At 34.7% G+C, this 102,493-nt stretch overlaps 4 protein-coding genes, 4 non-coding genes and 5 pseudogenes across 8 annotated transcripts; 2 read left to right on the plus strand and 11 right to left on the minus strand.

Moving 5' to 3' along the window:
- Positions 1-7,071: 7,071 nt before the first annotated feature.
- On the minus strand, positions 7,072-10,982 carry LOC132171150 (Protein kinase superfamily protein). Its single transcript, XM_059582391.2, has 4 exons — positions 10,854-10,982; positions 9,415-10,579; positions 8,739-9,194; positions 7,072-7,615 (listed from the first exon to the last, which is right to left on the minus strand). The coding sequence occupies exons 2-4, from the start codon at positions 10,141-10,143 to the stop codon at positions 7,343-7,345; spliced, it is 1,458 nt and encodes a 485-aa protein (XP_059438374.1). The 5' UTR covers positions 10,144-10,579; positions 10,854-10,982; the 3' UTR covers positions 7,072-7,342.
- Positions 10,983-14,526: 3,544 nt separating this feature from the next.
- On the plus strand, positions 14,527-32,576 carry LOC132172783 (Cyclin/Brf1-like TBP-binding protein). The gene is made up of 20 exons (XM_059584352.2): positions 14,527-14,610; positions 16,122-16,185; positions 16,332-16,413; positions 18,363-18,438; positions 21,270-21,355; positions 21,438-21,514; positions 22,911-22,973; positions 23,068-23,180; positions 24,021-24,100; positions 24,178-24,264; positions 25,646-25,726; positions 27,624-27,758; positions 27,867-28,016; positions 28,319-28,403; positions 28,491-28,609; positions 30,624-30,704; positions 30,823-30,951; positions 31,617-31,697; positions 31,991-32,044; positions 32,211-32,576. Exons 2-20 carry the CDS (start codon positions 16,127-16,129, stop codon positions 32,466-32,468), a joined length of 1,896 nt encoding a protein of 631 aa, XP_059440335.2. The 5' UTR covers positions 14,527-14,610; positions 16,122-16,126; the 3' UTR covers positions 32,469-32,576.
- Positions 32,577-34,973: 2,397 nt separating this feature from the next.
- On the minus strand, positions 34,974-36,856 carry LOC132172250 (uncharacterized). Its single transcript, XM_059583720.2, has 3 exons — positions 36,489-36,856; positions 36,177-36,402; positions 34,974-35,962 (listed from the first exon to the last, which is right to left on the minus strand). Exons 1-3 carry the CDS (start codon positions 36,792-36,794, stop codon positions 35,538-35,540), a joined length of 957 nt encoding a protein of 318 aa, XP_059439703.2. The 5' UTR covers positions 36,795-36,856; the 3' UTR covers positions 34,974-35,537.
- Positions 36,857-44,976: 8,120 nt separating this feature from the next.
- Positions 44,977-51,726, minus strand: LOC148589858 (cysteine-rich receptor-like protein kinase 10; annotated as a pseudogene).
- Positions 51,727-60,488: 8,762 nt separating this feature from the next.
- LOC132169829 (cysteine-rich receptor-like protein kinase 10) lies at positions 60,489-63,513 on the minus strand (annotated as a pseudogene).
- A 14,570-nt stretch (positions 63,514-78,083) lies between these two features.
- Positions 78,084-83,564, plus strand: LOC132169833 (L-type lectin-domain containing receptor kinase VII.1-like; annotated as a pseudogene).
- Positions 83,565-83,932: 368 nt separating this feature from the next.
- LOC148589859 (cysteine-rich receptor-like protein kinase 10) lies at positions 83,933-86,985 on the minus strand. The gene is made up of 7 exons (XM_088515453.1): positions 86,196-86,985; positions 85,665-85,787; positions 85,402-85,522; positions 85,038-85,249; positions 84,686-84,923; positions 84,357-84,507; positions 83,933-84,247 (listed from the first exon to the last, which is right to left on the minus strand). The coding sequence occupies exons 1-7, from the start codon at positions 86,983-86,985 to the stop codon at positions 83,933-83,935; spliced, it is 1,950 nt and encodes a 649-aa protein (XP_088371579.1).
- A 561-nt stretch (positions 86,986-87,546) lies between these two features.
- TRNAF-GAA (transfer RNA phenylalanine (anticodon GAA)) lies at positions 87,547-87,619 on the minus strand. The gene has a single exon. It is a non-coding gene; the product is annotated as a tRNA-Phe (tRNA).
- An 11-nt stretch (positions 87,620-87,630) lies between these two features.
- Positions 87,631-87,701, minus strand: TRNAG-GCC (transfer RNA glycine (anticodon GCC)). Its single transcript has one exon. It is a non-coding gene; the product is annotated as a tRNA-Gly (tRNA).
- A 1,703-nt stretch (positions 87,702-89,404) lies between these two features.
- TRNAF-GAA (transfer RNA phenylalanine (anticodon GAA)) lies at positions 89,405-89,477 on the minus strand. Its single transcript has one exon. It is a non-coding gene; the product is annotated as a tRNA-Phe (tRNA).
- A 12-nt stretch (positions 89,478-89,489) lies between these two features.
- Positions 89,490-89,560, minus strand: TRNAG-GCC (transfer RNA glycine (anticodon GCC)). The gene has a single exon. It is a non-coding gene; the product is annotated as a tRNA-Gly (tRNA).
- An 823-nt stretch (positions 89,561-90,383) lies between these two features.
- Positions 90,384-92,780, minus strand: LOC132173084 (L-type lectin-domain containing receptor kinase VII.1 pseudogene; annotated as a pseudogene).
- Positions 92,781-98,018: 5,238 nt separating this feature from the next.
- Positions 98,019-100,180, minus strand: LOC132172551 (L-type lectin-domain containing receptor kinase VII.1 pseudogene; annotated as a pseudogene).
- Positions 100,181-102,493: the final 2,313 nt, after the last annotated feature.

The raw sequence follows: 102,493 nt of genomic DNA on the forward strand, positions 1-102,493 counted from the left end.
TTTTGAAAATTGTTTGAGTTTCAGAGCCTTGAAGAATATTTAAGAAAATATATTCCAACATACTGTTGAAGGTTGTTCTTTATTTAAAAACAGAATCATGCATCATCGTATTTGCAGTCAGGATTGAAATTTTCTCGAAACTGGTTTGGAGAAAATATTCTTCAACCCACATAAAATGGTGCCAAATGTCTAAGCATTTAATATACACATTAAATATTAAAGGTTATTAATAGCAGTTTACTAACTAAGGTTAACCCTTTTTTTTTCTTTCTTTCTTTTGGTTAAACATAAGACTAATGTTTTGTTTTTTCACCAAAGTTAGAATTAACGTTAAAAACGAAAGACCTAACGTTAGATTAGATAAAAAAACAAAAAATAAAATAAAATAAAGAGCTAGCGTTGGCTTAGAAGAAGAAGAAGAAGAAAAATCACATCTAAACAAGGTTAGAAAATTTTAGTTAACTTAAACAAGGTAAAGTTGATGAGTCATATCAGAAGCATACATTTTTTCTCCATTCTCTGTTTCTCAAGTTCTCTGCATATGTGGCTGAAAGACTGTTGCTTTAGGAGAAGAAGATATTTTTTGGCTTATACGTAAAAACTACTATCATATTAAGGTACTCTTCTTGATATTTTAATAATTGAATCTTCATGTTTTGGATAATATTTTGATTAATTTTAATCTCTATTCAATTATCCCATTAACATAGAGTTATCTAACATTTTGAATTTTTTATTTTTTTCCCTTCGTTTTTTCTTATCTTTTAATCTAACGTTGTTGTATTCTTTTTTTACACTTTGATTTTTTATTTATTTTTTTTTCCATCACTTTTATTTTTAATGGATTTTGACTTCCTACAGCCCACTCAAATTATTCCACTTAGTCCTTTCAATGTGTCACGTGTTACCGTGTAGGTCCTTAGAATGCAACTTATATATATATATATATATATATATATATATATATATATACAACGTTAGGTCTTCAACTTTTAACGTTAATTCTAACCTTGGTGGAAAAACAAAATGTTAGTCTCACGTTTAACCAAAAAAAAAAAAAAAAAAAAAAGGTTAACCTTAGTTAGTAAACTGCTATTAATGACCTTTAATATTTAATGTGCATATTAAATGCTTAGGCACTTAGCACCATTTTATAAGAATAGGATCCTCTCCAGTTCATTTTGGATTAGAGAATATCCAGTTTATGATTAGGATTTTTTCTTTGTAATCTTCTTAGAGCCACAAATAAGATACATGTTCATTAACAAATAATAATAATAAAATATTATTTTATCTTAAAAACAAATATAAAATAAAATAATAAAATAATAAGGGGTGGTAATTGGCACCCCAGTTGGGGGCTGGGGTGGCTTCGGCCACTCCATGGCCCTTGGGGGTGGTCTGGCCATGACTACCCTAAAGGGTCAAATCTAAAAAAAAAAAAAAAAAAAAAATTTGTTTGGCCCTTGGGAGGCCAAACTATTTTTTTTTTTTTTTATTTGGCCCGTTGGGGTGGCCGGACTATCCCAATTGGGGGCTGGGGTGGCTTCGGCTACTCCAGACCAGCCGTCTGGGGTGGTTGAAGCCACCCCCATGCCCTTGGGGGTGGTCCGGCCACCACCCCAAGGGCCAAGTGAATTTTTTTTTTTTTTCTTTTAGATTTGGCCTTGGGGGTTGTCTGGGTGGCTTTGGCCACCCCAGCCCCCAACTGGGGTGGTCCGGCCACCCCAAATGGGCTGGCCAACCACCCCTTATTTTATATTTTATATTTTTTTTAATATGAAAATAATATTTTATTAGTATTTTTTGTTAGTGAGCATGTGTTTCATTTGTGGCTCTAGGATTTCTAAGAATAAATTATAACCATGAACTGAATATTTTTCAATTTAAAATGGACTGGAGAGGATCATGTTTTCATTTTATGTGGGTTAAAGGATATTTTTGGAGGAAATTTGTGTCATAACATGTTGGGGAACTTTTTTCATTATTACTGGTCCAAACCCTTGGGTTGTGGATGTGAACTTTATCCTGGCCTTCGGGTTGAGGAGGATGAGTATCGGCTTGGGGTTTTGCTCTCAAGGCCGAGGAATAAGTATCGGCTTGGGGGTTTTGCTCTCAAGGCCGAGGAATAAGCGCTACCTATGCATTAGATGGTGTCTGTTTGATGCAGATCTGATTTTTAAACCTGATGATTAGTCATAGGTTAGTGGATGCTGTGTTATGGTTGATTTGGTCTGTTATTGATGACTGTATCTTTAGCTTCAGCTATGATTTACTTCAAAGCTTTTTGTTCTATTTGTAAGAGCTTTAGGCTTACGATTTTTATCAATGAATGAGTATAGTACGTTTCAAAAAAACTTTTTTCCATTATTCTATCCTTATTTAGTTTTTTGTTTTTGTTTTTAGCTATCCTAATTTAGCTTGGTTAGCAACATGCACGATCGTGGGACCCTGATCTTTCCGAGTAAAGTTGATTCGATGGTCTCAAGTCCATAACAAATTAAGGGCCACGAATGATACACGAAGTCCTGCAACAAAGTAATATAATTAATTAAGAAATTAATCATTCTTTTTTTCTCTTCTCCACATTCGGTGAGGCTTCTGGCAATTCAATGTCTCATATAAAGTAAAAATATTTGTAGGCATATGGATATGGGGTTTCTAGCTCCACAACTTTTGGGGCAACCCTTCCTTCCAAAGTTCTGTACTTCATTGGATGAGGATTTCCTTTTTCAACTTTACCCAACACCTTCCCCACATCCTATTCTTTTCTCCTAAACCAAAAAAAAAACACAACCGAGAATGGTCAGAAGAAATAGGTCGTCCAACGAATCTAATAATACAAAATTAACGGGTTATGATTTGGTTGAAAGAACTCAACATGAACAAAAGTTTCATAGAAATTGAGTTGGAAGATTTTTTTTTTTTCAATCTAATCTATTAAATTGACATATGTCATTAAGCATGCGATTATCATATGTATTTTTTTCATAATATTAATAGAGTTTATGATTCTTACATGCATTTTAAAATATGTATTTGAGAATTACGTGTTTTAAAGACATATGTCAATTTAATAGAATGAGTTAAAAGAATGAAAAATTCCTCCGATTTGTCTACTTAAAATTACATCCATATGGAAAACCCAGAAACAAAGAATGGCACATTTTCTAAGCATTCGGATAAGGACGAAACTCCCTATAACGGATCTTGATTTACTGTTATTTTTTGTATAAAGAAGAAGGGCCAGGAATATTAATAACAAAAAGATTGTGAGAGGAACTTCCTTGCTCGGGTAAACGGGCGGGTGAACTTCCTGTTCCGACGAAGCTCCCTACTCAGACAAAAAAGCCCCTCAGCCCCTTCACATACCCCTACTCAAAGAAGGGGAAGCAAAAATAAGAAAAAGGGCTAGAGATAAGAAAAGAGATCTCCAAGTGTAGAAAAATCCTAATATGCATTTTCAACGACCGCACAAACCCAACATTCAAAGCAAGCCCATCCTAGTCCAAATTTGTGGGCTTCCTCCTTAAAATTGTCAAAGTTGAGTTTTGCAACCCCTTCACGTGGCATGCAATGCAGCTATCGAAACAGAGTAATTTTAGAAGTTTCGGGTTCCTTTAAGAATGATATGGCTATTAAAATTATCATTTGATCAAAATTTAATAATGATCAATCACAAGCTCAATAGTAATTTTAATAGCCACATCATTTTTGTGTAAGAATTTTATATATAATTAAATGCTAATTGACAATAAAATTAGCAGCAGAATAATTAATTATATAAATACTTCCAGCCATTATTTGCTCAAGCGAAGTGAAGAAGACTGCTCAGCAACAGATAATCCAGAAAACTAAAAAAACAAAATTTAGAGAAAGGTTATTATGACCTATGCTTACCAGTATAATATCGTGTAAAATGATAGAATACACATAGCCTTTTATAGGTAGGTCAGAGACCTTTGTTTTTAATTGTTATTGATTTTGTTCCTCCCATCAATGAGCAAAATCACTCAATGAAATAAATTTCATAACATCTTTTTGAATTCCATAACATCTTTTGCTAGAATAATTCATTGATATTGTAACTGAAACAATTATAATAAATATAATTGTAACCGAAATTATATTAAATGTAATCATAAATAAATGTGGCATAAATACCATATCTAATAGGATTTTCTTACATCTTAGAACGACTCAAGATGGACACAAAAGAGACTTGTAACATTACTCGACAAAACAAATCAACGTTTTGACCATAAACTACCAATCAAATTTTTTTTTTAAAAAAAACTTCAACTAAACATTTACCATAATTTCTCACGGTTGGTTCAAAATTTGACCACATTATATATTGACCATAAACTAACAATCAAATTGTAAATGTTCCACTAAAAATTTTCCATGAATGTTCACGGTTGGTGTGGGTGGCAGCTTCATTGTATCTGCACAAGTTCTGCACTTTACGTGGCATGCGGTTAACAATAATAATAATCATCATAATAAAAAGTCAAATTTGACAAATCAAATTACAACACTTGCAATGATTTTACCGTGATTTTCTGGTTGGGGCTTGAAGTTACATTGTATCTGTACAATTTATTTATTTATTTTTTAAATAATAATAATAATAATAAAAGAAAGAAAACCGTGAACTTGGATGGCGATGAGAAGAGAATTTGAAAACAAAAATATCAGAAACGGGAATATCTTGAACAAATTAATCTTCGTGCATGATAGGTGAGTGCCATAAATCCCATCGATAAATGCATTCTCATTTCTCACCCAACTCAAAGTTATAATTAATGTTTCCATGTCTACCTTTTGGGGACCAGAATCAACTGGAGAGGAACGTTACTTAAAAATAAATGATTGGTGTGAATAATTTATCTTTTTTTTAAAAAAAAAATATTTTTTTACAAATTTAATAGATCAACTATTAGATTTGTGTGATTTACTATTGACTTATGTGTGGTTCACATAAATCTACAAATTTAATGGTTGATTTGTAAAATGATATGAAAAAAATGAAAAACGCTAGGTGTTCTTCTAGTGTTCTCCTGGTGTTTTCCTAACTGTGATGTAGCTTTTAAAATTACCAATTGATTAAAAGTCAGTAATAATAATTTCAAATTCAACAATAATTTTAAAAGTCACATCATAGTTGGAAGAACATCAGGAGAACACATAGTATTTCCCGAAAAAAATATAGGTAAAATATTAACACCAATCATTTTCTTTAGTTATGATAAAATGATAATTTCACTTTTTATTTGGACCATTTTACCCTCATGTTATAACTAACAGGTTCCTTTTTTCTTTTTTCTTTTTTTCAACCGGAGAGGATTCTAGTTTCCTTTCGGGATAAGGACCATATTTCACAATCAAATTTTTATTTGGACCATTTTGAGATAATTCATCATAATTCTCTTGCAATTAGTGATAGAGTTAAAAAGTTGTAGAAAAAAAAAAATAATAATAAAAAATTGAAGGCTAGTAACAGAAGATTTTCATTATTGTCAAAACCATCCATTCGATATGTCCATGCAATAAGAGTTCGTTTGACATTGCGTCGAAAAATAAAACTTTTCTTTATTATTATTATTTTTAAAAAGTCTAAAAAAGTTATTTATTTATTTTTTTTAAAAAAAAGCCGTCATTTTTAAGCTTCTACCAAATTGCAGATTTTGGATTTTTTAGAGCAAAAAGGTCGCACAAGTGCTTTCGAAAGTTTTTTATTAAATAAACTAATTTTTGTTTGGTACAACTTTTCATGTACTAAAAGCATTTTTTAACATCCTTAACGCAATTACAAACAAGCTCTAAACTTTTTAAAACAAAGTTTTCTCCAAACTGAAATTTGAAAAAAAAATCATCCCTTTCATTGCTTTCAATATATTAAATTGACCTATAGCAATTGATTTTCGTGTATTTTAAAGAATAATGCTGCATGTCACACTCATGTCTTTCTCGTGTCTCCCAAAAAATAACATGACATTGAAAATTATTATGAGATTTATGATAAATCACTATAATATTTTAGTTAAATAATAATTTTAAAAGAATATACAAAGCGTAAAGACAGATGTATAGGAAAATTTTCATCACCCCTGTTTACAAGAAAACTTTGTGCAACTATTTGAGGGAAGACTTGTGTCACATCTCGTTTCCTTTTTCCTATTCAGAATGAAGCGACACGGGATCTCAATAATGAAAGATCATGGAAGAGACATGGAGAGAACGTGAGACTGTCAGTCTTGTCCTCACTCCTGCTCCTCTCCTTTTCCTTTTTCTCATCTTAGAGATACTTGTACCCATAATTCCATACCACCCAACATCCAAGAAAAAAAGACATGAAAACATGCACGTCCATGACCATATCTGTTTGTCTATGCATCTAAACATTACAGGTATTTTACTCTAATCTCACGTGTCTCTGCATATATGGCAAGGCAGAAGGACATTGGGGCTATGGAGCAAATACAAACAAATACACAAAAAAATAAGTTGAAATGAAATCTAAGTGTGCTTTAAGAACAAATACTAGTTTAATAGATTGCGTTGAAAAAATTTCTTGGAATTCTCGATTCTTATATCTCTACTTTTTCTTTATTGGTATTTTTCTGTTTTGTATTGGTATATATTTAGGGCACAAATGGTTCTGTTGGGTGTTTTACTTTGTTCCTCTTTTCTAGTAGTTGCTACATTTTTATTTATTTGTAGTGATAGTTGTCTTATCTAGTTTTCTTTGGGTATAAAACTTAAATGCACTATGTATATTTAACATATATTATTGATAGTTGTTCTTTGGATTTAAAAGGTCTTGGTATGTTTAAATTGACCCTCCATACCACTGCTAACTCAGATAACTATTTCTGAAAGTGTACAGGCAATTCTGCATCTTTTCATTTTATTTATTTATTTTTTGTAAGTAGTTATTCTTCTCATAATTGATAAGAACATCAACACTAGTTCTAAAACAAAGTGGTATGAAAGCAAAATTGTAAGATGAGCAGTCATGAACTCTCAAGTGTGGGGAGAGGGGGAAGAGGGGCACACACACAACTATTGAGCATACAGCCAGGTGAACCTGGGATTCTATAGCCTTCCAAAACATACATACTCTTTTCAGCCAATATAGAGAAGGCCAGGTACACTAATTGTCATCTGTTTGTATTTATAATGGATAAAAGAGATTTTCACCTCAATGCATGCCTACCAATCTATTCATTCACTCTCACATGAATGTAGAATAATACAATAAACGAGGCTCAGAAAACAAACCTTTTTTAATTACAATGGACCTGGTGAGCTACAAAAGCCAGGTCATATGAAAGATTCATGTGAATTTAGGTTTAGGCGTTGATGAACTGGTAGGATGCAAGGGACCAAGCTTTTGGATCCAATGAAGAAGCCCTTTCTTATGATCTAGGAAAGTAGGATTTTGTACCAGATTCAGGGTTCCATCACGGGCAAGTGAAGATTCGAATTGCTCTAATACCTTCACAACTTGCCAAAACTCGGGCCTTTTGTCGGGATGCAAGGACCAGCAGTGCTCAATCAAAGCTCGCATGGCAGGCGGACAGTCCCCTGGGATAGCAGGTCTCAAATTCTGAAATGGGAAAGTTGGTGTTAGAATTCATCCATAAAAACAAGTCTAATTGTGTTTGACAAGAGAGAGAGACAACATGGGAAGAAAGCTAAAGTACCCAAAGGAACACAAATATGTAAGGCCTTGTTTGGTAAACAACAACGGCTTTACAATGCAGTTCATGATTTGGTGAGGACAAAAATGAGTGTAATAATTAATATAGAAAAGTGAGAAAATTTTGTTTTGTAGTGATTTTTTTATTTAAATAGTAGTAAAAAGTGAATTATGTGATATAAAAGATAAATGATGTGATATAAAAAGTGAGAATGTTTTAATGTTGATTTTTTTGAAAAATGAGATGAATAATGTGGGGGAATGTGATGTTGTTTAACAAACAACACCTAAGACTACAAAATGTTCTTGTAAATTATGTAAGCAGTGATTTCAAAAAATCCGGAGGTTAAGCGTACTCCAACAACTTTACGTAAGGCAGAGTTTTCAATTTCAATTCTCATTTTAAGTTCACATTAAAAGTTAACTGTCATGTCTCTATGTCACAATCATCCACTACTTTACAAACCAGATAAATTTTCACCGCATTCTCACTGATGATGAGACGGGCATCTCCACTTTAAATATAAATCAACTCATATCATATTTAAAATGAGAAAAGCATGGCTTTTAAAGAGTACAAGACCATGAGGTTACACAACATTATTCTAAGGAGTATGCTTGAGGATTGTCTGGCTGCAGCATGAATGAAACAGTGATTGGACATGGTTTGTGGTTTGTTTTAGTAAAATAACTTCCAACTACTGAAGACTGAAATCTAATAGGAAGGCAGAAAAATGGAAGGAAGAAGAAGAAGAAAAAAAAAATGAAACAAAAGAGAAAGCAGGACAAGTCCTTTTACAACAATTTGAAAGGAATTCTCTTACATAAAGAACATCTAGCACAGCTAAAAAATTCAGAAAACCAAGAGAATGCCAGCATAAATAAGAAAACAATAATGGAGTAATAGACATAATAATAGAAGTACAAATAATAACAACAACAACAATAGAGGAGATGAAGAATGAAGCCATGAAGATGAATTAAGCTTCATATGTGCTATCAAGAAAAAACGTGAAATTCGGGGACAAACCTTATTCACTACTGCAAAAGCAGCCTGTATGGGATTCATATCCTCATATGGGATTGTTCCAGCCACCATTTCCCATAAGATGAGTCCAAAACTGTACACATCAACTCTTCGCCCATAAGATTTATGTTTGATCATCTCAGGTGCCATCCATCGATAAGTCCCGGGGTCGTCAGCTAAAGAATCACAGTATGCCTCCTCACAAGCTATACCAAAATCAGCAATCTTCATGTGGAAGTCCTGGTCGATAAGGACATTTTCGGGTTTAAGATCTCGATGAATCACACCTTGAGAATGAATGTATTCCATCCCACGAGCAATATCGAGTGCAATTGCAATTAGTTTCTCTAAAGGAAGTGATTTACGCTCGAGCTTATGCAAATACGCCCTCAATGAACCCTCTGACAGATACTCTGTGATGACACAATAAACTGGTGGCTTTCTGCATGCTGCTACGAACTGTGTAAAAAGATCAAAATAATATCAGCAGGAAGATTCGAGAATCAATTGTATTTCTCCAACTGTGTTAACGGATTACAAATAATGACAATATTAGCCAAGATTCGAGAATCAATCCCAATGAAATAAAAACTTAAAGCTATATGAATAGGTGAACAACATATTACAAAAATAAATAAGTCAATGAACAATTTCGATCATAAAGGAAAAGTTTGATCACCTTTATGACATTTTGATAGTGGAGACGAGATAGAAGGGTGACTTCTCTAACGAATTGTTTCTCTAGACGAGCAGCCAACGTTCCAAATTCGTCATCATCAGGCACCCGAATAATCTTGACAGCAACAGGTTCATCGTTGTATATACCATGGTAAAGCCGACTATGCGCCCCGTGGGCAAATCTCAGCCCAAGAAACAGCTTAGACAGATCAACACACCATTCATCAACTGTCTCCACAGCATTAACCCTTCCTCCACCATGATCAAAATACTTGGCCCATGATAACTCCTTTCGGGTCTTCGATTTTTCATTGACTTTCAGCGAAGCCAAGTGCATCAGCGGGCTAGAATTCGACGGAAACCTCGAATTGGATGCTGCATGGGAATCCTTGTTCACGAACTTTCCCCTGATTCCCTTTTCCGGTTCCCTTCTCCGGGGAAGGGGAGTCATGGATCTCTTCCGCTCTGACCTTGCTTCCTTAAACGCGTCAGAGAGCGAAGTTTCAGGTAAAGGGGACAAAGATCTCTGCTTGTTTATAATAGGATTCCGCTGAATCTTCGAATTATTTGGAACCGATTTCACAGTAGCTGCTGGCCTTGATTTCAAACCCGAATTTCGTTCAGGCTCAAATGTAAATTGAATAGGGACCAGTATTGAAGAGTCCAACCGATGACAAACTGTATGAGAAAACTTTGTTCTCCTAATCCAAGAATTAGCATCTTCTGCCATTTTTTTTTTTCTGTCACAGTAATTCCTAGAAATCCTAAAAGACGTTAGACCCACAAGCCTCCTTTAGTCTTCTTCTTCTCCTCTAGCTGAAAAGAAGGGTTAGAATCAAGAGGGAGTACCTCAAACAATCGTATATGAATTTCAAAGCTCCAGAAACCAAATTTCCTAAAACCCATCAACTACCATTGACAAGTTGACTACCAAAAATCAAATTTTTCCCTCATGAAAATCAAAGAACCATTGAAATCCTTGAAGTCCGATCATGAATGAGATCGCTCCATACCCCAAATTCACATCCATCAGAACGAAAATCCGTCGAAGCCCATCATATCCCATCCACAAACAGGCCTCCCAGACATCAAAATTTACTGATCACAACCAAACGCAACAAACCGTTCTTTTGGCTTCAAAGTCAAATACCACCTTCCGTGAAAGCCTGGAAAATCCCACACAGATACTCAATAAACAAATCAATAAAAAACTCTAGAAACAAACATAATAAAAGCCCACAAGCCACAAAAGTAAACTCATTTATATTGAAAACAAAGAAACACCCATGATTGTAAACCCCACTAGTTACAGAAGAAACCCAATAATTGCGTCAAAACAATCATAAACCCATTAAATTATTCACAAAATACGGAAGACCCAGATGCATAAACAACCCATTATACTCAACAAGAAGGTCTGAGAAAAAAAAACAGGCTCACCTCAAAATCATCATGACTTTGAAGAGGCGTATTTGGACCATTTTCTCATCACCCCATAGAAAACGTGTAGGAAGAAGAAATAGATAGAAAGGTAGGTAGATTACGCTCTCTCTTTCTCAGCTGTTATACACGTATAGTATACGAATGTAAACGGGGGCCGTAGATTCCATGGACCCGATATTTATGTTGAGGTCTACGAAGGTGAGGTGGGGTCCAGTGATGGGGACCGCAAAGAAAAAGTCAGAAAAAACGGAGACAGAGAATTGTTTGATTAAATTAATAACGTCTGAGAGAATCCAAGTGTCGCTATCGGAGAGAATGAGGTACGGAGGGAGTTTCGCAAAAGACCCAGCCAATCTACGGTTTCCGCAAAGATACGGTGTGTTATACTACTCCTCTCTTTCACTTCTGTGTTTGTCTATAATTTATACGATCGATAAAACACCAAAGTCACCGCCTTTGTTAGTTTTGAAAACTTTGTTAGTGAGTGTTTGAACGTGGTTAAAGAGTTCGGTGGTGGGCGATGAGCGGAAGTGTCGAGCTAGAACGAATAGAAAAGTTTATGAGATTAATTTGAATTAAAAATGTAATATTTTCATCTTCATTATATTCTTGTATTTTCATCTTTCATTGTAAGATTTTTTTATTTTTTATTTTAATTGGAAGTGGAGTAATTGGCACCACGTGAAGTTTGGTTCTGGCGAAAAGAATTTGAAGTAATTTGTGGTGGGTGTTTACCAATCTGGGACCATTGGGAGTGCGGGTCTCATCCTTACGTCCTAAGGCTTTGTTTGGTAAACTCTTTATCCTTTTATATACCGTAGCTGAGTGGATTGATATAGAAAAAAAATAAGAATGTTTTGTATAAAAAAAATATAAAAAAATATAAAAAGTTAAAAAAAATTTTATTTTATAGTAATTTTTTTATTTAAATAGTAAATGATGTGATATATAAAATATATAATGTAATATAAAAAATAAAAATAAAATATTTTGACATTGATTTAAAAAAAAAAAAAGAAATAAATAGTATTGAAGGGAGAGAAAGAAATTTACCAAACGGAGTGAGTATTAATAAATAAAAGCCAGTGAAAGGATCTCCACGTTTGCCAAAGATAAGCATAAACAGATTTTTTTATTTTTTATTATATTTTATAATTTCAAATGGCTCACAATATTCTTAAACCCAACCCATTCCCCCACTTTTGCTAAAGAGTGACTGATTGAAGCAGACAATTTTATTTCTAATTGGATTGGGAGACTTCTTTTTATTTAAAAAACATATTTTTTTACATGTTTAAGGGTTTATAAGCTAAATTAGGGGACATTTTTTCAACTCAGTTTAAAGAAAAACTATATCCATTTGAAGCGGTCTAATAATATTTTCAGAAAATATATATATATTTTTTGGCATTTAGCTTGTATAGAAAATGAGCATGGCCGTGCGACTTTCAGCAACTCTAGACAAAAGTGATGCAGATATAATTTAGAACGGCTTATCTTATTTTATCCTATTTTACATTTCAGTCTTTTGTTTAAACTAGGTTTATTTGTTAGTTTGTTATTCTATCTTATCTTTCAATCTTTTATTTTGAATAAAGTTCTCTGTTAGTCTTCTATTTGGTTTAGTCTTCTTTCATAGACTTCTAAACCAACTTTATTTCATTGTTATTTTAGAGCTAGAGTCTTGGGCTATAAATATATTCCAAGACTATTTTTTCCTTAAACTATAGATAGAATCTATAGTTTTTAAGAAGGTTTCTTAGATTTTTGTGATAGTCTCACAATCTTGGAAATATTTATCCCTTCTACTTGCTCATTTTCTTGTTCGCTACAATCCTATGTTGCATCAAAAATCCTACGTTGCATCAAAAAGTCTGGCAGTGGTCCAACAAACTCTAGTAATTTGAGAAAGAAAAACTCAAACTTAAAAATAGTTTACATTTTTTTTAAAAGAAAAATCATCATACAGAAATTAAATAAAGTTTCCTTACCCATCCAAAATATTTTAAATTTGACCGCTTATATCAAACACCCAAAAAAAAAAAAAAAAAAAACATTTACATTAAAACAAACAGAGCCCTAGATCCTTCTCAATTTCAACCCCTTAATAAGTTAAAGGTCCGTTTGAAAGTGCGGTTTCAATAAGTGCGATTTTAAAATTGTTGTTTTTTAAAATTGAAAAGACATTTGGTAAACACATGTCAAAAATTACTTTTTTATTAAATATTTGTTATACGAATTCATGATTTTGGTTTAAATTGAAATCACAGATTTTTTTCCTATTTTAAATTAATTGTTTTTTAAATCACAATGCCAAACGCCTTACTTTTGCGATATCTTTTAAAAACATAAATTATTCTTACGAAATCGCAATCCCAAACACATGTTAAAAGGGAAGAACAAATCGTCGTTCTCAAACACGAAAAGCGCCTACCGACCTACTCCACGATTTGTATGATTTATCTAATTTGAACCGTTACTTCTTGCTTTGTTGGTGGGTTATGTTGTTTTTCTTTTTTCTTGTCTGTTGAAATCGGAAGCTGCATGTGTTGTGCAACAGAGAAAAACAAAGGCTAGCTTAGTCTCTTATGTTCATGTGATCTCTTTCACTGTCTTTTTTTTTCTTTCTTTTTTTGACATTTAAAAGTGGAAGAGAAACAGTCGACAAGGAAAATCCCAAACAACTTTGATTTGACCTTTTCCACAAAATACCCAATGGAGTAATATGGGTGCATTAGATGCGATGGACTTGAAGGTTTGAAGCAGCAGCAACAAAATTTGTGTGAACTTTTGTTTGTATGTGTCAAAATTATCCGCTTTGTGACTTTGTCCATGTTACTGTCATCTACATAATGCCAAAACGGGTTTAGATGATTCGAGACATTAACTAAATTGGTCAGATGGGTCGTGCCCAATTATTTAGTATACTAAATTGACGTGTTGTGTTTGAAATATTTATTTTACTCGTTTAATTAAATAGATTATATTTGAGTTAACCTTATCCTATTGCGAGTCAAGCTAATATTCAATAAATTATCTATTTTACCCTCTATTATTTTTTTTAAATATTATTTTTAATTCCATAATTTTGTTCGCCTCTCTCTCTCTCTCGTCTCTTCCTCCATACCAGCGCAGCGAAGAAACTAACCCAAAATTCTCACAAACAAAAGCCAGAGGAAACAAATCAAAGTTATTTAAAACATCTTCACCCTTGTCTACAATGTCAAACCTCTGAGAAACGAAACAACCTCAGCAAAAAAACCAAGAAAGCCCCAAAGAATAGCAACTACCATCGATTAGACCAACAACATTCCTGCAAAATTTCACACCAAGAATTCCACTCTCGTCTCAAAGCCCCAGTTTTCGTCTGTGTGGAAGAAGAGATCGACAGAGCCGGAGGAGTGGGAGAGAGAAACAAATAATACAAAATGATTTCTAGGATTGGAAGGAAAATCTAGAGTTTGACCATTCTGTTTGAAAATTGACGTTCTCCCATGTCCCATCCCATCTCATGAAACGGCGTTAGATCACGGCGAGAAAAACGACAACGTTTGGTTACTAAAACTTTTGGTTAAATCGTGACCCTCGATTTTTTTTCTTCTCATCTAGACCCTTGATTGTTATCTCTCAAAAACCTTTCACGTGGGAATAAACCCATCGATAAACTTCCCGCAAAAGCCCCCACCCAACCGTCGACGCTGAACGGAACGGCTGAGAAAAACCACTACTGAGAAAGTCTCTGTCGTCAACCCAGGTATCTCTCTCTCTCCATCGTCTTTTTCTATTGAAAAACACACGACACCACTGATCCTCTTTCACTGTCTCCCCCTCAATTTTTCATAATTTGTTCCAAAGTTTCTGATAATTTTTCTGCCCATTGTAATCGTGACTCTCTCCGTGAAGCTTTATTGGTATTTTTGAAGAGGCTGATTCATGTATCATGACATGCATACATTTGGATGAACATTTTGAGGACATGAAAAAAATGTCTGCATTTCTTTTGTAAATTGAATTTCAATTTTGTTTGGAGTTATTCACAATAGAAAGTCCTCTTCTTATTTGGTCTGTGTCGTGTATGGATTTCAGACGGACAGAGTTCCCCAAATCAATTTATATCTGCGAACTCTTCAATCTAATAGCTCTCTTCTCATACGGATTTATGTTTATAAGCAGACTCAAACCTTTTAATGGAAATCAATTAATTTTTTTTTGATAAGTAATGATGATATAAAAGAGCGCAAAGGGGCGCAACCCATATACACGGGAAGTATAAACAGAGAGCGCCTTGGAGGGAGAGAAATGAAAAAGAAAATCAGAGAAACTAATCACTAAAGGAGCTAGCCAATCGGCCGTCCAAGAGTAAAGAGTACAAAAGAAGAAATGAGTCAATTCCTTTATGGTCCTAGTGGAATTTTCAAAACATCTAGCATTTCTTTCATTCCAAATACACCACATAAGACACAGAGGGATCATCTAATGGCACATCAATTTAATGTATCAATTAAGTGGACTTATTCAAAGTTAGATAGTAAGATCAATTTTTTTTTTTTGGTATAACTTCATAAGTTGTTTGATGAACTTAAATTCTTGTACAAGTAATCCAAATTTCATGGTCTGCTAAGAGTAGTTACTTCTAATTGTAATGCTTGGAATGCGTCATATTTGTTTTGCAAAGGTTGATAATGATTCTGTTGCTCTGTTTTTCATGCACTTTTCAATCAGCATGTTTGTTGTCTTGTTTAACTGGTCATAATTTCAACAATAGCTACGGAGAGTATCTTTCTTCATTTAGTTTCTTTACATCGTTACATATGCTGATTGATTGCTATAAATCATTTAGAAGTAGAAAGTTTGCTAAAGTCCTATTGGATGCTCGTACTAGGCTTAGCAGGGTATGGGCGATAGATGAAGTATGTTCTCTCAGCTTCTCAAGCTACTTCTGAAAGAGAGATAGTTGCATTAATAGACAGCCGCCCTACAACACCCATGACACCTTCTATACTAAATAATATTTGGAGTTGTGAAAAAGTCCTGACCAAGTTAAATAAACATCTATACGACCTATTTGGAGTTGTAAAAAATTCCTGATCACGTTAAACCACATATAATTGAAGATGCTGCTCTCGCTTTGTCCCTCTTCAAGCTGTAGGCTGTGACGGAGAAAATCAATGCCCTAATTTTGAAATTCTAATATGTAAATTGAGTTTGAGTTTTTGCTGTTTAGCATTCTGATTTCAATCAGATTGGCTGCACTTGGTATTGCAGGAACTATGGCTCTTCCGATTTGTGCTAGGTGTAAGCCTACAGTAGTTTACGATGATGGCAGTCGGTAAGTAATGTTGCACTATTCTCCTTATTCTAATTCCTTTTTTGATGTTCTTTTCAAAGATGTACAAAATCATAAAGTATTAGCTGACATTGAGGTCAAATTCAATGTGATTGCTTTTTCTGTTTATTTATTTATTTTTTCCACAGATGTTGTGAGGTATGTGGAAAAGTTGTTTATCAAGATTTGTACACTGAAGAACCTACATTTGTTAAGGGCGCCGGAGGAGAGGTACGGCACTGTTTCTTTGTTAGTGTCGTGATGCAAATTTGATTAGTCAATGAGACAGACTTTTTCGTTGATTGTGCGACCAGATATTTGAAGATGATTGATTCCCAAAGCTCATTTTGGGAATTATTGATGCTTTTAATATGAAACTGATGCTGGTAGAGGGCAAGACATGTCGAAGTAGCAAATAAAAGAGGACCCAATAACATTTGGAAACATCACTTTGCATATTTTGGACCAACTAATAGAGTTGCTTGTGCTTTAACAAACACGAGCCATATATGGAATTGTTTTAAGATTTGGTAATGATGTGGAGGATGGTTATGGGATATAATAGGAGAGTTCTTTCTTCTTAGATGCATGATAGGAGTTTCCTTGCCAACATGTATTCAGATTTCTTAATGTTATTTAGGTTTTAATTTTGGACCAACATAAAAAAATGGATCTGTGTGTTTGCCTTCCTTCTGCAAGGCAGCCCCTGAATATGGCTCTTCTGTACCAGATTCGCTAATGTAGTGTTTTTTCTTTTAAATGTTTGAAATGCTTGTAATTTTTCCTGGTTGGTTATGCATGTTTTGTTGCATTGAGCCCTTCATAAATCATAATCAACATGAATATGTGGTAAATTCCTGTACCACCTCATTGGAGCATAAATTGGGGAAATTTGGACTGGGTTTGTTAAAAAACAGTTGAATGTTCTCTTCAATGCTACATGGATTTGCATTTAACTTTTTTTTTTTTTGATAAATAAGTGATTCATTGAAAAGCCCAGAGGGCGCAACCCTAGTACACAGGAAGTATACAAAGAAAGGCCCCACTAATGGCAAAAAGAGGAACATAAAGATAAAAATTGAGTCATGGTGGAAATCTTGGGCACATTACAAGCATTGGTCCAATGGAACAATGTTTGAATAAGCAACTTTTTGAGATCTTCCATTGACCTCTCTTGGTCTTCAAAACATCTCGCATTCCTCTCTCGCCAAATAATCCACATAAGATATAATGGTGCTATTCGCCACACCTCCTTAGTTGGAATATTACCACGCCGACCACGCCAACACATTAACAAATCTGCCACCCCTCCAGACATAACCCATGTGACATCAAAAAGAGTAAGTACTACACACCATAACGCTCGTGCCACTTCACAATGAAGGAGAAGATGGTTGATAGACTCACCACTTCGCTTACACATGCAACACCATCCCACCACAATGATACCTCTTTTACGCAAGTTGTCAATATATCTTTTTAGTTTCGATTGTTATATCTAACCCACCTTTGGATGATCTATACATTTCTTATGTTGGTAGAGTACTGTGAAAATGTGTGTAAATTATAATACCATAAAAATATAAAGCAATTCCTTTCAAAATAAAAGGCTATTATGTCAATTGTATTATCTTCTCCATTTAATATATCATTTTAAATATTAGACATGATTAGACCAATGTGTGTTTTGGATTTTAATAGTGCTGCATTGTTTTCCCAATGCTTATGCTGGATTGAAATGGACATTGTGCCTAGACTTTGCTTCTTCTTCTTTTTTTTTTTTTTTTGCTTTATTTATTTCTAGTAGTTTTATAAATTGTACTACTATTAAAAGACAACAATTGCTGTCAAAGTAAAGGGTTTTTGCTTCAATGTTGATATCTTTTCCTTTTAATACAATTCCTGTGTACATGGGTTGCGACCCTTGCGCTTTTTAATACATTGACATTACTTATCAAAAAAAAAAAAATCTTTTCCTTTTAATACAATTATGTAAATATTTTAACATGAGTAAGCTATATTTTGTAATGAAATTTAGATAAATGCATGTAAGAGTGTATCACTCTGATATTGAGACATTATTTTTCAAATGCTTATGATGAATTGAAATGTATGCTGTGCTTTGATTTTGCTTCATACTATATATGTTGAAATTTTAAGTGGAGGTCTTTAATCTGCAGAGTCAGGTGGCTGGTACCCTTGTAAAATCCATCCTAAGTTGCTACCCAGAATCATTTAGAAGGACTCTAGATAAAGGTTTGTGATTGTGCTCTGTAAATATTTGCTTTTAGATGTCATTTTATGAGTTTAAAATTTCAATAAGAATGTCCACATTGTTGCTAAATAAACTTGCCAGGTATGTAAACTTCTAGAGGAATTTGTACACTTTTATAGGTACAACTCGAAGTTTGGGGCAACTGAACTTAGTCCACTAAGCCATGTGTGACCCTAGCACAAATATACTTTCTGAAAAGAAATGCCGTTTGTTGATTGCCTTTGAACTTCTGGTTTTAAAATATTGTTTAGTACAACAATTACAATTTTCAGTGTCCAACTTTCAAAAATGCCACTTGAACTTTGAACTTGAGCAATTTTAAGTTTGTATTTTGCTTAAAGTTGCAATCAAGGCCTACCCTGAGATTACATTGGCACAAATTGATGAAAGTTCCATGCAGGAGACTCCTAATACTATTTAAGTGGCCACCTATGAGTATTTCTAGCCTTACAGAGAGAGAGTCCTTGAGCCTTTGGAAAATGTACTACCACCACCACTACCATCACTAAAAATGCAAACCTAAATGGCTAAATCTGGAACTGAAATATTGAGAAAAAAGGAAAAATTCTGGGCGCAAAATTGAAGATTTTTAGTTGAAATTGTTCAGAAGATTCATTGAGAAAATGTGCCCAACATTGGAGTTTTCTGAGGCTGAATTTGTAAAACAGAAAAAAAAAAAAAAGAAAAAAGAAAAAAAAAGAGCTCCTGTGAAAGTGTGAGAAATTGGGTTATGTGCTTAAATGGTTCCTCTTGCTCTCTCTTTCTCTCATACTAGCCCTTAAATCCTTGAAATTCTTTCTGTGAATAGGGTTCAAGCTTTCCATGAAATTACTAGCATACAGCCCTATGAGAGCCAAACTCTTCTGAAGGAAATGGCCCTTAATCAGAGCCAAACTAATTAACCTGCAAGCCAACTCCTTAATTTGTAGAGTTCTCAAACTCTTTACCTCTACTCAATTTCTGAGACCGATCACGCATCCTGGCCAGTTAAATGGTCTTAGGTGGCTTGCAAGGGAAAGCTTCATGTAAGGTATTCTAATTGAATCAAACAGAGGTTAGATAGCTGCTTAACATTGCTCAATTTAAAGTTTAGGGACCAAATAGGGATTACCACCATAGTTGGAAGGTGAAGAAAATGCAGTTTGCCTTATTGTTTATATTGTGCAAAAACAATTTAGATGACTGTTTTTTTCTTTAAATAATTTTCTCGATCTTGCAACTTTCAAAGTTAATGTGATCACAATAAAATGAATGAGAAAAAAGAACGACAAGTAAATTCTACATTGTTTTTCACAAAATCATTGTTCTTTAAAAATAAAAGGAGTTGGTGGAAAAAGGAAAGTAGTTCAAGTTTGGGTCAATTAAGAACAATGAAACACAAAGTGTAATCTGAAGTTATTCTCAGTAATGGTGGAAATCACTAGTTCAATTTATAAATCTTAAAAGTTTTCAAAGTTAAATGAAGTACAAGCATATTAAAATATTTATTCTATTTAGAAAATTTGAAATATAAGTAAACATTGTTTTATTTGTTCAGAGCAGTTGCATTGTTGCATTTTTATGATGTATCATTAATTTTTAATATTTCAATTTCCGTTAGTGGTTTAATTAGTGAATTTAGATATTGTATAGATAAGCGAAAACTGTTATTCCTACTTACAGAAAAAACTGTTATTCCTCAATTGTTCGAGAGCTGTTAAACTTGTTTGAAGACATGTTTTTTTTCTTTTTTTTGATAAGTTATAAACTATATTATTAAAAAGTGTAAAGGCGCCCCGAAGTACACTGGGAGTATACAACAGGATCACCTAACTAGAAGGGGAAAAGGGAGCAAGAAAAGCTTTGTTTTACTTTGATACATTTTTATGATGTATCTCTTATCAAAAACAAAAACATTGACTTATTAAAACATATTTATGGTGTATCATTAATTCATGATATTTCAATCATTAATGGTTTAGTTAATGTATTTAGATATTGTATATCTGAGGTAAAACTGTTACTCCTCAATTTTTGGAGAGAGATTAAACTTGTTTGGAGACGAGTGTTTAAGAAATAGGACTTATTGTTCCAATGAAGATATGATGACCTTATTTGTCTTTTTAGGAAAAGCAGGAATTCCCTGTACATTTCCGAACAAATGAATGCATTTTAATCTGTAAGGAATAACTAATCAAAAATCTATAAGGAATATAAAAGTGAAAGTTAGAGTGTGTGGTCCATAAATAGCATGTATAAAATGTTGTGTCAATTTAAAAAGCGGGTGACTGTTTTGCACATTGGTTGTTACGGCTTGCTATAAATCTGTGGGTACTAGTTTTGATAGTTTATTTAATTGAGTTGCTTAGACGATTCTTAAATTTAAAGTCCCCAAGCTTATCTTAGAATGTTTATTAAAACCATTAGGGGATATGACTAGGCGTCCTCCTTTTTTCAACATGTGGTGATCTCTCTTCATTTCTCCAGAAGAGATCTGCAACCATCCAAGAGCACAGGAACTCCTAATGCCTACACATTTTGTCTCTTGCTTTGTGTCTCGTGCCCTCCTTTAATGAATTTAGTAGTCATAAAAGTTATGTGGATATGATAATGGAGTTTCATCCTACATGGAGTTGGGTGGTGGAAAACGGTTGGTCTGAGTCTCAAGCAATTCAATGGTGCTTTGCAGAAGTTTGTGTAATCTGATGAGGCATGTGTTATGCACACATAGAGAGTTTTGATAGTTTATTTAGTGTACATAGCCTATAGTTTATGGCTTAAGAGAGTTCTGGTAATGTCATTTATAATCAGAAATTGTTATTTTCTGTCGCAGGGAGAGATGAAATAGAACGTATGGTTACAGCTTTTAATATAAGTGGTGGTGACTCCATAATTAATCCAGCCTGTGCATTTTATCGGGTATGTATTTTGTCAGTTGCTATAGTGTCCTCACTAGTTGAATATTATTTTTCAAACATATGATTTGGGTATAATTTTTCAGATTGCACTTGAACGGAGCTTTACTAGGGGGCGTAGAACAGAGCAAGTTGCAGCTGCATGCCTTTATATTGCATGTCGGTAAGCAAATTTTTGCAGGATTCCTTAAATTGTGAATTTACAGTCATAGTAGAGAGACAAATTGATTTTGTTATTGATTTTTATTTTTTATTTATTTTTTATTTTTATTATTATTATTTTTTTTCAGTTAGCTTGAAACATTTAATTGATGTCTAAGAAATTGAAATGGAAAGAATGAATTGCTGAGTGTAGGTTAATACTTATCTGTTCAATGGTAAGTATTTTTTTTTTTCTCGGATGAGTGGCCCTAAGGGCAGGGGAAGGGAGGGCGAGGGGCCTCTGTTTCATGAGCAGTGGTCCCAGGTTGAGTGTGCTACCTGGTATCTGGCCAATGGTAAGGTTGATCCTCTGTGGTATGCCTTTTATAATCTGACTCATCTGGCCAAAATAACTGTTGTTACTGCTAGATTTAGTGACAAAAGTGGTTGAAATATTTGCACCCTTTCTTCTTGAATTAGTTGAGCTTTTGTCAGAAAACATTGAGGTAAACATAAATGCAGCAAGTTTCATTCTCTAGTTGTATGAAGTCAGGTAGCATTATCGTCATGTAGTGGGTGTGCATGTATGGATGCTTGCATGTGCGTCTTTCTTATAATTTATTGGGATTTTGTTTGAGTGGATATATGGGAAATTATTTGGGCCAGTAATCTTTAACTTTGCTGGCCAGTAATCTTTAACTTTGCTGGCCAGTATAGCAGGAACCAAGTCAGAGAGTGTTCACAATGTGTACTGAAGATATTTTTGTAGCTTTTTGCTCACTGTTTTTCTTCTTCTCCAAGTGTAATTAAGTAATGCCATGCTGAGTGTATTTGCAGATGAAATGAATTTGTGGCTTCTCAAACATGCTCTTGCGTATTTATTCTTTAGATAAGTTATAAATATATTAAAAAAACAGAAAAGGTTCACTGGGGGTGTACATCATGGCCAAGTCAGACTTGGTTCCTGTGGGAAATATGGATAATGCGGATGAGCTGGCTGGCATCCTAGGCTGTGGGACTTCCTCTTTGTCCTTGAAGTATTTTGGTCTTCCTTTGGGGGCTTGCTTCAAGGCCAAGTCTATTTGGGAATACTTTTTTTTTTTTTTAATAAGTAATGTTGTATATATATAAAAAAATCGCAATGCGCCTCTAAGTACACAGAAAGTATACGAAGGTAAAACCCATGAACCCACAAAAATCCTATCTATAGACCCTAGAACCAAAAGGGAGTTTGGGGAAACTATTTGGGAATACTAATAAATCATATGGTTGCTTTTAACTTCACCTGCCAATTATTTTATGCTTCAATTTCTTTTATTTTTGTCTGGCCTCTGTTGGCATGTTAATAATTTTGTATCATGTGTTAGTTGTTTGGCATTTCATTAAAGCAACTAAAGCGAAGTTGTTATGCTTTGCAGTGTAGCTAAGGACCCAAAGCCATTTCTCCTTATTGACTTTTCAGAGCTTTTGGGGATAAATGTGTAAGAGAGAACCTATTTCAATATCAAATTTTGACTTTTTATGCGCATTGTGTATTAATATACTAGTTTCATCAACTCTTTTAAAATTCTGCAGTTATGTGCTAGGCGCTGTGTTTTTGCAGCTTTGTCAACTTCTAAGCCTTGGACAACATCCTACTATTGTAAAGCCTGTTGATCCTTCCCTTTATATACCTCGATTTGCAGAAAGTAAGAACCTACTATAACTTGCTTGTCATCACATTCCAAGAAATTCGTATTGCTGGCTTTTTTTTGGGACCGTCTTCTCTGAGTTAGGATTTTGCTAGTGTTTATTGCCTTGATCAATTTTAAGTTTTCAAATTTTTTTTTTCTTTTTTCTTTCTTCTAAAAAAAAAAAAAAAAAACTAAGCATGATTATAGAGAACTATGTTTGGTGAAATGGGAACTATAGGTTTTCTGTCCAGTAAAAACTGGTATATATAATATAATTGGTAGGTACTATCCTGCATTTCATTATTTTATGCTTGACAATCTCCTTCCTGAAGGAAGCCTCTTTCACCTTTTGGGTTGATCCAATTTTTTGTTTTTATCGTAGTACAGACTCAAGTCTTAAATTTTACAATTCTGTAAATTAAAATGTACTGAGTAATGTAGAAGCAGTGAAAGACTATACGACCCCATATTAGTATAAGATGTCTACTCTGAACTTGAAAGCAAAGAAAAAATAAAATGTTCTTACACCGATACATCCGAACATTTTGGAAGTTGGTAGAAGACATTACTTTTGTTTACAAGGGAGATAGACATGATAAGACTTGAACAAATGTTGGAAAATGTTAAAAAAAAGGACATTGAGTTAGAGGAGTAATGAAAAATGGTATTGCACACTAACTTTTTCAAGAATGGTGTTAAGTTCTATAATAAAATAAATTCTAGTTCGTTAGGGATTTATTAGGGATCAGAATTAGCAGATTCGTTGAAAACGGCATGACCATGATGTTTGTTTCAAATATATACAAAATGCATTGGGCAACTATTTTGAACAAGCAATTCTTATTCTCCTTGTAGAATTATTGAAGGAAAGAAACATGAGGGTCTGCGAAACTGCGTTACGTATTATAGCCAGCATGAAAAGAGACTGGATTCAGGTACCCTATACATGAAGCTGAATTTCTTTTCCATATTTAATCTCTACGAAAATTAATGTATCCTATATTACACACAGACGGGTAGAAAACCTAGTGGGTTGTGTGGTGCAGCATTATATATCTCTGCCCTTTCACATGGGTACAGATTTTCGAAGTCTGACATTGTAAGTCCAGCTTACCTCCTAGAATATTTGCATTTTGCTTCTGTATATTATGGGTAAAATTTCCTTCAATAATTTTCTAGTTTTGCCTACATAAAAAGCTCATTAATGTTGAAAATCATTTAATTTTAATTTACTCATTAATTCATATTTTGTTATTCGAGTTTTATTCTTATTTTTTCAACCAAAGCATTGTTGAGTAGAAAAAATGAAGTTCCAATTTAGACCATAAATTCATATTCTACAATTCTTTTTTTATTGATAATTAATCGAAATTCATTAAAATCCAAAGGGTGCACCAAAGTACACATGAAGAATACAAGAGAAACACCTAACCATAAAAAGAAAAAAGTTAAAAAAAGTCATGAGAACCAGAAATATGAAAACAATTATAGGAAGCCATCCAATGGAAAAGGGAATTGAAGAAGGCTTTTAACTCTGCAACGATCCTCTCACTATCTTCAATGCTTCGGTCATTTATTTCTTTCCAAATACACCACACTGTGTAGAGTGGAATTATCTTCCAAATTGCTTCACTTTGAGGACTACTAACTGCCCTCTGCATTTTTCAAATTCAAGCTTCTGGATTTCTATATTGAGCATCTTGTTCATTATGCCTACTCCCATTTGATTTGCTCGACACTTGTCCTAATAAGAAACTGCATGCCATATGCCCAAGGATGTGCACCATTGTCCACACTGTTGTCCAAACTTCTTTTAGACACTTGTAAAAATAATTTACTCTCATTTACCTTATAGGTGTGAATACTAAGGGAAGCACTATACATTCTTGTCTACAAAGTTACACATGGTTGTTATTTTCATGACTACCATCTGTAAGTCTTCTGCATGCAAAGATATACAAATTGCTGAAAAAACTTGTCATGTATGTCATTCTACCCTCATTTAAGATACAAGCGCTTAACCGTCCTTGCGTCTAGAATTTGGGAATAGCCATGCCCAACCCCAACTTTTGTCTTGCTACATGTAACTTGTGTCTTTGTCAAAGAATCATTGCTGAATCCTACCACTATTGTTGTACTGCAAATTTGTTATTGAGGCACATTACCTTACCATTTATTGTTCAATGTCTTACATGTACTTTGTATCTTTATAGAAGCATTATGTTTACCAAATTTTATTGATTATTGTGTAATTTTTAGCATAACTCTTTTTCTCATCTTGCTTGTCTGGAAATTATATGCAATGTATTATTTGTTATCATCGAATAAAAGTTGATTTTGATGAATTACTTCATTACTCCAGTCTTTTCCACCTTTCTTTACTAGATATGGCCTTGCTTATCACTTTTAATCTGTCTCAAAATTTGCCTGATGCATTAAACACTTCTCATAATACATCTGACACATGCTGTTTTTACTAGGTAAAAATTGTACATATTTGTGAAGTAACGCTATCGAAACGATTGATTGAATTTGAGAATACTGACTCAGCGAGCTTAACGGTGAGTTTCACTTCTATTAGGACTTGTGCATGCACACTTCATTAATCTCATTATAAAAATGTGATCTGTTACTTTGTGCAGTTGTCACTTTTGAAACATGCTATAATATATCATGACACGCAAGGTCCAATGAAAATTTAATCAGTTGGACCCTCAAGTTAGTGTGTATTAGGCTGGGAAGTGTAGTTTTCAGCATGTCTTACAATTGGGTGCAACGTAATTGCGAGTTGCATTGTTGCCTTGCCCAAGCCTTATAAATGTTGCTGTTAATGCTGTGTTTGTCTAATGTGTTGAGCTTGTGATTGTTGTAGATGTCCAAAGTGGATGTCTAACAAAACTCTTTAACACGTTACATATATGGATGTTAGCACATCATAGGTTGAATGTTTCTACTCTTGCATATTTTTTGGATTTATGTTCTTCTTCTTCCTATTATTTGGGTTCCCTTGCATACTTCCTGTGTACTAAGGTTTCACTCCTCTGCACTTTATTCATGATATGAAATTATTTATAAAAAAAAATTGCTTCCACCACATATTTTGGAATATCAATAAAATCCCCATTAGTTATTTTAAGTCGATCTTAAGATTGCTGTTTTGTCACTTTAGGCTGTCTTTCGCACACAAGACTATTATTAAAGTATTTTTGTTATGTTTTTCCAGCATCAACTTGGCATCACTTTAGCTGAAAACACCTCATAAGAGAATTTTTACAATTCCTCTTTGATAAGTGAATATGGGAGAACTCTCTTTAAACACGCACACACCATCTCTCAAATCTATTCGGTGGGTCATGAAGGGTTCTTCTTTTATTTTAATTGTGCGAGACCCTAGATTGTGTAGGATGGGAACACTTTTTTATATTTCTTCACGTCTTTTCTTTAAAAAAAAAAAAAGGTGGGGTCTTCGTTCCAAGTAGTTAAGTTCCACATTTAGTGAGTAGAAAAAATAAAGTTTCACATTGAGTGAGTGGATTATGAAGGTATTCATGTGCCAAGTCACACATAGGCTATGTACTTGGTGAGATTGGAGTATATGAATCACTTTAGAAGTTTCAATTGTAATTATGATTGGTCCTTTGTGGTTATAGCCAAATATAGCTAGTGATTTCTCTAGAACTAGGTTAATAATGACATATGTCACGGAACGCTATAGTAAGAGGTGGATTATAAGGGCGTGCATGTGCGAAGACCTACATTGGTTGTGAGATTTGGGTATATAAAGTTAACTAAGGAGTTTTAATTGTAATTTTGGTTGGTTGTGTACTTTGTGAGATTTGGGTATATAAAGTTAACTACGGAGTTTTAATTGTAATTTTGGTTAGTCCTTTTGGGATATAACGTAGATGTGACTAGCGCTTTTCTCACTCTTTTTGATTGTGGAGGTGTAGATATAACTAAAGTCTTTCTTCTTCAATTTTCTTTACCACTAGATAGTTGCTTTAGACTATTCAAATTTGCTTAGTTTTCATGATTTTTTTTTCTCTTTCTAGCTTGGTGTATCTCTTGTTTACTTTTTCTGTACTTGGGTTGCGCCTTTTGCGTTTAACTTTAATTTGATTACTCAATAAAAAAGAAAGTTAATTTCAATGTACTCAACTGCTAATAATTTTTTTCTACAAGTTGCTAAGGTGTACACAACATGCACTTCCTTATCATGGCTGGTACAAAGTAAATACATTTCCCTCAAATATTTGACTGGTGTGTCTTGTTAGCTGCATTGAATTAATTAACGCATTTGTAATTCTTTGTGAGGATTAATGAATTGATTAAGATGTTATAAAACAACAATTTTGGTTTAACTAACGAATCATTTGAAAAAGATGTCATGCAAGCAAGAACTCTATTCTGCTATGATACGAGTTTGACAGTTTGTTTTTTATATTTTCTCTTAAATAGATCGAGGAGTTAAATAAGAATGCTAAGGCATGCGGAGTACGAGTTGATCGGTCCCAAACGTCTGGGGAAGTGCTTTGTGAACATAAAAGTAAACCTCATTTTGCCCATGGACTTTGCAAAGATTGTTATGAAGATGTAACTCCTCTCTCTCTCTCTTTTTTTTTTTTTTTTTTTCATTTGTCCATTCTCTTCATTATGCTTTGCTTCTTCATTTTTTCCCATGCTTGTCTTTGGTGGCTGTAGTTTATTGAACTTTCTGGGGGACTACATGGTGGGTCAGAACCTCCTGCCTTCCAGCGTGCTGAAAGGGAGAGAATGGCCATGGCGTCTGCTAATAAGGGGGATGAATCAAGTCCCTTCATGCCTCAGCAAGAGACGGAAAAAATTGAACAGGTAACTGAAATGGTTAGTCCTATTTTGGCATTGTTAACTTCCTCATTGGTTGTATTTGCGTTTTATTTTTATGTTGACAAGTTCTGAGTTAAGGAGGCAATTGTGTATCAAAAAGAAGCAAGCATGAGGACTTTTATTTATATATTTCTTACCTAGACTCAAAATAAACAATTTGCAGTATTGGTGTATTTTTATCCCATGTTCTTTCTTATAATTTATTACTGGTTCTCATAATTTTTCAACTTTTATGCCTAAAATTTTCATGCATGATTAATTGTTGTTACTTTTTTTCTTCTTTTTAGTTTGAGAAAGCTAAGTCATTTGCTGAAAGTAGCCAAAAGGCAACCGAGAATGAACGATTGGACCAAAGGGAGGATGACTGTACTTGTAAGTGTGTTAACAAGAAAGGTCTTAGTCCTGTATTTTTATAAAATACATCAACGAGAAATTCTATTGAATGGCGTTTGATTGCAGCAGCTGGCACGGATCAAATCGAAAGAGATGATGTTTCTGATGCATGTCAGAAATCCAAGAACACAAGTTCCTTCACTGATGATGAGTCAGATGGCCTTTCTGATATTGATGATGTTGAGGTATGGAGCTTATTGCATTAGCTATATGTATTTGTAAAACATTGTTGATTATGTTGGTCTCTTGGGTGGTGCACCTACCACATAAAAGGTTATCAAAGGGGAGCTGGTTTGGAATCAATATTTACCTTTTATGTGCTATCAGTTATTTCCATGTATCATTATGAGGAAGCTTTGAGTTGACATTTGGCTTGTGTAAAATTTTGACAGTTGAGAACCATATGATGAGAACAATTTTTTTTTGTAGATTGGTATTGCATGTGTGCAAATGATTGTGGATTGTAGATAAGCTTATTTTGCATTGATACGGTGAGAGAGTTGTTTTCATTGCTCTTATCATTGTTTGGGGTGCATTTGTAACAACTCAGAAAAAAACGCTAACCACATCTACCTACTATAACGCTAAAAGGACCTAGTCAATTTGGAACTTCTCTAGAATCACTTATAAAGCCCAGTTTCACGTAGTAAGTAAGCAATGTGGGACTTAATGCCCATGATTATCTTTCTATAAATCACCCACTCTCTATGTGCACTCTTCTTCTTAATATGAGATTAGGGTATTACAAACTCCCTCCCTTTATACGTTAGGACTACGTCATGCGGTGCTAACAGTGTCACATGGCATTATTAGGTGGCTCTGACAACATTTATAACGATCCAGGAAAAAATGCTAGCCATATATGTGCTATCACTCCAAAATGATTAGTCAATTTGGAGCTTCTATAGAATCACTTATAAAGCTTAGTTTCATCTAGTAAGTAAGCAATTTGGGACTTAGCACCCATGAGTATCTTTTTATAAACCACCCACTCTATGTGGACATTCCTCTTCCCAATATAGGACAAGAGTATTACAACATTGGGTGATCCCTAGAATAGTGATAGAGGTTCTAAAGTTCGTAAGGGAGATTTGAGCTTAATGGAAGTTATCAGGTTTTGAATACCATACCACTTTGTCATATGTGGGTGCTCTTAGAGAGACAAACATACTTTTATAGCGTTAAGCTAGACTTGAATTTGATTGGGTTCTATGTTCCTTAAGCACTAAATGATTAGATTAAAGCTGTAGGGAGTTTCCATGGTCTTTTAGCTTTGGATATTATAGTCCTTTTCAACTTTTGATTGTAAATTTTAGAGGTTACTATTCCATTGTTCCTTCCATGAATTCTTGAATACTTATAAGGAGAAAGAAAAAGGTCTTCAATTACTATCTTTTATGGGATTTTGAGTTTGTCTAATAGGAATGGACTTGACAATTATCTAGTAATGATGTGTTTGTTATGTAAGAATTAGAGGGGGATTGTCAATTCTTAGGAATTTGTGGAATTTGCTTGTTCATGGGGTAAAATTCTGGAGAATTACAATATCCGTGAGCATCTCAGTTCTTATGAAATATAAAAATTCTATCTCCTATCACTTAGATAGGAATGTCTATTCGCACACTTCTTATCTTTGTAAAATTATTAAGGTTACACTTACTTTTTAATGAAAAAGTAACTATTAGAAGTGCTAAAAATAGGTTTATCAATGTTCAAGGATATTCTTATCATTTTAAAATATCCATAAACTCAAACTATTAATTCTGTAACTGTAAATTGAGTATGTATAAAGATTTAAATTATCGAAGTTTATATTTTTAACTATAAGGTTGCCTTTGTATAAGATTTAACAATAAGATTTAGATTATCAAATATTTTTTGAATCTTTGTTCTTCTTGTTTGTCTGATTAAGGATTCTTTTTGTATACTCTTGTATATTAGGGTTGTGTCTCTTTGTACTTAATTAATGATAATGAAATTACTTATCAAAAAACACTATCAATAATTTGTAACTCTTAAGATTAGGAAATTCTTAGAAAAACAAATTCATTGGATGAGTTAGATGTGACATTGTTATAAAACTCTGTTAAGTTTTTCATTACTTATCAAAAAAAATTCTGTATGATTATGCATAATAATATTTCACTTTCTTTTATCTTTAACTTATGGTAGGGAGTTTGTTAATGTGTACCTTGCTAGGTGAGTGGCTACCTCAACAATGAGGAGGAGATGCGTTACAAGAAGATTATATGGGAGGAAATGAACAAAGAGTATCTTCAGGTTAAAGATTCTTTGCAAATTTGAGCAGATCTTTTGGTGAATGCAAAACATTACGTAATCTGACAATGTATTTAACCTTAGTTGATTAAATGGCTTACAGTAATCTGTATGTTTCCAGGAACAAGCAGCAGCAGCTGCTGCTAAGATGGAAGCCAGTCAGGCCCTCTATGAGAATTGTTCTGATGAATTGCGAGCTGCACATGAACTAGCTGCAGCAGCTGCGGCTGCTGTCGCGAAGTCAAGAAAGGTATTACTCATACCAGTGAACACTTAGGGATTTTTATTAAGGAGGGTCACAACCTTATTTTTGAGCAAATATGGCTGAAGATTGCTGATTAAATTAGTTTTTAAATCGTAGAGGGAGGCAAGTAAAAACATGTCTAAAATTGGTTGATTTCGTTTGTTTTTTACATATGAATTGCATGCTTTATGTGACTGAAGTTGTGGTAATGGTTTCATCTCCTTTAAGACAATAGTTTGGGTCAAATCATAATTGTGATATGTTTTGGCTTTTGATTGGACTTTCTTCTTGTATGTGCTCCCTTTGTCAAGTTTAGATAAGCCACTTCCTAGTGTTGATCTTGTAAGTGGGGGTCCTGGCAAGGCTGGCACAGTCCTAAACTCTTTTTTAATTTTTAATTTTTTTTTATTTTGTCCAACCCAAAAATATATGGGAAAGGACTCATGTATAACATTGCACGTGATTTTGTTCCAATATTTCTTGTCAGTTAAAATAGAAAATAAATGTGTTTGTCCATTTACTCTATTGATTGCTTGCAGTTCATACATATTCTTCATCGAAGTTAAGATTGTGTTGATTTATCATTTTGCTTGCCTTTTAATCCACTCTACAAATTTTTTTTTTTTCTCTCTTAAGAGTACTATTTTATCTTCATTTTTATTTTAAATTAGGAGCGGAAACGGAAACAAGATGTGAATACCAATCCGGCTCAAACAGCTGCAGAAGCAGCTCATCAAATGCTAATCAAGAAGGTAAGTCATGGAAAGATCAGTGCTTGAAGCAAATGAGTGTTGACTAATTATGGTAAAAATAGCAATGGGCCCTGTTGTATTTTTATCACATGGTAGTCAACTGAACTGAACTAACCTGATTTTTATATTTTCTGGTTCATCTATGTCATTTGCGTCTTCCTATTATCTCCACTGAGGGCCATATCATCTGTTTGAATTTTATGCTTTTAATTTCATTGGCTTTTGTTTATTTCTCAAGTTTGCATTGTATATTAGATATTTCCTCTGTGCGGCTCACGTTTTTATGTTTTCAGAGACTCAGTTCGAAAATCAACTATGATGTATTGGAGACCCTCTTTGCCGACAAGGTATGTTTATTTTCTCTTATTTCATACTAAAAGCTCATTGAGATAATGCCATTTTGAAATCTGAGCAGGGATCATACAAGATTTGGATTCCATTAATTTTTCTATTTCATTGATAAATTTCTCACAATATTTCAACTTAATTGTGTTGCTTACTTATTTATTGCAGCCACCATCCGATATGGATAAAAAAGTCAGTACATCAAATGGCGATGGCAATGGCAATGGCAATGCCAAAGGGCAAAGCGATGGCGAGAAAGAGCACGACGGGGACGGCGCAGACAATTATGATGAACTGGAACAAGGGTATGAAGAAGACATGGAGCAGGAAGATGGCATGGGAACATATAGCAATGTATTGAACTTCGAAAATGAAGAGGATGGTTATGGTTATGATGACTATGATAATGGTGACGATGAATATTGATATGAGAGGTAATTGTATTCATAGATGTAGATTATGAATTATGATTGGCTCATTTGATTTCATTGAAATCCATACCTAGGAAATCATAAAATCAGTAGTTTCATGATATTTCGAAGAGAATTACCATAAACTTTTTTTTAAAAAAAAATTTAAAAAATTTAAGTTGATAAAAATGATAAATTTATTTATTTAATTAATATTTCAGTGTTTTTTTTTTTTTTAAAAAAATAGTTCTCGGTAATTATTGGGCCACTTATAAGCTCGGCCCTGTAGAAATAAATCTCCAGGTGAACCGCGCTTAGAAGAAAAGAATTCTGAGTGCACAAATAGGGCCTATTACCAAATTCCAGCAAGTCCAGTGGTTGTTAGTGCGTGTTTGGATGGGGGCATTTTAAGAGAGACGAAATGAACATAAATAATGGAAGTCAACCGTTCCATTATTTGGGAATTATTTTCAAAAAAAAAAAAAAAAAGGAAAAAGTACATATACAACTTTCGAACTATCACCTATTGTCCATGTCTCATCTCAACTACTAATTGTGTTAATGTCTCCTTTAAACTATCAAACAAATTGTTAATGTTTAATAGATGGGCTAAGTTTACGTTCCTCTTATTACCCAGAACGGAGCGTGATAGTACTAGTAAAAGTGGTACGTTTTTTTCTTGCTTTACACACCAAAGATGTGATCTGAAACTTTTACAATTAATACTGCATGCCTAGTTAATCAAGAGACGAAAAACAAGTTGGTAAAACTAGTGGATTTGGATCTCCTACAATTTCATGTCTAAAGAAGAAGGGACAGGAGAAATTAGGGGTGTCAACCCGGTCCAGTTTCTTAGTTTTTGGTCAAAACCGGGGTACCCGGTTCTTGGTTTTGAGAAACCGGTTTTTACCCATCCGGTAACCGGTATATATATTAAAAAAATATTATTATATATATATGCACCCAGTTCCGGTAACCCGGCAAAAACTGGGTACCCAGTTTTTGGTTTTTCCAAACCGGAACCGGAACCGGGTCCCTGGTTTCCCGGTCTCGATTCCAGTTCTAATTCCCCGGTAATTTTTGACACCCTTAGGAAAAACTATAGGAAGCTGTGGGAACAGGTTTGAGTGGGCTTTCACTCTCTCTTCATAAATAATACCTAAAAGCATATGTCAGTTTTTGGCACAAAATATTCCCCATCTCAAAGGATCCCATTCCCTCAAAAATTAGGTCCTCTGTTTCTATGCAAAATTAGGTCCAAATCAAGGCCCAAAATTGATTACTAGAAGACACAGTTTCTAGTCAACGATTTTGGTAAGTCTTTCTCAACGATTAATCCTTCACATTATTGTGAATACATTTTGTTGTAATAAATCTGATGAGATGCATTACCCTTATGTTTTTCTTGATTTATATGTTTTAAATCTTACAAAAATAGAACAAGAAATTCATTCTTCCACTAAGAACTCTTGCTGCCCCCAAGAAGAACAGATTCTATCACCTGGATTTTTCCTAAGTCCATAGCAAGATTTTACTTAGGTTGCTAATTAAGTGGGTTGTGTTGAAATTCTTGATCGTACCTTTACTTTCTTCAAAATGTTAATCCAATGTTTTCTTAAAATTATCTTCAAGGTATGCAATATAATATTATTAGCTTAAAAAAAAAAAAATTTAAGCCCCTTTTATATATGCTTCCAATACTATATGTTTAATAAAGCGTCTAAATGTAAATGATTTTATATGCATGCTTCTACTTGTACTACAAAAAAACTATCAATTTATGACGTGGCTACAGTAAACGAATTTGTGCTACGTCACTAATTATTGACGTGGCATAAAATGTCACGTCAATAAATATTTTTCTGACGTGGCAAAGTTGGCAGGACAGTAATTAGTGAGCTGGCAATATCCACACGTCAATAAATTCTGACCTGTTAGACATTGCCACGTTAATAAATTTTTTAGGACGTGGTAAAGAATGCCATGTCAATAAATTTATTGACATGTCACTGTTTGGCACATCAATAAATTTTACTGACGTGGCAAATAGTAGCACGTCAGTAAATTTTGATGTCCTAAATAGTGACACGTCAGTAAAAAAAATTTACTGACCCCTACGTTTCTAACCTTCAACACACATCATAAAAGTTTTTTGACGTGTCAGACATCATGACACGTCAGAAAGCGCTAGTCAAGAAAAATTAGTTATTTTGTAGTGTTGCTTTGTTATGATATTTGATGAAATGTAAATGAAAATAAAGAAAGCAAAGAAAAATAAAAAAAACAATTGTGGGAGTGCATGAAATGTTTTAAAATGTTAAACGTACGTACACCATGGCATAATTGTGTTATGGCCGGAGTAAAGATTCTTATGATATGTATGCATGAAAGTTTTACTTTTATACCTTAATGATTTTTTAAGAATGAAAATTGTCTCAAATGTCATTTACCATATGATGTATATATTTATTACATGAGTAATAGACTCACTTTTTATTATTATTATTTTTTTTAACGGGAATCTTTGCAATTTTATTGATAATAAGATTCAGAGCATAACACTCTGAAAAATCATATTCCAAAGCTACGAGGCTACAACGTCATAAATACAATATAGATCTTACAATTAAGTATTATCTATGACGACCTCAACTTCTCACTAACCCATGTACAAGTGCGGTTAAAGCACCTCTTAGGCAGACTAGATTTAAGACATATATAGCTATATTTTTCAACTTTATTTTTTGGCTGTGAGAGAAAATCTCTCACACCAATCTAATCCTCCTCCACCCAACCGTCAAGAGACTTGATGTTGTTGATAAAATGATGGACCGCATAGAGAGATCTTTTGCATGCAAGTTTTGATCTCGGGGGAGCGCTTCAAGAGGACTTTCTTGGATCGTTTCCTTGCCCATTTTCCTCGCAGATCTTATTAATGAGTTATTTCTTCCTACATAAAAAAATAAAATCCCTTTAATTGTCTATATATATATATATATATACAAATATAGGCAACTTTCAAGTTGTTGATCGATCAAATCATCACTTGACGATATTAAGAACCAAATCTATATGTTTCACAATATCACACAACTTCGACTGCTGTACAATGCCCATTAGGCAGCTTCTCTAGCAAATCCACCGTCAGCATGGAAGCCTTGGGCTTTGGCAACCGGCCGGAAAAACCCATCGGCAAGAGTGACGTGGACGTCGTCCTCTCACATGCACCAAGCCATTTTGCTTGCATGTACCTCTGCTTCCTCCATGGCCCCATGTGCATTTTCTTCTCCTTCATGCACTTCTTGGCCGCCGAGCAAAGAATCTTGATCAGGCTACTCAATCTTTCTACTTTTCCGACGAACACCTCGGGAAGTCGCCCGACTAGCTGGTTGTAGTCTTCGCTTGCTCTTGCCATCTCAAACTCTGCCCGGAAGTTCAACTCAACCATTATCCTCACCTCTCCTTTCTTTGAGCTACATTTTTCTATTACGTCCAAAAAGCTGTGCTCCCCTGCACCATATACGTACAAACAAAAGCCCTCACATGTCATGCACATATTATTAAAATAATAATAATAATAATTGATCTGATTTTAAAAAATTAAATTTACTTTTTCTTATCGATTTAAATTTTTAATATATTAATTAAATATTAGAAAAGAAAGTTGGTAAGAAAATGATGGGATCAAGTAATCGATCGATGTCGACACTATTTTTCTATTTACCAGATGGAATATTTGGGGAGCTTCTCCACTTTGACTTGCAAATGGCACTATTGTAACCAGCATTTCGGAGGCGGCTGGAAACTTCTCCCATGAGGCATTTCCGGCAACCGGTTGCCAAGGGTTTGCCACAAGCACAGGCTGTATTTGCAGATCGTATTTCCTTTAGTGCTTCTTTTATGGCACTCCTAATCCTTGTTTCCAGAGAGTTACTCCTGCATAAGCTAGCCTGTAACCAATTCCAATAGACTTAGATCTGTGAGTTTTAATCAAATTCCTTTGATATATATGGTAAATTGAATAATTAATAATTACCTGCAAAAGTTGGTGCTGGTTTTCCCAAAAACTCTTATCCTCCTCCACATTTCCATTATCATCTTTTCCTTTCTGATCTTCATCTTCATCTAGGTCCTCAATTTCCCTACACCCTTCTTCCTCACTGCTGACGCTTTCCGGTAGCCCTTCACCCTCTTCCAAGAACCCGAAAACCATATCGGACAAACTCGCTGCCACCTGCATAGGATTAGGAACTGTACATTCATGAGCATCATCACACGATCGCCATTCCCGGTGGTGGCGGCTACCCGTCGGAGTACTTCTTGCGGTGGACAGACCAACCATGGTGGGTGGTGGTTCACAATTATAGATGGTCACGTAAACTAGAAAGTAATGCACAAAATGTGAGTTGGTGGTGGCATGGGCCATGTGACGCCTAATGTTTCTTTTATATAACAAAGTTTGGATTAAGGTGGGGCCTACGTGGGCCCGTGGGAGACCAATGGGCCACCAACGCACGTGGGTCGGACAGACAGCCAGGATCCACGTCAGTCAGCTTCAATAATTTGGAAGCACCGATCTATCCGGATAAAACTCATTTGGAGGGTTTCTAATAAAACATAAATAATTGGGTAAAGACTTTTTAACCGTCTTAAACTACCACCACAATGATAATTTATCCTTTAAACAATTACGACAATTTATTCTCCAAACTACCAAAATAATGACAATATACCCATAATTTTTTAAAAATGACAAAATTATCCTTACTAAAATAAAAATAAAATACTAAATTTTAATTTTTTTTCAAAATTTTAAAGGTATTTTTGTTTTGTTGAAAATTTTATAAGGATAATTTCGTCATTTTATTAGCATTGAGGGTACATTGTTATTGTTTTGGTAATTTGAGAGATAAATTGTCATTGGAGTGATAATAGAAGAAGTTAAGTTAAATTTACCTTAAATAATTTATTTATTTATTTTATTAACTTTTATTTAATAATAAAATAATGGGAAAAAGCGATTTGCCCTATCCTGATATGATTAAAGGGTGGGGACCACCATCACTGTTGATGGGTGTACTGTGGGGGGGGGGGGGTGATGTGATTGAGGGTTCCACAACAGTCGGACGTGGCTCAATCTGGATCGTTCGTGGCTCAAGGGTTATCCGAATTGAGCGGGTCCTACATGTCCCTCACCTAACGCCAATGATATAATTGTAGCTCATGCTAAATGTGAGATTGGGAGAATGTCGTACAATACGCGGCGTGAAGGCAATGGTTTTCGTTTCTTTTTCACAACAGCAGATTCCTTCGAGGCCTGGAGATTTGTAGCCAAACTTGAGGGTAATTTGGTCATTTCGTATGCTACAATTATTTGGTATAAGCCAATTTCGACACTGTTCGAGTGAGGAATGTGACTTGTCCCTGTAACCTAACAATATATTATATATATATATATATAGGAAAGAGATTTATAAATCAATCTATCATCATTGGTGTAATTTATTAGCTAATTGCTGATCTGAATTTATTTTGATATTATAATGAGCTAATTGTAAATTAGGTAAACCATAAAGATTAATTTTGTATTTTTTCTTTATTTTTTTAAAAAATATTCAATTACTTTTATCTCACTTCTATTATATTGGGTTCAGAGCTACTTTAATGACCGACAAATATTGTCACGTCAAGTCAATAAAATAAGGATTAATTGATATTGTATTACATCAATATGGTATTGCTCTTTTTTTGTTTTTGTTTTTTTTTTTTTTTTTGGGTGTTGTGGTGGGGATTATTTTTGGATAAAAAGGGTTTTATTAGGATAAAGAATCCAGCACAGTAGCTGGTCACCCTTAAGTTCAAGCATATCCAATCTTTATCCCTTTTGTTTTTTTTTTTGATCTATTTGAAAATAATACTTGTACGCATTTGTATCCAAAAGTGTATTATTTGGAGTAATACTATTCAACCATTGGACAAGAATCCAGATGGCCCTCCAGAAATAGACAAGATCAGATATTGTTGACTTGTTTTAGATTTATCATTTATGTTGTGAAAGATGTGAGAGGCAATTAATTACTATTAACTAGAAAATTGGTAATTAAAAGTAGGGTTTTGTATGGTATTGGCTTTAAAAAGTGTTTTCTTTCTTTATAAAATTAAAAATAAAATTATTTAACAAGCAATTCACTTTTTTTTTAAAAAAAAACACTTTTTATACAAACAAGTGTTTACTTTTTATGGTGCAGAAATTAGAACATAGAATTATTATTTATAAAAAGATTTAGAGAGGGGTAGTCGCACGGTCACCTCTAAAAAGACGTGACCTTTTTAAAGTTTGATTTTAATTTTTTGTAAGTAAAAAGCCAATTCTACACATTTGCGTTTTCTCAAAATATGCATGTTTAGTTTTTGTTTCTTTGAAAATACAAAACACTTTTCAAAAAGTTTACTAAATAAGTCTACTAAGTGAAACGCACTAAAAACATTTTTCTCAAATGTGAACCCCACTGAACTCATGCATCTTGAGCTTTTATATACCATATTTTTATCTCATTCCCACAATGCCGACTTTGCATTCTTAATCCACCATTAGATTTTTTTATTTTAAACAATGATTAATTCAAAAATTGATTGGGATTGTCATGTCAGGATTATTTGTTCTAACCCAATGCACACCACCCACTTCTGAACCCTCAACACCAGAGTTTCCAAAATCAACCAAGACGGTAGTTCTGGTGATTTTATTAATGGGTATTTAGTCAAAAAAAAAAAAAAATTATTTAGTATAAATGATTATATTATTTTTTTGTGTTTTAAGTTCAGGTATTTGTTTCCTATTGGAAGGTGCAAAACAATTCATGTTAAGCTTGTTGCTCCTCGTCGTTGTTTGAAGATCATGCACAGAACAAAATTGAGGTTTATTAAATTTTGCTTTGTCAGCAGGTTTATTATTATTATATATTCAATTTAACATGCATTTTACCTTTTCTTACTAATTAATTGGACCATGCATGTGCCTATTAAACCTTTTTTTTTTTTTTTTTTTTTTTTTTTTTTTTTTTTTTTTAAGTAACACCATCAACTCAAACCAATGGCTATTTAAAGCCATCCATGTTAGACTAATTAATTTTCAGGACCATATTTCCAAAGTTTGCTACTTGTCGTTGACAAACACTAAAAACAGACAAAATTAAATCAAGAAGTCCCAACTTAGAAGGAATCAAGGTATTATTAACATATTGCTTAGCATGATCCACATTTTCGATAAAGACTTGTTATATATTGCTTTGATATGCATGGGCAACATGTTCATAATTCAATGAATGAGATCGACATGTCTAGCTTCTAGCTTGTTTGTGATTGTGATAAGGAGCTAAAAATATATTTATAGTATATATAAAAAAGTTCTGCCAAACAAAAAGATGGTTAATTTGTTAAAAAACTTTAAAAGTACTTTTAACTTTTTGTATCGATCATCACAAGTTTAATTAATCACAGGCTGAGTAATTTTTTAACTAAAATAAAGAGTAAATTTACCGACCGAATATAATTAAATGCTCTAAGAACGGGGGATATGGATTTAAGACTTGTGGTTGGTACAAACATGTTAATTATTATTATTTTTGGAACAAATTTCTTCTTCATTGATATAAAACAATCAAACTGGGGCAGATTGCTCCCTCAGTAAAATGTCAAAGATACAATTTGAAATTTCTTCAACCCAAACACGAATTTAAGAAACAAAATAGTCTTTCAGACTATTACATGAGCGTGTTTGCATCCCAAATTGATATGAAGCTCATTTATTAATACTCATATATATCATTTTTCTTGATTAATTGTTTTGATCATTTCTAATGAATGAGCTCCACATTTTTCTTGATGTACATTAGTTTCATAATCATCTATTGATAAAAGATTTGGTATTCATAGCATTTTCTTAATTAAATATAGATTTGACAATATTGGCCCATGGAAGGTTTTACCTACCCTAAAAGATCAGATAAGAAGCAAAATTTTTTTTACAAAAAAAAGAAAAAAAGAAAAAAAGAAGAAGAAGATAACATGATGAAAATGATGATGTTTAGGTGATTAATATTCCTGCACTCGATCTGGAAGTTCTATCTTAATGATTTGATTAGACATATGTTCATTATGCTTTTGTAAATGAATGTGTTCTATCTCTATCTCTGTATTGAATACTGAAATATATATACATGATTATCTTTGTTCTATATTCTAATGATTGTGCCTTCAAATATATATTATTATTATTTTCTAATTTTCAAATATATATTAAATTCAGCATTATTATGTCCTACTGGTTTTGTTATAAAACGGTGGTAGTACCATATGAAACGACCCAGAAGGTCATGGCTGTTTATGGACTAGAAGTCAATCATTAAGTGCTAACATTTGATGATTGAACATTGAAATCATTTATTTTCAAAACTAAAGTTGGTATATATATATATATATATATATATATATATATATATAATGATGAATTAAATTATTTAGTTAATATTTTAAAATCTTCATCACACGTGAATTGAATATTTTAATTGAAAAATGGAAAATAAACCGTAAAGAGACAAGATTATCTAAAACTATCACTTATTTTTAAAACTCAAGTTAATAAAAAAATAATGAATTTAATTATATTTTATTTTATCAACCATGCATGTGTCACACGAAGCAACAAAGTGCTTCCAATTAATTTAGCATGGGAAATGTGGTAATCAAGGGATTAAAAATGCCACCTGGTATCGGAAGAGGGGATCTTAATTGGTGGAATCATCAATATCACCATCATTGCTTCATTGGCTTAATTTGTCATGATAAGGTTTGTGTGGCGTATGAAAACCTATTAATTTAGAAAAAAAAAGAAGAAAAAAGTATGGACCAAAATAAAGAGAATATTCAGTTAATTATATTTGATAATGTGAAGCATAATATTAGCATTTTTAGAGTAAAGTCTACATACATCTCAAACTACAACTCAATTGATAATATCTCTCTCAAACTTTCAATTGTGACAATGTCCTATTTCAAACTACTAAAAGTTGTCCATGTTTCCCTCAATGACAAAATTACCCTTAGTAAAATAAAAATTTTCTTTAATTTTTTTTTAAAAATTATTATTTTTAAATTAATTTTTTTCCTTTTTTTTTTTTTTTTATAAATATTTTTTAATTTATAAAGAGTACTTTTGTCTTATTGAGAAATCTATAGGGACATTTTTTTTCTTATTGCTAGTCATGTGAGAGACATTGACAATGTTTTGGCAATTTGGAAAAGATGTTGTCACAATTGAAAGTTTGAGGAACATTGTTTATTGAGTGGTAGTTTGATGAGGGTATGCACGTAAACACATTTTTATTATGGGGAGTGCTAGAGAGCCAAACAAATAAACCCACAAAATTTTTAAAACTGATGTGGCAGACTGTGAGTGGGAAACAAGGGAGAGAGAATTGCATTTTTTTTTTTTTTTAATTGAAAAACCCTTGCCACATCAATTTGAATTTTTTTTTAGGTTTATTTGTTTGACTCCCTAACACTTCTCTTTTATTATTGAGAATTGTGATAGAATATTCTAAGGCATATTACGAGAATTTCCTTTTAGAATTGTAATTAATGAATATTCTCATAATATACTCATGCATATTATGAGAATAATTTTTTTCTTCGAGAATTTTAAAAGAATATTCACTTTTTAAAATACCAAAAAAAAAAAAAAAATCAAGAGAAATGATACTTTGCATTATGGCATCAATCTCGTGTATATCTTTGTTAAGTTGACATATTTCATCCACCCTTAATTGAGAAAAAAAAAAAAAAAAAAAATCAATGGTGGATGTATAGATCATGCCAACCAAGCTGTGATATACACAAAATGAATGCCAAAATGTAAAGAAGCAAATTTTTTTTTTCTTTCTTTTTGTTTTCAATCGCGATTCAGCTATAAATAGTCCAAGTTATTATAAAGTTTCACATATAAAAAAACACAAGCTTCTTTTAACAAATCTCTTAACCCGTTTTTCTTTTTCTTTTTTCTTTTTTTTTTTCTACACTTTTTTTTGGATCTTATTTTTGAACTTTTTGACTTTTCATCTTCCTCCGATGGCCAAATTGAATATAATTCTAGCTTCTGTAAACCAAAAGTAATGCTAGAAGGATTAGAGTTTTCTTTGTGTCCTCTAAAATGTAACTTGACTTTTTAAAATTACTATTGAATTTGAAATGATCATTATTAGATTTTGATCGATCTATTGGTGATTTTAAAAGCCATGTCACAATTAAGAGGACACTAAGAGAACTTGAGAAATGATTGATGTCAATAATTTGTCTATATTTTTTTTCATATTCTCTTACAAATTCAAGATACCAACCATTAGATTTGTGAGGTCCACCATTGACTTATGTGGGGTCTACATAAGTCCACAAATCTAATGGTAGATGATATAAAATATATATATATATATATATATATATGTGCAAAATATTGATCCCAATAATTTCTCAAGAGAACTTTAATCCTCCCTCTATCATTACTTGTAAGCCAAAAGTAGGTGTGTTGGAAGGAGAGAAATGGATATATATTGTAATGAGATAAAATCTGCCACTTGTAGTACTATATTATTAGATTTGGATTGTAATAGCATTTCATCTGAATTTACATCTCTTAAGCACCTAGCGACAACTCCCATTATGTTGAAAGTTCTAGGCAACGTTAATGGATTGTTATCAATTATCAATATTGCTATTTCCGTTTTTGGGTTGGATAGCAACCATTGATTAGAAATGAGATTTTTTGTTTTTTGTTTTTGTTTTTGTTTTTTTTTTTATGTTTTTATTCAAATGAGAAAGAGAATTACGAGGGAGGGCATTTTCCATTCTTGATCCGAATGAAAAGAAAGGAGAATTGAAAACGTAAATGGTGTTGGTAAGAATGCATAAAGGAGTAAAAAGCCAAATCCGAACATCAAAGGATGCTGAGTGATTGCCATTTATGCTTTATCATTAAAAGGCTCGTCAATCTCTCAATTATGTTCTGGTTTGATCGAATGGTGCTGGTCGTGATGGACTCACATGTGAGAAAGATTGTTGAGCAAGTCACAGTCGATCTGCATGATTTCATCTGAACTAATCAGATTATCTCTAAAGCACCCAGAAGAGACAACTCCCACTGATATTACGCAACGTTAATGGATTGTTATATTCTCGGACAGAATTTTCAGAAATTTCTACAACCTAAATTATAAAGCACAGAGTGTTTTTCCAAAGCAGGAAATTCCTTCAGATGTATGTTGACTGGTCATATCTCTGACTTCTAATTACGTAGGCTGCTCTAATATGTAATGAAAACAATTTGGTCATATCTCTGCTTTGGGCGTGGAACAAAAACAATGTACAGAATACAAGTGATTTATGAGCTACAACATCTAAGGAATAGCTTGACAGAAAGCAATCAATTTGTTATATGGAAGTAATCAATCTGTTGTGGGAAGGTATGTGTAATGAAAGCAATCAATCATCAACTGTTATGGAAGGTTTTCTGCAGAGAAGAAATCAATCTACAATGGAAAGTTTACAGCCGAGAAAGGAAACCAGCTAGATAGGGTGAATCATACAGGGAAAAAAATTCCCAAGAACGAGGATCAAGCGAGCCCAAAAACAATCTTTCAGTTTGTTTAAAATTCTTGCTGCATTCAATCTTTTGCTGTAATTGAAAAACATATGCTTCTTGCGGATCAACATATATCAAATAAGTATTTGCTCATTATTTGAGCTCATTGGAGAATGTAGCAATCTTAGGAAAGTCATCCTTACATACACAAAGAGGAGACGGGACAATATCATTACCAACATTATCAAACTATAAAGCAGACATGAGGGGTGGGATGCCAAAGTCCTTCATAGGGACATTAAGGCCAGCAATGTGTTACTTGGCAAGGATATGAATGGAAGGTTAGGGGATTTTGGATTAGCCCGAATGCACGACCATAGACAAGTTCTTAACACGGCTAGGGTGGTTGGTACCGTCAGATATTTGGCACCAAAAGTGATTAATTAGGAGCGGGCGGCCATCGGCTCAAACGGATGTGTTCGGATTTGGAGTAATGATTTTAGAAGTCATGTGTGGGAGGAGGCCTATAAAGGAAGGGAAGCTACCTTTGGTAGATCGGGCATGGCAATTGATGCTACAAGGGCAATTATTGAATGCTCTTGATGAGAGATTGAAGGCTTGAGGTGAGTTGGTGAGGAAGAAGTGGGCAGGGTTCTTCACTTGGGCATGTTGTATTGTAGAGAAGACATTTCGTTCTTAGGTATTCATGTACACAATGTTCTAGTTCAGTTAAATTTCAATATATATATATAAAACACCCACATCCAAACCCTTGAACAAACCATAACCACCTACAAATATTTTCAAATCGTATATTTGGCTGGATTTATATTTACGGTCCCGGGACATTAGATGAATTGTAGCTGAGATTGAATCAAGACATGGAAAGGTACTACCTAGGAGATAACTCTTCAGTAATTGAAGCCACATAATTAGTTCCCCCACAATTGTTGTCCAGTTGCAGTGATTTGCTTGACCCAACATTGCTCTGCATAAAGCTTGCAGGTTGTGTAGGTAGAGGGAGCGCGACAGAATTGCTATTAAGCATGAGAAGAACTGACGTCATGTTTGGTCTGTCGGCTACATTTTGTTGAACACATAGCAGACCTATGTGAATACATCTCATCATTTCGATTTTTGGACCGCCCTTCATTAACGTGGGATCTATGAGATTCGAAGCTGTCCCATCCCTCCAATTTTTCCATGCTTGCAAAATTATATCAATGAGCCATATAAATGTTAAACACAGGGCTGTATAACTAGTTTTCAACTTCCTTTTTAATAAATGTTAGGAATGTATCAATTGATATACATACATAGCTGAGAAGGTATTCCGCATTCTGTGTCTTGAAAATTAGCAATTTTCTAACGGCTTACAATCTCCAGAATTAGGACAACAAAACTGAAGACATATGATTTTGTTGAGAATTGTCCAAACATTACATATTCCGGAGCCATATATCCATTGCATATCAATATCAATAAACTTTGCTTTAGTTTGAATGGTAACAGAGTCGCTAATGACTATGAAATTTCAATCTTTTCTACTGCTATCCTGGCATGTTAATCTGATGTAATTTACCAATTACACAAGCATGGCATAGATGTAGTCATTATCAATAACTTGTTTTGATACGTACTAGGTCCCCACAATTCTATTTGTACTGCCTTCAGTTTGATCCAATGCAAATAATCTTGCCATGCCAAAATCTGAAATTTTAGCATTCATTTTTGCATCTAATAGAATGTTGCCAGTTTTGAGGTCACGATGAATAATCCTAAGCCGGGAGTCCTCGTGAAGGTACAAAAGCCATCGAGCAATGCCACCTATAATTTTATACCGTCTTCCCCAATCTAAGTTTGCACGCTTCATGGGATCTGCATATTCATGAAATCATATTTTTCAAACAAATATTTCAAAATTGGTTGTTTTATGGTGCCCAAATGAAAGTTCTTTGATGATAATGTAGGAGTAGAAATTGAGAGATACCAAATATATAGTGATCAAGGCTTGTGTTAGGCACGAACTCATAGAGAAGAAGTTTTTCATTTCCTTCCAAGCAAAATCCAAGGAGCTTAACCAAATTCCGGTGTTGGAGCTTAGCTACCAGTAGGACCTCATTCTTAAATTCCACATCTCCCTGTCCATAATTTGTTGATAGTCTTTTCACAGCTATTTCTTGTCCGTTTGAAAGCCTACCCTGTTTATATGAAAATAAGCAATAAATAAAACAATTCAAGCCAACTTCAAAGAATGAAATATATTGGTTTGGTTTGATACATTTTGACAAGTAACTAACGATCCTTTTTTATTTTTTAGCATGACGTTTTCTTACCCTGTAAACTATCCCAAATCCACCTTTTTCTAAGATTATTCGTGTTAGAAAAGTTGTTAGTGGCGGCTCTAATCTGAAATTGAATTGCAAAGATTCAACACTTATTATTTCATCCACAGCAGCTGCAGAGAAGATCGATATACAAGTTAATACGTATTGAAATGGTTAAATATAATTAGTTGGCTTAATTGTTTCCCCTGGCCTTAATTAATCGACCTTCTTGTCTTTTCCTCCTGCCAAAGGATATATAATACCAGAAACGCAAGAGGGCCGCAACTACTGCAACTGATGATAGGGTAATGATTACGATATTTCTTGTTTTATTTCCTCCCTTTCCTCCTGTTTCATCATACAAGACAACTCATGTAAGTTTGCTTATCATATATCATATATATATATATATAAAAGCCGAGTTTTGATGTAGGGAATGCTTAGAATTGCGACACGTGTCCTCCTAACTCTATTTCCCACGTCTCTCTCTCTCTCTCTCCCTCTATCTCAACTTAAATGTCTTAAACTTTTTTGAGAAAAATGTCTTCAACTAATTCAATGGTTTAAGACATTTAATTAATTGTGCTAACTCTCACTCTTCCATAATTTGTGTTTCAACAGTTTTTGTCTCTCTCTCTCTCTCTCTCTCTCTCTCTCTCTCTCTCCCTCTATCTCCTCTTAAATGTCTTAAACTAATTCTATGGTTTAAGATAATTAATTGTGCTAACTCTCACTCTCCCATAATTTGTGTTTCAATCGTTTTTTATTTTTATTTTTAAATTAATTGTGTTAACTCTCTCCCATAATTTGTGTTTTAACCGTTTTTTCTCTCTCTCTCTCTCTCTCCCTCTCCCTCTATCTCCATTTAATTGTCTTAAATCTTTTTCCCATAATTTGTGTTTCAATCGTTTTTTTTTTTTAAAATTAATCCTGCTAACTCTCTCCCATAATTTGTATTTCAACCGTTTTTTGTCTCTCTCTCTCTCTTTCTCTCTCTCTCTCTCTCTCTCTCTCTCCCTCTATCTCTACTTAATTGTCTTAAATCTCTCTCTTTCTCCCTCTATCTCAATTTAAATGTCTTAAACTAATTCTATGGTTTAAGACAATTAATTGTGCTAACTTTCACTCTCCCATAATTTGTGTTTCAATCGTTTTTTTTTTTTTAAAAAAAAATTAATTGTGCTAACTCTCTCCCATAATTTGTGTTTCAACCGTTTTTTGTCTCTCTCTCTCTCTCTCCCTTTATCTCCACTTAATTGTCTTAAATCTCTCTCCCATAATTTGTGTTTCAATAGTTTTTTTTTTTTTTAATTAATTGTGCTAACTCTCTCCCATAATTTGTGTTTCAATCGTTTTTTTGTCTCTCTCTCTCTCTCTCTCTCTCTCTCTCTCTATCCCCACTTAATTGTCTTAAATCTCTCTCCCATAATTTTATATCTGAATTCCTTTTTTTTTTTAATTAATTGTGATAATTCTCACTCTCCCATAATCTCTCTCTCTCTCTCATAATTTATGTTTCAACCATTTTTTTTAATATAATTTTATATTTGAACCTTTTCTTCTCTCTCTAAACTAATTATATGGTTTAAGTGTCTTAACTATTTCTCTCTCCCATAATTTTGTCTCTCTCTCTCTCTCTCCCATAATTTTCTCCACTTAAATGTCTTAAATCTCTTTCTCTCTCTCTCTCTCCCATAATTTATGTTTGAACCAATTTTTTGATTTTTTATTTATAATGCATTGAGTTGTCTTAATAAAGAATACAAAAGGTTTTCAAATTCTCTATTTCTCTCTCTTTATTTAATTTTCTTTTTATCTTCTCTTGCTTTATGTTTATATCTTAATGTGAGATATATTATTATATATATATATATATATATATATATATATATATATATATATATTCATCATCATCATAATGCATTGAATTGTCTTAATGAAGAAAACAAAAAGTTTTCAAATTCTCTATTTCTCTCTCTTTATTTAATTTTCTTTTTATCTTCTCTTCCTTTATGTTTATATCTCAATATGAGACAATTAAAATATATGAGTTTTATTTTTAATATATTTAATTGTCTTAATGAAGAAAACAAAAGGTTCCCAAATTCTTTCTTTCTCTATCTGTTTATTTTTCTTTTTCTCTTCTCTTGCTTTCTATTTATATCTCAATGTTCCTCTGTCAATTTCACACTCAAATCAGGAAAAATACAAGACTACAAGAGAGAGGTAAAGAGAGTTTCTAATCGTTGTTTCTCAATGATTTCTTTTCTTTATTTTATTTTTCTACAAGAATAGTTCTTTTAAATTTTCCAATCGTTGTTTCTCAATGAAAAATTATACTATTCTCAATGAAGAGTAGAATAGTTATTTTCAATTATATTAGTATTTTCATTTTATTCGTTTTTTTTTTTATCTTTATTTTCGGTGCTTATGTTCTTCCATTTTTGTTTTTGTCCCTTATATTTTTTTCTAATTTTTTTTTCTTCTCTTACTTTCTATTTATATCTCAATGTTCCTTTGTGAATTTTACAATCAATTTAGAAAAAGACAAGAGAGAGAGAGAGAGAGAGAGAGAAAGAGATTTGCATTGCTGCTTCTCAATGAAAAATTATACTATAGTTATTTTTTTTTATATATATTTTTTTTCTAGAACAGTTCTTTTCAATTTTTCAATCGTTGTTTCTGAATGAAAAATTATACTACAGTTTTTTTTAATCTAGAATAGTTATTTTCAATTAGTATTTTTTTTTTCCTTTTTTTTTTTTATCTTTATTTCCGGTGCTTATGTTCTTCCCTTTTTTTTTTGTCCCTTATTTTTTTCTTCTAATTTATATATTATTTTTGATTCAAATGATTACTTTTCTTTGGTAAATTTTACATTGAACTCAAGAAATAATAATGAGAGAGAGTTTCTTATCGTTATTTTTTGTTGATAATTTTTTAGTTTGTACATGTTGTTGTTCATTGAGTGATTTAATTTTTTTTATCTGTTTACATGCTTAATTAATGGATGACATTGGTTTTTAAGGTTTCATTGGAATCGAGAAACGTATACAGTAGAAAAAGACAATTCTTTCAATTATATTAAAATTTTATTTTTAGTTTTTTATTTTATCTTTATTTAATGTATTTATGTTCTTCCATTGTTATCCCTTAAATTTTCTACTAATTTATATATTATTTATTCAAATTGAATATTTTTCTTTTGTAAATTTCACATTGAATTAGGAAATGATAGTGAAAGAGTTTCCTATCATTATTTTTGGTACGGTGTAGGATGCTTTTTTAGATTATGTCAATGTTCATTGTGTAGATTTTTTCGTCTTTGTTTTCCTATATGTCTTAAAATTAGTTTCATTTACTTTATATATGTGAAGGATGGCTGTTAAAAAAAAAAAAAATTGGTTATGTTCTTCCATTTTTTTCCCTTAAATTTTATACTAATTTATATATTATTTTTTCAAATTGATTAGTTTTCTTTTGTAAATTTCACGTTGAATTAAGGGAAATGATAGTGAAAAAATTTCCTATCATTATTTTTGGTACGATGTATAATTAGATTATGTCAATATTCATGCCAATGTTTTTTATCTCTTTCCTTTTTAAAAAGAAAAATTAAACTACCAACATTTTTTTATTTACAAAATTAGTAAATATAACTGTAATCAAATATCAATATGCTCATATATTTTAGAACACTTCTTTTTTTTTGTTAGTGTAATAGAAAAATTTCTCAAAAAAATTGTTTATGAGGAGAAAGTTCAACTCCTGAAAGACAAAAGTTTACCATAATGGATTGTGTAGTGGAGGAGAAGTGGTGTCATTGTTGGAATATAATGATTAATCAATCATTTTGTATAATTGATTAATCTATGTTTTTATTTTGAATTTTTTTTCCTGTATATTTCATTTTAAACTACATATATGGGAACAAATATTTAATATGTTTCAGTTTATAAGAACTAAAATTTATGAATTTTTAAATTTATTAGATATGTATTGAGTAAAACTATGGTTTAAAAGGATCTTATGAACATTTGTCATTTTTAGTAGCTAATTAGTTAATTAAGATAAGAAAATAAAAATTGTTGTTGATAATCTTTTAAAGAATTTTTGAGTAAATTACAAAATAAAAAAAAAACCCGGCGCATAGCACGGGCTCTAAGCTAGTATTTTCTTAAAACAAAGACACACCAATAAATATAGGAATATATATAGCCTGCACAACCTGTGACAATCAAGACAAATCCAAAAGCACTTCTTTTGATGATGGATTCATCAGTATTTCATGAAGGTTCCAATACCACTAAATTTTCCAGATAAATGCAAGTTCTAAATCAAACAGAAGGGAGAACTTCTACTACATTCAAGTTTGCCATTATCCTTGGTTGTCTCTATTGTGAGTGTGTTTGTGAGTGTTGTGTCTCACATTGAGAAAATATAAAAGAAAAGAGTGCTTAATATACCTAAGTAGACCTTATCCCATTAGCTTAAACTTTTGGATTAGAGTTGTGTTCAACTATGCATATTAATGTATTCTTAGCAAAAACTCCATAACCATCTCTAAATCCTCTATTTATTTTTTCAATCAGCCCCTATCAACTGATTTTCTTAGATCTACAACGTTTTTCATCAAAAAATTTGATTGTCTAATACCAATACTTCATGATCAAAAGGTATTAAGATAATTGTTTCTTCTATAAACTCAAAGACTGGTCATCTACAAATTGGCCTGCCTACTTCCACATTTTTATAGGTCCAAATTATGCAGAGGCAGGAAAAGTTGATCTAGTCTTACCATTGTCGGGCAGTGGCTGTGGCTGAGGCAGCAGTAGCGGTGGCGGTGGCGGAGATGGTAACTGAAAGAATGGGTAGTTCTCATACCTTATAATACAACTTGGGGCAATAACACGCCACCCTGTCTTCGCTTCGCAACACATATTGGCTCTAGTCATCGACCGTTCCAAACAATTACTGCAGGAAGTAGCATTGATATCTCTAGTGCACTGTACCAAACCATATCTAACCTCAGACCCATTGTCCCCATAACGGGTACCTGCCTTGTACAACATATCTGTTCCGACAGCATCTTCTACTAGCCCGTTCAAAAGAGCTCGTGCTCCAAAATTAGGTCCCTCACTTGAAATTCTATTCTGGGAATTCCGCACAACCACCCATGGCGATGTCTCCAACACTCCAAAGAAATTGGTATTGGAGTACCTTAACGTGCATTCTTCGAACCAGATGATGGCAGTTCTGTTTGATGGACACCGAGTTGTGATATTTTGACCCGTAGAGCTGACACAGCTCCGGCAGGTAGTCAAATGTCACCGTGGAAAGCTCAAAACTACTCCGGTAGCGAATTGCCTTGATGTTTCCTGTTTGTCGAAGTCGTCCACTCACGTCTGGATCATCCGAATATTATATTTCCAAGATTTCTCTGGATCCTCTCATTATCACACGTTTCTCAAGTCGAGTAGTCTATAAAAATAGCATAATTTTTGGTCCAAATAATCATTGCTAAACTGATCGCAAATTATCGATTAACAGAGGAACTGACCTAGAAGGTTCGGAGCATCAACATGAAGGAACCTAGAATTTAAGAATAGACAAGGTTTTGTTAGTGGGTTTAAGTTAGGCAGGAATTTAGTTAAGCTTTTAGGTATCTACTTGGAAAGTGATGAGAGGCTTCTCATCTATGACCTTCATAGTTACTGTTCTGCTTAATTAAATGTTGGACTGTAAATATAATATTTCGTTCTAGGCTGCATATCTAGTCGAACGGAACATGATTTTCGACATCAATCATTTTGTTTGGATTAAATTTTACAATATTTAACGTGTAAATGCAATCATTCTTATCCGGTCATTTAATTTAATGTGCATTGTTTGAAGGCTTCTTTGTAGTATTGATCATAATGCCAAAAATTAATTAATAACATTTTATTAGAATTCGGCATGGTGATATTGTTTTCACACCAATTCAATCTCAGACAAATACCAATAAAATTGTTTGGACTAATTAGAAATATCCCAAGAGGTTATAGCTAGCTAATAAGATTGCATGCTTAATTTGTATTATCAATTATTTCACGTGATGCTTTTTATTGTAGACTAAGTTGAAAGAAATTAATTGGATTAAAAGACCCGCTGGAAAGTAAATAGTCCAAATTATTATAAAGTTTCACACATAAAAAACACAACCTTCTTTTCAAAATTCTCTTAATCTTTTATTTTTTCTACACTTTTTTTTGGATCTTATTTTTGAACTTTTTGACTCTTCATCTTCCTTCGACGACCAAATTGAATATAATTCTAGCTTCCATAAACCAAAAGTAATGTTAGGAGGATTAGAGTTTTCTTTGTATCCTCTCAAATGTAACTTGGTTTTTTTAAAATCACCATTGAATTTAAAATGATTATTATTAGTTTTTGATCTATTGGTGATTTTAAAAGCTATGTCACAATTAAGAGGACACTAAGAGAACTCGAGAAATGATTGATGTTAATAATTTGTCCATATTTTTCCTCATATTCTCTTACAAATTCAAGATATCAACCACTAGATTTGTAGGGTCCACATAAGTCCACAAATCTAATGCTTGATGATATAAATATATATATATATATATATGTGCAAAATATTGATCCCAATAATTTCTCAAGAGAACTCTAATCCTCCTTCTAGCATTACTAGTAAACCAAAAGTTGTAAACCAATGGTGGGTGTGTTGGAAGGAGAGAAATGGATATATATTGTAATGAGATAAAATCTGCCACTAGTAGTACTATATTATTAGATTTGGATTGTGATAGCATTTCATCTGAATTTATATCTCTTAAGCACCTAGTGTTAGGGGTAAATACCAATTTCAGATGCTCAGCGGAATTAATCTACCATTCTTTGTGCAAATTAAATAGTAACGCAATAGCAAAATAATAATCAAGCAAACCCACAAGCAAGGCACCAAGATTTTTACGTGGAAAACCCTCCAATGCGAAGGTAAAAACCACGGGACTTAGTCCAGTTAAATCTTTCACTATCAACAATAATGAGTTTACAATTTGTCTTCCCTAGAGAAATATCTAGAGGTTATCACCACATCAAGAATACATTCATTCTTGAATTAAACATAAATTCATCACCCTAAAGTGGATTCCAACAAGAATAAAGAAAGATCTCACCAAGTAGGTATTAGCAATCAAGCGATTGGAGAGGAATTCCAATGATCGACCCCAGTCAATACGTAACACTCGTCGTCAGGAGCAACACTCTAAAATTGCATCAAGATCGGACCACAAATGAACCTCCAATCTCTGACGGATGTAAATAAGCAAAACCCTTTTTCTTCTATTTCTTTTTCTTCTCTGCACCGCCACACTCTTTCTTTTTCTTTATATTTTTCTTTTTCTCACTTTTGTCTCTTATAAACCCACGCACCATGTGTTAGAGTTCTACTACAAACAAAACTCCTTGTTTTGTTGTAGCCCATGTGGTCCCCACATAAGAGGAACCACCCAACAAATCTTCCCCTCTCGGCTATGTGGGGGGCTCCACCAAGCCCGCCGAGCTTCTGCAAATTTCAAGCTTTTGCATAGGCAACGATTTAGTCATCATATCTGACCCATTATCATAAGTATGGATTTTCTCAATCTGTAACAGCTTATCCTCCAGTGCATCACAAATCCAATGACACTTAACATCGATATGTTTCGATCTTGAATGGAAAGTTGAATTCTTACTGAGATAGATGGCACTCTGACTGTCACAGTAAAGCACATACCTCTCTTGCTGTAGACCCAGTTCTTGTAAGAACTTTTTCATCCATAACAATTCTTTGACCGCTTCAGTGATAGCAATGTACTCTGCCTTTGTGGTAGACAAAGCAACACACTTCTGCAATCTGGACTGCCATGACACTGCTCCCCCTGAATAAGTAATCAGGTACCCTGAAGTAGATTTTCTAGAATCAATATCTCCAGCCATATCTGCGTCTGTAAACCCATCAAGCACCTGTTGACCACTGCCGAAGCACAAACATACTTTCGAATTATCTCTGAGATACCTGAGAATCCATTTCACAGCTGCCCAATGTTCTTTGCCAGGATTAGAAAGGAACTGACTAACAACTCCAACTGTATGAGCGATATTAGGCCTCGTACACACCATGGCGTACATCAAGCTACCCACGGCTGATGCGTAAGGTACTTTCTTCATTTCATCTTTTTCTTTCTCACATGTAGGACTTTGCTTTGAACTCAACTTTAAATGACCTGCAAGTGTAGAGCTCACCGGTTTTGCCTTGCTCATGTTGAATCTGTCCAATACCTTCTCGATATAACTCTCTTGTGATAGCCACAATTTTTCTTTCTTCCTATCACGAGAGATTTTCATACCAAGGATATGCTTTGCAGGTCCCAAGTCCTTCATAGCAAAGGACTTACTCAATTCTTTCTTCAGTCTGTCAATTTTACTAGTGTCATGACAAACAATCAGCATATCGTCCACATGTAGCAAGAGAATAATAAATTCTCCATCAGAGAATTTCTTCACAAACACACAATGATCTGCTGTAGTTCTCTCATACCCATGATCAACCATAAAATAATCAAACTTCTTATACCACTGTCTCGGTGCCTGCTTGAGTCCGTACAAGCTCTTTTTCAATCGACACACTAGGTGTTCTTTGCCTTTAGCTGTGAACCCCTCTGGTTGCTCCATATAAATTTCCTCCTCCAAGTCACCATGAAGGAAAGCAGTCTTCACATCAAGCTGCTCGATCTCCAAATTCATTTTGGCAGCCAAACTCAAAACAACTCTGATAGAAGACATCTTTACCACGGGTGAGAAAATTTCATCAAAATCAATGCCCTTCTTTTGACCGAACCCCTTTACAACTAGTCGCGCCTTGTACCTTGGCTGTGATCTGTTTGGTTCAATCTTGCATCTGAACACCCATTTATTCTTAAGTGCTCTCTTGCCCTTAGGCAGTTTCACCAAATCATATGTGTGATTCTCATGCAAGGATTTCATCTCATCTTGCATGGCTTCTAACCATTGATTTTTCTGGTTATGTAGCATAACCTCTTGATAACTTTCTGGCTCTCCCCCATCAGAAAGTAACACATACTCATTGATTGAATACGTTCTGGATGGCTGTCGGTTTCTAGTAGATCTCCTCAACTGAATCTCAGCGGCTGGTTCTGAAGAAGCTTGCTCTAGATGCTCTTCTGACTCCACATTATCAATTGTAGGCTCACCATTTTCACCAACTATATCAACATGTTCTTCTTGTACATCTCCCATGTGTTCATCATGCATCACACAAGGAGGAATAATTGGATCCAAATCAACACGGTATTCACTGAGAGACTCTGCCTTTTTCTGATCCAAGTCTTCAATGGTTTGATCTTCAAATAATACGACATCTCTGCTTCGTATGATTTTCTTATTAACTGGATCCCACAATCTGTAACCAAACTCCTCATGCCCATAACCCATGAAGATACATTGCTTGACTTTGCTACCAAGCTTTAACCTCTCATCTCTAGGAATATGGACGAATGCCCTGCAGCCAAACACTCTCAAGTGCTCAAAAGAAACATCTTTCCCTTTCCAAACCCTTTGAGGAATGTCCCCATCCAAAGAAACTGAAGGAGAAAGATTTATCAAGTCAACTGCTGTCCTCATTGCCTCAACCAAAAAATGTTTAGGCAATTTTGCATGAGAGAGCATACACCTGATTCTCTAACAGATGGTTCTGTTCATTCTCTCTGCTACACCATTATGCTGCGGAGTCTTGGGCACAGTTTTCCCAAGCCTGATCCCATGGCTTTTGCAATACTCTTCAAACAGTCCTCTGTATTCACCACTATTGTCTGCACGGACGCATTTTAACTGTCTTCCAGTTTCTCTTTCAACCTTCATATGAAAGACTTTGAACATACCCAATACCTGATCTTTGGTTTTCAAAGCAAACACCCATACCTTTGTAGAGTGGTCATCAATAAAAGTTACATAATAAAGAGCACCACCTAGAGTTTTAGTATTCATAGTGCAGACATTAGTGTGAACTAAATCAAGAATATTAGACTTTCTTGATGAAGAGGATTTTTGAAATGAAACTCTTCTTTGTTTTCCAACAAGACAATGAGTACATGGCGTTAGTGACGTACCTTTATTATTAGGTAGGAGCTGTTCCTTGGCGAGAATCTAAAGTCCCTTCTCACTCATGTGACCAAGCCTCTTGTGCCATAGCTTAGTGGAGTTTTCATTCTCAACAATAATCGCATCTCCCTTGACTAGTCTTGCGGCTGTCTTGTAGAGAGTGTTGATCTTCTTTCCCCTAGCTAAGATAAGAGAACCCTTGCTCAGTTTCCACTGTCCACCTCCAAGGTAATTGTGGTAGCCTTCATCATCAAGTTTTCCTATAGAAATCAAGTTGAAGCGCATTTCAGGAACATGTCTGACATCCTTAAGAATCAATTTGCACCCAATGCTGGTTTCTAGCTGTATATCTCCCATGCCCACAACTTTACACTTTGCTTCATTTCCCATCCTAACCCAACCAAAATCGCCACTGGTGTAGGAAGAGAAGAAATCTCTATGTGGAGTAATATGAAAAGATGCTGCTGTATCAACTACCCACGTAGATTCATCACATGCGAGATTAGCATAAGCTTCATCAAAAGCAAATACCACATCACCATCAGATGCAATTGCTACAGTGTCTTTTCCTTCTTGACGTTCTTCGTCTTTTCCTTTCAATTGTTCCCTCTTAAACTTTCTGCAATCTCTTCTTAAACGCCCAGGCTTGCCACAGTGAAAACATTTTATGTCTGTTTTTAAAAAAGACTTTCCTCTTGACTTGTCACGACTGTCATACCTGTGAAGTTTTCTGCTTTTACTTCTCCCTCGCCTTTCTATAACAAGTGCCTCTGAATGAGAAGAAATACCTTGCTCTTTCCTTCTTGCCTCTTCATTGAACATGTTGTCTTTTATCATACCCATAGTTATCACACCATTGGGAGTCGAATTACTGAGTGACACCACCAAGGTTTCCCAACTGTCTGGCAAAGAACTCAACACAAGTAATGCTTGCACCTCATCATCTAGTGCAAGTTTCATGGTAGACAACTCGTTCAACATTCCCTGAAAATTACTCAGATGCTCCGTAACACTATGCCCATCTTTGTACTTCAAATTCACAAGCCTTCTTATTACAAAGGCTTTGTTTTGAGTAGTCTTTCATTCATAAAGACTCTCTAACTTCTGCCAAAGACAATAAGCATCAACTTCTTTAGCTACGTGATGAAAGACACTTTGATCAACCCACTGCCTAATATATCCAACGGCTTTCCTATTCAATTTCTTCCAATCATCGTTGGTTATAGCAACTGGTTTGACACCTTTCAACTCAATGGGGTCAAACAATTCCTTGCAATACAAAATATCTTCCATCCTAGTCTTCCAAATTGAATAATTTGGAAGCTGTGAGTTTAACCATACTATTAGATGACTCTTTCATTTAATTCACACAAGAACTCCACACAAACAATGAACCAAAGGCTCTGATACCACTTTGTTAGGGGAACACCAATTTCAGATGCTCAGCGGAATTAATCTACCCCTCTTTGTGCAAATTAAATAGTAACACAATAGCAAAATAATAATCAAGCAAACCCACAAGCAAGACACCAAGATTTTTACGTGGAAAACCCTCAAATGCGAAGGTAAAAACCACGGGACCTAGTCCAGTTAAATCTTCCACTATCAACAATAATGAGTTTACAATTTGTCTTCCTTAGAGAAATATCTAGAGGTTATCACCACATCAAGAATACATGCATTCTTGGATTAAACATAAATTCATCACCCTAAAGTGGATTCCAACAAGAATAAAGAAAGATCTCATCAAGTAGGTATTAGCAATCAAGCAATTGGAGATGAATTCCAACGATCGACACCAGTCAATATGTAGCACTCGTCGTCAGGAGCAACACTCTAAAATTGCATCAAGATCGGACCACAAATGAACCTCCAATCTCTGACGGATGTAAATAGGCAAAACCCTTTTTCTTCTATTTCTTTTTCTTCTCTGCACCGCCGCACTCTTTCTTTTTCTTTATATTTTTCTTTTTCTCACTTTTGTCTCTTATAAACCCACACACCATGTGTTAGAGTTCTACTACAAACAAAACTCTTTGTTTTGTTGTAGCCCATGTGGTCCCCACATAAGAGGGACCACCCAGCACCTAGTGACAACTCCCATTATGTTGAAAGTTCTAGGCAACGTTAATGGATTGTTATCAATTATCATTGCTATTTCCGTTTTTGGGTTGGATAACAACCATTGATTAGAAAGGAGATTTTTTGTTTTCCTTTTTTTTTTATTTTTTTTATTCAAATGAAAAAAAGGGATTACGAGTGAGGGCCTTTCTCATTCTTGATCTGAATGAAAAGAAAGGAGAAATGAATACGTAAATGGTGTTGCTAAGAATGCATAAAGGAGTGAAAAACCAAATCCGAACATCAAAGGAAAGGATGCTGAGCGATTGCCATTTATGCTTTATCATTAAAAGGCTCGTCAATGTCTCAATGATGTTGTCTGGTTTGATCGAATGGTGCTGGACGTGATGGACTCACATGTGAAAAGATTGTTGAGCAAGTCACAGTCGATCTGCATGATTTCATCTGAACTAATCAGATGATCTCTAAAGCACCCAGAAGAGACAACTCCCACTGATATTACGCAACGTTAATGGATTGTTATATTCTCGGACAGAGTTTTCAGAAATTCCTCCAACCTAATTTATAAAGGACAGTTTTTCTCCAAACCAGAAAATTCCTTCAAATATATGTTGACAGGTCATATCTCTGACTTCTAATTACGTAGGCTACTCTAATATATAATAAAAACAATTTGGTCATATCTCTGCTTTGGGCGTGGAATAAAAACAATTTACAGAATACAAGTGATTTATGAGCTACAACATCTAAGGAATAGCTTGAAAGAAAGCAATCAATTTGTTATGGAAGTAATCAATCTGTTGTGGGAAGGTATGTGTAATGAAAGCAATCAATCATCAACTGTTATGGAAGGTTTTCTGCAGAGAAGAAATCAATCTATAATGGAAAGTTTACAGCAGGGAAAGGGAACCAGCTAGATAGGGTGAATCATACAGGGAAAAAAATTCCCAAGAACGAGGATCAAGCGAGCCCAAAAACAATCTTTCAGTTTGTTTAAAATTCTTGCTGCATACAATGTTTTGCAGTAATTGAAAAACATATGCTTCTTGCGGAACAACATATATCAAATAAGTATTTGCTCATTATTTGAGCTCATTGGAGAATGTAGCAATCTTAGGAAAGTCATCCTTACACAAAGAGGAGACAGGACAATATCATTACCAACATTATCAAACTATAAAGCAGACATGAGGGGTGGGATGCCAAAGTCCTTCATAGGGACATTAAGGCCAGCAATGTGTTACTTGACAAGGATATGAATGGAAGGCTAGGGGATTTCGGATTAGCCTGAATGCACGACCATGGACAAGTGCCTAACATGACTAGGGTGGTCGGTACGGTCAGATATTTGGCACCAGAAGTGATTAATTAGGAGAGGGCGGGCATCGGCACAAACCGATGTGTTCAGATTTGGAGTATTGATTTTAGAAGCCATGTGTGGGAGGAGGCCTATAGAGGAAGGGAAGCCACCTTTGGTAGATTGGGCATGGCAATTGATGCTTCAAGGGCAATTATTGAATGCTCTTGATGTGAGATTGAAGGCTAGAGGTGAGTTGGTGAGGAAGAGTGGGCAGGGTTCTTCACTTGGGTTTGTTGTATATATTGTAGAGAAGACATTTCGTTCTTAGGTATTCATGCACACAATGTTCTAGTTGAGTTATATATATATATATATATATATATATATAAAACACCCACATTAAAACCCTTGAACAAACCATAACCACCTACAAATATTTTCAAATCATATATTTGGCTGGATTTATGTTTATGGTCCCGGGACATTAGATGAATTGTAGCTGAGTTTGAATCAAGACATGGAAAGGTACTACCTAGGAGATAACTCTTCAGTAATTGAAGCCACATAATTAGTTCCCCCACAATTGCTGTCCAGTTGCAGTGATTTGCTTGACCCAACATTGCCCTGCATAAAGCTTGCAGCAGGTTGTGTAGGTAAAGGGAGGGCGACATAATCGCTATTAAGCATGAGAAGAACTGAAGTCATGTCTGGTCTGTCGGCTACATTTTCTTGAACACATAGCAGACCGATGTGAATACATCTCATCATTTCGATTTTTGGACCGCCCTTCATTAACATGGGATCTATGAGATTCGAAGCTGTCCCATCCTTCCAATTTCTCCATGCCTGTAAAAATATATCAATGCACCATATACATGTTAAACAAAAGGCTGGATAATTAGTTCTCAACTTCCTTTTTAATAAATCTTAGGAATGTACCAATGGATATGCATACATAGTTGAGAAGGTACTCCGTATTCTGTGTGTCTTGAAAACTAGTAATTTTCTGACCGCTTACAATCTCTAGAATTAGTACACCAAAACTGAAAACATCTGATTTTGTTGAGAATTGTCCAAACATTGCATATTCTGGAGCCATATATCCACTACATATCAATATCAATAAAATTTGCTTCAGTTTGAATGGTAACAGACTCGCTAATGACTATGAAATTTCAATATTTTCTACTACTATCCTCTTGGCATGTTAATCCGATGCAATTTACCAATTACACAAGCATGCATAGTTGTGGTCATTAGCAATAAATTGTTTTGATACTTACTAGGTCCCCACAATTCTATTTGTACTGCCTTCAGTTTGATCCAATGCAAATAATCTTGCCATGCCAAAATCTGAAATTTTAGGATTCATTTTTTCATCTAATAGAATGTTGCCAGTTTTGAGGTCACGATGAATAATCCTAAGCCGGGAGTCCTCATGAAGGTACAAAAGCCCTCGAGCAATGCCACCTATAATTTTATACCGTCTTGCCCAATCTAAGTCTGCACGCTTCATGGGATCTGCATATTCATGAAATCATATTTTTCAACCAAATATTTCAAAATTGGCTGTTTTATGGTACCCAAATTAAAGTTTTTTTTTATGATAATGTAGGAGTAGAAATTCAGAGATACCAAATATATAGCGATCAAGGCTTGTGTTAGGCACGAACTCATAGATAAGAAGTTTTTCATTTCCTTCCAAGCAGAATCCAAGGAGCTTAACTAAATTTCGGTGTTGAAGCTTAGCCACTAGCAGGACCTCATTCTTAAATTCCACATCTCCTTGTCCAGAATTTGTTGATAATCTTTTCACAGCTATTTCTTGTCCGTTGGAAAGCATACCCTGTTTATATGAAAATAAGCAATAAATAAAACAATTCAAGCCAACTTCAAAGAATGAAATATATTGGCCTGGTTTGGTACATTTTGACAAGTAACAAATGATCCTTTTTTTTTTTTTTGGTTTATCATGATGTTTTCTTACCCTGTAAACTATCCCAAATCCACCTTTTCCAAGCTTATTCTCGTCAGAAAAGTTGTCTGTGGCGGCTCTAATAGTGCTGAAATTAAATTGCAACGATTCAACACTTGTTATTTCATCCACAGCTGCAGAGAAGAGGTACAAGTTAATACGTATTCAAATGGTTAAATAGAATTAGTTGGCTTAATTGTTTCCCCTGGCCTTGATTAATCTACCTTCTTGTCTTTTCCTCCTGCCAAAGGATACATAATACCAGAAACCCAAGAGGGCCGCAACTACAGCAACTGATGATAGGGTAATGATTACGATATTTCTTGTTTTGTTTCCTCCCTTTCCTCCTCCTGTCTCATCATACAATACAACTCATGTAAGTTTGCCTATATTTTCTTAAAACAAAGACACACCAATAAATACAGGAATATATATATATATATCAAGACAAATTTAAAAGCATTTCTTTTGAAGATGGATTCATTCATCAAGGTTCTGAAAAAATTTGTGGGCCTAACTCATCTCATAAAACCGGTTCTATAAGAGAAGGTTACTCATTCCTTATAAACATGCCCAAGGTCTTATCCACAGGCAATGTGAGATTATTTCTCAACAGGTTCCAACACCACTAAATATAAATGCAAGTTCTAAATCAAACATAAGGAAGAACTTCTACTACATTCAAGTTTGCCATTATCCTTGGTTGTCTCTATATCCTCTGTTTATCTACAAATTGGCCTACATCCACATTTTTATAGGTCCAAATTATGCAGAGGCAGGAAAAGTTTAACTAGTCTTACCATTGTCGGGCAGTGGCGGGGGCGGTGACGGTGGCGGAGATGGTGGCTGAAAGAATGAGTAGTTCTCATATCTTATATTGCAACTAGGGGCCAAAACGCGCCAACCTATCTTCGATTTGCAACATAGATTGGCTCTACTCATCGACCGTTCCAAACAATTACTGCAGGAAGTAGCATTGATATCTCTAGTGCACTGCACCAAACCATATCTAACCTCAGACCCATTATCCCCTGACCAGGTGCCTGCCTTGTACAACATATCCGTTCCTCTAGCAATCTCTATTAGTCCGTTCATTAGAGCTCGTGCTCCAAAATTAGGTTCCTCAGGTGAAGTTGTATTCCCGACATTGTACATGAGCACCGCCGGAGATGTCTCTCCCACTCCAAAGAAATTATCATCGGAGTACCTCAACATGCATTGGTCGAACCAGATGATGGCGGTTCTGTTCGATGGACACCGAGTTGTGATATTTTGACCCGCATAGCTGACACAGCTTTGGCAGGTACTACTGTTAACATCACCCCGGCAGAGGAACAGGGCGTAGATGGCGTTAGAGGAATGGTTGTAGAAGCTGTAGTTTTGGGAAGCTTTAGTGGATAAAGCACCCAGCAGGACTTTGAGGTTTGATTCGAAAGAAGTGTTGGGGGAATTGTTGGATTCATTTCCACAAGAGTGGTAATTGTAGGTTGGCTGGGATTGGGAATTAATGGAGCTGATCATAACCTCACAGCCTACAAATAACAGGAAAAGGAAGGTTTTTTGGATGAACAACAACATTATTAATTGTTTTTTTTTTTGTTGGTGTGAATATTATTGGAAACAAGACGACCTTGAAGTATATATTTGTTCATAATGACAACATGGAAACGTGTTCGTCCTTGCTTCCCCGATTGTTGTGACAGGTAGTCAAATGTCACCGTGGAAAGCTCAAAACTTCTCCGGTAGAGAATTGCCTTGATGTTTCTTGTTCGTCAAAAGTCGTCCACTCACGTCTGGATCATCCGAAAATTATCACACGTTTCTCAAGTCAAGCAGCCTATAAAAATAGCCTCATTTTTGGTCCAAATAATCATAGCTAAAGTGAATCCAACGTATGGATACTTGTAAAGGTATTATGGGTGCGATTTTGTATATATGTTTCCAAGCAACAGCGGCCATTCAAAGACTCTTGTTTTGGCATTGTGCATATATGCCTGTGAAAAAAGGACATCCTTTCTCACTTATGACCCCACACACCCACAATATTTTGAAAAGGCAATCTAGAGGGTTGGGACATCAACAAAGGAACCTATAATTTAAGAATATACATTCATATTCACGTCTTGAAGTGGGGCTCACTTGACTTTGGAATTCCAAGCTTGATATGGAGTCTTTGGGGCTATTTTGTTGGTTTTTTACAAGCGAATATTAAAATTAATACTAAAACCGTGCGGGCTCAACTCAAAGCGGACAATATTGTATTATTTAGGGCGAGTGTTACAAGCTAATATTAAAATCAATACTAAAACCGTGCAGACTTGGTTCAAAATAGACAATATCATATCATTTAGGGTGAGCGTTACAAGCCAACACCTTTGTTATTTCCATATTGATTTTTGGCTTTACTACGCCAATTTGGAGTACATGTGACATTAGTCCAAGTTGTTCAATAAGTTGCTACCCGACTTTCAGCCTCTATAAAAGGGAGGCTTAATTTGCAACAAGGCAAGGGGGAGAAAAATTAGAAGCCGCACATTAGGGGTGCAAAGGCGGTTACGGTTAGCGGTTAGTGGCAATAACCGCTAACCGTAACCGCCCTAGCGGTTAGTAAATTTTACTAACCGCAACCGCTAACCGCTTAGCGGTTAGTGGCCGGTTAGCGGTTAGTGAAATAGATAACCGCCCGCTAGCCGCTTTTTTAAAATTGGGCTTTTTTTTGGGCTTTTTGGGCTTTTTTTTACCCTCATTTTTTTTCCTTGTATTTTTAATATCTTCTTGGGCCCAATTGCTATAAAAAGAGCCCACATTGAAAAATCAAAAATATTTGACCCAAAATTTACATTTACTTGTACTTAAAAAAAAATTTCCTTAAATATTAAATCATAACTCGTTAACTTTTTTTTTTTAGGAAAAAAAAAAATTCAACACAACATACAAAAAAAAGTTCAGAATTCAGATAACTATCACAACATATAAAAAAAAAATATAAAAAAAGTTCAACACAAAGCATATAAAATAAGTTCAAATAAAACATTAAATGATACAAATAGTCAAATAAAACATTAAAACTTCATCAATCTTCTCATTTGATCCTCTAGCAAATCCTGTGGACATCAAAAGAAGAAAAGTTATAATATTAAACATAATAATATTAAGGCACAAGCATGTACACATATCAAAAAGTGCTTAATATAATTGTATTGTAATTAAAATACTATGACAATTCAAAAAATAATAATCTTCGTTACTAACAAACCTCTAGGAATAAGATTGATTAGGTTTAGTTTAAGGTTAGGAAGAGATGAATATATATGGGTATTAAAACGACGTAGTTTTGGCTTGTTCAATTTTAAAAAATTGTTCAACAAATGGTTCAAAAAATTGTTAAAAAAATTTGTTCAAAAAATGGTTCAATTTCTTTTTTCATAAAATGGTTTAAAAATTGTCAAAATAGTGTTCAAAAAAATGAAAAATATATTAATACTTAAATTGTTGTTATAAGTAATTGTTGAATCTAATGCTAATTGCTTAATTTGACATTTTATGAATCAAATTTGTCATTGTATATAAATATTATGATTAAATATTTGAATTGTCATTGGATCATATGATTAAGTGTTGATCTTATAAACTTACAAACAAACAAAAATACTTCAATTGTAATTATAAGTAACACATTATTTAATCCAATGTCAATTACTTAATTTGATATTATATGAATCACATTGTCATTGTCATTGTACATGAATAATTGATTAAGTATTGGAATTGTAATTGGATCATATAGTTAAGTATTTAGCTTATACATTTATATTATTCAATATGCATATAATATAACTATAAGCAATTATATATATATATAAAATTCAAAATTGTTCAAAATTGTTAATTTTCTTTTTTTTTTTTCTTTCAAAAAATGGTTAAATTTCTTTTTCTAAAAAATGCTCAAAAAATACATTAATACTTCAATTGTGATTATAAGTAACACATTGTTGAATCTAATGTCAATTATTTAATTTGATATTATATAATCATATAGTCTCATTACATTATATCATATGATTCATATGATTAATTATTTAAATTCTTATCATATTTACTTATAATCTTTTTTCTTTGAATTGAACTTAATATCTAATGGTAAATGGTAATGTTCAAACTCCTAAATCCTAAATTCCTAAAGTATCTAATAATGCTTTAATTAAATTGTAGATTTGTAGTTATAAGTAACATATTGTTTAATTCAATTGAATCAATTGTGATTATCATTGTACATGAATCATATGATTAACTTGTAGACTTATGACTTATGAGTTATGTCATATTATATATGTATTATTTATTATTATATAATCATATGATTTAATGATCAAGCCATCATGTGATATAATCATATCAATTATAGTGATAATATATAAATTACTAAAATTATAATGATAATACATTAATACTTAAATTATGTTTATAAGTAACACATTGGTCATTGTTTAATCCAATGTCAATTACTTAATTTGATATTATACAAATCATATCATCATTGTACATTAATAATATGATTCACTTGAAGTCTTGAATAAAGTATTTGAATTGTCATTGAATCATATGATTAACTATTGATATTATACATTTATATTATTTATATACATATGTAGACTTATATAGACTTATAGGTTTATAATATACATTGGAAATAAGTCTCTAGATATTTAATTGTTGTATTAGTATGAATTGGTATACTTATGAGTTATGTCATATTATATATGTATAATTTGTTATTATATAATCAAATGATTTAATAATCAATCTCATATGATATAATCATATAAATTATAGTGATAATATATTAATACTCAAATTGTGATTTAATTATTTTTAAAAAAAAATTGTGATTTAATGATCAAGTGATTATATGATATAATCATATAAATTATAGTGATAATATATTAATACTCAAATTGTGATTTAATTATTTTTTAAAAAAATTGTGATTTAATGATCAAGTGATTATGTTATATGTATAAATATTTTTATAATTATAATTATAAAAATATATTATATAAAAAGGCGGTTAGCGGTTAGCGGTTACGGTTAGTAGACCCAATAACCGCTAACCGCTAACCGCTAGGCGGTTATGGCGGTTAGGCGGTTAGCGGTTAATGCGGTTAGACGGTTAGGCGGTTAGGCGGTTGGCGGTTATAACGGTTAGCGGTTAGCGGGCGGTTAAAAACCGCCCGCCTTTGCACCCCTACCGCACATCTTATCAGGGTACGTTTCCTCATTTTGTTGTGTCTTATGGCGCTCAGAGAATAAAAAAATTTTCTTTGTCAATTTTTTCTCGTTTTTGTGTAAGAGTGAGAATTTGGTGTATTGGGGCTTTGAGTTTTAAATGGGTTTCTCTATGTTGTCTTTGTACTCCCTCTTTTGGTAGTGAATTTTTTTCGAATCGCCTTCGTCAGTGGATGTAGGCTTGTTAAGCCGAACCACTTAAATCTTAGTGTTTTATGTGATTGATTGATTGATTTATTTATTTATTTAGAACAGTGATTGATTTATTTTATATTAAGCTCTTTTCTACTTCTTTGGGATCCTGAATTTTAGTTCTGTGTGCAACAATAGTTACTGTTCTGCTTAATTAAATGTTGGATTGTAAATATAATATTTCGTTTTAGGTTGCATGTCTAGTTGAATGGAACACGATTTTCGAGAGAAATCATTTTGTTTGGATTAAATTTTACAATATTTAACGGTGTAAATGTGATCATCTTTATCATATCATTTAAAATTTTTAAATGAGGTAGCACTATATGCATCATTAAATGTTGTAAAATTTAATCAAAATTATGAAATGATTTGGTTTAATACGTACATCTAAACAAGCAATCATATTACCAGCCATATCAATCTTGTTCAGAAAGAGAGGAGGAGGGAGCTAGCCTCTCCCCCTTCCCCCTCTCCCCTCTAATCCCCCCTCCCCTTCTACACATTTTTCCTTAGTTTTCTTTGTTTTTGTAGGTGTTTTTGGGCCAGAAATCAACAACTCTGACTGCTACCGCCCGCCCTCCAAGGTGCTGAGCCTCCCTTCTCCTCCATCCGCTCCAACACGTGCCAACGCTGGTTAGTGCCCATCATCTCCAAAATAAGGAGATTATTTAGTTAATTATATTTGAGAGGTAATTTTGTCTTTTTACTTTTTAAGGAACATAAATACCTTTAAAATATAACTAACTGAATACTCTCCCGTGCATTTGAATTGCAGAGGATCATAATTCCTGTATTAGGTCTACATGCTTTGGAGTATTCATTATGGCTTATTTACATTTTTATTTAAAATAGTCCATTAAAAGTTATCTAATGACTTTTAAAATGTACCACAAATCCCATTATTATTATTATTATTTTTCTATACCGTTTAAATTATTTATTTATTTATTCTTTCTCTATACCATTTAAAATTTTTATTTATTTATTCTATCTCTATTCTGTTTTTTATTATCTCTTATATTTCTTTTCTAAGGATCGTATTTTTCAACGGTCACTGTTTTCAAACAAACATTTTTCAAACAGTCATATTTTTAAACGGTCATATTCTAACAGTAATATTTTTTAACGATAGTATTTACCAATGATTAGTATAAATAGAATATTCTTATGATCACTTCAATATATATATATATATATTCTCATGATAATGTGAAGCATAATATTAGCATTTTTAGGGGAAAATCCACATACCTCTCAAACTACAACCCAATTGACAATACCCCTCTCAAACTTTCAATTATGATAATGTCCTCTCCCAAACTACCAAAAATTGTCATGTGTTATTTTGCTAAAACTTACTAAAAGCCTTCTCTCTAGAATTTTTTTTTTTTTTTAGACAACACCAAGAAAAACTTCAAGAGAATAGAAGATCTAGATCTAGATCTTTCCTCCTCCCCTTTCACGGTAGCAGTGCTCGGTGTCTTCTCTGTAGGCTCTACTGGTCACTGTTGCTGGCGGGTTGCTTTAAATTTAGATCTAGATTTTGTCTCTTTAACCTTAGATCTGATCGTTTTCTTCGGCCAAGGTGTGTCTTCCGAAAGGATATCTACGATGCCGTGCTCCTTTGCTACTGCTTGTGGGGTTTTTGTTTTTTGCTTTTTATTTTTGTTAGTTCTTGTGTTGGCTTCATTCAGTTCCAAAATGCAGATGCTACTGTTCACGGCTCAAACACTGATATAGAATGCTCAGAATCCAATCTCCACCGTTCATAATGTAGATTCATGTGTTATGAACGTCCCTGCAAAATTTCAGCTCAATCGGACCACAAACGCCCATCGATCGGAGTTGTTGATGAAGACTGGACAGTCCGGGTCCGGACCTCCAGAAGCCGGGTCCGAACCCCATTTCCAGAAACTTGATTTTTCAAGCAGGGTCCGGACCTCAATTCCCCGGGTCCGGACCCCAGTTCCAGAAAGTGATGCTTGAAGGAGATGTCCGGACCTCCATAAGTTGGGTCCGGACCTCAGTTCCAGAGAACACGTTTTTGAAGGAGATGTCCGGACCTCCAGAAGTTGGGTCCGGACATCAGTTCCAGAGAACACGTTTTTGTTGAGATGTCCGGACACACGAATTGGAGGTCTGGACATCACTAGGTTACGAATAAGTAATCCTAGCCATGTCCGGACCTCAGATCTACCATGTCCGGACACGACAGTCTTATGTTGTGTATTTTTCTATTTAAGCTACGGGAGTTTGCCATTGTAACTTACGTATTTTATTTAGAAAAATTAGAGTGCTTTGAGAGAGAGAATTTGTTCTAGATTATTGTTGAAGAGAAAATACATGAAGCCAATCGGAGTTCCGGTGAAAGGAAATCTTTTAGAAGAATCGTGCCAGATGTTCTGGAAAGGGCTACTAAGGTAGAAGTCAAGTGGGTCACTTGTCGTGTACAAGGGAGAGTCAAAGGTTTTGTTATTCTTCTTGTATTCCTTATTCTTCTATATAGTGAATTGATTTCCTGGGTTTGGCTGCCCCGGAGAGGTTTTACATTTAGAGAGTTCTCTAAAAGGTTTCCTCTTCGTAACCAAAATCTTTGTGTGTGATTGTTCATATTTTGGTGAATGTTTGTTTTGATATTTATCTGTTTACTGCTAAGTTAGATCTGCTTTCTGGTTATTTTCTGTAAAACTCATAGACGTTTGAGTTGGTGATAATTGGAGTCGGTTTAGAATTTTCAATTGGTATCAGAGCGGGTTCACTCTGTGAAGGATTTATTTCCTGAGTGTGATCCGAGGCTCCATATCAAATGTCTCATACTGTTGCTCCTAATTCTCTTCCCGTCTTTGACGGAACAAATTATACGCTTTGGAAAATTCGTATGAGAGCATATTTTAAATCCATTAATGTTTGGCATATTGTCGAATCTGGATGGACACGTCCAGAAAAAGCAATAGCTGAATGGACAACAGAGGAAAAGAATAATGCTACTGCGAATGACAAAGCTATAAATGCTATTTACATCTCTGTTTCAAATGAGGAATTTTCTAGAATTTCTAGATGTGAAATAGCTAAGGAAGCCTGGGAAACTTTAGAAATCACACATGAAGGAACTAAGGTTGTTAGAACTTCAAAAATTCAAATGTTGGTTTCTCAGTTTGAGGAGATTAGAATGCAGGAAGATGAAACTTTTGATGAATTCTATTCAAAGCTTAGTGTCATTAGAAATTCTACCATTAATTTGGGAAAGAAAATGGATGATGCTAAAGTGGTGAAAAAAATCTTAAGATCTTTGCCTGAGAGGTTTATTCCCCAAATTGCTGCTATACAACAGAGCAAGGACTTAGATACTATGAGAGTAGAAGAACTTGTAGGTTCCCTTCAGACCTTTGAGCTAATTCTTCCTAAACACAAGAACACCAAAAATATTGCTCTTAAGGCAAAAAATGTTAAGGTTGACTCTTGTGGTTCATCTGATGAGGATTCTGGAAATGAGGAAGAAATTGCTATGTTTGCTAAGAAGTTTAGGAAATTCTTTAGAGCCAAGAAAGGAAATCTTAGAAATAGCAATTCACAATTTTCTGAAAAATCTAGAAATGAGAATGTTGAGAAAGGAAAGTCACCTAAAGGTATCAAGTGTCACGAATGTGGAGGACATGGACACATTCGTGTTGACTGTGCTAACTTGAGAAAGTCAAATGGCAAGGCATTTAATGTGACTCAAAGTGATGAGTCAGACAAGGACGATGCTGAACAAGGAGTTAATTACTTAGCATTTGGAGTTAGTTATGAGAGTGAGCATGAGAATAGTGAGTGTAATTCTCAAGACAAACAAGGTGTGTCCGATAATGATTCGGAAGAAGAAGATGATTTGCAAAATGCTTATAATAATCTCTTTGTGGAATACACTAAACTGAAAAAGCTGAATAAGCAGTAATTGAAGAAACTCAATGAGGTTAATCTTGAAAATGATCAACTTTCTGTCACCTTAACTGATTCTCTTGCTACTCATAATACTTTGATGTCTGAAAATCAAATGCTAATTGCCAAAGTGAAATCCTTAGAGAATGAACTGAATGAATCAAAGAATCATTTAACAAAATTCTCTAGTGAAAAGCTAAATCAAATGCTACATAATCAGAAACATTCGTTTGATAGAACTGGATTGGGTTTTGATAAATCTGCTATTTTATCTACTAATGTTGCTTCTTCTTCAAAGATGATTTTTGTGAAACCAGTGAACAAAGAAGATAGCTTGGCTGAAAAGAAGGTAATTTCTCCTCAAATTTCCAAAGATGAAAAAGGTAAGGGAACTCTAACTGATTCCTATATGTCTAGTTCTAAGTCGAGAAGTATGCACATGTTAAGGAACCAACCTTCTCAAAGGTTTATTCCTACGTGTCATAACTGTGGTAAGATTGGACATATTCGTCCTAAGTGTTTTCAGCTTAACAGTCATGAGCCTAAAAGAGAATATTTCCATTCTAGAAATAGTTATGAGAAATTATTCAACATGATGAGAGACGTAGTAACACGGTTAGATGTCTTGGATAAGAGTCACACAGTTGTCTCTGATGTGAAGAAAGTTTGGGTCAAGAAGATTAATACCATTCACCCATTGAGGGGGAGTGGTAATGGACTCACCTAGATTAGGTGGGCACATAGACCATGCCTAGAAATTGAGCATATTGATATTTGTCTATAGCTGTTCTAGGGCATTTTTTTTTTCTTAATTTTTGTTTGCTTTGTTTTTATTTTCTTTGATTATTTTTTATTCTTTTAGATTGTTTTAATTGTTAGATACTCAGTTTCTCATGTTTTGTGCTCAAATGAATATTTTACATATGAGTGGGGTCAATATTTCTGCAATTTACATCTATTGCTCCATATGTTTCTGATATACCTTGTTTTTCTGAAGACTGTTAAAGGAGTAAGAGTCAGTTTTTCTCATGTTCGAAATTGTGCACTTTTTGCCCCCATTAGGTTTAGATTTTTGTTATATGTTTGGAAATTTGGAGAAAACATTTTGTTTGGAAGATAGGCAGTGTAGAATCTTGCCACTTGACCAACTCGTTAGTTGAACCTAGCTCCAAAAAATTCCACCATTTTCCAAAAAAAAAAAAAAAAAAAAGGCATAAAATAAGCTCAGATGATTTCATTTTGCTTCTGTCTGTCCCTAAAGAAAGAATCAGTGATCAAATCATTGCGGAAATAGATGATTACTAAAGGACATGGTAAACGAAAATGATCAGTCTCAGGGGGAGTGTATCGGATGAGGGAATCTAGGTCCTAACATTATAAGGTTTTACTGTGGTTTGAATCAGACTGCTGGTCTTCCTTTACAAAATGTCTGCCTAGATTTACCTTTCATTGATGAAATCTTAGTTAATGGGAGTACTCACACACTACACCATCACATGAGATTTCTGATTATTGCCTACTTGACTGCATTCACAGACCAAGGTTGTGTCATGCATATGGTACATTTACGGTGTAAGTGTAGCTTGTTGATCACTCCGAATTGTTCAGATATTCATACGAGCATGCATGATCTATTGCTTATCTATACAAGTTTTCTTTGGTGTTTTGTTTTTTTTTTTTTTTTTTTTTTTTTTAAAAAAAAAAAAAAAAAAAGGAAAGCTTTTGGATATTCATTGTGCAATACATGAGTCATTGATGTGTTATCATGTGTGTTCATTTAACTTTTAAAGGGGGAGAAACATGCTTTGCCTTTCCAGTTTCCTGTTGTTAATTGAGTCATACATTGAGGGGGAGTTTTGCTGATGTTTCTTTATAATCACGCATCATTTTTTTCATGAGTTTTATTTATGTCTTCTTGTTCCACATATGCCTTGATGTATTTTGTGAAGTGTTTCAGGAAACATGAAGACCTTTTGTCATTCTGTGACAAAAAGGGGGAGTAAATATGGGGAGATGCTGGGATTGACTCGACATTTTGGTTTTGTCACTGAATTGCCAAAGGGGGAGTTTGTTAGTTCTTGTGTTGGCTTAATTCAGTTCCAAAATGCAGATGATACTGTTCACGGCTCAAACACTGATATAGAATGCTCAGAATCCAATCTCCACCGTTCATAATGTAGATTCATGTGTTATGAACGTCCCTGCAAAATTTCAGCTCAATCGGACCACAAACGCCCATCGATCGGAGTTGTTGATGAAGACTGGACAGTCCGGGTCCGGACCTCCAGAAGCCGGGTCCGGACCCCATTTCCAGAAACTTGATTTTTCAAGCAGGGTCCGGACCTCAATTCCCCGGGTCCGGACCCCAGTTCCAGAAAGTGATGCTTGAAGGAGATGTCCGGACCTCCAGAAGTTGGGTCCGGACCTTAGTTCCAGAGAACACGTTTTTGAAGGAGATGTCCGGACCTCCAGAAGTTGGGTCCGGACATCAGTTCCAGAGAACACGTTTTTGTTGAGATGTCCGGACACACGAATTGGAGGTCCGGACATCACTAGGTTACGAATAAGTAATCCTAGCCATGTCCGGACCTCAGATCTACCATGTCCGGACACGACAGTCTTATGTTGTGTATTTTTCTATTTAAGCTACGGGAGTTTGCCATTGTAACTTACGTATTTTATTTAGAAAAATTAGAGTGCTTTGAGAGAGAGAATTTGTTCTAGATTATTGTTGAAGAGAAAATACGTGAAGCCAATCGGAGTTCCGGTGAAAGGAAATCTTTTAGAAGAATCGTGCCAGATGTTCTGGAAAGGGCTACTGAGGTAGAAGTCAAGTGGGTCACTTGTCGTGTACAAGGGAGAGTCAAAGGTTTTGTTATTCTTCTTGTATTCCTTATTCTTCTATATAGTGAATTGATTTCCTGGGTTTGGCTGCCCCGGAGAGGTTTTACATTTAGAAAGTTCTCTAAAAGGTTTCCTCTTCGTAACCAAAATCTTTGTGTGTGATTGTTCATATTTTGGTGAATGTTTGTTTTGATATTTATCTGTTTACTGCTAAGTTAGATCTGCTTTCTGGTTATTTTCTGTAAAACTCATAGACGTTTGAGTTGGTGATAATTGGAGTCGGTTTAGAATTTTCAATTTTGTTTGTCCTCGCCACCAGGTTGAGTTTTAATTTCTTGTCCTGGCCTTCGGGTTGAGGATGAAGTAGATCGGTGTAGGGACTTAACTTTCACGGCTGAATTTTTAGTTTCTAATTGTTTTTTATTTTTGTTTTGTATTTAGGCTACCCATGTCCTAGATCTAGTCTGCACGAAGCAGTTCTGTTCCTTAAATGTAATTATACATGGGTTAGCGGAAATTTGAAATCATTTTTATGACTTTGTAACCTTCATTTTTCAGAGATGTATGTTCTATAATGTAAGAGCTTTATGCTTATGAAATTTCATCAATGAAAGTTCCATATTTTTCAAAAAAAAAAAAAAAAACAAAAATTGTCAATGTTTCCCCAATGACAAGATTACCCTCAGTAAAATAAAAAAATTTTTGTTTTAATTTTTTTAAATTAAAATTTTTTTCCTTTTAAATTTTTTTTTTTTTTTAAATTATAAATAGTATTTTTGTCTTATTGAGAAATCTATAGGTGCATTTTTATCTTTTTGCTAGTCATGTGAGAGACATTGACAATGTTTTCGTAGTTTGGAAGAGACGTTGTCACAATTGAAAATTTGTGGGACATTATTTATTGGGTGGTAGTTTGACGAGAGTATGTACGTAAACGCATTTTTATTATTGAGAATTGTGATAGAATATTCTCACGCATATTACGAGAATTTCCTTTTAGAATTGTAATTGAATATTCTCATAATATACTCAGGCATATTATGAGAATAATTTTTTTTCTTCGAGAATTTTAAAAGAATATTCACTTTTTAAAATATCAAAAAAAATAAATTTCAAGAGAAATGATACTTTGCATTATCGCATCAATCTCGTGTATATCTTTGTTAAGTTAAGCGAAACCCTGCAGCCACATAGGGGAGGAGGGTTGGCCGTTTGGCAGCCTACCTCTTCCCCTCGTCCTCCTCGCTCTGGTGCTAGCTATTTACCTGATGCTCTAGCTCCGGTGCCTCATCTCTTCCCATTCCTTGCCGCTCTTTTCCCCCTCCGTTTTTCTCCCTTTTTGCCCATTCCCTGCCGCTTTTCTTCCCCTGCCTTCATTTTCTGCAGCGGGCTCTTTGGCCTTGTTTTGGCTCTTTGTGGGTTCGAATTTTGTCTGTGGTCGCCGCCGACTTGTGTCTCCGCTTCGCTGCCCGCTATTAGGGTTTTTTTCCATGCGTCCCCACCGCGTCGAGCTCCCATGCCCCTTACGCGGCGGTTTCAGGCCTACACGGGTCCGGCTCCCTTTCGGCTACCGTCTTCCCACTTTGTGCTCCTTTTCCCTGTTTTGGTGGTTCCTTGTTGTTTTTTCTTTTTTTCTTGTTTGTGATTGTTTCAGGTCCTGCTTTGCCGGTCTTCTCAGTGCCTGTTCGCCGCCCACCGTCCACTGTTGGGCCTTTCAACATGTCCCCGCTGTGATGAGCTTCCAATGCCCCTTTGGTTTTCGGTTTCCGACGTGTGCGTGATCGGAGTGTGCTATTTTTTTTCTTGTTTTATTTCCTTGTTCTGTTGCTTCTTTAAGATGTATTTGTGTTTTGGAGTGTGTTTTTTCCCTGTATTGTTTAATTTCCATGTTTTGTTTCGGTTTGTAATAAGGCTCTTTCCTCTCTCACTCGATCTATGTCGCCTTCGGGTTAATTAGTTTTAGTCCAGACCTTTGGGTTGTGGATGTGATCATTATCCTGACTTTTGGGTCGAGGAGGAAGAGTTTCGGCATGAGAGTCTTTCCGCTCTCAGGGTCGAGGAATAATTGCTATCCATGCATTTGGTTGAGTCTGTCTGTCACAAATCTAGTATTAAATCTGATTTTAGTCATGGGTTAGCGGATTGGTCTTGAATCTTGTACTAAACCTGGTAATCTTGTAGCTTTATGCTATGGTTGCTTCAGAACTTTGCTCTGTGATGTAAGAGCTTTATGCTCATGATATTATTGAATGAAATATTATGTTTTTCTAAAAAAAAAAAAATTCCATCCATCCTAAATTAAAAAAAAAAAAAAAAAAAAAATCAATGGTGGATAGATCATGCCAACTAAGCAGTGATATACACAAAATGAATGCCAAAACGTAAAGAAGCAATTTTATTTATTTATTTATTTATTTTAATTTTTGATTTCAATCGCAATTCAGCTATAAATAGTCCAAGTTATTATAAAGTTTCACACATAAAAAACACAAGCTTCTTTTCAAAATTCTCTTAACCTTTTTTTTTTTTTTTTTTTTTTTCTAACACTTTTCTTTGGATCTTATTTTTGAACTTTTTGACTCTTCATCTTCCTCCTATGACCAAATTGAATATAATTCTAGTTTTCGTAAACCAAAAGTAATGCTAGAAGGACTAGAGTTTTCCTTGTGTCCTCTCAAATGAAATTTGGCTTTTAAAATTACCATTAAATTTGAAATGATCATTATTAGATTTTGATCTATTGGTGATTTTAAAAGTCATGTCACAATACAGAAGACACTACGAGAACTCGAGAAATGATTGATGTCAATAATTTGTCCATATTTTTCTCATATTCTCCTACAAATTTAAGATATCGACCATTAGATTTGTGGGATCCACCATTGACTTATGTGGGGTCCTCATAAGTCCACAAATCTAATGGTTGATATATATATATATATATAAGTGCAAAATATTGATCCCAATAATTTCTCAAGAGAACTCTAATCCTCTTTCTAGCATTACTTGTAAACTAAAAGTGGGTGTGTTGGAAGGAGAGAAATGGATATATATTGTAATGAGATAAAATCTGCCACTAGTAGTACTATATTATTATATTTTGATTGTAATAGCATTTCATCTGAATTTACATCTCTTAAGCACCTAGCGACAACTCCCATTATGTTGAAAGTTCTAGGCAACGTTAATGGATTGTTATCAATTATCATTGCTATTTCCGTTTTTGGGTTGGATAGCAACCATTGATTAGAAAGGAGATTTTTTGTTTTTGTTTTTATTCAAATGAGAAAAGGGATTACGAGGGAGGGTCTTTCCCATTCTTGATTTGAATGAAAAAAAAGGAGAATTGAATACGTAAATGGTGTTGTTAAGAATGCATAAAGGAGTGAAAAACCAAATTCGAACATCAAAGGATGCTGAGTGATTGCCATTTATGCTTTATCATTAAAAGGCTCGTCAAAATCTCAATGATGTTATCTGGTTTGATCGAATGGTGCTGGACGTGATGGACTCACATGTGAGAAAGATTGTTGAGCAAGTCACAGTCGATCTGCATGATTTCATCTGAACTAATCAAATGATCTCTAAAGCACCCAGAAGAGACAACTCCCACTGATATTACGCAACGTTAATGGATTGTTATATTCTCGGACAGAGTTTTTAGAAATTTTTCCAACCTAATTTATAAAGGACAGAGTTTTTCTCAAAACCAGGAAATTCCTTCAGATGTATGTGACTGGTCATATCTCTGACGTCTAATTACGTAGGCTGCTCTAATATGTAATGAAAACAATTTGGTCATATCTCTGCTTTGGGCGTGGAACAAAAACAATTTACAGAATACAAGTGATTTATGAGCTACAGCATCTAAGGAATAGCTTGAAAGAAAGCAATCAATTTGTTATATGGAATTAAGTAATCAATCTGTTGTGGGAAGGTATGTGTAATGAAAGCAATCAATCATCAACTGCTATGGAAGGTTTTCTGCAGAGAAGAAATCAATCTATAATGGAAAGTTTACAGCAGAGAAAGGAAACCAGCTAGATAGGGTGAATCATACAGGGAAGAAAATTCCCAAGAACGTGGATCAAGCGAGTCCAAAAACAATCTTTCGGTTGGTTTAAAATTCTTTCTGCATTCAATGTTTTGCAGTAATTGAAAAACATATGCTTCTTGCGAATCAACGTATATCAAATGAGTATTTGCTCATTATTTGAGCTCATTGGAGAATGTAGCAATCTTAGAAAAGTCATCCTTACATACACAAAGAGGAGACAAGACAATATCATTACCAACATTATTAAACTATAAAGCAGAAATCAGCTTCATCGTATCTTTGATGCTCTCTCGATGAAAACATGCACTAGCTAGGTTGAACCAAAGACGACAATAAGCTTACAAGTGTTGGATTCTGAAGGATCGTAGGATCTTGTATAATTAATCTCAGGAAGGATTTCTCCCGTTAGGGTGGAAATCTTGTGGAGATCATGAGAACTTGAAAAACACCCAATCTCACTTACGTAAAACTATATATTGAGATTGTTGGAATTATGTTTGTGTTTTCCTAGGACTCTATTTATAGAGTCCCAACTCAACTCTTCACCAAGAGTTGTGTCTTTTGACCGATTATCTCCACGGGAAGTCATATTGCCTTCCTGTATATTTATACAGTCTGGTGTAGGGATCACCCTATGCACCTTCAACAAGGGCTCCAGTATGCTTTCAATGTCCGAACCAAAACGGGTTTGAATATTTAGGCGTTGATACCATATAAGAACATAAAAGATTGTTATGCTTCACGCTGGTTAATGCATAGGAGGATTTGTCCTCATTATAAATAGAGGGAATGGGAGGGTCTATAAGGGTGTTTTAGCAGGAGGGGCAGAGATTGCAGTGAAATGCATTTCGCATGACAATGATGGGATGAGAGAATTTTTGGCTGAAATTTCAAGCCTTGGAAGATTGAAGCATAGAAGTTTGGTGGGGTTGAGAGGGTGGTGCAAGAGAGACAAGGCGGGGAGCTTCTTGTTGGTCTACGACTATATGGAAAATGGGAGTTTATTGGACAAGTGGGTGATTGAATGTGATAGGAAGATGTTGAGCTGTGAAGACAGGATAAGGATTTTGAACTGGGCTTTTAACCAACATTTAAAGATTATATATATATATATATATACCCAGTACGAGGAACTTTCCAAAGAGGGGATTATAAGGAATAATGCTCTTGTTGATTATATATATATTGAAGGTATTTTTCTTTTGGTGGGAAGTAGCGCTTGGAATTGAAGAAAAGATAGTGCAGGGTTGGCCGTTTTTCAATGACTTTTATTCATTAAAAAAAAAAAAAAAAAAAAAGAAGATAGTGCAGGGTTGCACATATACATGTCAGAAGTAGAGACTTTTGTACTGGTCTTTGTTGGTCTTTCTTCTTTCTTCTTTCTAACCCCCCTTAATGGGAGCGATGAGGAATCAAACTTTACATAAAAGGATCATTCTTGATAGACTTGATTTAATGTTCTCAAGTTTCAACTTATAAAAATAAAAAAAAAAAAAAAAAAAAAATTCTCAAGTTTCATGAACTTCATCTTCTTTGCAAATATCTTGGTTGTCAAGCACAGTCTGTCTCAATGTATAGAGAAGGAAGAAAATTCATGAAATCCAAAATGCTTTAGTTGTATTTTTTATTTTTCTAATTGAAATGGGGAAAAAGGATTAAAATGCTTTAGTTAAGTACAACCTCTTTGCACTTTTGTTGTACCAGGCGTAAATTAAATTAAATTGAGTAATGCTATATATTATATCTTGAGAAATGATTGGTGTCAATATTTTACTCATGTCATCTTGCAAATCAATCATTAGATTTGTGGACTGATGTGGCAATGTCCACATTTCAAAAAAAAAAATCATTAGATTTGTGGACTTATGTTGATCCTGCATAAATTAATGGTAGACCCCGCAAATCTAATGGTTGACACCAATTATTTTTCATCTATCTTCATCTCATTTTCATTTTATTGGACTGATGTGGCAATGTCCATCAACCTTTGGATTAGTCATTATTAAAAGAACCAAAAAAAAAAAAAAACACAAATGGCCGATGAAAACTGCCACACTAATCCAATAGGATAAAGTGGGATGATGTATAGTATATATCATTATTCAATTAAAATAACTTAAACTGTCCCTTGAAGGGTAGCTCAATCGGCTGTGAACCACGCCTCATGAAACAGAGGTTACTAGTTCAAATCCCCGCTCCCCCTTCCCTTGAGAGATAGAACAAACATTTTACGACAAACAAATCTCCTCCACCATTGAGGATATATTTTTTTTTCTCCACCATCCTTGCTTCCTTCTCTTGAATGGTTAGAAAAGTTCAGAGTAGTGCTAACTTTTGCACTCAACATATTGCTTTTGCATTTTGAGAAAGTGTTCTAATTATATAAAAGTAAAAATTAATTTTGTATTTTTTAAGAGTATTTTGTGTTTTGAGTTGGTTGTTAATATTTTGGTTTCGATAACAGAAAACAAAAGACCAAAAAAAACAAAGCAAAGTTATTTAGTAGACTTTTATGCAACTAATTAATGATATAACAATAAAAATCAGCTATTGAATCAGTATTAAATCAGTGGTTGTTGATTCCTATACAAATTCCATACAACTAGATGACGTGCCACTAAAAATTAACCCGGATCAATACTTGTTAAAAATCAAATGCTAATCCAATGACTAATTTTTAATGTTACGTGATTCAATTGTATAATAGTTGTATATAAGTCAACTAAATGTAATTAACAATCTACCAATTATTTTTCATTTTAACTTTGAGATGACCCCCCGACCATCCCCCTTTGAATTAAAAAAAAAAAAAAAAAAAAAAAAAAAAGATGTTTTATTTGTAGTCACCGTGAAAAGAACCTTCTACGAACTTTCCAACAATAGATGCTTGAAATTGAGTAATTCTAAAAGTCTCTCTTGTGTCTCTCCAAGAATGATGTGACTATTAAAATCACTATTTGATCAAAATTCTATAATGATCAATTACAAGTTCAATGATAATTTTAATAGCCATATCATTTTTAGAGGGACTCAAGATGAACACAAGGACTTGTAGCATTACTCCTTGAAATTGGGTCTCGTTTTGAAAAGTACCCAAGTTTCCATTTTTTCCATTGACTGCACTAAAATAAATCTTCTATGAAAATGTTGATTCATACCAACCTCACTATCTGGCTGCCTTCTGCCTTCTGACAAAAAAATATAAAAACCCAATCAATATAAGTTGATTAAGAATGTTCAGTAACTCCTCTTCCAACACTACCTTTCTTTTCTCGGATCCACCTGCTCATCTCTCTTCCACTAATTCCCCGTTTCATTTTCCTAGCTATATATCCCCGTGAATAAGCATAAACACCAACATCCTTTCCTACTATGCTTTCTGCTGCCACTTTTCCTCTTCTTCCAATCCATATCGGCTGTTGATTTCGTCTTCAATGGCTTCAACTCCTCCGATATGTTACTCTACGGCCTGGCCACCGTTGAATCTCGTATTCTAACGCTCACTAACAAAACACATTTCTCAATCGGTCTGGCACTTTACTCGGAAAAGATCCCAGCTAAAAAGCCAAACTATTCTTATGTATATCCTTTCTCAACTTCTTTCATCTTCTCGATGGCTCCTTACAAGAATACTCTTCCTGGGCATGGCATAGTTTTCCTTTTTGTTTCCATAACTGGCGTCGAAGGCGCGAGCTCAGCTCAACATCTAGGCCTTTTCAACTTCACCAACAACGACAATCCCAACGACCCTGTCTTTGGTGTCGAGTTTGATGTGTTTAAGAACCAAGAATTCGATGGCAAAAGCGCCAACAATGACCTGAACTCCCTCAAATCAAAGGCAGCACACAATGCTGCGTACTGGCCCGACAACCAAAGAAGCGACATCAGCAGCAATGCTGATGATGAGAAGTCATTCAAGGAATTGAAGTTGAATAGTGGTGAAAATTACCAAGTTTGGATTGACTATTCAGATTCTTTGATTAATGTTACTATGGCTCCGGCAGGCATGAAAAGACCTCGGAAGCCTTTGTTGAATGTTTCTCTTGATCTTTCTGAGGTTTTTGAGGATGAAATGTATGTTGGACTTACTAGTGGTACCGGACAATTAGTTGAAAGCCACAAGATTTTGGCTTGGAGCTTTAGTAATTCCAACCTTTCGTTAAGCGAAGAGTTGGTTACCACAGGTTTGCCATCGTTTGTTCTTCCGAAGGGTTCAATATTTCGATCCAAACAGTTTATTGCAGGAATCACAGTGGGAGGTTTCTCCGGTGTCGGTCGTTGTGCTCTGTTTGCTCTGTTCTCTATCAAGACGAAGCGAAGGGGAGCTAGGAAGAGAGAGGAAATGGAAGAATGGGAATTAGAGTATTGGCCACACAGAATGTCATACAAAGAAATAGAGGCGGCCACAAGCGAATTCTCAGAAGAAAATGCGATTGGAAGTGGAGGGAATGGGAAGGTCTATAAGGGTGTTTTAGCAGGAGGGACAAAGATTGCAGTGAAATGCATTTCGCATGAAAATGGTGGGATGAGAGTATTTTTGGCTGAAATTTCAAGCCTTGGGAGATTGAAGCATAGAAGTTGGGTGGGGTTGAGAGGGCGGTGCAAGAGAGACAAGGTCAACTTCTTGTTGGTCTATGACTATATGGAAAATGGGAGTTTGGACAAATGGGTGTTTGAAAGATGTGACTTCAGCAGTCTTGTACTTACATGAGGGGTGGGAATCAAAAGTCCTACATAGGGACATTAAGGTCAGCAATGTGTTACTTGACAATGATTTTGGATTAGCCCGAATGCACGACCATGGACAAGTGCCTAACACGACTAGGGTGGTCGGTACCGTCGGATATTTGGCACCGGAAGTGATTAGGAGCGGGCGGGCATCGGCTCAAACCAATGTGTTTGGATTTGGTGTCTTGATTTTAAAAGTCATGTGTGGGAGGAGGCCTATAGAGGAAGGGAAGCCACCTTTGGTAGATTGGGCATGGCAATTGATGCTACAAAGGCAATTATTGAATGCTCTTGATGAGAGATTGAAGGCTAGAGGTGAGATGATGAGGAAGAAGTGGGTAGGGTGCTTCATTTGGGCTTGTTGTGTGCATACCCTGACCCAACTTCCCGGCCAACCATGAGACAAGTAGTGAAAGTCTTGAAGGGGAAAATTGAGGATATGGATACATATTTTCTCCAAAGAATGAAATCCATGTGTAGGTTGTCTGAGATTCCACGAAATTTTGGCTGTTCATCACACCCAACATTTGAAGATATTCGGCAGTCCTACTCTTCTGCCATGTCTCTCTCTTGGTCCAATACTATGTTGGAGGGCAGGTGAATCCGCATCATGAATGACAATTGAGGGTCATTTGTTCTATTAGCTCAGAAGCAACACAAGGTTTCCTCAAACATTGGGGAATCAAGGATTTTTCGTTTTGTTCTTGCACACTTCTTCATAGATTCATTCATGTTAATTGGTGTTGGGTATTGTAGAGAAGACAATTCTTTTTTAGGTATTCATGTACACAATGTTCTAGTTCAGTTAAGTTTCAATATATATATAATAAAACACCCACATCAAAACCCATGAACAAACCATAATCACCTACAAATATTTTCAAATCATATACTTGGCTGGATTTATATTTATGGTCCCGGGACATTAGATGAACTGTAGCCGAGATTGAATCAAGACATGGAAAGGTATCACCTAGGAGATAACTCTTCAGTAATTGAAGCCACATAATTAGTTCCCCCACAATTGCTGTCCAGTTGCAGTGATTTGCTTGACCCAACGTTGACCTGCATAAAGCTTGCAGGTTGTGTAGGTAAAGCGAGCGCAACAGAATCGCTATTAAGCATGAGAAGAACTAATGTCATGTCTAGTATGTCGGCTACATTTTGTTGAACACACAGCAGACCGATGTGAATACATCTCATCATTTCGATTTTTGGACCGCCCTTCATTAACGTGGGATCTATGAGATTCGAAGCTATCCCATCCCTCCAATTTGTCCATGCCTGCAAAATTATATCAATGAGCCATATCAATGTTAAACAAAAGGCTGTATAATTAGTTTTCAACTTCCTTTTTAATAAATGTTAGGAATGTACCAATTGATACACATACATAGCAGAGAAGGTACTCTGCATTCTGTGTGTTTTGAAAACTAGTAATTTTCTGACCGCTTACAATCTCCAGAATTAGGATACTAAAACTGAAGACATCTGATTTTGTTGAGAATTGTCCAAACATTGCATATTCTGGAGCCATATATCCACTGCATATCAATATCAATAAACTTTGCTTTAGTTTGAATGGTAACAATGTCGCTAATGACTTTGAAATTTCAATATTTTCTACTGCCTATCCTCTTGGCATGTTAATCCGATGGAATTTATCAATTACACAAGCATGCATAGTTGTAATCATTAGCAATAACTTGTTTTGATACATACTAGGTCCCAACAATTCTATTTGTACTGCCTTCAGTTTGATTCAATGCAAATAATCTTGCCATGCCAAAATCTGAAATTTTAGAATTTATTTTTGCATCTAATAAAATGTTGTCAGTTTTGAGGTCATGATGAATAATCCTAAGCCGAGAGTCCTCGTGAAGGTACAAAAGCCCTCGAGCAATGCCACCTATAATTTTATACCGTCTTCCCCAATCTAAGTCTACACGCTTCATGGGATCTGCATATTCATGAAATCATATTTTTAAGTCAAATATTTCATAATTTGCTGTTTTATGGTACCCGATTGAAAGTTTTTTTTGATGATAATGTAGGAGTAGAAATTCAGAGATACCAAAAATATGGTGATCAAGGCTTGTGTTAGGCACGAACTCATAGATAAGAAGTTTTTCATTTCCTTCCAAGCAAAATCCAAGGAGCTTAACTAAATTTCGGTGTTGGAGCTTAGCCACTAACATGACCTCATTCTTAAATTCCACATCTCCCTGTCCGGAATTTGTTGATAATATTTTCACAGCTATTTCTTGTCCGTTTGAAAGCCTATCTTGTTTATATGAAAATAAGCAACAAATAAAACATTTCAAGCCAACTTCAAAGAATGAAAAATATTGGCTTGGTTTGATACCTTTTGACAAGTAACTAATGATCCTTTTATTTTTTATTTTTTATTTTTTTGTTTATCATGATGTTTTCTTACCCTATAAACTATCTCAAATCCCCCTTTTCCAAGCTTATTCGCGTCAGAAAAGTTGTCTGTGGCGGCTCTAATAATGCTAAAATTGAATTGCAAGGATTCAACATATGTTATTTCATCCACAGCTGCAGAGAAGAGGTACAATACGTATTCAAAATGGTTAAAGTGCATTCTTTAAGCAAGAGTAACACACTAATTAATTAGATTTAACATATCAAATAGAATTAGTTGGCTTTTCCCCCCCGAAATTAGTAACATGTAATCTACCTTCTTGTCTTTTCCTCCTGCCAAAGTATGAATAAAACCAGAAACCCAAGAGGGCTGCAACTACTGCAATTGATGATAGGGTAATGATTACGATCTTTCTTGTATTCTTTCCTCCCCCTCCTCCTCCTGTCTCACCATACAATACAACTCATGTAAGTTCAAATATATTTTCTTAAAAGACAGAAACAAATATATGAATATATATAGCCTGCACAACCTGTCACAAACAAGACAAATCCAAAAGCACCCTCTTTTTGCAAGGGTCATTGTTACCACTCAGTAGAGAGATAATGGATTCAGTATTTGGTCATGAAGGTTCCAATACCACTAAGTTTTCCAGATAAATGCAAGTTCTAAATCAAACATGTGGGAGAACTTCTACTACATTCAAGTTTGCCATTATCCTTGGTTCTCTCTATATCCTCTGTTTATTTTTTCATCAAAAAAGACTAGGCATCTACAAATTGGCCTACATCCACATTTTTATAGGTCCAAATTATGCAGAGGCAGGAAAAGTTGAACTAGTCTTACCATTGTCGGGCACTGGCTGTGGCTGAGGCGGCAGTGGCGGTTGCGGTGGCAGTGGCAGAGATGGTGGCTGAAAGAATGGGTAGCTCTCATACCTTATAATACAACTTGGGGCCAAAACACGCCACCCTTTCTTCCCTTCGCAACATTGATTGGCACTAGTCATCGACTTTTCCAAACAATTGGTGCAGGAAGTAGCATTGATATCTCTAGTACACTGCACCAAACCATATCTAACCTCAGACCCATTATCCCCAGACCGGGTACCTGCCTTGTACAACATATCTGTTCCTCTAGCATCTTCTATTAGCCCGTTCATTAGAGCTCGTACTCCAAAATTAGGTTCCTCAGGGGAAGTAGTATTCTCGACATTCCACATGAATAGACCTGGCAATGTATCTCCCGCTCCAAAGAAATTAGCATCGGAGTACCTCAACATGCATTCATCAAACCAGATGATGGCAGTTGTGTTTGATGGACACCGAGTTGTGATATCTTGACCCGCATAGCTGACACAGCTTTTGCAGGTACTACTGTTAACATCACCCCGGCAGAGGAACAGGGCGTAGATGCCATTAGAGGAATGGTTGTAGAAGCTGTAGTCTTGGGAAGCTTTAGTGGATAAAGCACCCAGCAGGACTTTGAGGTTTGATTCGAAATAAGTGTTGGGGGAATTGTTGGATTCATCTCCACACGAGTGGTAATTGTAGGTTGGTTGGGAATTAATGGAGCTCATCATAAGCGCACAGCCTACAAATAACAGAAAAAGGAAGGATTTTTGGATGAACAACATTATAGAAAATCTATACAAGAAAATAATCCTCTCATGTGTGAGAAAACAAGTAAAAATAACATTATTCTGTTCTTGTGTGTGAATATTAATGGAGACAAGTTGTATGAATTTGTTCAGAATGACTGAAAGACTTAATGAAATAGCAGAATTGCTTAACGATTACAATAGGTGCTACAATATAATACTTAAAGAAATGCAAGAGCCATAATTTACTATTAGTGGATCATGGGATGAATAGACATGCTGCCTTTAGTGAACCTTTAGTGGATAATGGGAAGATGGTCTCTTTGCACTTGCATAGAATATTAGCTTGATGGGCCAAGTGTTAGTCATGTGCTGAATTTATGTTAACTCTTTTCAGCTGTGATGTGGAAGTCTTTTCTGAAGGTGGTTCACTGACAATGACAACATGGATACGTGTTCATCCTTGCTTCCCCGATTGCTTGTTGTGGCAGGTAGCCAAATGTCACCGTGGAAAGCCTCAAAACTACTCCGGTAGCGAATTGCCATGATATTTCCTGCTTGTCAAAAGTCGTAAAAAAAAAAAAAAAGAAGCGTGAGTGCGGTGAGCGTGGATCGAACACGCGACCTTCAGATCTTCAGTCTGACGCTCTCCCAACTGAGCTATCCCCGCAAATCAAATAATGCACCAGCCGGGAATCGAACCCGGGTCTGTACCGTGGCAGGGTACTATTCTACCACTAGACCACTGGTGCTTCATGCTGAGGGTCGTCATAATATTACTGAAAACGAAATCTGTCAGGCAATACTATGATGTATATGACAGCCAAAGCCATATATATGTAGACACCTGGTCCCTTCTCTTCTTTCGCAGCTTTCAAAGACTATATACATAATCAAAAGGCACTACTTTCATCCAAACCAAACTTTATCTTCAAAATAACGCCTTCATCTCATTCCTGATTATAAAATTTTGATGATTTTTCGAAATGCTAATTCGGATGCACACTTTGTTGTTAGATGGGTCGCTTCGTACTTTGTGTTTGAAAGCATTTTCATTTGTTTTTAAGGAGTAGCTCAATCGACAGTGGATCACGCCTCATAAAGCAGAAGTCACTAATTCGGATTCCCCTCCCCCTTTCATTGTGTGGACATGTCAAAAAAAAAAAGAAAAAGAAAACAAGCATTCCCACTTAAAATTTTTTTTTTTGTTAGATTAAGAAGTGGCAAAGACCCTCGTTGGTAATTTTCCCTTTTTCTTCTCGCCCTTATTTGAAAAAAAAAAAAAAAAAAAAAAAAAACTCCTTCATCTCAGTGTCAAATTGCTAAGCCACATTAATGCTCTAAGGATCAAGTTGCCTAACAAATTTTACATCAGTGAAAATTCATTTACCTACCTTGAAACACAATGAGAGAGATTTTTTCTGCTTATTGAAATACTAAAGCTAAATTTTTTTACCAATTCAAATGCTAGCTTTTCTACTTTGATACATAAATTAGCCAAAAAAAAAAAAATCACAACAAGAATTTTGGTCTTTAGCAATGACTATAAGTTTGTTGTTAAAAGTCTAAAGTCGTCGTTAATGACTTAACAATGACTGATCGTTGTTAATAAGTTGTCGCAGTTTATTCGTCGATATTGGTTATCAGCAACGACCTTAATGTTGTTGTTGATAATGTTTGAGGTCTTCACAGAACTTAAACCATTTTATCTACATGGTTTCTCCGACTCTCTCACAACATTTGATGCATGAAAATTAATTTTTTTTTTTTAAAAAAAAGATCACGGCACATTAGTTTTTGGTGATGAAATGTCGATAATTACTCATTTTGACAATCATTATTGGTTATAATAATAAATAAACTGAGTGCTACCTATATCCATTCCCCATGTTGTCATGCCAAAGTCCACCCAATGCAAACTCATTCAAAAAAATAATATTGTCCAAGCCAAAAGTCTTTCATGATGGAATGGAACAATGATGTACAAACTGATGTCGGAATATACTTATATATGTAACACTTATGTGAACTTTCACGTCAACCACTAAACAATCAAATTTATTAGGTAAATTTTATTGCATACTTTTTCGCTCATGTTGTGCTATAAGAACTATCACGTGAATTTATAAGGAAGTAGTAAAAGTTGTAACACCCAAACATTTTTCTAACTAATTTTAGAGATTTTGATTCTTCTAGCATCTAATATTTCACAAAGCACACAAGTATCTTGTCATGATGGTAACATCAAAGAGATTATGAATTCGAAGCATATCATTTACAACATTTTTTTATAAAAAAGGAACAAAAATACATCTTAAAAAACTCATATCATTTACAAAATATTTTCTTCCTAAAACGCCCAAGCTTTGGGCCTCCTAAGGCTTTGGGAGAGAAACTAGACCCAATTGATTCATCCAAAAGAAAAAGTTGGGCTGAAACAAAACAAAAAGAAACGTGCGGTGAGCGTGGATCGAACACGCAACCTTCAGATCTTCAGTCTGACGCTCTCCCAACTGAGCTATCCCCGCAAATCCGATTAGTGCACCAGCCGGGAATCGAACCCGGGTCTGTACCGTGGCAGGGTACTATTCTACCACTAGACCACTGGTGCTTCCTGCTGAGAAACGTCATAATATAATTCAAAACCAAGTGTGTCGGGCAATACTATTCTATATACACCGGGGCAAACAATTTGAATGCGAGGCGAATCGATTAACGATAAATTGTGATTGGCACCTTCTTACCCTTATAATATTTTTACTGTGGGGTTTCAATTTTGTTGTCTTGCTCTTAAAGTAAAATTTTCACACCAAAGTTCTCACCTAACAACAATCATTTAGTATTATGGCAGTTTGGTGCACTCAAGTTGGCATCTGGACAAGGACAGGATGGTTTTTCAGAGACGGGTAACAATGGAATGATGATATTCAAATGTTCTTTTTCTTTGTACTTTTAATGTTGGTGAGTGTTGGCACTGATGTCATTCTATGAGACACCCACCACTTTGATCTTCTTCTGTTTATGTCAATGCTATTCTGGGTTGCAAAATTCAGTACAAGTTATGAGCCATCTTGACTCAAATCTTCATGTTTTTTGAAAGTTCCATCCAGAAAGTGGAAAGGATCATAGCAAATTCTAGCAATTGTATTGTTGTTTAGGCCCTTAGATTTAAGGAAGTAGCATCATATTTTGTATATATGCAAATTACATCAATTGCAGTGGCATCTAAAGATAATATAGGATAGTGGACAAATTTTCCAACCAAACACAAAACCAAGCAGAAAAGAAATCATGTTCTGTAGAAATTTAGATCTTAGGCTAATTCTAAGCCAAGATTTTCACACTCTCTCTCCCTCTCTGCCTCTCTTTCTGTCTCTCTTAGCTGATCAATTTGGTTCCTTAAAAGTGGAAGACTGTACAAAGACAACATGATATGAGAAAAAACAATTACTTGACTCGCATTATGATTATAGCAGATTTAGAAGAAATGAACTTTATATGTACACACAATAACATGTCTAACTACTTCCACTAACAAACAAACGTTTTCTACAATACCCAACCCCAATTAACATGGATGAATGTATGAAGAAATGTGCAAGAACAAAAGCAAAATCCTATATTCCCCAACGTTTGGATGTCAATCCCCAAGCATTCATGAAGTAGATTCACCTGCCCTCCACCAAAGAATTGGACCAAGAAAGAGACATGGTTGAAGACAGGGACTGCCGAATATCTTGAAATGTTGGGTGTAATGAAAAGCCAAAATTTCGTGGAATCACAGACCACTTATCCATGGATTTCATTCTTTGGAGCAAATATGCATCCATATCCTCAGTTTCAACCTCATCCTCCAACCCATTTTTCCCTTCCAACACTTTCACTACCTGTCTCATGGTTGGCCGGGAACACGAGTCAGGGTAAGCACACAACAGGCCCAAGTGAAGCACCCTGTCCACTTCTTCCCCATCAAACTCTCCTCCAGCCTTCAATCTCTCATCAAGGGCATTCAATAACTGCCCTTGTACCATCAATTGCCATGCCCAATCTACCAAATCTGGCTTTCCTTCCTCTATAGGCCTCCTCCCACACATTACTTCTAAAATCAAGATACCAAATCCGAACACATCGGTTTGAGCCGATGCCCGTCCGCTCCTAATCACTTCTGGCGCCAAATATCCAACGGTCCCGACCACCCTTGTCGTGTTAGGCACTTGACCATGGTCGTGCATTCGGGCTAATCCGAAATCCCCTAGCCTTCCATTCATATCCTTGTCAAGTAACACATTGCTGGCCTTAATGTCCCTATGAAGGACTTTGGCTTCCCACCCCTCGTGTAAGTACAAGACTGCAAAAGCTACATCTTTCAAAATCCTTATCCTGTCTTCACAGCTCAACATCTTCCTGTCATCACATTCAAACACCCACTTGTCCAAACTCCCATTTTCCATATAGTCATAAACCAACAAGAAGTTGCCCTTGTCTCTCTTGCACCACCCTCTCAACCCCACCAAACTTCTATGCTTCAATCTTCCAAGGCTTGAAATTTCAGCCAGAAATTCTCTCATCCCATCATTTTCATGCGAAATGCATTTCACTGCAATCTCTGCCCCTCCTGCTAAAACGCCCTTATAGACCTTCCCATTCCCTCCGGTTCCAATCACATTTTCTTCTGAGAAATCTCTTGTGGCCGCCTCAATTTCTATATAAGTCATTCTGTGTGGCCAATACTCCAATTCCCATTCTTCCATTTCCGCTCTCTCCCTAGCTCTCCTTCGCTGCCTCTTGATCCAAAACAGAGCAAACAGAGCACAAAGACAGATACCGAAGAAACCTCCCACTGTGATTCCTGCAATAAACCCTTTTGATCGAAATATTGACTCCTTTGGAAGAACAAAAGATGGCAAACCTGTGGTAACCAACTCTTGGCTTAACGAGAAGTTGGAATCACTAAAGCTCCAAGCCAAAATCCTGTGGCTTTCAACTAACTGTCCGGTAGCACTAGTAAATCCAACATACATTTCATCCTGAAAAACCCCAGAAAGATTAAGAGAAACATTCAACAAAGGCTTCAGAGGTCTTTTCATGCCTGCCAGAGCCATAGTAACATTAATCAAAGAATCTGAATAGTCAATCCAAACTTGGTAATTTTCACCGCTATTCAGCGTCAATTCCGCGAACGACTTCTCATCATCAGCATTGCTGCTGTTGTCGCTTCTTTGGTTGTCGGGCCAGTAGCCGGCGTCGTGTGTTGCATTTGATTTGAGGGAGTTGAGGTCGATTCCAACATGGTTGTCGCTTATGTCATCGAATTCTTGGTTCTTAAACACATCAAACTCGACACCAAATATATGGTTGTTTGGATTCCCCATGTTGGAGAAGTTGAGAAAGCCTAGATGTTGAGATGAGCTCGCGCCTTCGATGCCAGTAACGGGCACAAAAAGGAAAACTATGCCATGCCCAGAAAGAGTATTCTTGTAAGGAGCCATCGAGAAGATGAAAGAAGTTGAGAAAGGATTCACATAAGAAGAGTTTGGCTTTTTAGCAAGGATCTTTTCTGGGTAAAGAGCACGACCGATTGCGAAACTTGTTTTGTTAGTGAGCGTTAGAATACGAGATTCAACGTCGGCCAGGCCATAAAGCAACACATCTGAGGAGTTGAAGCCATTGAAGACGAAATCAACGGCCGATATGGATTGGAAGAGGAGAAAAACCGGCAGCAGAAACCATAGTAGGAGACGCTGTCGGTGTTTCTGCTCTTTCATAATTGAAGAATTGAAGAAGAGGACCCCCTCGCGAAACAGAGATGAGCAGATGCAGGTGGATCTGAGAAAATTATGAAAAGGTGGTGGTGGTGGATGAGAAGTAGTAATTGAAGTTTCTTGGTCAACTTTCAGAAATTCGTTGGATTTTTTATTTATTTTTTGGTCAGAGACTCAGAAGGCAGGAAGGTAGCCTGACAGTAGCCGGTAGGTGTGAATCAACATTTTCATAGAAGATAATCTATCAAAAGTAGTAAATGGCAAAAATGGCAACTTTGGTTACTTTCCCAAACGTTACCCAATTTCTGAAAAACATCTAGAGCTGGAAAGTTGTAGAAGGTGGTAAACTACAAATAAAACATCTCTTCCTGGTAAAAGGGAAAAGTCAGTGGTTGACAAAGCTGCCACGCAAGTCGAGATAGGCATCAGAGAAGCCGGGGAAAGGTTTCTTGAAGTTTACACTTGAGAAGAAGAGTCAAAGACGGCTACAAGATCGAAGTACGTGGTTTCGTGTTGGCATGGCATGTGTCGACAGCTCTAGAATGAGCTCATGGTTGTTTGTAGCACCATGTTTTTGTTGTTTCTTCTTTAGACGAATTTTCGTTTGTATTATTAGACAAACTTTACATCCACCTAATCTCCCTTTGACTTTTATTAGCATATTCATTGAACGACTGACCGTACAGATAAGTTAGAATGAGTAATTATCAACAGATATTCAAGGGGGCAATCTTAATGGTTGCCCCTTAACTTTTCAAACACATACGTCATGTATTTTTTTGTTTTTTTGTTTTTATAATTTAGTGCTTACTTGACTACGAGCATCTCATAAGGACAGCTTTTTTGTGGGGAATATTAAATATTATATTTTTATTTTATAATTGTTTAATATTATACTCCTAAATAACTTCTAGATTTAATCTTATTAAATATATAATAAAAAAATTTCAACATTATTGGATGAATATTAAATATAATGTAACTAGGATTTCTCCTTCTCTAACCTAATTGAAAATTTTTACATAAAAAATTATCTATTAATTTTATTTCTTTTTATTTTTTTATAATCATTGTATTTTTCTTAAACATCTTATTTTTTAATTTTAGGAAAAAAGAGATGTTGAAAGAGAAATAGTAAGAGAAAATTTTGGTAAAAGAGAGATGTGGAATAGAAAATCTTGGGAAAAGAGTGATGTGGAGAGATAAATAGTATATTAATGAGATGGATGTGTAAATAGTGTCCGCTACATGTAGCGGTGAATTGTTCACAAATGTTAAAAAAATGTATTTTGCATTTGAAATGCATAATATTTCAATGTAGAAGGTTTTTTTTTACTGTTTTACTTATTTATTTTAGATAAAAATAAGAAATGACTAAGCTATTGTGAGTGCTTTTATAATCAAATGCATTTTTCACGTCACCTTATAGAACAATCACTTTTAAGAAGTTGATTAAAGGATAAACTAATGTAACAGGGACACATAGGGCTCGATTAAAATAAGTGAAAAATAATGATTTTTTTGCATGTAATTAATAATTCCTTCTACTTATTTTATATATCAACTACCCATTGGAGATTTCAAGTTTCAATTGAATAACGTCACCGTTAGACTTTTGTGATCTTTTACACTAGCCATTATAATTTTGTAGAATTCTAATAGGGACATCACCTCTGACTTATCTAAGCACGAGAATATAGAAATTAACAATAATATATATATAAACTCCTTAGATTAATGCGTCATTGCAGGCCACCCCATTGGGGGTTTGCGATGGCCCGCAAGCCACCCCTCCGCCCATGGAGTGGCTTGCAGCCACCCATTGGGTGGAAAGGGGTGACCGCGAGCCACCCCAAACTACCTAAGGGGTGGCCCGCAGGCCACTCCTCCACCCATGGGGTGGCTCGCGGCCACCCCAAACCACCCAAGGGGTGGCTCGAGCCACCCCATGGGTAGTTTGGGGTTGCTAGCAAGCCACCCCATACCCTTCAATTTTTTTTTTTTTAAGATTTAATTTTTTAAATTAAATTATTAAAAAATTAATATTTTAATTAGGTAAAACAGAGAGAGTTTTGAGTGGCTCTAACAGCTGTTAAAAAAATTTTACGGTAGAAAGTTGATTGTAGTTTCGATTGATCTAAGGAGTCAATTTCCGAAAAAAAAAAAACACCTATGGAGTTTTAAATAAAGTCACATTGACCTAATGAATTTATATATAATTTCCCTATATATATATATACCTCGATATGGTCAGGTGCCTTTCTCTACTTCTACTCTCTTTTTATTATTATATATTTCTATACATCATATAACCACTTAGAATTTTGATTTTTTGATTTTTTTTTTAATTTTTATGGATGTTAGATTTTCGAGTACTTAAGATTAAGGGTGAAAGTGCGGGTAGATAATAATCGCTCGAACATGCAATCCGCATATACAAATGTGAATAGCAATTTTAAGGTATGCAAATACAATTAATAATCGTATATGTATTCGCTTTATATATGATATATATAAAAGCTTTAAATTCAATTATTGAAGCATCTCTTTCTCTTGCTTAGAAGTTTGTTAGTAATGAAGCTTATTAGTTTGTCATATTTTACTTACAATACAATTTTCTTTATATTTTACATTTAATTGATTCATGATTTGTACGTGTAGGAGGGTTGATTTAGATTCATAGTGTGTTGATTTTTTTTTTTTTTTTTTGCTGCATTTGTAATTTATGGCAAAATGATTAATAAGTGTGATCTGAATAATAGTGTTCAACTAGAAGCACAAATTACAACTTCAAGTCGCAAAACATTCATTAACAGATAATAACCGCATTTAATTTCTGTAATAATTGCGTAGATGCAAATGCTAATCGCACAAAGCAAATGTAGATGTAGATACCTAAAAGTGATAACCGCATTATGCAGATACAAATGCAGACAGTGGCGGAGCCAAGATTTTTGTTAGGAGGTCAAGATTTTTTTTCCTAAAAAAAATTAAAGTCTAAAAAAAATTAATTTAAAAATATAAAATATATATATATATAAATGAAATAAAAAAATGATTCAACAAAATTTAGTTATTGTTTAAAACATATAAATGCAACTTACAATTTAATTTTTCACACTTGGCGTTAATTTATTCAATTGGCTCTAACAAATCTTCACATTTTGAAATGGTTGTAATTATTTTTTTATTCTTGAAAATCTTGAATATATCATTCTCAATATATTTGATCAGATAATCATTTATCCATTGATCCCTCATTTAGTTACGTAAACGATTTTTAAGAAGGTAAAAGTTTGACTACATAGCTGAACATTTTTAAGACAAAGTAGGAAAAATTAATTTGAATTGTTGAAGGAGGAAGAAATATTGTATACAAAAATTGCAAATAGTTGAATTTTTAAATTGTTAAACGGCTTCTAATTCTTAGAAATTTTTTTTTGACATGTCCACACAAGAGGGGATGGTATATTAGATCTAAAAACCTCAGTGTGATTTCCAAGACTCTAATTCTCTGATTTTTTTTTTTTTTTTTTGAAATGCTCTAAATCTCTAATTTACTAGTGTTGTTGGTTAGGATTTCGCAAATTACCAAAGATCTAAAATTTTAAATATATATACCTAGGCAATAGGTTTAAAGTCGTTGCTTCTTTTTATTTATTTATTTTTAAAAAAAAGAAAAAAGAAAAAAAAAAGGAAAAAAGAAAAAAGTCCAACTTTAAAGTAAGAGCCTTTTATAGTTGTCAGTTATGCTTAATTAAAGCTTAATTAAAACAATTTTTTTTTTTTTTGGTAAAATCATCTTAACCCTCTCAAACTATCACCATAATTATAATTTTTCCCTAAACTATCAATTGGGACAATTTACCACTCAAACTACCAATGACAATGAACCCTCAATTTTAACAAAATGACAAAATTACTCATACTATACCCTAAAAACAAAAATACAAAAATTTATAAAAAAATAAAAAAGAATAAAAAATTTAAAAATAAATAAAAAGCAAAAAGGGGTACCGAACCACCCTTGGAATTGATGGTGGTCGGACCACCGCCATTAGGCCATGGGGGTGGCTCGCCACTCCCATTCTGGCCAAATATTTTTAATATTTGTATTTTAAATTTTAAATATATTTAATTGTTTTTTTTTTAAAAAAAAAAATTTAAGGGACATGTTTGTCTTGTTGAAAATTTTATAAGGATAATTTCATCATTTTGTTATCATTAATGAGTACATTGTCATTGTTTTGGTAGTTTGGAGATGAAAGAGGGAGATTGTCGCAATTAATCATTTGTGGTGAGATTATCGTTGAGGTAATAGTTTGAAGGGAGTTAAAAGGATTTTTTCTTAAAATGAATTTTACGCTAAAGGAGCTCTTCTCAGCATAAGTAAAACTGTAAAATGGTTTGTTTTGATAAATAAAACAGAACACTAAACTATGCCTTTTGCAAAAAAAAAAAAAAAAAACCACACTTTGTCCTCAACCTTCTTTTTTCCAACATTCGTATGAACTCTTGACCTAATTATTAAAATGCCTGAACTGAAAGAAAATCAGAATAATGAGTCATGAACTCTGGTTCTCTTAAGAAAGATTTACCCCTTAATGAATGATTGAGAGTGGGCAACCTAGGGCATCCGAAAAAATCCTATTGAAGTAAGAAAAATTTTTGAGAGGTGAGGGGTCATTTGATTTTCAACTTGAAAGGAGAAGTTGAAAAGTAAAACTCCTTGTTTTGTTTTTTTCTTAGTGCCGTGCTGCAACTTGAAAAGTAAGAAAAAGCATGACGGTGCGACTGTACCTCTCCAGTCTCTCTCAGTTTTCACGCGCAAAAGTCTCTTTCTGTCGCTGTATTTATGAAAAATCACGTGGACCAGCAAGTTGTAGATTCAATGGGAGAGAAGAACACAGCAAGGCGGCGGCGGCTAATGGACGCTTGAGTTGAGTGGCCCCCCACGTGACTTGATGAAAAATCACGTGGACCAACCTTTTTGTTCAAATGGAGATTGGAGGACCGGAGGTGACCTTTCAGATATGGCAACCCCCCTCCTGCCTTTGAAATTGAGGAAGGTCTCATTGATGTGTGTAAACGCTCTCCTATGACAAGACATTATAATTTAGAAACCCAACAAAAAAAATTGCTAGTCAATTTCATTACCAAAAACTCATTTTTCTCCCTTTGCAATATGCAAACGGATTCGGTTGTATTGAGGCTTATTTTATTTGCTTAGAAAACAAACACACATATATATATATATATATAGCCAAGCCAACACTCATAATACAATGTAATACATTTAGACCCTTTTTCATTATGTATGTAATCTCCTTTCTTTCTTCTGTTGCTTTTGAGATGATACAACAAATTACACTCAATTGTCCATTCATGATGCAGATTCACCTGCCCCCCACCATAGTTTTGGACCAAGAGAAATGCATGGATGAAGAGTGGGACTTCCGAGTATCTCCAAGTGTTGGGTATGATGAAGACCCAAAATTTCGTGGAATGGATTTCATTTTTCGGAGCAAATATCAATCCGTATCCTCGCTTTCAACCTCGTCCTCCACCTCTTTGTTCCCCTCCAACACTTTGACTACATGTCTCATGGTTGGCCGGGAACTTGGGTCAGGGTACGCACACAACAAGCCCAATTGAAGCACCCTGTCCACTTCTTCTTCATCAAACTCCCCTCTACCCTTCAATCTCTCATCAAAAGCATTCATTAATTGCCCTTGTACCATCAATAGCCATACCCAATCTACCAATGGTGGCTTCCCTTCTTCTATAGGCCTCCTCCCACACATTACTTCTAAAACCAAGATACCAAATCCAAACACATCAGTTTGAGCTGATGCCCGTCCGCTCCTAATCACTTCCGGCGCCATATATCCGACGGTCCCGACCACCCTAGTCGTGTTAGGCACTTGACTATGGTCGTGCATTCGGGCTAATCCGAAATCCCCTAGCCTCCCATTCATATCCTTGTCAAGTAACACATTGCTGGCCTTAATGTCCCTATGTAGGACTTTTGCTTCCCACCCCTCATGTAAGTACAAGACTGCTGAAGCCACATCTTTCAAAATCCTTATTCTGTCTTCACAGCTCAACATCTTCCTGTCATCACATTCAAACACCCACTTGTCCAAACTCCCATTTTCCATATAGTTATAAACCAAAAAGAAGTTCCCCTTGTCTCTCTTGCACCACCCCCTCAACCCCACCAAACTTCTATGCTTCAATCTTCCAAGGCTTGAAATTTCAGCCAAAAATTCTCTCATCCCATCATTTTCATGCGAAATGCATTTCACTGCAATCTTTGCCCCTCCTGCTAAAACACCCTTATAGACCTTACCGTTCCCTCCAGTTCCAATCACATTTTCTTTTGAGAAATGTCTTGTGGCCACCTCAATTTCTACATAAGTCATTCTGTGTGGCCAATACTCCAATTCCCAATCTTCCATTTCCTCTCTCTCCCTAACATGTACTCCCCTTCGCTTCCTCTTGATCAAAAACAGAGCAAACAGAGTACAAAGACAGACACCGGAGAAACCTCCCACTGTGATTCCTGCAATAAACCATTTGGATCGAAATATAGAACCCTTTGGAAGAACAAACGATGGCAAACCGGTGGTAACCAACTCTTGGCTTAACGAAAAGTTGGAATTACTAAAGCTCCAAGCTAAAATATTGTTTCTTTGAATTAAAATTCCGGTACTACTAGAAAAGCCAACAAACATTTCATCCTCAAAAACCTCAGAAAGATCAATAGAAACATTCAACAAAGGCTTCAGAGGTCTTTTCATGCCTGCCGGAGCCATAGTAACATGAATCAAAGAATTTGAATAGTCAATCCAAACTTGGTAATTTTCACCACTGTTGAGCTTCAATTCCTTGAATGACTTGTCATCATCAGCATCGCTGCTGTTGTCGGGCCAGTACCCGGCATCGTGTGATGCATTTGATTTGAGGGAGTTCACGTCGATTCCAACATGGTTGGCGCTTATGTCATCGAATTCTTCGTTCTTAAACACATCAAACTCGACACCAAAGACATGGTTATTGGGATTCCCATTGTTGTTGAAGTTGAGAAGGCCTAGATAATTAGCTGGGTCTGCGCCTTCGATGCCCTTAACGGGCACAAACATGAAAACTATGCCATTGCTAGCGGAAGGATTATTCTTGTAAGGAACCAAAGAGAAGATGAAAGAAGTTGAGAAAGGATACACATAAGAAGAGTTTGGGTTTTTAGCGGGGATCTTTTCTGGGTAAATTGCCCGGCCGATTGAGTAATATGTTCTGTTAGTGAGCGTTAGAATACGAGATTCAACGTCGGCCAGGCCATAGAGTAACATATCGGAGGAGTTGAAGCCATTGAAGACGAAATCAACAGCCGATATGGATTGGAAGAAGAGGAAAACGGGCAGCAGAAAGCATAGTAGGAGAGGCTGTTGGTGTTTATGCTCATCCATGGAGGATGGTAGCTAAAAAAACGGAAAGAGAGATGAGCAGATGGTGTTGGATTGGATGAGGAGTTATTGAACTTTCTTGGTCACCTTGTAGATATTCATTGCATTTGATTTTTTTCGCCACAAGGCAGGTAGCCGGGTTGTTATCTATCAACATTTTCATAGCAGAGTTTTCAACTGTAGTGAATGGAGAAAAAAATGGGATTGAAAAGAGAATGAGATCGAGTTTAGAAGAGTCAAAGAAGGGCTACAGAATTGCATGGTTTAATTTGTCTCCAAAATACAATCCAGAATCTCCTGATTGTTTTTAGCCAATCCAACTTGCATGCATTCTCCAAGATATGACAGAATAATTTATGTCCGAAGAGGAATGGTCTTCAGAAGAAGAGTCACAGCATAATCTGAAAGAGAAGGCAAGGAAAAGAGTGGCCACAATTAATCTTAAAAAGCCATCACTCATTAATAGCCCGATTGGGATGTGTTTAGATTATGAAGTTGAATGCAACTGGTAAACCCACGTGAAAGACTTGAAGCCTTGCACATCTAGAAAGACGCCTTGTGTGTTTGGAATGACAAAGGGAACAGATGCGACAGTCCAGGAGTTCAGCGTGGTTTTAAGACTAATTGGAATTGAGTATTCCATTTAGAAAGATAATTAATATTTATTTACTGAAAATAGTGGAGTTCGAAATAGAATAAAAATTTCATTAGGAAAATTCCAAGGCCATGGGGTGGCCGCGGGCCAACGTGTCACCCCCACTACTTTTTTTTTTTTTTTTTTTTTTTTAATTTATAAATTGGGGAAACTTCACTTTAGTCCCCTGAACTTTCAGCCTATTTTGCAAACCCCCCTCAAATCTCTCACTTTGGACTCCTGAACTTTCAATTTCTTTCGCTTTGGTCCCCTATGTTAGTTTTCAACGTTAAATTCAAACGGTTTGACTTTTTATGCCCATTATACCCTCACCTAGTCCACTTGAAAATTTTTAAGATTTTTTTTTCATCCTTTAATGAGATTTAATGTCTAAAAAGAGAATATTTCATCCGACTTAACAAGATTCCCTAACAGGGGGGAGGGATTTGTTAGTAATTGGTAGTTCAAGAGTGTCAGATGGTGAGAGAGTCAATTCATGGGGCTATATTGACAGAGGGCAGTGGCGGAGCCACGTTACCCTTTGGCACCCCCAAGGAATTCAAATTTTTTTTTTTTTTTTTTAACCCACGGCACCATCAAAATAAATAAATAAATAAAATTCTTTTTACAATTTTATCTACCCATTACTCAAGACAACCCTTCTCCCGCACCCCATTTAACCCACGGCAACCCTTCTACCACACCAAAAAAAAAAAAAAAAAAAAAAAATTACCAAATTTTAAGGGTGAAAATTTTTTTTAAGGTGAATTACCAAATTTTTAAGACGCCAAAAAAATTTTAGCAGCACCCCCAATATAAAATGGCTGGCTCCACTACTGACAGAGAGTGCTCATATATATATATACCATACGCACATTTGGGTTTAAAAATTAAGCTTTCTTTGTATCAAAATTAGACTTGACTCTTTATTTGTGCTTTGTCTCCCCTTGATAAAAATTATGGTTTTGTCGTTAGTGATAGATGAGCCAAACAACCAAAAGAGAAATGACTAATATCTTATATAGTTTTGCTAAAGTAGGCCGTTGTTGACCTCGGTTGTGACGCATGATTATATATTATGATTTTAAGTATTACACATGACTTAAATACGATCCAAACAATATATATATATATATATATATATATATATATATTGACACACACGAAATGGTTAATCAAAACGCACTTTATCTAGTTTAGCTAATGAGTTTTAAATGACATCGTACATTCGATTATCCATCTTTTTTTTTTTTTTAATTTTTTTTTTATCTATATCATTTAAATTTTATTTATTTTTATTTTTATTTTTTATAAGGATTATAGTTTTCCTAAAGATCCTATTTTTCAACATTTTGGGAAAAAGTGATGTGAAGAGAAAAATACTAGGAGAAAATTATGGAAAAAGAGAGATGTAGAAGATAAATAGTAGGAGAAAATAAAATGGCTCTCCTGAATAGTGCAGCTACATGTAGCATTTTTTTTTTTTTTTTGGCTAATCCAATAAAATATCCATTTTACATTTTTTTTTTGACTAATCCATTGTGGTGGGAGGTTTTTTACAACTATGATTAGCAATTTTAGATAAAAGTACAATTTGGCTCCTCCATTGTGAGTGCTCTTAAGCGCTCTCTCTTAGCCGATTTTCAAAAGTAATAACTTACAAAAATATATATTATCAAATA

This window comes from Corylus avellana, chromosome 1 (genome assembly GCF_965113065.1).
Source record: "Corylus avellana chromosome 1, dhCorAvel1.hap1.2, whole genome shotgun sequence".
Lineage (NCBI taxonomy): Eukaryota > Viridiplantae > Streptophyta > Magnoliopsida > Fagales > Betulaceae > Corylus > Corylus avellana.

What these genes read in the sequence shown, in the direction of transcription:
- LOC132171150 (XM_059582391.2), bottom strand. Translation starts at nt 10,143, where the DNA reads ATGGCAGAAGATGCTAATTCTTGGATTAGGAGAACAAAGTTTTCTCAT. An exon ending in ACTATCAAAATGTCATAAAG is followed by an intron (nt 9,195 to 9,414) that starts GTGATCAAACTT and finishes CTTTTTACACAG; the next exon opens with TTCGTAGCAGCATGCAGAAA. An exon ending in CTTTTGCAGTAGTGAATAAG is followed by an intron (nt 7,616 to 8,738) that starts GTTTGTCCCCGA and finishes TTCCCATTTCAG; the next exon opens with AATTTGAGACCTGCTATCCC.
- LOC132172250 (XM_059583720.2), bottom strand. Translation starts at nt 36,794, where the DNA reads ATGGTTGGTCTGTCCACCGCAAGAAGTACTCCGACGGGTAGCCGCCAC. An exon ending in ACCAGCACCAACTTTTGCAG is followed by an intron (nt 36,403 to 36,488) that starts GTAATTATTAAT and finishes AATTGGTTACAG; the next exon opens with GCTAGCTTATGCAGGAGTAA. An exon ending in CTCCCCAAATATTCCATCTG is followed by an intron (nt 35,963 to 36,176) that starts GTAAATAGAAAA and finishes TATATGGTGCAG; the next exon opens with GGGAGCACAGCTTTTTGGAC.
- LOC148589859 (XM_088515453.1), bottom strand. Translation starts at nt 86,985, where the DNA reads ATGTTGTTCATCCAAAAATCCTTCCTTTTTCTGTTATTTGTAGGCTGT. An exon ending in ACAGCCAGTGCCCGACAATG is followed by an intron (nt 85,788 to 86,195) that starts GTAAGACTAGTT and finishes GTGAGACAGGAG; the next exon opens with GAGGAGGGGGAGGAAAGAAT. An exon ending in CAGGAGGAAAAGACAAGAAG is followed by an intron (nt 85,523 to 85,664) that starts GTAGATTACATG and finishes TCTTCTCTGCAG; the next exon opens with CTGTGGATGAAATAACATAT.
- LOC132172783 (XM_059584352.2), top strand. Translation starts at nt 16,127, where the DNA reads ATGGCTCTTCCGATTTGTGCTAGGTGTAAGCCTACAGTAGTTTACGAT. An exon ending in GCAAAGATTGTTATGAAGAT is followed by an intron (nt 27,759 to 27,866) that starts GTAACTCCTCTC and finishes TGGTGGCTGTAG; the next exon opens with TTTATTGAACTTTCTGGGGG. An exon ending in CTGATATTGATGATGTTGAG is followed by an intron (nt 28,610 to 30,623) that starts GTATGGAGCTTA and finishes GTACCTTGCTAG; the next exon opens with GTGAGTGGCTACCTCAACAA.